Genomic DNA, 143,437 nt, shown 5'->3' on the forward strand with positions numbered 1-143,437 from the left:
AGGAGAGACGGTGTCCAGTCCACACGGGATGGTGCCTCTCTCATTTCTAGTAATTTGGCTAATTTTATTAGACCCAAAGTGACCTGACAATCCAGGGTCCAGACCAGGATGCAGAGTTGTAGTCTTACACACCTCTCTGCTGCTTCCATAGAACCCTCATCCACCAACAATAACATATTTAACACTATAGAGGTAGTCTCTGTTCCACGGTTAAAAGTTCACCAAGCACAGAGCAGGGGAGCGATCAATCACCATAATCTTATTAAAATTAATACTAAAGCACAAGTTGGAGAAACTAATATCACAATTAAGTGTGGACTGTTAAATATTAGATCTCTTTGTGTAAATCCCTGTTAGTACACGACCTGATAGCAGATCATCACATTGATTTATTTTGTCTTACTGAGACCTGGCTTCAGGAGGAGGAGTATGTTAGCTTAAATGAATCTACTCCTCCTACCCATCTTAATGATCATATTCCTCGTGTTACTGGTCGAGGAGGGGGAGTGGCAGCAATCTATCACTCCAAGTTATTAATTAATCCTAGACCAAAATATGGTTCCAGTTCATTTGAAAGCCTGACTCTTGGCATCACACATCTGAACTGGAAGGCAGAAAAGCCACTTCTGTTTGTAGTTGTATATCGGCCTCCTGCTGGGCCACATTCAGAGTTCCTGTCTGAGTTCTTTGATTTCTTATCTGACTTGGTCCTTAGAACGGACAAAGTCATTATTATTGGAGACTTTAAAATCCATGTTGACGTTATAAATGACAGCTTTAGAAATTACTTCATTTCATTACTTGAGTCAGTTGGTTTCCTCCAGCAGATAAACCAACCAACTCATAACTTCAACCACACCCTAGATCTAGTTCTGACTTATGGTGTTGAGGTAGAACATGTGTCAATGTTCCCTCAGAACCCACTCCTGTCAGACCATTATTTGATCACTTTCATATTTATGATTAAGGATTCTTCTATGCTCAGAACAAAGTCTTACTATAGCAGATGTCTTTCAGATAATGCTGTAGCTAAGTTTAAGGACGTGATCCCTGTGCTAATCCCAAGGCCACCGTGTGTTTCCCCAGGGATAAATCATTATAATCTTAGCCCTGCTGAGGTTGACTCTATTGCTGAAGGTGCAGCAACCTCACTGAGAATCACGCTTGATTCTGTTGCCCCCTGAAAAAAAAAAAGTAAATCAGAGGAGGTGTGCCCCCTGGTATAATTCACATATCAGGACCCTCAAGCAGAAAGTGCGAAGACTGGAAAGGAAGTGGCATTCTTGTAAAATAGACAGCTATCATGTAGCCTGGAAAGACTGTCTATTAGTTTACAAAAAGGCCCTTCGCAAGGCTAGAACAGCTTATTTTTCTTCTTTAATTGAGGGAAATAAGAGCAACCCTAGGTTTCTTCTCAGCACTGTGGCCAAATTAACTAAGAGTCACAGTGTTTTAGATCCACGTATCCCTTCTTCCCTTAGTGGTGAAGACTTCATGAGCTTCTTCACTGATAAAGTTCTAGCTATCAGAGAGAAAGCTAACCAGGCCATCCCAACAACTGGACCATCACCAGATGTGCTGACTGTGGGAACATACAGGGTCTCCAACGAGCCCTTAAACTCCTTCACCCCTATATATTTTTCTGAGGCGTCATCGCTAATTAAGAAATCCAAGACCACCACGTGTCTTTTAGATCCCCTCCCAACACACCTGTTGAAGGATGTTTTACCATTGATAGGCAGTTCTATCCTGGACCAGATCAATGGTTCTTTAGTGTCAGGTTATGTACCCCGGTCCTACAAGGTGGCAGTGATTAAGCCGTTGCTTAAAAAACCATCAGTGGATATTGACGTATTAGCAAATTATAGGCCAATATCCAACCTTCCTTTTATCTCTAAAGTTCTTGAGAAGGTGGTGGTGACTCAGTTACTGGAGCACCTGCAGAGGAACAGCCTGTTTGAGATGTTTCAGTCAGGCTTTAGAGCTTATCACAGCACAGAAACAGCACTTATTAAAGTTACTAATGATCTTCTCATAGCTTCAGATCATGGACTGGTCTCTATGCTGGTTCTGCTGGATCTCAGTGCTGCTTTTGATACAGTTGATCACAGCATCCTGTTACATAGACTGGAACATGTGATTGGATTAAAGGGACAGCACTAGACTGGTTTAGATCATATTTATCTGATAGATACCAGTTTGCTCATGTCCATGGTGTTCCCTCCTCATACAGTAGGGTTAGCCATGGAGTTCCTCAAGGTTCTGTACGTGGACCACTGTTCTTCACCTTGTACATGCTTCCCTTAGGGAACATTATTCGGCAGCATGGGATCAATTTTCAGTGTTATGCTGATGACACTCAGCTTTATTTATCCATGAAACCAGAGGAGACAGAGAAGTTAGTGAAGCTCCAGACCTGTCTTAAAGACATAAAGTCCTGGATGTCATCAAATTTCCTCCTCCTTAACCCAGGAAAAACTGAGGTCATGGTGTTTGGTCCTGAACCTCTCAGGGATAGATTAGATCATATGATCACTCTAGATTGTATCTCATTAACATCTAGTCTCCATGTGAGGAATCTAGGAGTAACTTTTGATCAAAATCTCTCCTTCAACTCGCACATTAAATTAGTCTCTAGAAGTGCCTTTTTTCACCTGAGGAACATCACAAAGATTAGGAAGCTAGTGACGCGGCATGATGCTGAAAAGTTAATTCATGCTTCTGTTACTTCCAGGCTGGACTATTGTAATTCTTTATTATCAGGGTGTCCAAACAACTCTTTAAGAAGCCTCCAGTTGATCCAAAATGCTGCAGCCAGAGTTCTGACAGGTATTGACAAAAGAGATCACATAACTCCTGTAATGGCGTCGCTTCATTGGCTGCCCATTAAATTTAGAATAATTTTTAAAACCCTTCTTTTGACCTACAAGATCCTCAGAGACCTAGCTCCATCCTACCTGGAGGAGCTAGTGATACCTTACCAGCCCAATAGACCACTCCGCTCTCAGAATGCTGGTCTACTTGTGGTTCCCAGAGTTTCTAGGAGTAGAATGGGGGGCCGAGCATTTAGCTACCAGGTCCCCCTGCTATGGAACCAGCTCCCTGTCCAGGTACGGGAGGCTGACTCCATCGCTATTATGATTGACACACTACTGCCGTCATCCCTAAGCATGAGTGGGATTCCAACACCTTGCTCCCTAACCCATGGACTCCTTCCATTGCAATCTCAGCAAACTCTCTCCCACCCATTTCTCCACTATGGTGTCAACTTTGTCCCCTACCAGTACATTCTCCTCTAGAGGTTTACCACTGGTACCATATGCTCTACCCTGAGATCATCCCTGGATAGTCTGTGTCCTCTATCCTCCCAGCTTATTCGATCTGATGACTCGAGCTACCAGCTTTTACTGTCTTTCTCTTCCAGCATCACTGCTGCAAAGCAACAGCCATCCTACTGCATTCTCTCAGCCTTTCGTCCCTCTCCTTCCCACATTCTACACTCTCAACCACCGTCCACTATATACCCAATGGACCCCATTCCACCATCACTCCATCACTCCACCCGAACGGGTCAAAGGTAGTCCATGAAGAAAAAATACAAACGATCATCCAGGAAACGGGCTCCAAACTAATCCACGAAGGAAAAAGTCACAAGGAATATCCTGAAGAGTGTCGTCGGGGTTTTGGGAGCAGACAAAACACGCCAACGCTGGCAAACCGTGAGTACAGTCCATAAACAGGTGGCTTGATTACCGATAGTCTACAGGTGCGCCAGTCCCCGACGCCAGCTGCGGCTGGGGCATGGCTCCACCACGCCCCCTGCAGGAAGAACCCCGCAATAGAGTTCCCCGAAGCTGGGAACTTGACACCATTTGCAGACACGTAAATGAAAAGGAGCACGACCAAGCGCAGATTCTAGTCTCAGAATGAGACTTAAGAATTTATGCCAATTTAAACACATTCCTGTGTTCAAATCTTCGATTATTTCATAGACTGTTGTATCTTGTTGCAGTAAAATGTGATGGCGCTTAGCAGAATTAGGTCTTAGCAAGTTATTTTTTTGGGGAGACTCTTTGCATTCCTGATTAATGAGGTTGATAATTTAAAATATTGATAAGTTAAAATATTGGGCTACTCTTAGAAACCACTTCCATAGCTCTCAGTGATCAGAATCTTGGAATCACTTTCTGTTCAACACATGCATGTTCTTTCCCCATTTGACTTCATTGCCTTTGAACCCATGCATATGTGTGTCATTCCTGCAGAGGAACATGGAGGAAGAGCCTTGCTCACATTAAATCACACATGCGAATCTATAAATAGCTGCTGTCCTAAAGCCACGTTCTCACACATCACATGGCTTCAAACCTGAATATCTCCAGGACCTGATGAAGTCTCTCTGCACACTTTATTTTATCCACCCGTTGAAGATGTTTGCAACGTTCTACTCATGTAGGAGGGCATTTAAAATACAAAGGAGCAGAAACAGGAGAGAACCTAATGTCTGAATTGCTAAATGACCAACATCTTCACAGTAGTTGGAAGTACTGCCCCCTTACAGGCTCCCCAGCATTGGAAAGATGAATCCATCTGCTACTTACAGCAGGTTTGCGGTCACAATGTGCAGCAGAAGCCAGGGTGACAGTTCTGCTTCTCCACCATCTTTTAATTCTGGAACATCAACAGTAGGCTGCTGGGTTGGGCTCCGGCGTAGATCATTTTCATTGGAGCTGGGCAAACGTTTAGGCACGCGGCACGGCAGGAGGTCACCGCCTCTGCACAGCAGGACGTTTCTCAATAAAATAGAACAACGATACTGCATTACCCACCAGGGACAACAAAGGAAGCCCCAGCCTCTGTGTCTGTGTGTGTGTGTGTGTGTGTGTGTGTAAGTGGGTGGGTATGTGTGTGTGTGTGTGTATGTGTAAGTGGGTGGGTGTGTGTGTGTGAGGGGGGTGTTTGTGTGAGTCTGGCTGTCTGTGTGTCAGTGCCATTATTCAGTGATATTAATAAAGGCAGGTAAACCAGTGCTGGCCTGTTTTGATGTGATACTTCACTGCAGCTGCTAAATCTGCCATAGCTTCACTGTCGTCCCTTATGAGCTCTTGCAGTAGACTGTGGAACCACGAGCTGCTGTCGGGCAGAAGTGAGCTAAAGTCAAACAGCTGATGGTAGGGGTTAGTGTTGCTATGGTGACATCTTTTGGTTTTAGCTGGTACTGCACAGTGTTGGTTTTACCCCTATTTAGTTGCTCTTTTGCAATTAACAGAACAGCTCTAAATAAACAGAAGTGTTGGTGGTGGTAGTGGAGTCAGCCTGTGTTATAAAGTCTGTATGAAAATGCCATTCTGGCCTATCTGCATGATGGTGTGTTAATTGTACACTGTATGTGTGTGGTGTCTCCATCCCTTGCTCTCATTCCTTCCCCCTCCCTCCCTCTCTATTTTCCTTCCCACTCTACCCTCTTTCTTCCTTCTCCCTCTCTCCCTCCCCTGCCTCTCTTGCTACCTCCCCCAACCCTAACCCTACCCCCCCCCCCCCCAGTACCACTAACTGGTATAATGGTCATCATCTCTGCAGACTTTCGGGGTCTTTATTTAGCATCTCATACATTTCAGATTTGCTTTCAGCCTGAAGCCCCAAACATACAATAGAGGCAGGAAAACTTCCCTTTACCAGGAATAAACTCAAACAAGGACCAGGCTCACACTGGGGACCACAATGCACCAGTTTGGATGGAAAGACTAAGATGGGATTTCTGCAGGGCCTGCAGCCAAGAGTAGCCCTTCATAGATGAGAAGGCTTAGAGGCAAAGCATGAGGGAGCAGAACAAACAGAAGAAGCTTGAAAATATCTGCAGGTGTGAGGCTGATCTGTGTCTCAATTGTTGAGTGAGGTTACCCAAAGCTGCATTTCTTACTGGTTCACAACAAGAAATAAGAACTTGTCTTCGCGGTTTGACTTCTCCACTTTATATGTACTAATTATAAATATTATTTATAAAGCAAACACATATAAAAAGAATGGAAATTAGGTATTATATTTGTAAAAATGCAAAACATTTTTCTGCAATATAGTAAAATGTTGCGTTTAAATCAAAAACTACTTTAATGGAGCTCTAAAATTAAAATATCTAATATAAAAACCCAAATATATGTCATCGCCGCACTTTCTTGTGGTTTAATGGCTTTTAACAGTGAGTTTCTTCAATGTTCTGGGCTCTTTAGTCGGCCCTCTGCGTGTAACACCACATGTTGCCACGGGGTGGTGGGCGAGAATAAGGATACAGCGGTGGCACAGATCGATCACATGTTAAGTGCAAGTGTCATTAAAAACTCCACAAAAGACTTAATGATTATCAGATGTAGCAGAAAACGGAACAACAGCAGTGAAACGATCCTTTTCAAGCCTTTTGCTGAACGCAAACATGATGTTTCACAGGACACGAGACACTCGTGCCAGTGTGCACTTCATTTGGCTGATTGCTTCCCTTTTCTGTTCTACTTCCCTCTGCCTTGTCCTGATTAAAGGGGAACCTCATAAATACGCTGCTGCCTATAAACCATTTCCTCCCAACATCAAAGTTGCACGGATGCTCATGTAATTCGAAACAAAGCGCACGTCTGACCCTCTGGCTGTGCAGAAACAGGCGTTAATGCAAAAGAATTTTAAAAGAATTCCACCAAGGTCAACATGGACTTAATGTTGTTGCAGTGCAGGGGGCACACCCAACAATTATAAAGATAAAGGGTGCCTTGAGTTCTCACACCACTCAACCAGTCATAAATATGCCATATTCATTTCTTATGTACATTTTTCAAAGGAAGACTGAACCAAGTGGTAAATAAAAGCTGCAGTATTAATGTTAAAGTCAGTTAAACTATGCTGCATCATTACAGGCTTGTCAAGACTTTCTTTGGTGGGAAACCGCACACTCGGGTTTAACACACACACACACACACACACACACACACACACACACACACACACACACACACACACACACACACACACACACCACACACACACACACAACACACACACACACACACACACACACACACACACACACACCACACACACACACACACCACACACACACCACACACACACACACACACACACACACACACACACACACACACAGAGCTGGTCTTGCAGGTCAATTAAGATGTTGTCAAAGGGAAGCAACGCAGACTTACACATCACTCTTTTATCCCTTTACATATGGTAATGAGCTGTTGCTGGTACTGAAAGAAACATTCTGGAAACCTGAGCTAAACCGAGTATGAATTGTAAAGTTCAGTGTGCTGTTTGAGACAGATATATGTTCTCACAACCATAAATACAAAAGTGCTCAGTAATACATTTCCAGTATAGCAGAGAAGAAATCAGATCTTCTCCTTTGGTATTGCTTGGTGTGATGAAGATGTCCCGAGCTGCTGGAGAGAGGCACCGATGGAGAGAAAGGCATTAATGTGAAGCGCTGCATCTAAAAGCTGTAATTAATATTCTTATCGGAGTTCCCGTGGGGACCTCACTCAGCAGAAGCATCATAAAAGTAAACATTAGAAAGAGCTGGTCTAGGACTTCCTCCTGTTTCTACATGTAAACAGTTCAAAAGGCCAAAAATACATCAAAGAAATGGATCTGATGCATTTTTAAAGTCAAGAAGACATCAACGAGGACTTGTCTACAATTTACGTCCGGGCCGGGTATCCTTGGAAACAGCAAAGTCAGTGATATTTCCATCTTTAGGATAAGTGGTACATGCCGTAGCCCAGTGGAGCAGTATACAGGCCCAGAGGTGAGATGGGCAGCACGGATCTGTGGTGCTGCTGGGGGTAAGTAGAATACATCTGCCCATACAGCGACATGGCGCCTAGCGACAGCGGTAATGTAAAAGCAGGGTGCAAGCCCCCGGTGGTGACGGCCACAGAAGCAGCCCTCTTGGCATCAGCAGCCATCTTCAGTTTTTCCAGCTCAGCCTCCTGGAGCCGCTTGGCTTTGGCCCGGCGGTTCTGGAACCAGATCTTGACCTGGGTCTCTGTCAGGGTGAGGGAGGTGGAGAATTCCGCCCGCTCAGCGATGGAGAGGTACTGCTTCTGCCGGAACTTCCTCTCCAGTGCCAGGAGCTGCGAGGTGGTAAAAGGTGTGCGAGGCTTTCGGTTGGTCTTGTGTTTCCTCAGAGGGCAGGTGGGGCTCAGGTGACCTGAGACAACACACAGAATGTGAATGACTAACGGTTCTTTTAAGACAGACCATTTCAGGACGTTCACATGGCAAATACAGTATAGCCTGATTGACTCACCCCAAAATAGGCTGAAACACTGGATAATTTATTAGTCTTCTTTAGTCTCTTTGTTCTTTATTCTTTATTTATGCAGAAAATCAAAGTCAAAATCAATAAAAAAGAATGAGGAGGCAATGGGTATAAACTGGATTTCCAGACAATTCTTCTCTTTTTATGTATTGGTGGTCGCATCTTTTGGAATTCTGCAAAAGCTCCCTTTTATGCAGATATTCTAGCAAAATAACCTCAGAATGAAGTTGCAGAAACTTACGAGGCTGCTTAGAAAAGGTGCTCTTTGTGACCCAGGCTGCGCAGTCTTCCGACTCTGACACCTCGGACTTCACCCGGGAGGAAGGTGCGATGTTCCTTCGGCTCCCAGCGGGAGGGTATTGCATCTCCCGACACAGAAACAGTGAGTTTACACCCAGAGTGGACACGGCCCCAGAGCCAGGTCTGCAGTCGCTGGAGTCTCGGCGAAGACCCTCCGTCTTCCATCCGGACATGAGCGCCTCCACGCTGAACGGATGCCGCCGACAAGCCACCGTGTCGCGCGTCTTCTGCTCCGCGGTCCTGTCCGTCGTGTCCGTACGGTTACTGTCCTCCTCGGAGGAACTGCACCCGGCGTCGTTGAATGTTTCCCGAGAATTCATGACTCCCTGGAACACTTGACGGTACAGTCGGAGGTGGAAGCCGCTCCGCCGAGCTCAGCTTCGGGTTGTGCAGGCGTTAGGTTGGACGCGGGAGTTTGAGGGCGGCTGAGAGTGACGTAGCTGCGTTTCGACCAATCACACACGCGGGTGCACAGGTTTCCATCAGCAAGAAAGTTCTTTAAATCTTTTATAGTTTCCGTAAATGCAAAAGTAGGTACTCCGTGACTTAAATTGGGTGGCCATTTCCATTTTTGTTGGTGTTTGAACTGAAATATTTCACTTTTTTTTTTTTTAATTAAACTTCTCCCTTTGCATTGAATACCTCAATTCTGCCTATTTGTAATCAGTTTAACTAAATCTTTCGCACTTGCAGCTGAATAAACTGGGCACAATTTTCATATTCTGGCATGATTAAAGGGATTCATGGTTGTATATAAAGATCCAGCTGTGCGTGAATTACAAATGAGTTTTATTGAATTCCATCACTGAAAAGCAACACATCTCTAAAAGAATGTGTCCCGTGTGGAGACGATTTAATTAGTGACTGCAGACTGTAAATGACCTTTTTCAAACCGGTGATGGATTAACCATAAAGTTCATCTCATGACAGTTCTTGTGTAAACAATAGGCCGGAACACTCATCCTTCTATCCTTCATTCTTCTATTATCTTAAGAGCTGATTTGTTTGCCATTCCCTTTATTGAGACTTTCCATTGACGACCACTGATGTTGTGCATGCTTAGGCAAGAGTGTCACACCGAAATTACAGAGGAAATTACTCCACTAAATTACAAATTTGGTTTTTAAAACTTCTTAATGAGCTCTGATCTGTGTTTTCCATCATACTTGAAATGAATGTTCAAAGAGTGGGCTTTGTTGCTTTGAGCTCGCCTATTACACGTCTGGCCTTTGTTCTTCTTCCTTTCACTTAAAGCACAATTGCTTCTGAATTCATGCCTTACTGGCCTGCTGAAGTTACTTATGTTCTAAATGCTATTTCCACCTTCCTGACAAGAGGACAAGAGAGGCTCCCAGCGTTCTCTGCAAAAACACCAAAGCCAGGACGTCCCTTAGCCTTCAGGGCTGGCACAGTTTTGCATCTCATTAACACAGCCCTCTTCCTCCTGGCCTGTTGGACCTGTTTGGGTATGTGGAGGTGAGAACACCCCTGGGCTTGAAGGGCCACAGCACTGGCCAACAAGGGGAAGGAGGGAGCAAGGAGAATTTTCTAGCTCCTGTTTGTGGACTGGTGTTCTTGAACACAGAAACGCTGCAGAGGAATCAGATCCTTAATGTCCTGTTCCAATACAGACATGTGCAGATAAGTTTCACTGTTAGCATCGAACTCCTCTTCAGTTCACCGAGCAACACAAACTGCACCCCTTTGATGTTGCTGCTTTCATATGTCTCTTCCTGTCTTCTAAATTAGTGCTGAAGAAATTTCTCTAATTTTCCTAGAAGGTGGTTCCAAACCACTGACTGTGCTTGAGGTGAGGGGTGGGGGATCTGGGGTGGAGCAGAGGCTGGTGGAGAGGATACGCTGTTCAATGGTGGCTTCACAACCCTGTAAAGCCTAGCAATTGGGCCAGTTTGACCCAGTCTGAAAATCATCTGTTTACTATAAAAGCTCTCACGGTCATCAGCTTCTCTTGTTGTTTGGATCAGTCAAACGTGGCATGTGGACCTGTGAACTACCGCTAAGTGTGTGTGTGTGTGTGTGTGTGTGTGTGTGTGTGTGTGTGTGTGTGAGTGAGAGAGAGAGAGAGAGAGAGAGAGAGAGAGAGAGAGAGAGAGAGAGAGAGTGAGAGAGAGAGAGAGAGAGGAGAGAGAGAGAGAGAGAGAGAGAGAGAGAGAGAGAGAGAGAGCGAGAGAGTACGTGTGTGAAAGAGTGTGTGTGTTATTAGCCTTATTAAATTGGGGTTGTTTGTGAGGTTTGTGAAGGCGCCAGTCAGCGGCCAGATGAAAGCTTGTTTGCCTCCTCGGGGGAGAAATTGTTGCCCGTATTTTAAGCAACAGTGTGTTGCCCCCCCCCCCCCCCCCCCCCCCACACACACACACACACACACCCCTGCAGGCTCCTTGTCAGTCATTATTCACTCAGCTCATTCTCAATTTTTATTTCCTGCACTCAGGTGTGGGTGTTTGGATGCCAGGATCTATGCAGGACAGCTGAAATGGGGAGGAAGAGAGGACGGAAGGAATTGGGGCTGAATGAGAGGATGAGGCAGAATTGCCCATACATTCCACTTCCTTTTCCCATAATATCATTCAAGTCTGATAAGAGTGAAAGCAATTTGTCCGTGAGTGGTGGTGGTGCTGTCACACCATTTGTGTGACAGCAGGAGAAGCCTCTGGTGGTGGAGGTGTAATTACAGCTTTGAAGTGGTGGAATTCTTTGGTTATGATAATCAACAGGTTGTGCTGCACTCACACGATATTTACGTTCTCCTGATAACAATCATTCACACCATGGTGGTTCTACATGAGTCGTGATGTGGCTACAAATTTAACCCTAACGAGCGTGAAGAAGTGTAAAAGATGGCACAGGAAAGAGAGCTGCTTCTATTTCCCTTCTTTATTTCTTTGTTGTACGAACAAAGGTTATGTTTTACATGGGAGTCCTGATCAACCTTATGCTTGATACATAATGAAGACGTGGCCGTGGAGGTTCAACAATTGGCATCATCACACCATAAAGATTTCATAGTCATAAAAACATTAGGACTGACTTCATGCTTCAACTTTGGTTGAATGTTTTAGTTACTATATCTTTAAAATGTTATTACTAATAATTTTTTCTAAATGACCCTTTCCAATTCTTATGAAAAATCTAATTTTTTGCTCCTTTTGATTCAGGTTTTTCATATTTGCATTTAATAATTATTTATTAATTTAATAATTTGATGTAATAATTACAATAAGCTGCTTTGAGAGTACTTGTCTGCCGGCATTTTACAACATGACGTGTTAGATATGAGTTGGGGGAGGTTGTTGGGATTCAGGAGGCAACTCTGATGCCTGTCTTGGCGATGGACCAGTCAGGTCACAGTCAGGCAGAAGCCAGAATAAGTAGCACCTTGGCTAACACACACTAAGCGTAATCACATTGTTTTCGCATGGATAACAAATTAGGTTAGAAGCGCCCCCACCCCTTCCTCCCAAAGCTTCCCAGGTCTTTAGAACCTCAGCCTGTAATGCACCTAAATGACTACCTTCAGTGCTTCAGCGGCGCCAGAGCCAATTAGGTGTTAACAGTGGAGACGGATCTATTCAGAAGCCACAGAATGAGGCCTTCAGGCGGGCCAGGGGCACGTTAGCTGATTACTGGGGGCCTGCAGGGGACCAACCCAACATCAGTCACCAGGGGGGTGAATCGGAGGCCAAGAGGACACACATGAAATACACAGAAAAAAGATGAAGAGATAACAATATGAGCACAGTATGGGTACAGTAAAAATGCCAAAATGTGCCCAAGTCTCCACTCTTATAATCTTGGTTATTTAATGTTTGAAATCTAAGGTAGGATTCCTTCATCCATCATGCCATCCTACACAGAACAAACATTTAGCCACTTTATGAAAACTGTCAGAATAAAAAAAACACTTTTCACTTGTACAAATGATCATTTAAATGAATTGAGTCACCAAAACTGACTACATTTACTACATGATCAATATCATTACACTATCCCACTGATGTAATAAACTGTTTATGTAGCTCATCCTTTCATTTAATTTGTACTTTAACACAAGAAATGTAAGAGTAATGTTGAACTGAAAAGTATTATTCAGATGTTTGATTTGGGCTACTGAGGCTTACACAGTAGTCTTATAGCCCACAGTTCCTCCCTGCTCATGCGCGAGGGAAAACATGTTGTCCTCTCGGTGTTTGTGCAGTGAAGATTGAGTCAATTCTGCAGAATTGTGTTGGCTCATGGAACCCGCAGGCAGAGTTCTGCTCACCCATCATGCTTACTGACACATCAGTTCAATGCTCTGCTATAGTGAATATGTAACGAGCCGGAACTTATATCTCATATCTGATTACTCAGAGCAATCTGTCAAAATCAGGTGGTCTTCACAGCCCAAACCATCCTTAATGGTAAAATATTTAGGCTCCATCTTGGAGGACTGACCTCAGACGTAAATCACAGCTGCTTTAATCTGAGCAAATTCAGGTGTTTTAATGTTCTTAAAAGGTTTTGTTCCTCTTTCTTTTAAGCTTTGCTATAAGTCAGCTTGGAATCTTCAACAAACACACTGAACTTTCACAACATTCTCATTTCATGATTAGTGTGACGGGTATGGTATGGACCCAAGTGCAGTACACAACAGGCAAAGAACTGATGATCAGTCAACTGGTTTATTAACTGCAATCTGGCAAACAAAGAACAGTTTGAGGGCGGGGCAGGGGACTTGGTCGAGGCAGGCAAAAGTTCAGTAACCGGGAGGCAGGCAGAATCAGGCAAACAATCCAGAGGGAGACTGGCTGAGCTCGTGGTCAAATCAGAAGACAGAGTTAATTTACCAGGGGTCAGGCAGAACAGGCAGGTAAACGCTGGACAGTCATGCATAGCAGAGACAATCTGACAATGAGTGAGTGTGAGGCTGGAGAATATATACTGGTAGGTGAACTGATTGATGAGTGAGGGCAGGTGTGTGATCAGTGACTGAGAGCAGGTGTGTGATCAGTGACAGAGCAGGTGTGTGATCAGAGGGTGTGGTGTGAGCAGGGGAGTGGAAAAGAACTGAGTCCATGGGCTGGAGCAGAGTGTGACAATTAGGTTGTTAATTGATTACCTGATAGGCCTGGATGAGGCTGTGTTTAGGCCTGCAGAAAAATGATTGGGAAGTTTTTATGAGGGTTGGATGAATACTGACAGTCTTTTTATTGGAAAATTACATTGAATTGTAGGAATCATTTGAGTACAAGTGTGTGTGTGCGTCTGTGCATGTCTGTGTCCATGTTGCATGTGATCTCATGAAGATAATATATATTTAATAGAATATATAATATTTTTCTGGGAAATTTTCCAGATTTGGGAAGTCCACCTTCCAACCTTCCAAAATAAACCTCCCTGCCACAAATAAATCTTCTGCCTCATTACAGCAAATAAGGTTTCATGCCAGAAAAAGTCACAACTTTCCCAGCACTTAGGACTGTATAACACGTGTCCTTGTGGGTTCCGCGCAAGTAAGCAAGTGGGTCAAATATCATTCATCTGTATAATAATCTTTTCTCTATGGTTTGAAACAGATTATTAAGCATCCAGGCTGATGCTCATGCTCAATTTTAGGGTTAAACACGTTTTAAATTGTAGCCTTCATCCCTTGGAACTGTAGCACAAAGCTTAGGTGTGGCGCAGTGAAGAAAACCTGGACATGAGGTTAGCTTCCCCTCTGACTAAAAGCAGCAGCAAATGTTGACATGCTCATGATGTCCTCTGTTAAGGTAATTGTGAATAAATCTGTTTTCACTTTAGCCTGGCTGACTTCAAAAGGTACTGAAGACATCTTCACTTCCCATCTGGGAGCCTTCAGAGCGCATATCCTGATATAGAGATTATATGGGATGAATGTGTCCTGATGAAGACGGTGTCTTCCTTTTGTTACTTCAGATACATCCCACAGGAAGTTCTCAAATGGACTCTTCTGTCCTTCAGCCTCTTCTCTTTTTATTTGCAATAATGTCAAACAGCAACTTTGAATGTAACTATTTTTGTCCCCTGGGAGCTTCTTTTATAGAGCCATAAAGAACAGCACTTAACTCAGTAAACCAAATTACTGCATTGCCAAAACAAAGAAGAAAGGGCACTTCAAAGCTCTTCAGAGTTAAAGGTCAACAGCTGGGAAGTAAACTAGAAGAGTTGTTGGTTATTGGCTGTAGGGACTCAAGACTCTGGCATGTTAGGAGTAGATGATAGCCACATGGAATTGTGGTTGCATGCGTACATACGTATCAGGAGGTATCTTTGCATGTGTACATTGTACATTGATTATACAGTAGGTGCATGTGTAAAGACCCCCTCAAACACATTCACATGCTCTGTTTTGTAGGTTGTACCTCCCACGTAGCTGATGGTCCAATGGACAGTGTCCTTTATTCAGTCAAACCAGTCAGGATGTGGGCAGAGTCTGCGTGTAGACGGATTCAGCAGGTACAGGGAATTAATGGGCTCGCAGCCGGTTCTCGACCCACCTTCCAGCAGAACATTTCATTGTGTGCTGTCCAAGAACTTGTGTATGACTTGACAGAAATGTTTAATTGGGCGTAGCCATTAGTGCAAACTTTCGACAGCGATGGTGGGTTTTGAGGTGGTTCCCTGCTCAAGGGTACCTCAGCAGTGCTCTGAAGGTGTCCTTGCAGCTCCCCCCCTGCTGCCAGAACACCTTTGTCTGCTGCTGACACCTGGATAGAAGGTGTGTCCCCCAAATTAAGCCCAACCGGCTTAATTAGTTTAAATATCTCAAAGATTATTAAAAAAAATTTGAAAGAATTTAGATGTCTCAAACCTGAAAATACATACCGTATTTTCGAGACCATAAGGCGCACCGTATTAAAAGGCCCATTCTCAGTTATGGGTGCTATTTCTGTATTTAACACATACATAAGGCACACTGGATTATATGGCGTTGGTATGATAAAACATACCAGTACGCTAACTTAAAACATGCATGCTAGCATGTATTTAGCAATGTACTCACGTTATTTTTTGATCAATCCTCATCCAAAAATCCATCAAAGTCCTCATCTTCTGTATCTGAAATGAACAAAATGAATCCGGAATGGTTTTTGCGAAGGCGCACCACATTATATGGCGCCCCGCCCATTTTGGAGAAAATGTAAGATTTTTAAGTGTGCCATATGGTCCCGAAAATACGGTATAAAATATGGATCTCAGTGTGAAGACCGTTTCTCAAACATGCAGGCATATTTTCACATGCACAGGTAAAAACATTTGCTCTTGCTGCTTCTATTTACATTAATTTATTAATGAAAGTCTTCCTTTTCCAGACTGTGTGGTGAATTGGCGACCATGATCCACCATTCTTTAATGAGCACTAGACACCAGTCACAGCAGGGAGATGTGACTGAGGCCCCTGAAGCAGACTCTGAACTCCAACCCTGAACAGCCACCAGTGTCCTATGTTGCTTTGCCTGCAGGATCATGGTCTGCGTGCAACCTTTGAAATGGAAGTAATTGGAATTAACTAACTAACTTAATTACAAAAGGGTAGAGCAAGAAGTTAGCCTGGTACCTTGCATGTTAAAAGATAATTATTTTGGGTGGTGCCTCAGTTTGGCACACAAAACAAAGTACAGTACTGCTTATGGAAAAAACTCTTCTGGTGAGTTTTTGGATACAAAGCTTTTCACAGCTAATCCAAGAGGGCTTCTGAGGAGCATACTTATCTTAAGCAGCAGATGAATGTGCAGTAAACTTAAACTATCAATTCACCATAAGGACCTCTACATTTTTAGATTGTACCTTTCTTACTTTTTCATGCTAGCATTAGGAAGGGATGTTTAAGTAAACCATATGTGCGTTTCAGGATGACATCTGCTTCATAACAGTAGCAACCACATCTAGAACATTTATATCCTTAATGTTGTGCAGCATAGATAACATTTCAAACCAGGAATTCGGTTTGCCAGTTCAAACACAAAAGATAGACATTTGACTAAGTTATCGGAATCAGGTATGCTAAGCTAACATTGTAAACATTCACACCATTGGAAGTGAGACCCTTCACCCAGATGCAACCTGCTATGCACAGGAAACCATCCTCTGCCAGCCAATCAGAGGACTGCAGTGCACCAAACTCTGCCCCCAAACTTTTGGTAACATGCATGTTTCTCAGGAGTTTGTGCACATTAGACGTATCTAAACTCACTGACAACAAATTAATAATTTCAAAATCACACTGGAGTGAAGAAGGCTAAAAGAAACATGACCCCTAACTAAGATTGACTAAGATTAGAATTTTCTAAATGTGATGTAACGTTCTAGTCATCTTCTATTGACCCCTGTGTCGTTGGCATATCTGAGAGCCCGCAGTCAGGCTGGCTGTGGCTCCATAAAACTAGCCAGGAAATGAGTTGATTAGCTCCAGATGACAAGACAACAGCACAAGCATGATGGAGAGTAGCCCTAAATATCCTGATCACTCCATTCCTGCGTGTGTTTCTGCAGCTCTTGTTTTCTCAGTTTCTTCAAGTCTTGAGCAACACTCACTCATGATTTAGGAGCATTTAATTTGCTTGTAATTCACCCCGTGGCTGTGTTTGCCTTCAATTCCTCCCGCTGCCAGCTTAAGTGAACCCTTTGGGAGAAGTGAGTGACATTGTTTGCCTTTGGAGTAATTGCTGCCATTATGGTGAATTACCACTTTGCCCCAAACACCCAAACATTCTCTTAAAGCAGCCTGCAGTGCTCCCCACTCTCTGTAGCCCTGGTGCTGGTGCCTTGTTACAATCAATTAAGCTGATTACAAGCACAATCTTCACCACTTCAAAGCAGCGCCATTACTGCGGGTCAGACTAACTGTCTCTTTACTGCTGCCCCTGTTTGTCCCAGGACAAGAAGAGTTATGGTCGTGGAAATGCTTTGAGGTGCTTAACTCTGTTAATAAGGACAGGAGCAGAGGCTGGACATTGTTGTTTTCACACACTAATTAAAGGATTAATGACATGTAATGAATGGGAGACAATTGGTGTCATCTGTCCACTTTCAAGTTCCAAGTCAACTCCTACTGGGGGTCAGATGACAGGTCAAATAATAAACAGAGAGAAACTGGGCGAGCGAGCGAGGGAGGGAGACGCAGAGTCTAGACGGCATATTTAGAGACCCCCAGTTGCTTTGTTCTCTGCCAGGTCTACAGGTTATTAAGTCAACAAATGACTGTGAGCCCTACAAAATCTGAGATGAGTCAGGGACGAAACAGAAGGGGGAGGAAACCACAGACGTGCGTCAGATTAGCACGAGTCTTCCAACACACGCATTACCGTTGGGATATGAAAGTTCCTTCACATTTGGGAAAAAATATACATATCTGACAGTGTGTTGTCAAGGTAATAATAATGTTATGTCCACATCATGTCTTGTTTCAGCTGTTGTTAGCTATTATCTACAAATAGCAACAAATATCTCCATTTGACAAAAGTAATTATAGATAATAGCTGATGTTTATTATGTTAATACGTTTTTCAGTATTTTTTTCTTCTTTTTGTTTACTGTTGAACTTAATTTGCTTTCTTATTTTCATGAAACCCTGCTAGCGTCTCTTAGCTGCAGTTTTGCTGCTGCCCACCACCTCCCAGGATGGGTCAAACACAGGGCAGGGCTAACATCCATAAACCTCCATAATTAATATAATTAAATATGAGCACCACACCTGGAAGGAGTAGACCTCTGTTGGAGTTTTATGAGCATTTGGGCATCTCTGATCATGTCTTCGCTCCATCTTTCCACACTTAAACCAAACCTGACCCCAAAGTGCCATTTGGAGGAATGACACCGTCAGTGAAAACATGTGAAGTCATTGGATGAACACAGGGGATACTTAACTGTTATCAGTTTTTGCTGTTCCGATTATAGAGGGCTTTCACCTAACCTAGCATTTGCTCTGGCAGCTAAGAATTCTTCTCGTTACAATTAGGTGTGTCGGCGCCACAAGGGTTCCAGATGCAGCAGAAGTCTTCACACGATACAGAAAATCAAAAAATGGCCGGATGAGATTTCTGCCTGGTTGTAAATCCAAAACAACTTTACACTAAAGGAATTGTTGCCCTTTAATTATGGGGAGCCCAGAGCTAGAATGGAATCAGAGCTTTGCTGGATTAAGACAGAATCCATTAGCAGCGTCTATGGTATGAGTGGAGCCCAATAAAAAGACCGGTCCAGGCTTCAGCCTGAAAATTGATGAGCTGCTTTTGTAAATATGCAAGCCATCAAAGGTTATTGATATTACCTTTCACGATGAAGAGATTTGTGCTCTAATCCTGTTCAGAAGTTGTTTGTGAAATCCAAAAGCAGACGTTGGTTTGACTGGAAAATATCAATTCTGTACCATGCTGTTAACTTATGAGGGTTGGATTTGGTGAACTGACCATCAGCTACACCATAGCACTCACACACACACACACACACACACACACACACACACACACACACACACAACACACACACACACACACACACACACAGCATTATTGCTGTCAGCTAACTTTTAGAAGATAACCCACAAACTTGCCAAAGCACATCCCAAATCTCCTCCATCCGCAGCTACTTCCCCCACCTTTGTGGTGTTTCCCTCCCTCCATCTCTCTTTCGCTCTCTCTCGCTCTTTCTTTGAACACTTGCGCAACAAGTGGCGCCGCTGCAGAACCCCCTAGGTATTAGGCGTCCTAGAGAGCCATAATTACAGTGCCACTCAGGTGATTTAAAGGTCCAAGAACACAATGACCCTGGACGCAAAAGTCCCAGATTACACTGACACCTGCTCTTGTTCTAGTTCCCAGCAGAAACCATCACGTTTTAATAGGAAATCTCTTCTAACTGGCAGAACCTGCACTCCACTGAAGCAGCTCAGTGATACAATTTGGTGTTCTTTGTTTTCCAGGCACTTTTAATAGAACAGTAATAACAGTCATGAAGTCTGAGCTGGCCGGTTGTTGTCACCATGGTAACAGAGCAAATACCTGAGTGAATGTTTTAGCTCAGTTGTTGTGCATCTGTCCATGAGCATACACGTTACACCGCTAGATGACATGGTATCATATCAGAGATTTTAATTGGTTTCCTTTGTACATATTAACAAATGAGACATGGACCTTTTCTTTGTTCCTGTTTAAGGGAAATCGGCCCTGCAGTTATGGCAGGAGGTCCGGCTCCATAACCTGAGTAGGATTAGTAATGACTTCATTTAAAGCTGTGACCTGCACGAAACACCTGAGGTCCAGTCAGCCAGCAGCAGCAGCAGGGGCCTGGACCAGCTCCTGGACTGGCTCCTGGATCGGCTCCTGGAATGGACCCTTGACCGGCTCCTGGGCCAACTACTGGAGCCTCCCCTTGACTGGCTCCTGGGACAGAGGAATTGTTCAGCTCAGCCATGCTAAGAGCCTCAATGTCGATGCTCCTTTGTTAGTGTTAACTAAGTTTCCAGGTAGCTGTGGTTATGCTATTGTTACTATTAAAATGGATATTGATCTAAAACTTCTCAAAGTGCAAAAACTCAGTAAAAATGACCCTGTTGTCCCACTGGACAGCACGGGAGACTGGGCCAGGGGTCAGCAACCCAAAATGTTGAAAGAGCCATATTGGACCTAAAAACAAAAAACAAATCTGTCTGGAAAAAATTAAAAGCCTTATATAAGCCTTATTATGAAGGCAACACATGCTGTAAGTGTCTATATTAGCTATATTAGCCTACCTTCAAAATGATAAGTAGGCTACAAATACATAATTAACATTAATGATTAAATGATTATTTTCCCTGCAGTGCATTCTGGAGAGAATGACGCACCATGTGACTACTCTGCTGTACGATGGTGCTTTAAGTTTAACTTATACAAGTTTAACCTCTTATAATGAGATGTTGAAATTAAATATTTATTATACACATTTTTACAGCATTGGAAAACATTTAAGAATGTTTGTCATGTTTTTCCTCCTACAGAAATTATATTAAAACAAAAAATATATTCACATCATCCAAGGTAGTTTTCTCTGTCAACTGGACTGGGTTTCTTCTCTTGAAGACGTTTCGCCTTCTATCCAGAAGGCTTCTTCAGTTCTGAAATCGCTGGGGAGAGAGCTTGAAAATATAGCCCCTGTGGACCATTTGCATGCTAATGATCCGGGTGGTCACCTGAGAGTCGTTAGCAGGGTCGTTGGTCGGGTCGTTCACCTAGTTTCTGTTGAGGTGTCTCCCCTTTGTCTGCTGGGTCACATGGTGATGAGTCACTGGGTCTCCTGGAATGGTGTGAATGTTTGTTTTGCTGTTGGAAGGAGTGGAGGACTGCATTGTATGTGGGTGATAGGAAGTGCCTCAGGCCACCACCTCTGTTCAAGGATGGTTTCTCCAATTTAACATGGATAGCTTCCTTAACCCCCCTTTCAAACCAGCGGTCTTCTCTGGCCAGTATCCTTACTTGGCTGTCCTCGAAGGAGTGCCCACTCTCCTTTAAGTGTAAGTGGACTGCTGAATCCTGACCCGAAGAGGTGGCACGTCTGTGTTGTGCCATTCTTCTGTGGAGAGGTTGTTTGGTTTCCCCAATGTACAGTTCCTTGCATTCCTCCTGGCACTGTACAGCATAGACAACATTACTTTGTTTGGGTCTTGGTGTCTTGTCCTTTGGGTGTACTAACCTCTGTCTGAGAGTGTTGCTGGGTTTGAAATGAACCGGTATGTCGTGTTTCTGGAGGATCCTCCTAAACTTCTCCGAGACTCCAGACAGGTAGGGGATGGAAACGCTGCGACGTTTGTTTCTCTCCTCCTCTCCTTTGCTGAGGTCTCGCTTTCTTGAGGTCCTGGTGAAGGCCCAGTCTGGGTAGCCACATGTTTTGAGAGCTGTCTTAATGTGGTCCTGTTCCTTCTTTCTGCCTTGGGATGTGGTGGGTATTTCTCTGGCCCGGTGTTGGTGGGGATGCACGTGCATCCCCACCGCCAGCGCCATAGACACCATCCACAAGCACCTTCTATTGGACAAGAACCTTACAGAAAGAACCACCTTAACACCGGCCCAAATCTGCACCATGCTGGACCTGTGTTTGAACACCACTTATTTCCAGTACAGAGAAGGCTTCTACAGGCAGAAACATGGCTGTGCCATGGGCTCACCAGTATCCCCTATAGTTGCCAACCTATACATGGAGAAGGTGGAATCCCAGGCCCTGACATCCTTCACAGGAACTGCGCCAAGCCACTGGTTCAGGTATGTTGATGACACCTGGGTCAAAATTCAAACACAAGAATTGGAAGCTTTCTCTGATCACCTCAACAAAACAGACGAACATGTAAAATTCACCCGGGAAGATGTAAAAGGAAACAGTCTGGCCTTTCTGGACTGCGCGGTCAAGATCACTGAGGACAGAAATCTCACCATCGAAGTCTACAGAAAACCTACACATACTGACCAGTACCTCCAGTTTGACTCTCACCATCCACTGGAACACAAGTTGGGAGTGATCAGAACCCTCCAACACCGGGCCAGAGAAATACCCACCACATCCCAAGGCAGAAAGAAGGAACAGGACCACATTAAGACAGCTCTCAAAACATGTGGCTACCCAGACTGGGCCTTCACCAGGACCTCAAGAAAGCGAGACCTCAGCAAAGGAGAGGAGGAGAGAAACAAACGTCGCAGCAGGAGTGGGCACTCCTTCGAGGACAGCCAAGTAAGGATACTGGCCAGAGAAGACCGCTGGTTTGAAAGGGGGGTTAAGGAAGCTATCCATGTTAAATTGGAGAAACCATCCTTGAACAGAGGTGGTGGCCTGAGGCACTTCCTATCACCCACATACAATGCAGTCCTCCACTCCTTCCAACAGCAAAACAAACATTCACACCATTCCAGGAGACCCAGTGACTCATCACCATGTGACCCAGCAGACAAAGGGGAGACACCTCAACAGAAACTAGGTGAACGACCCGACCAACGACCCTGCTAACGACTCTCAGGTGACCACCCGGATCATTAGCATGCAAATGGTCCACAGGGGCTATATTTTCAAGCTCTCTCCCCAGCGATTTCAGAACTGAAGAAGCCTTCTGGATAGAAGGCGAAACGTCTTCAAGAGAAGAAACCCAGTCCAGTTGACAGAGAAAACTACCTTGGATACAATGACCTGGATGACTGAGAATTTACCAGACATATTCACATCATCTTTTTCCATTTTCATATTTTTGAAAAATCTCCAGGGAGCCACAAGTGTAGCGTTAAAGAGCTGCATGCGGCTCTAGAGCCGCGGGTTGCCGACCGATGGACTGGACCAATATTGTTGTTCTCATCGAGGTGACTGCTGCCACATAATCTCAGGGCTTTTGATCATCCATAAAGGTTTCTGTCCTCAGTGAGGCATTCTGAAAGTGTCCATTAATCATTTGTAACACACACACTGTCATAGAAATACTAGCAGTGATGCAAAATGTTGCCTGAATGCAGATTAATTCTGTCCTTAGAAGCACTTGTGACAAAAAACAGTGCAGAGAGGACCATTTACTGGTCTATATCAGTTAAATTAGGTTAGACAAAATGTCTTCATAACTTTCATTCTGCGTGAATAATGTTCTGATGGAAGATGTCTGTGTAGATTCTCAGTCATCCTGTCACACTCTGCTCCAGCCCATGGACTCAGTTCTTTTCCACTCCCCTGCTCACGCCACACCCTCTGATCACACACCTGCTCTCAGTCACTGATCACACACCTGCTCTCAGTCACTGATCACACACCTGCCCTCACTCATCAATCAGTTCACCTACCAGTATATATTCTCCAGCCTCACACTCACTCAGTGCCAGATTGTCTCTGCTATGCATGACTGTCCAGCGTTTACCTGCCTGTCTTCCTGGAATCGACCCTGCCTGTTTACGATCTGCCTGTTCTGCCTGACCCCCGGTAAATTAACTCTGTCTTCTGTTTTGACCACGAGCTCAGCCAGTCTCCCTCTGGATTGTTTGCCTGATTCTGCCTGCCTCGACCAAGTCCACTGCCCTGCTCTCGAACTGTCCGTTGTTTGCCAGATTGCAGTTAATAAACCTGTTAACTGATCATTAGTTCTTTGCCTGTTGTGTACTGCACTTGGGTCCATACCATACCCGTCACAGTACAATCTGGCCAGTCATGGACCCAGCAGAACCCCCGTCACCACGGGATCGGTTTGAAAGAATCGAGGGAGTGCTCATGCTTCATGAGCAGCAGTTGGAGGAGGCAGCTGCCCATGCCCGACAAGCTGCAGAGGCCCAAGCCAGGGCCATCACAGCCCTCACAGCTCAACTGCAACAGCTGACCTCCACCCTTTCCTCTCCTGAGGCCACAGTCTCTGCACCAGCACCTCCACCTCCTGCTCCCGTTCCAGCGCTGCCGAGGATGATATCAGACCCCAGAGCGCTACAATGGGGATCCCAAGCTCTGTCATCCCTTCCTGACTTCCTGTTCTCTGCTCTTCAGTCTGCAGCCACACACATTTGCCACAGAGGGAGCCAAGGTGGCATACGTCATCAGCAACCTGACAGGAAGAGCTCTCCTCTGGGGAACTGCAGAGTGGGAGAGGCAGACTCCTGCCTGTGCTTCATTCTGGGCCTTCTCGGAGGAGCTGCGCAAGGTCTTCGGGCTGGGAGCTGCGGGTCCAGATGGCACTTCGGAGCTCCTCTCCATACGGCAGGGGAATCAGTCCGTGGCAGATTACTCCATCGACTTCCGGACCAAGGCTCGTCAGAGTGACTGGAACCTGGCTGCACTCCGGGATGCCTTTCTGCATGGTTTAGCAGAATATATCAAGGACGAACTGGTTTCTTACCCTCTACCTGCCTCACTGGATGAACTCATCGAGCTCAGCACTCGACTGGATCTCCGTGTCAGGGCCCGGAGAAGAGAAAGGAGACAGAACCCCGCACCGTCCATGGCAGCTCACTGCCTGAATTTCCCCTCTGCTTCGGCCCCTGTTCCTGCTGACCCAGAACCAATGCAACTGGGTCGCACCAGACTCACACCAGAGGAGCTTCAGCGTCGCCAGAGGGGGAACCTCTGTATGTACTGCGGGCAACATGGACATTTTATCTCTCTCTGTCCATTAAAAGGCAGAGCTCACCAGTAAATGGGGAAGTCCTGGTGAGTCATGTGGGAGTAAAATCTTCCCCTCAGTTTAAACGCCCCGTTTATCTAGCCAAGCTTCTTCTCGCCGATGACTCACACCCTGGCCACCTTCATTGACTCCGGTTCTGATGGCAATATTATGGACAAGGGGTTGGCCATGCAACTCGGGCTGGAGAGGATTCCCCTCAACCCACCGATTCCTGCCAGGGCCATGGATGGTCATCTTCTGGGAACGGTTGCCCACCACTCTGCCCCTGTTCACATGCTGATTTCTGGTAACCATCATGAGACCATCCAGTTTCTTCTCCTGCCCTCATCCAACATTCCTCTGATCCTGGGCTTTCCATGGCTCCGCAAACACAACCCGCATGTCGACTGGACCACAGCCACTATCCCCAGCTGGAGCGGCTTCTGCCACCAGGTCTGCCTTCGGGATGCATCAATGCCGCGCCAGACTACGTTCCCTAGCACCTGCCTGGACCTGGCCAGAGTCCCTGCTGAGTACCACGACCTCAGGGAGGTGTTCAGTAAAACTAAAGCTACCTCGCTGCCCCCCCCACCGCCCTTACGACTGCAGTATTGATCTGAAGCCTGGCACGTCACCTCCTAAGGGGCGCCTCTACTCTCTGTCTGGTCCAGAGCGGGAGGCCATGGAGAGCTATATTAATGACTCCCTGGCTGCAGGAATCATACACCCTTCATCTCCTGCAGGGGCAGGATTCTTCTTTGTGGACAAGAAGGACAAGACCCTGCGCCCTTGCATCGATTACCGGGGTCTCAACGACATCACAATCAAGAACCGGTACCCCCTACCACTCATTTCCTCTGCCTATGAGCTACTTCAAGGGGCCAAGATCTTCACCAAGCTTGACCTTCGTAATGCCTACCACCTCGTACGCATCAGGGAGGGGGACGAGTGGAAGACGGCCTTCAACACCCCCACTGGCCATTATGAATATTTGGTGATGTCATTCGGTCTCACCAATGCCCCCGCTGTCTTCCAAGCCTTGGTGAATGATGTCCTCCGGGACATGATCAACAAATATGTGTTTGTCTACTTGGACGACATTCTTATCATCTTCACCTGCCTTGAGGATCACATTCACCATGTCAGGACTGTGTTGCAGCGTCTCCTGGAGAATTTGCTGTTCGTCAAGGTTGAGAAGTGCGAGTGCCACACCCAGTCGGTGGCCTTTCTTGGCTACATTGTGGCCGAGGGATGCCTGGAGATGGATCCGGTTAAGGTGGTAAAGTCTTGGCCAGTTCCGGAGACCCGTAAGCAACTGCAGCGTTTCCTGGGTTTTGCAAACTTTTATCGACGCTTCATCCGGAACTACAGCTCCATTGCTGCTCCCCTCACCATGTTGACCTCCCCCAAGAGTCCCTTCTGCTGGTCCCATGCTGCAGACTCTGCCTTCCAGACCCTGAAGAACCAGTTCAGCTCAGCACCCATCCTCCAGGTCCCGGAGAGTGAACGACAGTTCGTTGTTGAGGTGGATGCTTCCGATGTTGGAGTGGGTGCAGTCCTGTCTCAGCGAGCAGCAGGGGACCAGAAACTCCATCCATGTGCCTTCTTCTCTCGGCATCTTTCACCGGCCGAGAGAAATTATGACATTGGCAATCGGGAGCTTCTGGCTGTCAAGCTGGCCCTGGAGGAGTGGCGACACTGGCTTGAAGGGACTAAGCAGCCCTTAGTTTGGACAGATCACAAGAACCTGGAATACATTCAGACGGCTAAGAGGCACGATGGGCCCTCTTCACCAGGTTTGATTTCTCCCTTTCCTACAGACCCGGCTCCCGCAATGTCAAACCAGACGCATTGTCGCGCCAGTTTCAGAGGGAGGGGGATGAAGCCACCTCTGCAGACACCATTCTACCGTCTCCTTGTGTTGTCGCATCCCTGACGTGGGAGATCGACGAGAGGGTGAGAACCTCTACAGAGGGGGAGGCTGGTCCCAGTGCTTGCCCTCCAGATCGCCTGCATGTGCCTGCAACCCTAAGGTCAGAAGTGCTCCAGTGGGCTCATGCCTCTAGGGTTTCCTGTCATCCAGAGAACCTGTGATGTCCTCCAGCAACGCTTCTGGTGGCCCTCGTTAGAGGACACCCGGGAATATGTCAATGCCTGCCCTACCTGCAACCGGAACAAGTCTTCTCGTCAGGCCCCGTCCGGTCTTCTACAGCCACTTCCTGTGCCGCATCGTCCCTGGTCACACATTTCTATAGACTTTGTCACTGGTCTGCCACCATCTGAGGGGAAAACGGCCATACTCACAATCATGGATCGCTTCTCCAAGATGGCTCACTTCGTCCCCTTACCCAAGCTTCAATCAGCTAAGGAGACTGCCCAACTACTCCTCGACCATGTCTTCCGTCTCCATGGAATTCCTGTGGATGTGGTCTCAGACAGGGGACCCCAGTTCTCTTCAGTGTTCTGGCAGGAGTTCTGCAGATTGCTGGGAGCCACACCAAGTCTGTCATCAGGGTTCCATCCTCAATCCAATGGCCAGACTGAAAGAGTGAACCAACAGATGGAAACAGCCCTTCGGTGTACTGTGTCCCAGAACCCATCTTCCTGGTCCCAGCAGCTGTTGTGGGTGGAATATGCTCACAACACTTTGACAAGCTCGGCCACAGGCCTGTCTCCTTTCCAGTGTGCCTATGGGTATCAGCCACCCCTCTTCCCAGCCCTGGAGAAGGAAGCCTCTTGCCTGTCACTTCAAGCCTTCTCCATCGCTGTCGTCGGACCTGGGCCCGAGCTAGAGCCTCCCTCCTGAAGACTGCTGGCCGCTACTCCTCTGCTGCCAACCGTCGTCGTTCCCAAGCACCAGAATATCAGGTGGGCCAGAAGGTCTGGCTCTCCACCCGGGACCATCCACTGCGGGTGGAGTCCAACAAGCTGGCTCCCAAGTTCATCGGACCGTTCTCCATCGAAAGAACAATCAATCCTGCGGCAGTCAGGCTCAAGCTTCCCCGGTCCATGAGGGTTCACCAAACCTTCCATGTGTCCAGGGTCAAACCTGTCCGAGAGAGCCCTCTGGTGCCTGCTGCTCCTCCACCGCCGCTTCGTCGATGGGGGACTCACCTATGCTGTGCGCCGCATCATCCTCTCCCGTGTTCGTGGCAGAGGCCTTCAGTATCTCGTCGACTGGGAGGGTTATGGCCCAGAAGAAAGATCTTGGGTTCCTGCTCGTCACATTTTGGACCAACAGCTCCTCCGTGACTTTCATCGGCAGCATCCAGATCAGCCCTCTCAAGACATGATCGGGGGCTTCCCTCATCGAGGGGTGCGTGCTGTCGGCCCTACTGCTGCTCCTGAGCCAGAGGAGAATTCCTGATCGCAGACAGATCTGCAGGTGACCTTGTCCTCCTCTCAGGAATTCTAACCCGCCTTCCAGTTTCCCCCTCCTCCCATCCTGGCTCATGGGATTTTTTGGGGACGTCGGGAGCCGTCCCTTGAGGGGGGGGTTCTGTCACACTCTGCTCCAGCCCATGGACTCAGTTCTTTTCCACTCCCCTGCTCACACCACACCTGATCACTCTGATCACACACCTGCTCTCAGTCACTGATCACACACCTGCCCTCACTCATCAATCAGTTCACCTACCAGTATATATTCTCCAGCCCCACACTCACTCAGTGCCAGATTGTCTCTGCTATGCATGACCTTCCAGCGTTTACCTGCCTGTCTTCCTGGAATCGACCCTGCCTGTTCTGCCTGACCCCTGGTAAGTTAACTCTGTCTTCTGTTTTGACCACGAGCTCAGCCAGTCTCCCTCTGGATTGTTTGCCTGATTCTGCCTGCCTCCCGGTTACTGACTTTTTGCCTGCCTTGACCAAGTCCACTGCCCCGCTCTCGAACTGTCTGTTGTTTGCCAGATTGCAGTTAATAAACCTGTTAACTGATCATCAGTTCTTTGCCTGTTGTGTACTGCACTTGGGTCCATACCATACCCGTCACACATCCGGGTCATCATTATCCAAGGTAGTTCGGATGTTCTGATGGCCAACCACACTTTAAGGTTATTATAGGAGCATGTGTTAGTCCTCGATCAGCTCTTTGCAGGCCATAAAATGTCAAAAATCTGATAGCCAAAACATCCGTTGACAAAGCAATGGGGATAATAATCAAATAACTTATACCAGTATGTCCAATCGTCACTGGAGCCTTTCTAGGTCAATTCCCAACATTTGTTGGGAGAGAAGTTAGCTCTTTCATGACAACATTACCAACAAAGGACACTGACGGAAGAGTGAAATATTTAGCTGATTCATGGTAGCAACTTTAGCTTCCTGTTTAGCTGCTTAGGTTCTTCACTTGCATTTGAATAATTAATTAAATTTGTAACTTTTTAGTGAAAGCACAAAGTGAAGATATACATGAAAATCATTTGGGGTTTATTGGAATTATACAGCAGCATTGAACATGAACAATTTCAACATTACAGCAGTCTCATATGTTGCCTGTCTTTGATCTCAGGCTTCTGTAGCTTCGATTTTGATATTTGTGACTGTGTGGCTCCCAGAACTTTGACGTGACTCTGACGTGTTTGTGCATCTGACTGATTCACAGAATAAAATGACTCATTTAATGGGGCCAAATTGTCCTTTAAAAAAAGTATATAATATGTAAATAATAGAATTTTTTTTATTTTTTTTAAATTCCTCTATAAAATGATGATGCAGCTTATCATAGTCACATCTTTCTCTACCAGCATCTGAGGTCAGATCAACCCTGTTTAAAACAGGATTTGTCACATTGATTATTTTGCTTTGATCTGGTCACCTGCTTCCAGAATACGCAGCTAACATAAGTGAAGGGGGCAGAAGAGGATTCAGAGCCTGACTCTGCCTGACCTTTTCTCACCCAGAGGTCGCCTCCAAGGGTCCTTCTGCCAGGCGGCATGTAATCAGCCTCAGCCACTTTATTAGCCTCCAAATGAAAAACAGCTTTGATGAATAGCCTCCATGTGCTCCAATTATCTGACCTCAGTTGTTTCAGCCCTCTCTGACACCCAAAACGAGTGAGCAAGAAGGAGGTGGATTAGAGCTCAGAGGTGGGGTGGAAGAGCTGCATCAGCCACATTGATGAGGGCAGAAAAGAACAGGATTAACTCTGTTTTGCTTTCCTGTTACATCATATTTTAGCTCTTTGATGATACACAAACCTCTGTCTGTCGCTTTACCCCGGTCCCAGACTGAAAGCACTGAGGGGGATTATCAGTCAGTGGGCAGAGATGAACTGGTGTGAAGGTTGCATTTCAATAACAACCGTTTGTCTAGTCCATTTTTTTCACCACTGCGTCTTTTAATTTTGAATAGTTTTAATGCTGTTTTATTATTTGTGATGTTCTTACCTTTCCTCCCTGAATGCTGAATTGATTATTTGTGAAACATTTTCCTCTTTTTAAGTGACAGATTTTTTTACAAGATAAACCTGAGACCAAATGGAAGTTATTGTTGCTCGTGTGTGTGCGCGGTCCCCTTAACCATACAATAAGCAGCTTGTCAAATACTGGCATCTTGTGGTCAGATGATGTTATCACAGTTAAATCAAACCGACAGTCGAGATCGAAAAAATTACAACATAGGGTTGGTTAGGGTTAGCTAACGTTGGGATTAGTTAGGATTAGTTAGGGTTAAGGTTAGTTAGGATTAAGATTAACTCTAACCATAACAAAGGTTCACGTCCCAAAATGAGTAGCTGTCTTGTATCTTAATAATTGAAAATATATTCACAAATGATGTGGAAAACAATACTGAGCGGACCGTTAATGCAGAAGAATCACTGGTGGGATTAATTAAACTAGAAAACTAACAAAGAACTAATTAGAAAAGTAATTACTAACAAAGGACTACAAAATGTATATTAAAAAAAGATAAATCTAGCCTGAAAAGAATCAACCAAAGATAGAAGTAATTAGACAGAGATTCTATGTTCCATCCATCCATCCTCTACCGCTTATCCAGGGTCGGGTTGTGGGGGCAGCAGCCTAAGAAGAGAAGCCCAGACTTCCCTCTCCCCAGCTAATTCTTCCAGCTCATCCGGGAGGATCCCCAGGCGTTCCCAGGCCAGTCGAGAGACATAGTCTCTCTAACATGTCCTGGGTCTTCCCTGGGGTCTCCTACTGGAGGGACATGCCCTGAACACCTCACCAGGGAGGCGCCCAGGGGGCATCCTGACTAGGTGCCCAAACCACCTCATCTGGCTCCTCTCAACGTGGAGGAGCAGCGGCTCAACTCCGAGCTCCTCCCGGATGGCAGAGCTTCTCACCCTATTTCTAAGGGAGAGCCCTCAGGGAGAAGCTCATTCCGGCCGCTTGTACCCATGATCTTGTTCTTTCGGTCATTACCCAAAGCTCATGACCATAGGTGAGGGTAGGAGCAAAGATCGACTGGTAAATTGAGAGCTTCGCCTTTCGGCTCAGCTCTCTCTTCACCACTACGGACCGGTGCAGAGTCCGCATTACTGCGGATGCCGCACCGATCTGCCTGTCGATCTCCTGCGCCATTCTTCCCTCACTTGTGAACAAGACCCCGAGGTACTTGAACTCCTCCACTTGGGGCAGGACCACCTCCTTGACCCGGAGAAGGCACTCCAACTTTTTCCGGTTGAGAACCATGGCCTCGGATTTGGAGGTGCTGATTTTCATCCCAGCCGCTTCACATGCGGTGGCAAACCGATCCAGTGATCGTTGGAGGTCACAGGCTGATGACGCCAACAGGACCACATCATCTGCAAAAAGCAGAGACCCGATCCTGAGGTCACCAAACTAGACACCCTCAAGACCATGACTGCACCTAGAAATTCTGTCCATAAAAATTATGAACAGAATCGGTGACAAAGGGCAGCCCTGGCGGAGACCAACCCTCACTGGAAACAAGTTCGACTTACTGCCAGCAATGCGGACCAAACTCTGACGCCGATCATACAGGGAGCGGACGCCCGTATCAGTGGGCCCGACACATACTCTTGGAGAACCCCCCACAGGACCCCCCGAGGGATACGGTCGAAAACACAAAACACATGTGGACTGGTTGGGCAAACTCCCATGCACCCTCGAAGACCCTGCTGAGGGTGTAGAGCTGGTCCACTGTTCCACGCCCAGGACGAAAACCACACTCCTTCTGAATCCGTGGTTTGACTATCCGACGGACCCTCCTCTCCAGTACCCCTGAATAGACCTTACCAGGGAGGCTGAGGAGTGTGATCCCCCTATAGTTGGAACACACCCCCCGGTCCCCCTTCTTAAAAAGAGGGACTACCACCCCAGTCTGCCAACCCAGGGGCCCCCGATGTCCACGCAATGTTGCAGAGTCGAGTCAGCCACGACAGCCCTACAACATCCAGAGCCTTAAGGAACTCTGGGCGAATCTCATCCACGCCTTGCCACCGAGGAGGTTTTTGACTACCTTGGCAACTTCAGCCCCGGAGATATGAGAGCCTGTCCCCAGGCCCTGCTTCCTCATTGGAAGGCATGCTTGTGGGATTGGAGATTCTATGTTATATAATCAATATTGTATGGATGAATAGAGACTTAACACATTATTGAAATAGAGACTTAACACATTATTGAGTATCAATATTAAAACAGTGCGAAGTGTTTTAAATAGTGTTCTGACAAGATTCTGAACTAATTTTATTGATGCACAATAACGAGCTGATGCTGATGAGTCAGTAGCGGTAATCAGACAGAAGGTGGCGGTGCGTTTCCAAACAAAATCTAAGGAAATTGTATATAATGTTTGAAAGAAGTATAAGGGTTAGATGAACGGCAGAAATGTTTGAATGACCAATTTAATCAAATAATGATAATGCAGACACTCTGAAAGTGAATTCTTCCATTTTGAAGCAGATTCAGTTGTCTTCACACACCTTTGTCACACACAGGTATATACTGTATGTGGGTATGTGTGGAGGAGTGGTGTGAACAGGTCTATGTGTGTGTGTGGGTGGGGGGGCTTGTGTGTTCATTGTCCTGCTTCCATTCTTCTCTTCATCATCTGTGCCAGAGTCAGTCAACCACTGCAGAGGCCTGATTTATACCCTGGCCACGTCCCTCAGAGAGTCTCTGCTCTGACACCGAACACAAGATACCTTCATGACCCCACAGTTGCTGGAACACTTCTAGGTTTGTGGTGACCCTGTAGACGCAGAACTCCAGCCTCAGTCTGGCTCTAATGTTCTGTTTCCATATTGCCATCACGTCACCTGTGTCCCCGTCCCGTATCTTGTCCCTGCATGTCGCTAGTTTGGCTACCCTGACTAAGAAATTGAGGACCTGACACCTGGTGCACTCTGTTTTTCTATAAACAATTCTTTCAAAAAAAGCTGGAGCAGAGAAAATGACGTTAAAATGATTAAAAATCTCTGATAAACACTAAAAACCCCTGTGAGTCTGCTGTACTCTGTAAAAACATGAAAAAGTCTCAGACAGACCACAGAATGGACACACGTTGGAGACACTGTGGTTTATCAATCAATCAATCTTTATTTATATAGCGTCTTTTACAATCAAAGTTGCTTCTAGGCGCTTTACAGAATCCCAGGGCCTGACCCCCAACAAGCAACAGTGGCAAGAAAAAAACTCCCCTTTAACAAGAAGAAACCTTGAGCAGGCTCATATAGGGGGACCCTCCTGATGATGGCTGGCTGGGTACAGAAAGAGGAGAAGGGGGAGAAAGACAGGTAGAGGAGAGAATAGGTAGAGAACATACCTTAGAGTCAAGTTGAGTGGTTCTAAAACAGAGATAAAAGCATTGGTGGTGATGGTACTATGTAGAATCAATGAAGCTCTCCAATCTTTTTTCTGATGGGAGTCCTTCAATGTGGACTCTGTCCCCCCAGTCTGTCCATCCACACAGAGGCAGCTCTGTTGAGCAGCCCCAGTCTATTAATTGTGTTTACAAAGTTTAAATAAAAAGTATTTTTGTCTGCTCCACAAAGGCCCAGTTGGCTCTTGTAGCAGATGTTCAGGAGAGGGCCACTGAACTCCTGAGACTCAGGTCTCAGCTGGAGGTCAGGGATGTCATAGTCTGCCTTCAGGGAATCATTCCACTCACCTGTTCTGGATCTGCAATCAACCCGGCATTTAAACTCCTGCTTCTCATTCCCTCTCTACCAGATTGTCCTCTGCGGTCATGCAAGTCATTCCAGCATTCTTCTACGGACTGATCACTCGGTACCGACCCTGTCTGTTTTTGACCTTCCTGCCTTGCCTCTGTCCTGGTAAAAGACTTCCGCCTACTGTCTCTGATCCCGAGTTCGTGGAGCTCTCCTCCGGGTTCTGTTTGCTCGCGGCCGGCCAGTCTTCTGCTGCTCGGTTCGCTCCGCTGGCGCACACAGATCTTCTTCCCGAGCGTGCAGCCTTTGGGTCTGACTGCTCTGCCCGTTTCAAGGGAAGGCGTCCATGGGGTCCAGCTCGGTTGCTACTCTGCCATACCACAGGAGGAGGCTCCTCTGTCTCTCACAGAGAGCCTCCTCTTCCAGAACTCCAGGCTTCTCTCCACCAGCCTCAGCGAGCGTATTTCGAGCATGGAACTCAGGGTCCGGTTGTCAGCCAGCGCCGGCCCTGCTGCCTCCACCAGTTGCCTTAAACCAATCCAAAAAAATTCTAAGAGCGTCATTGAAACTCACATCAGAGGCTAAAACTGAATTAAAATGCCACTAGGCGCTTTTTGGTAAAATGCCAGTAATAAAAACAGCACATTAAAGCAAACCCACAGGCACAATATTACATGATTTAAACACATTAAAATTGTGTTTAAAACAGTTAAAGAAATCTAAAGGAGCTAAAGACACTCTGTCGTCCCTGATGTGGGACTGTGTACTTTCTGCAGTTTGTGTGCGTCCTCCACACATCCACCCTAACCCTAACCATAACCCATGGGAGTAGACCAGATGCCTCAGGACCTGCTGCGAGGACAGATGCAGCTTCGCATGGTTCCGATCTAAAACCTCATCCTCAGTTAATTGAAGTCCCCCCCAAGAAAAGTCAACTCGCCCAAAACCCTGTAATTTGTTGCTGAGTGTCTCTAAAAAGTGTTTCCTCTCTGCACAGCTGTCTGCACCCCCTCCCTGGGTCAGCTTTTGGGAGAATAAACATTAATAAAAGCAGCACTGCAGTGATCAAACTGGGCCATGATTAAAAGACACCTACCCTGAACAACATGATCTATAGTAAAAGCTGTTGGCTTAAATCTCTTGGAGAAGAGGATCCTCACCCCAGCACTGAGGGCTGTGCCGTGGCTTCAAAACATCATCCCCTCCCATCTCCTGCACTAATCAGCTTAATTACGGTAAAATCATCATTATGAGTCTCCTTTAAAAACATGTTGTTAATCTTCTTTAACTTCATTGTTTCAAATACTAAAGCTCTTTTGTTCTCCTCTCTGCCTTCATTTAAACAAATTTAAAATTGCTCATTAAAAGTGAGAGATAAAGTCGAGTGGGGGGACTAAAAGGCTAAAAAGGTGCATTTCCCACCAAAATAAAAGTATTTCTCTCCTAACCTTTAGAATCTTTTTTTTTTTATCTGAAAACCTCCTGATCAGTAGAACCTGCCTCAGCCTTGTATTTAACATGGTGTCTGGCAGAAAGATAGAATTGCTGTTTGTCAGAAAAAAATATTGTTCAATATTTACCCCTTTCATGTTTTTAGTTTCCTGTAAGACGTTTTTTAACATTTTAGGGCAGTAAAACTTCTCCTCCTGACTACCCATGTTCTTCTGGTGAAGGTCACTATCATCAGCCACGCAGCCCTCACTTCACCTGTCTCACCCTCCTGTACACATACATCACCTTTCTCGCCCACCTGTTCACCCTCACCTGTGTTCCTGTCACTAATCACCGGGGCCATCGCTGCGTCGACCCCCGGGCCCTCGGCCCCGGTGAAAAATTGCCCAGCAGCGGTTCCTGAGCTCGACAGAGTTGATTATACTGCGTGCGGACACTTTTTACCTAAATGCCCCGCTTCACCACAGCCGAAACACTTCATTTGCGCCGACGAGGCGAACAGGACATAATCAAAGTCGTCCACCAGCACCTTAAAGCACACATTGAGATCCTCATCGCAGTTGTTGAGGCTAATGTAGAGCTGCCAGAGATGAGATGATCCAAAAAGTGATCCAGGTGATCCAAAATGCTACCTGGTACAGAGGGCCCGAGACCCCGGGGTTGGAAACCCACTAAGCTTTGTATAGCCACAGTCACCGGTGAGCGCGGCAGAATGCGGGGCGAAGGATCTCTCCAGGTATGTGTTGCTAATCGCACCATTGAGCACGAGTTCTGGCTGGCTGACATACAAGACCCCTGCATCATCGGGCTGGATCTGCTAGCCAAGTGGGAGGCTGTGGTCGACCTTCCCAGGACTACACTTTATCTGGGTTCTGAGGCCGTTACGCTTCATCGCGTACTACAGTCGCTCCCTCAACCGACCAGAGAGGAATTATTGTGTCACTCGTCGGGAACTGCTGGCTGTCGTCCTCGGGCTCCATCACTTCAGGCCATACCTTTACAGGAGAAGATTTCTCCTGCGCACCGATCATGCCTCTCTCACGTGGCTATTAAACTTTAAGGAGCCAGAGAGACAGCTTGCACGATGGTTAGAGACGCTACAGGATTACAACTTTGAAATCTGCCACCGGCCTGGCCGTCATCATGCCAATGCAGATGCTTTGTCCCAATGCCCTTGTGAAATGGAACAATGTCGGTACTGCCAGCATGTGGAGGACCAGGGTACCGCGAACCCAACGGTATCCGCCCTACAACCCCTCCCCTTGGATGACGAGAGTGGGCCCCAGGTCTCAGCCCAAACAACAGCTGACAACGATGGTTTGGAAACCGTTGATCTCCAACAGCTCCAGCGGGGTGCCGTCAGGATGTAGAGCTCTATGTTCATCGGTGCGACTCTTGCACTGCTAAGAAGGGACCGACTCAGCGTTTGCATGCTCCCCTGCAGCAGTACCAGGTGGGGGCCCCAATGGAGCGTGTGGGTGTAGACATCCTGAGCCCCTTTACCACCACTGACCAAGGGAACCGCTACGTCCTTGTGGCCATGGACTATTTTACCAATTGGCCTGAGGTGTATGCCGTCCCCGATCAGAGTGCATCCACCACCGCTGAGCGCCTGGTCAATGAGATGTTCTGCCGCTTTGGTGCGCCAGAGAAACTGCACAGTTTGCAACTTTGAAGCAAAAGTGTTCAGTGAGGTCTGCCGGAGGCTCAGCATCAAGAAGACCCGGACCACACCATTACATCCCCAGAGTGATGGACTGGTCGAACGCTACAACCGCACCCTGGCCACCCAGCTTGCAATCCTGACCAGCCGCCGGCAGCGAGACTGGGATCAGCACTTACCCTTGGTTCTGTGGGCGTACCGGAAGGCGGTTCAGGAGTCCACGAAATGCACCCCAGCAGTACTCATGTTTGGGCATGAGCTCCGCACTCCTGTGGACTTGGTGTTCGGGCCTCCCCCTGAGCCAGAGCTGGAAGGTGCACCCGGCCTGGACTACCTCCACAGTCTGCGGTAACGGCTTCAGCTGGTGCATGAGATGACCAGGAAGGCCCTCTCTGATGCTGGCTGCGGCAAAAACGAGCTTATGATTCCCGTTGTAAAGGACAGGACTTTGCCCCTGGGGAGCAGGTATGGGTCTACAGCCCTGAGAGGAAGAAGGGCCTTTCCCCTAAATTCATGGGCTAGTGGGTGGGACCTTGTACTGTGATTCTGCATCTGAGTTCTTCCGTAACCAAGAACCTTAGCTCGCCACAATATGATTCTCAGGGCGGAGGAATTTAAATTTCGTTTCATCGCAACCTCCTCCGCCCTAAAGTGTTTCAATTGCAACGAGGAGGGACATCTCTCCAGGGCTTGTCCGAGCCGCGTGGTCCCGGATGCGCCCCGCGGCCCGTTCCGGCGGCGAGGCGTCGGTGGTTCAGCGGAGGGAGGCCCTGCTGTCCCGGACGGAGTGGTAACAGAGTTGGAGGAGAGACGGGGCGAGTGCGTGAGTGACACTGAGGTGAGTGGAGGGAGTGAGAGTGTAGAGATGGTGGTGGAAATGAATGGCGAAGCAGGGGGGAAGGTGGATTTAACCGGGGTGGTGTGTGATTTGAGTGGTGGGATGAGTGATGCGGTGTGTGATTCAAATGAACAGGGGAAAAATGGTGAGGTAATGGGCAAAAAGTCGAACTGGGTGAGGCAGGAGAGACTGGGGACATGATCTAAACAGGTGAGGTGGGTAGAGTGAGTCAGGTGATAGGTGAACTTGGGGTGCCAGGGATAGTGGCTGGCAAGCTGGGTGAGGGAGGGGTGAGCACAGGGGAGCGAGGTGAGGGGGGCAGTGAGCACAGGGGGAGCGGGAGGTGGGGGCAGTGAGCACAGGGGAGCGAGGTGAGGGAGCAGTGGGCACAGGGGGCTGAGGTGAGGGAGCAGTGGGCACAGGTGAGGGAGCAGTGAGCGCAGATGAGGGCACTAGTGGGGCGTCCGAGTGGGGGTTGTTTCCGCGAAGCGGCGGAACAAGCGGAAAAAGTGCTATGAAGGACAAGGGGGGTAAAACCGGAAGGCTGGAGGATCCAGCCGCAGGCACAGACACCAGCGACTGCGAGTCCATGTTGGACTGCAGCGAACTGTCCGGCACAGTGCCAGACGGGCAGGTTTTTGATATGTACCCTCCAAGCCTATTTAAAAAGTTCCTTACGCAGACTAAGGGCATGAAAGGCCTTGACCTGGGAACATATTTCCCTGACAGGCTCCGTGTCATCCAGTCAGCGAGCTTTCTAATTAGGAACAAGGCAACATCGGATCTCACCGACCCAGAAATATATAGGCTGAAGAAGCACATGGGCAAAGCGAGAAAACAGCTGAATTGGAAAAAAAAAAAAAAAAAAACGTTTACCATGTTTTCCCTCGCTATGAATACATTCAAAATTGGAACATTGAATGTCAACAGAGCCAGGGATGCAAAAAATGGGCACTTGTGTTCGACACAGCAAGAAGAAAACGCGTTGATGTCATGTTCCTCCAGGAGACCCACAGCGACGGCGGCATCGAAGCGGACTGGGAGAAGGAGTGGGAAGGACAGGTTCTGCCGAGCCACAAACACACCCTCAGTGGTGGAGTGGGCCTCCTTTTTTCAAGGGGCTTCACTCCATCATTCCTGGAGGTGGAGCATGTGCTGAGGGGACGGTGTTTGCTGCTGAAGGCGCACCTCCAGAACCACTCCTTGGTTTTTATTAATATTTATGCTCCCACCATTGGTACAGAGAGGAGAGCTTTTTTAGAAAAAGTCAGCACTGCTTTAAATGGTTGTGAGGATGAAGAGTTTTTATTCCTGGGTGGGGATTTTAATTGCACAGAGTCTGTTTTAGACCACGACCATGCAGAGCCTCATCCAGCCTCGCAACATTGTCTGAGACAGCTGGCCTATTCTCATGGCCTGGTGGATGTGTAGAGGAGGATGCACGCAGACTGCAGGCAATACACTTGGTCCCATCTAGGTGATGGTAGGATCTCCTCGGCCAGACTTGACCGTTTTTATTGTTTTAGGCATCACTTCAGTGTTTTTAGGCAGTGTAACATCATGCCAGTTGGTTTTACCAATCACTCGCTGGTTTTAGGGGAAGTCACTATAAAGAACATTATGCCCAGGAGTGCATACTGGCATTTTATCTCCAGCCTAGCCCAGGACAATAGTTTTAGAGAGGTTTATGTCATTTCTGGTCAGGTTTTAGAAAGAAAAAATTTGATTTTACATGCTTAGGACAGTGGTAAATTAGAGATACAGCTCCTGTGCCAGCAGTATACTCTCAATGCCACGCAGGAAACACGCTGCTCGATAAAAGATCTAGTGACGGAGATAGTGGAGCTAGAGGCAATTGGCAGCTCCACAGCAGATCGAGGTTGTATTCAAATCCTCCAATCCAAAAAAATGGCCTTTGCCAGCCTGCTGGACATTTAGGTACAGGGTGCACTGGTCAGGTCCCAGATTCAGGACCTCACTGAGATGGATGCTCCCTCTGGCTTCTTTTTTGGGCTGGAGAAAAAGCACAGACAGAACCTAATAATCCATTCACTGTTTTTGAGCAAAGGGCAGGAACTCGTGGAGCCGGGCCAGATAAGGAAGCAGGCAGTGGAGTTCTTTTCCTCCTTATACAAGAGAGTACTGCAGGGATGACGGCCTGTTCAATGAGTTCTGCGAGGACCTTCCTCGGGTCAAGACAAACTCGTGGCTGGACAGGCCATTGCAACTCGACAAGCTCCACGCCGCCCTCCATCAGAATGAAGGGAAAGCTCCAGGTGTCAATGGGCTCACGGTAGAGTTCTTCAAAGCCTTCTGGGATATTGTGGCCCATGACATACTGGAGGTATTCAACGAGAGCCTGACCTTGGGTTCCCTGCCGTTGTCCTGTAGGAGAGCGGTTGTCATCCTCCTGCCAAAAAAGGGCAACCTGCAGGTGATTAAGAACTGGTGCCCTGTGTCTCTGCTGTGTATGGATTATAGGATTCTGTCCAAGACTTTGGCCTCCACGCTCAGGGAAGCTATGGAGCAGGTCATCCAACGGGACCAGACTTACTGTGTGCCCGGCAGGTCCATAGTAGATAATGTCCATCTAATTCGGGATGTTTTGGAAGTCTCTAGGTCATTGGACGTTGATAATGGTCTCATTTTGTTTGACCGGGTTGAACACGAGTTCCTTTGGAAGGTGATGGAGAGGTTTGGGTTCAGCCCTGACTTCATAGCGATGATCCGCGTCCTGTACTGTGACATTGCGAGTATGCTGAAGTTAAATGGCAGTCTGTATGCTCCCTTCAGGGTGCGTAGAGGCGTCCGGCAGGGCTGCGCCCTCTCTGGAATGCTCTACGCTCTCTCCCTCGAACCCTTTCTCTCTAGGATCCGTGCAAGCGTGGATGGCCTGTTTTTACTGTCCTTTCACAGAAAAATAGTTTTATCTGCCTACGCAGATGATATAATAATAATGGTGTGCAGCCAGAGGGACGTAGATGTTTTATCTAATTTAACGGTTTTATTCAACCGCCTGTCCGCGGCCAGGGTCAACTGGCACAAGAGTGAAGCCCTGGCTGTTGGCAGGTGGGAAAACGGTCTGCCGGTCCTTCCCCAGGATCTTGCCTGGCGGAGGGATGGCCGAAAATACCTAGGTGTTTTATTGGAGACGAAGAAACTGAAAAGAAGAATTGGGTGGACACATTGGAAAAGATAGAAGAAAAAAATAAAAAATGGAAATGGCTCCTCCCCTGTGTGTCATACAAAGGCAGAACCCTTGTCCTCAATAACCTGGTGGCCTCTGTGCTTTGGCACTGGCTCAGTTGCATGGAGCCACCCTCAGAGTTACTAGCACAACTTCAGACAAGGGTTCTGGCTTTCTTCTGGGACGGCATGCATTGGGTCCAGCAGGGGGTGTTGTACTTGCCTAGAGAGGAGGGAGGACAGGGCCTCATCCACCTGGCCAGCAGGAACGCCGCTTTTAGAATACAGTTTGTGCAGAGGTTTTTAACAGGGCCGGCAAATCTAATGTGGAGAGATGTGGCCAGATGTGTCTTCAGACAGGTGAGTAACTTGGGGCTGGATGATGCTCTGTTTTTAACTGACTTTAAATTTGCAAAATTAAATGGGCTACCTCCATTCTATCAAAGTGTTGTTAAGGCGTGGGCCCTTTTTAAAGTTGAAAAAAGAACCAGCTCTGACTCTATGTATTGGCTGCTGAGGGAACCCATGGTGCACGGAGCCAGGCTGGACGTCTCGGCCGAAGCCATGCCGAGACTGACGGCTGAGCTGTGGCGGACCCGGCCCCTGCTCCTCCAGCACGTAGTGGCCTTAGCAGGGCCGGACCTAACGGGTGCAGAGGTAGTGGGTTCCCTGTTGGGCATCCGCTCTACCCAGGCAGCCGAGGGGGTGCTTCGGCTGTGGAGGAACAGACTCAGCATGAGAGAGAGGCATCTCCTTGAAGACTACGGCCAGGGGACCGAACCCGACAGCGAGGAGCCCTTCCTGGAGATCAGGCTGGCCGCCTATCTCGGGAATCTAGACGGTCCTCTCCTCAGACCAGCAAAGACCTTCTCCCTAGTCGCGGCCGATAAGAAGACCACATACAACAACTGCGTGAGGGTATTGAACAGAAGAGGATTGTCGAACAGGAGCATGAGTGGGCTGATCGACTGGGAGGGAATGGAGCTCGCCCCTGCTGGAAGTTCCTTTACAAGCCGTCCCTGAAAAAGAGGACCAGGGACCTCCAGTGGAGGATCTTACATGGGGCTGTTGCCCTGAACGCTCTCCTCTCCAGAATGAACACTGCTGTGTTGGACCAGTGCCCGTTTTGCTCCGGGTGAGAGACTGTGTTCCATGCGTACAGTGAGTGTGAGAGGCTCACTGTACTTTTTAATGTCATGAAGGGTGTTTTTAATGGTTTTAATGAAACCTTTTTGATTAGAACTTTTATTTTTGGTGCAGGATACAACAAAGATGCTCGCAGCAAGTGGCAACTCCTGAATTTTATCTGTGGTGAGGCAAAAATGGCAATTTACATCTCCAGGAAAAACAAAATTTCAAAAACTGGAGATAGTGAGGCCGCCTCTGTATGGCGCTGCAATGTCCAGTGTAGGCTGACGTTGGAGTTTGTTTTTTATATAATGATAAATGACCTTGGCAAATTCCACGATATATGGTGTCACAAAAATGTTTTATGCACTGTTACAGAGGATCATTTGCACTTTGCACACCCCCTGGTGGGATAAATTGTATTGTATTGTTGTTTTTCTTAATATTTATTTATTTATTATTGTGGTTGTTGGTATTATTATTATAACTATTATTATTGGTATTATTGTTATTACTATTATTATTGTTATTTTTATTATTCATCGGCATCGCAGTCTCGGAAGACCATAGATTTCTTGTGCCTGGGAGTTAGGTTTTAACACAGCGTCTTCTGTGGCTGAGAAGGCCAATGCGTGAGAGGCAGACACGGCCGCAGATGTCGCAAGTGTGGGCCACACCCGAGGATGGAAACGGTGAGGAGGAGACCTGTTGTTGCTTTCTCTTTATCCTCTTTGTTTCATGGTGTTTTGCCAGAGTGTTTTCATAGTTGAGCAGCCCGGTGCGGAGCGCCTTCTGCCACTTGAGGTGGTCCTGGGCAGTAACTTCCCAGATGTCAAGGCTGATGTTGAAGCTCTTGAGGTCTTGCTTGCAGATGTCCTAATAGCGTAACTGGGGGCGTCCTTTCTGTCTCTTACCAGACGACAGTTCGGCAAACAGGATGTCCTGTTGTAGTTCTGTGTTTTTTCTAAACAGGGTGTTTTGTGGCCCTGTGTAAATTTGTGATTAAAGTATTTTTGTAAAATTAAAAAAAATCTCTCCACTCCACTCCTTTCCTCAACTCTCCTCCTCGCCAAGTATTCATCTACAGGTATCGCCACCTTCATAGTTGTATGCTGACTTACTGACCTCCGACCCCGCTGACCCACTCAACTCTACTGACAAGTTATTATAATTAATATAATGTATTTCTATGATCTCTGCCTATTCTCTCCTCTTCCCGTCCCCTCCCCTTCTCCTCTCTCTCATATAGGGGTTCCCCTATATGAGCCTGGTCCTGCTCAAGGTTTCCATGGATGCGGTTGTTTAACAGCAGCTAACTCAAAGCAAAGTCCCTCTTAATTTCTACCACTGCAAACGTTGCTCCTACAAGCCTGGCCTGATCGTCTTGGTTTCAGTTTGTCCCATAGACACAACTGTACAAGAAGGAGCTTATTGAAATAATCTAAAATCTGTTCCACTAATCGGCATTCTTCAGCTCACAGCCCCGCCCCACCCCTCGAGGATTCTGGGGAGCCGACCCCACAACTCGGTCCTAGGTCAGAGGAAAGTCTTTTCTCTGGGTAATTTAAGTGGAAATGCACCAAATTGCTGATGATATTTCTGTAGTGGAAAAGTAAATGTGGAGAGTTTTAGTCCCTGATTACCAGCAGCCTGTATTATTAATGTATTTCTATGTTCTCTACCTATTCTCTCCTCTACCTGTCATCCTCCCCCTTTTCCTCTCTCTCTACCCAGCTGGCCATCAGCAGGAGGGTCCCCCTACATGAGCCTGGTGCTGCTCAAGGTTTCTTCCTGTTGAAGGATGTTTTACCATTGATAGGCAGTTCTGTCCTGGACCAGATCAATTGTTCTTTAGTGACAGGTTATGTACCCCAGTCCTACAAGGTGGCAGTGATTAGGCTGGTGCTTAAAAAACCATCACTGGATCCTGATGTCTTAGCAAACTACAGGCCGATAGCCAACCTTCCTTTTATCTCTAAAATTCTAGAGAAGGTTGTGGTGACTCAGTTACTGGAGCACCTGCAGAGAAACAGCCTGTTTGCCAGTCAGGCTTTAGAGCTCATCACAGCACATAAACAGCACTTATTTAAGTTACTAATGATCTTCTTATAGCTTCAGATCATGGACTGGTCTCTATGCTGGTTCTGCTGGACCTCAGTGCTGCTTTTGATACAGTTGACCACAGCATCCTGTTACAGAGACTGGAACATGTGATTGGCATTAAAGGAACATCACTAGACTGGTTTAGATCATATTTATCTAATAGATACCAGTTTGCTCATGTCCATGGCGTTCCCTCTTCATACAGTAGGGTTAGCCATGGAGTTCCTCAGGGTTCTGTACGTGGACCACTCTTCTTCACCTTGTACATGCTTCCCTTAGGGAACATTATTCGGCAGCATGGGATAAATTTTCAATTCTTATGCTGATGACACTCAGATTTATCCATCCATGAAACCAGAGGAGACAGAGAAGTTAGTGAAGCTTCAGACCTGTCTTAAAGACATAAAGTCCTGGATGTCTTCAAATTTACTCCTCCTTAACTCAGGAAAAACTGAGGTCATGGTGTTTGGTCCTGAACCTCTCAGGGATAGATTACATCATATGATCATTCTAGATGGTATCTCATTAACATCTAGTCTCTCTGTGAGGAATCTTGGAATAACTTTTGATCAAAATCTCTCCTTCAACTCACACATTAAATTAGTCTCTAGAAGTGCCTTTGTTCACCTGAGGAACATCACAAGGATTAGAAAACTACTGACCCACCATGATGCTGAAAAGTTAGTCCATGCATTTGTTACTTCCAGGCTGGACTATTGTAATTTTTTATTATCAGGGTGTCCAAACTCCTCGTTAAGAAGCCTCCAGCTGATCCAAAATGCTGCAGCCAGAGTTCTGACAGGTATTGACAAAAGAGATCACATAACTCCTGTAATGGCGTCTCTTCATTGGCTGCCCGTTAAATTTAGAATAATTTTTAAAACCCTTCTTTTGACCTACAAGGTCCTCAGAGCCTAGCTCCATCCTACCTGGAGGAGCTAATGACACCTTGCCAGCCCAATAGACCGCTCCGCTCTCAGAATGCTGATCTACTTGTGGTCCCCAGAGTTTCTAGGGGTAGAATGGGGGTCCGAGCATTTAGCTACCAGGCCCCTCTGCTGTGGAACCAGCTCCCTGTCCAGGTACGGAGGCTGACTCCATCGCTACTTTTAAGATTAGGCTTAAAACCTACCTCTTTGAAAAAGCTTATTGTTACTAATTCTGTAGTTCCAGTTACTATTATAGACAGACAAATTATCATACTTTCGGTCGTCTAATCATTAGGTTAACATCTTAGCTATGCTGCTATAGACCAAGGCTGCCGGGGTCCAGAAACATGATCAATATAATGTATTTTTGTATGTATTTCTATGCCTCTCCTCTCTTTTCCCCTCCTCTCCTCTACTCTCCTACCCTTTCTATCCTCTACCTGTCCTCCCCCTTCTCCTCTCTCTCTACCCAGCCGGCCATCAGCAGGAGGGTCCCCCTACATCAGCCTGGTCCTGCTCAAGGTTTCTTCCTGTTAAAGGGGAGTTTTTCCTTGCCACTGTTGCTTGTCTGAGGTTAGGCCCTGGGATTCTGGAAAGCGCCTTGAAACAATTTTGATTGTATAAGACGCTATATAAATAAAGATTGATTTGATTTTGATTTGAATGGGTTACAGTTAATGAAGGGCTGGGGTTAGGGTTAATGAAGGGTTTATTATGATCCTGTGTGGGGTTTATTGATGCTCTGTTTGTCCTCTAGGGGGGTGGTTGACCCAATTTTTGTGCTGCTGCCTCCACACCTGCAGCTAATCAAGTTGATTAGAAGACCTTTTTAGCAGCCAGCACCAGCTGTCTGGTATCAGATCCTTTCATCAGTACCAGTGGTAATCTGAGTGGTCCAGACATCGAGTCCTTGGGCTTTTTGCATTTTTCTAACTGTGTTGATCTCTTTGCCTTTAGATTACCACGTCTTCCCGGTTCAACGAGCACTTCACTGGGTATTGGCTTGACACTTTGTTCAACGTCGTTTCCACGTATAGCATGCTCACTCTTCTTCAGTGTTGTAAATATTTTTGTAAATAAACTGCTAGTTCACCAAAGTTGCCTTTGTGTCTGTCTTCTTCGGTCCCACCTTGAGTTTTCGTCAAGAATCCTAACAGAACGATCTGGCCAAAATGGACCCAGCAGACAATGAGCCGCTTCATCAGGCGTTAACCTTCCAGGGTACTTTACTCAGCCAACACGATGGGGTACTCAGGTTTTGAACTCACTTCAGGAGCTCTCTGCTAATGTTGCAGTTCTCCGTGGTCAATCCAGGTCATCCCCAGCTGCCCAACCAACTGCCGCTCAGGCCTCCTCGGTGGTCCACTCTTCTCTCCGGCTCCTCCTTCATTCTCTGCACCGCGTGAACCGTATGTCCCCATTCCCAACTGCTACTCCGGCGAGGTAGGTCGATGCGGTAGTTTCCTGTTACAGTGTTCATTAGTGTTTGACCTTTAGCCATCAACGTATTGCTCTGAAAAGGTGAAGATTGTCTGGTCGTGCTGCACAGTGCTCCCCCGTCTGTTAATTATGTGGCATTCGTGGCAGCACTGTGACGGATGAACTCGCTGTAAGGGATGAGGCTCCAGACCTTGTGGCCCTGATTTCCCACTCGATCCGCCTCACAATTCATCTGAGCGAAAGACGAAGGGAGAGGCAGAGAATACATTGTGAGCATGTTTCTTCCCCCAATCACCAAGACAGTCAGATGATCCAGAGGCTGTACCCTCAACACCATTGGCTGAGCCCACACAAGTAGGACAAGCACGTCCAGAGAGTTAGAGGAGGTTGGTTTTTGGGGTATGTCTATACTGTGGCCAGACTGGTCACTTCATTGCCTCTTGTCCTGTCATTTCCACGTATAGCACACTCACTCCTCTTCACTGTTGTAAATATTTTTGTAAAACCGTTAGTTCACCGAAGTTGCTGTCTTGTTTGTCTTCTTGGGTCCCACCTTGAGTTTTTGCGAGTCCTAACAGGGTTAGTTTTAATGGGTTAGAGTTAGGGTGAACGAAGGGTTGGGGTTAATGAAGGGATAGTGTTAATGAAAATGGACTGAAACAGATCTGATACCAGATATTTGAGTGACGTTAATCATGTTACCTCACTGCTGCCTCCATCGCCGGTGGTTTCTTTTGATTTCCAGGACTGTTTTAAGTCAAGATCAAAGTAAAATGCCATATTTAGAACTATATAATCTATTTAATATCGGATGATAAGAGATAAATGGAGGAAATCCTGCTGCCTTCTCCAATAATGGCAGAACAGAAAGTGCTTGTTTGCAGACTTACAGATCAGTAAATGTGTTGAACACTCCGTGAACACTCTCAATCCTTGTGTTCCAGACATGGATCTGGAAATCTGGCCAGACTCCTTCAGCCAGGAACAAAGCACAAGTCACACAGGGTAAATGGTCAATAGCGTTGAAAGAAAAGACCCTTTTGAGCCCTTCCTGTCCACATGTCTTTCCCATGTGTCCTGGTACTCTGGAGACTTTTTTGTCCTTAAAAACTGGCTAAAGTACATCTGAGATTTTTAGGGTCAGCAGAATTCAGCTATTTTTACTTCTCTCCAATAAAGGCCTCTCTCCATGCAGCAGCCTTTTGGAGTTCTAGGACTGAATTTGTCACACTGCGTCCTTCAAAAAGTCAAATAAGCTTGATTTATTTAAAAAAAAACAAAAAACTTTTGGGCATAAATTCTTTGCTACACATTCTGGATGAACAGATAAACCCATCTGGACACAAACATAAGAAAACTTGTCTAAAAAGCTAAATAAAAGATGAAATGAGAACTCTGTTTTTGGCTGCTAGCAAATCTTTGACTATAATACGCCTGGAATTTTTGTTTTTACCCATCATTCCTTTAAACTGTCCTCCATCTTAAAAGTCTATCTTCTGGGATTAAATCCAGGCTATCAGCTCCTCTCCTCTTCTCCAAAGCAGCCAGTTGCAGACGGAAGCAGTGCTGGGGATTATCCGTCTATTTCTATTAGTCACACACTCGTGAGCCGTGTATCAGTCCGAAGCTTTGTGTCAGCAGCTCCACTCAGAGCCCAGAGACTTCTCATTATTGTTGGATTGGGAGGTTTTAGACAGTTCAATATCGCACAGCTGCGTTTGAACCAAAGCAAATATATTCTGCGGATTACAAAACTGCAACTGCACTGACTCCTTCATTAGTGAATTAGCCAAAGTTACAGCAGTGTAAAGTGGGTAATTGCACACATGAGTAGTGAGATGTTGATGGCAATTTTCATGGGTTCAAAGCTGCACATCAAGTAGATTTCTTCAGGACAAGATTAGCAGATTACAGCAGGAGTCATCATCTCCGCTGACCTCTACTGGTCGCTAAAGTCAGGACTCGATATCCTTCTGAACAATGTGGCTTCCTTTAAGAGCACTTTTAGTTCCTGGATGGCATCAACCACTTCAAACATGCATTTTGTTGCAGTGTAGCTTTGTTGTATATGTGAGGCAGTGACAGTGGCTGATGTTAGCTGCTCTAAAGCCGATGGGTTGGCATCATTCTGCTGATCTCAGTGTAGCCTGTGATGTGGAATCAAAGCCTCTTTCATGGTTGTGTTGATGTCGTTCTGGCCTTCAGGTGATAGATTTTACCCCCCAGAGAGATAAGAAGAACATCTTTACATAATTCCAGGTCTAGTGCTTTTAAAAATACTGAAAGAGGGTTCTCTCACAGTACTCACTACTCAAGTCCAGATACAGTGTGAGAATGTTCAGTTTTAGAGCTCAGCTGCCATTCGTCCATCAGGACATTTTCCACGTGAAGTGTCCTGATTGTTGTTTCATCTGAATCAAAGATGAGGGAGAACGAGGTAGAGGAGAGAATAGGTAGAGAACATAGAAATGCATTAATAATACAAGCTGCTGGTAATCAGGGACTAAAACTCGCCACAGTTACTTTTCCACTACAGAAATATCATCAGCAATTTGGTGCATTTCCACTGAAATTACCCAGAGAAAAGACTTTCCTCTGACCTAGGATCGAGTGGTGGGGTAGGCTCCCCAGAATCCTCGAGGGGTGGGGCAGGGCGGAGCTGAAGAACGCCGATTGGTGGAACAGATTTTACGTTACGGTATTTCAATAAGCTCCTTCTTGTACAGTTGTGTCTATGGGACAAATTGAAACAAAGACGATCAGGCCGGGCTTGTAGGAGCAACGTTTGCAGTGGTAGAAATTAAGAGGGACTTTGAGTTAGCTGCTGTTAGCAGCATAAAACAACTGCATCCATGGAAGAATGGTCCACACACAGCCAGGACTGTTCTAAGAGGGACACTTGCAGTGGGTGCAGCTCTGTACGTCATTGGCCTGGCTTTAATACATTTTGACTTGTTGTGGAACCAAACTGCATAAATTACCAGGATTTTTTAAGCCACCTAAATGAAAATTCCTGAAAATGTTGGTGGAGAAGAAGCTTAAATATCAACAGTACTGTTGATGTCTTTGTTTCCAGGATCTCTTCATAATCCCATTTTTTTTCCAGGACTTCCTGTTTGATTGAGTGTCTGCTTTAGCCTCTGACACGGTGCTCTGTGGAGATCTGCTGCTCATCACACCAGCCTTTCATATGTTAATTCCACCTCCATTCTGCAGGATTATTGTTGAGGTGTTTTGATGTATAAGAGCAGCTATGCCAGAGAGTGAAGAATGAATGAAAGAGTCTATATTTACTTTGGTTATTCACAACTGAAATTATGCCTCATGCAGCATTGTGGAGTCTATTAATGTGTCTGCAGGGCTCCTCAGTGTTAAAGTCTCCATCGCTGCATAATAGTACAAAAACTGTCTTGTGGAAGCCTGAAATTCTTTATTATCAGTTGTCCAAACAACACTTTAAGAAGCCTCCAGGTGATCTAAAATGCTGCAGCCAGAGTTCTGACAGGTATTGACAAAAGAGATCACATAAATCCTGTACCTGCGTCTCTTCATTGGCTGCCCATGAAATTTAGAATAACTTTTAAAACCCTTCTTTTGACCTACAAGGTCCTCAGAGGCCGAGCTCCATCCTACCTGGAGGAGCTAGTGATACCTTACCAGCCCAATAGTCTGCTCGCTCTCAGAATGCTGGTCTACTTGTGGTCCCCGGAGTTTCTAGGGGTAGAATGGTGGGCCGAGCATTAAGCTACCAGGCCCCCCTGCTATGGAACCAGCTCCCTGTCCAGGTACGCGAGGCTGACTCCATCTCTACTTTTAAGATCAGACTTAAAACCTACCTCTTTGAAAAAGCTTATTGTTACTAATTCTGCAGTTCCAGTTACTATCATAGACAGACAAATTATCATATTTAGGGGGTCGTCTAATCATTAGGTTAACATCTTAGCTTATGCTCTTATAGGCCAAGACTGCCGGGGTCCAGAAACATGATCACCTGACAGGCCTCTGTCACCCCACTGGGTCAGGGTTTCCTCTCTCCTCCTCATCAAGTAGACTAGTTATGCTGATTCTTGTGTAGTTTTTCTGCCCCCACCCCCACTTCCCCCTTCTGTATTCATTTACAGGTATCGCCGCCTTCGGGGCTGCATGATAACCTCCAGCCCCTGTTTCTGTGCTCTGTATGTGTTTCTCTCCTCTCCATTCTATCCTCTACCTGTCCTCCCCCCTCTCCTCTCTATCTACCCAGCCAGCCATCAGCAGGAGGGTCCCCCTGAGAGAGCTGCATATTGACCTTCGACCCCACTGACCCACTCAACCTAATCCTACCGGCAACCTACTTTACTAAATATAACACATTTCTGTATATACTATGTGTGCCTATCCTCTCCTCTCCTCCTCTCTCTACCCAGCCGGCCATCAGCAGGAGGGTCCCCCTACATCAGCCTGGTCCTGCTGAAGGTTTCTTCCTGTTAAAGGGGAGTTTTTCCTTGCCACTGTTGCTTGTTTGGAGTTAGGCCCTGGGATTCTGGAAAGCGCCTAGAAACAATTTGGGTTGTAAAAAACGCTATATAAATAAAAATTGATTGATTGTGTGTTTCAGATCTGCTGCTGCGTTCGTGGCCCCTCTGTGACAGTAAAGAGTTGCTTAGATGTTGTAGCATCAGGTCTGGATATTGACAACGGAGAGGTGTAATTGTGTCGTGACCGTCTGAACAAAGACAACACAAGTTGGAGCTCCATCAGTGATTTGCCAGGTTAACGGTGCGAGGAAATTAGTTTGGTTTAAGTGAAAACTTTCTTTGGTAGCAATTGTTCCTGCAAATTCACTCATCTGATTGGGAAACTAATTGGTATAAAATGAATTTAGAAGTCTTTTCAACCTCAACCTAATTTAGTTTAGATTTATAATGTAACATGTTTCCATTAGCTTTGTGTTGCATTGGTGTTCTATTAATCAATCAGCGAGAAAGTAACCGTTCTCTGTGAGTTGGGGACCAGGTGGAACAAGAGAGAGAGCCTGAGCAACACACACACACACACACACACAAACTTTATTTTATGGAGAACATCTCTGATCTATTCAAACATTTTTGAAGAGGAGATAAGACATCATGATATCAAATATTAACTCTCCCAAGTGCTGGGACCCCTGGGAGGACATCACAGCATTCTCGATAAGAACCCACAAGGTGGTGACCTGGTGACCTTCAGAAGAATGAGTGTGAGTACACCAGAGGTCCAACGCAAAGAGGAAACAGCTGATTCTTGTGTTTTGGTTCTGTGGCTGATCAAAACCTCATCCAAGTCCTTCTGCCGAGGACTGTCTGACTTCCTCCTGAGAGGTTCAGGTACAGGCAAAGTGCTTGAGAGGGTGATCTATTCTTGTCAGGGAGCCCTCTGAGTCCTCTCGTGGTGGATCTACTGAACAACCATGAACACAAACTCTGCATCCATCAAAACCAAAAAACAATTGAAATTTACTATCATGCTTCCCTTGGCCAGCATCAGGTGGATGGATGAACATCCTCTGGACTCCTCTGGTTGACAGTAGAACTCCTCCTTTGGGTCAGGGTTCATAACTGGATGTGGACCAACAGACCAGATGCACCTTTTATGCTTGCACTTTTACTGTTTGCAGACTGGTTACTCAAGTTTACAAAGAAGAAAATCAAAAACTTTACTGATTTACTGACTTACTTACTGACTTACTTAGCTCAGCTTTGAACAGTTACCAGTGCAAAGGCATCACAACTACAAGTGAAGCATCTCTCTTTCACAGAAGGAAGAGGGAACCTGCCGACATCTTATAAATTTGGGATTAATCCCAATATGCTAATCCCATTCTCTCTTGCTCCAATGTAGCAAAGAGTGCATTCCTAAATATGCCTGTCATCTGACTGGAGATTATCCCATTGCCCCAGTTTCACTGGGAGAAACATACCTGTGTGTGTGTGTGTGTGTGTGTGTGTGTGAGAGAGAGAGAGAGAGAGTGTGTGTGAGTGAGTGAGTGAGAGATTGTGTGTGTGTGTGTGCACGTGTGTGTGTGATTACATGTTTTTCTCTCTAGTGCCAATGTATTGAATTTAAATCAAAGAAAACAAAAAAAATCCTTGCCATTTTTAAATGCAAAGTCAGGAATATGATTTATGCTGTATTTTTCTTTGAGAGTAAATGAGGTAAATATCTGCAGTTTGCTCTTATTTGATTTTAAAATTAGCATTAAACAATCAATCATCTTGCATGGTTATTCATATTTCTAGTTTTATGATAAATTACACAAAGTATATCTTTATAATAACTAAAATGAGTGTTGCAAGTCTGCTCAAGTGTGTCAACCACATGTTCTTTGCAAATGACACAAAATGTGATTTAATAGTGCAGATGTCGTAAATCAGTGCAGGTCACTGGCTTCCATATTTATTGCTCAATACTATATTAATAATGATAATGATTCTCTCTTTTTTCTGTGTTTTATTGTTTGTTCTGTCCCAATCTAATTTAGCAGAAAATGTAGCTCCTAACAGTAGCAATCAAACTCGTTAGCGCCGTTATTAACATTTCCATAGCTTTTAATGGCGGAACTATAGCCTTTTGTGGAACAGGGTCTGGTACAACAAATGACGCTGTTAAAAAGGCTTTCTAATGGACTCTCCAGTCTCTTCATTACCTCAAAGGTCAACGCTGCCCACAGCAACTTTCGTATCAGACTTTAATTAAGCTGAATTCAAATGTCAACAATCTGAGCAAAGACCTTTGGCTCACGTGCATCACTTTATCACCTGACTGATCGCAGAGGAAAGACAGGAAACTATCCACTTCAGTAATTCAGTTGCTCTTGATATGCAGCATGATGCTAAACAGTTAGTCCATGCATTTGTTACTTCCAGGCTGGACTATTGTAATTCTTTATTATAAGGGTGTTCAAACAACTCTTTAAGAAGCATCCAGCTGATCCAAAATGCTGCAGCCAGAGTTCTGACAGGTATTGACACTCCAGTACTGGTGTCTCTTCATTGGCGTCTCTTCGAGCATTTAGCTACCAGGCCCCCCTGCTATGGATTTAGCTCCCTGTCCAGGTATGGGAGGCTGACTCCATCTCTACTCTACTAAGATCAGACTTAAAACCTACCTCTTTGAAAAAGCTTATTGTTATTAATTCTGCAGTTCCAGTTACTATCATAGACAGACAAATTATCATATTTAGGGGGTCATCTAATCATTAGGTTAACATCTTAGCTTATGCTCTTATAGGCCAAGGCTGCCAGGGTCCAGAAACATGATCACCTGACAGGCCTCTGTCACCCCACTGGGTCAGGGTTTCCTCTCTCCTCTCCTCTCCTCTACTCTCCTCTCCATTCTATCCTCTCCCTCTCCTCCCCCCTCTCCTGTCTCTCTACCCAGCCGGCCATCAGCAGGAGGGTCCCCCTACATGAGCCTGGTCCTGCTCAAGGCTTCTTCCTGTTAAAGGGGAATTTTTCCTTGCCACTGTTGCTTGTCTGGGGTTAGGCCCTGGGATTCTGGAAAGCGCCTTGAAACAATTTTGATTGTAAAAGACGCTATATAAATAAAGATTGATATGATAAAGATTGATTTGATTTGCTACAGCAGGGTACACCGTCACAGAACTGCCTCTACAACAGGAGAATGGTGTTTCCAGGTCTGAATGCGACTCCAGTAAAAGTTCATCTCTTCTCTTTCTTTTACCTGATTAGCTGTGAGTCCATCTTCCATTTTCCCTCCCTCTGTTGTTCTCTTTCACACCTCCGAGGATTGTGTGCTGAGAAGCAGCCTTTAGCTGGCAGTAGGGAACGAGAGGCGTGAAGTTAAACTCATACAGAAGGCAGGAGGTTACACTGTTCCTTCTCTATTGCATGTTTCAAGTTGACTTTTGATTGTGGTTTCCACCACAGCCTTGGCTACGTAGAAACCTTGAGGTCCCACCATTGAGAACTGATTAATCATTGCCAAAAGACAAAGTCCTGCCTCATCTTGTTGTACCTCCACACCAGCTGATGAGAGTTGATGAATCTGCTTTCATGTAGCCTGTGTCATAGCTTCAGGGTCCAGTGTGTGAGAAACACACAGTGGTGGGAATATAGTTTGCAAGAACTGTCCTCAACCTACAGTGGCCCCCAGGGAACAGAACGACTTCATCCATGAGCTTTTTCAGCACAGGGGTGTTAGCAGTAACATTATTTTAAAATTAAAGAGTTTTTAATGTATCATCTATGTAATGTATGTACAGAAAACAATGACAAGATTTTGTATTCTGGCCTACTATGGAAACATGGGAGGTTCATTTCTGAACAGCATTAATTTCCCAGTAGGCCAGTCAGAACAAAGCTTTTAGATGTTCTTCTACATCTTCCCTTCATTCCTCCACCATCTGCAAACTTGGAAGAAACTCCTGTAAGTTGTCTGGAGCAAAAAAAAACACGTCACTGTGGAAATTTATCAGGAATTATCCCACTGGAGGCTATTTTTTACTTTAATTATGACGCCTAATAAAGGAGTTCATTTGTCTTTTCACCAATCTCATTTTTAAAAAGCTGAACTTTGCCATCGAGACTTAAGTCTTTAAGCCCAAATTGCCCCGTGTTCCTTTCGGACAAGTGTTTGGGTTTTTCTGTAACAGGGCAACCAGCTGTTGCACAGATAAAACATCAGCTGGTTCTCTGTTTAAGGCTTTTATTTATAAAACTGTGAGTAAAGAGCCTTAGCATGAGCGGCCATCTGCCCCTGTGGAGGAATCCATTCAGTTTGAAATGAGGGCGCAAAAGGAGCAATCATTAGGAAACCATTTCATTTCAGACTGGGAATGGAGCATCCGAGAAAGGTCAGGTTTTATTAGAGGTGAAAACCTGTGTGCTATATGACTAGTAGCAATCTATTCATGCAGATGTTAATCATACTGGCAGACAACAACTAACTGGAGTGATTGAGAATCTGAGTGAATACTATACCTTTCACAATAAAGTGCACAGTAAACAGCACGGACGCACACAGGTCACAGCTTCTTTTAATTCCTTATTTTAAATTCAGAGAAGAGCACTTACATCAAATCATCGCTACATGTCCACTATTAATATCACGAGATCTTGTAAAAGCACTCCTGACAACAGATGTAACGGGATGGAAAACTGAGGAGAGGGGGATGAAACCTGGCTGAGGAGCCGTAGCTCATCTATGAACAGAACACAGCAGAATATAAACATTCCTTCAGCACAATTACAAGACCGATGGCTGCAGGAACAGGCAGCCAGTAAAAAACAGAGGAGCTAATTGGAGAAAAGCTACTACATCACACACACACACACACACACATAAGCACAAAAACTAGCCTGTTATGTACAGCTTAGGTCACAATAGAAGCTTTATCATCTATAGCAAAGCATATGGAAATGTCACCAAAGGTGAGAAAATTCAATCAACTGGTGATTTCAGACAGGATCTGTGACTATACTGACAGGTTTTTCAGATTATGTTAAGCCATTTTCATGTTCATGTAAGTTTACATGGCTAAAGAAACCCCAGAAAGGCAGGAAAGTCCAAAGAAACCAAAAAGTTCACCGTTGTGCACTGCAAAAAACAAAGCCGTTAGTTTAAAATGCTCTAGCTGCTTTGGCATTACCATTTAACTTAAAAGGAAAACGTGGATGAAATCTGACTAATATTTAAGGTTTTAGTCAATCTGCACTAGTTTAATTGCTTAGAAGTTAAAATAACCACTTTCATTTTTACAGTGTGTAGACCTTACAGAGATTCTCTCAAAGAGGAAGCTGAGCAGACAGGTGTGTCTGTACAGTTGTTTGATAACATCACTACAAATCCATATGTAGCTAAATAAATAAATAATTTAACCAGGTCAATAAATGAACAGAAAAATAAAAGTGTGTCTGGATCAGCAGATGATGATGAGCTGAATGTCCCTCGAGAGGAGATTATTCACATAAATAGGCAACAAGTAAAATCTAAATATCACTCATCTTTTGCTTGTGTTTACAGCTGCATGCATGTTTTCACCTTTTAGCATAAAGATGGAGCTGTTTGTGTCTTTTTTGCCTCTAATTTCTATATTTGACTACGGTCTGCGCCTGTTACAATATCCCTCAATCAGTTTAGTGGCTCTCGCCGCTCGGAGGCTTGGCATCGTGCTGCTGTCCCCCTGCCCCACCCGGCAGCCAGGGGGAAATGGAGTGAGAGGTGGTCTGCTTGGCCATGCTGTAGTGGCTGATCACAGTGTAGAAGCGGCCCCTGGAGTTGGCGTCCTGAGCCGCATAGTACGCCTCCAGAGAGGCCGGGATACACCGCTTGTGCTGCGAGGAAGAGAAGGAAGAACAAGAATGACAAACACCAGGAAGGCACATGCTTCCAAGCATGGATTCAAACCCTTAACCTAAGTAACAAAAGATGAGTGGATCTGGCTGCTGGGTCACCTACAGGCACCAGTTAGACCACTGTTTTACTAAAGATTCTGTATGAAAGAGGAGATCTAACATATTTAGTTTCTTTTTATTTATAGTATTTCATTTCTTTCTAATATTTATTTTAGGTTTACAAGTTTAGATTTATATCAAAAGATACAATTAGTGAAGATTGAAAATTGCGAAACTTCAGTGGACATTTAACAAGAGCAAGGATTTAATCGCTGTAATGTCTTTTATTGCATCACAGAAAACCCAGTGGTGCTCAAACGCTGTAAGAGTCTGCATGTATTTGGACATGAGAGTGCAGCTGTGCTGGTAATAACACCTCTGTCAGGTCCCTGCAGAGCATGTGGGATGGAAGCAGATTTTGCCCCACATATTATGACCCGATTTGTCCAGACTTCACACCGACTTCAAAGGTGACCTTTGACAAATTGAGAGGTTCGCAGTGGAATTACGAACACGCCAGGAAGGAGCGCCGCCTGAACCACAAGCCACTTTATTCTCTGACATCAGATGCAGAATAGGGATCAGGAGCAATTATTGTCAAATTGACAGGAAGTCTAATTAATCTAAAATCAACAGAGTTTAACAGTTATGAGGATGAAATTACACTTGATTACATTCCTACCAACAAAATCACTGGTAGCGGTGGTTTATAATCGCTTGACTTTTCACCCTCTTTCTGTTACAGAAATTATAAACTGCAGAACTTTTTTTACTTTAATGATGGAACACCCGCCACATCAAAGATGGCACTTCCTACAGATCAAAGCAAGGATACAGAGGACAAAGGGGTTACTTGGACACAGCTAATGCTCTGTGATCACACAGAATGTTGGGATGCTCCAAAGACACTTTAAAAGTCGGACTGACATCAGAGTGTTGGGTTCTGGGAGGTTGGTTACGGTTTTCTTGGAGCTTCTCCCCTGCAGCAGCTGGAGCCGCAGTAATCAGTAATCTAGTAATCTAGTACCCTATTTAAAGTCTGCACTCCTGTTTGCCAGTGTTGGAATGTTTTGTCCCTTACTCGAAACCCCGACTCTTTGTGCTTTTGCCTATTGTGATTTGGATTATCGTGGTGAGTTTCCCCCATGGACTGTTTGCTGGATTCTTCCGAGGTCTCGATGCCTCTTGTGGATCGTTCCTTTGCCTGTTGCCTCCAATAAAAGTTTTTCGGACACCACCCTCCACTATGTGCTGCCTGCTTTCGGGTCCTGGTACACAGAGCTTCTTTTACACCATGTGCATCTGATTTAACTAATTTTGTGTACGTATAGAATTTATCACCAACCAACAGGGATCAAGGGTATTTCATTATATTTTACCTTTAATGAATGTGAACCTCAAAGTGATACCATTTCCAGTTGTTCTGCCAAAAAGGCGAACCCTAACCCTAACCCTAAACGAATCCTAACAAGGTCAGTCTCACCTTGTAAATGAATCCGTTTGGGCAGGCATGGTCATAGGTGAAGGCTTTGTAAACCACCAGGAACACGATGCAGGCGAGGAAGGCCAGGGCCAGGATGATCAGAATGGTGACCTGGGGGACAACACAGATGGTCAGCCTGGGAGTGTCCGTAATAGACACTATGGTCGCATGCTGCTCGAAGGCAATCCTTAAAATGCCACAAGGTTTCTCTGCTGTTTAGGATGGATTTTTCCACTTGGATAACATGTTTTTCAAACAAAAATGTAGCACAATTCTATGAATCTTTGATGTTTATTAGTAGAAAAAGGATTCAACAATGCTTAAAATACACCTGAATTCATAAAGATCTTTAGCCACTTCAAAGGTACTTTGTAACGCTGCAAATCCGTGGAGGCTTGTGTTACGCCACCATGTTTAAATGACTTAAACATCCATCATGTGTCTGCAACATGAATATATTTATCAACCTTCGTGACAGGATCGTCAGTGTTGATTATTCTGATGAAACTTAATGACATATAACGTTTCTACTTGTTATACTTTCAGGGTCAGTTGAGAAATCAAGTTTCTCAACCTCCCGAATATTCAGCTTGAATCAGGAAGCATCCAGCAGAGAGAAGATCTTTATGTTACCAATATAAATACAAAGGTGACATGTTAAAGAAGGAGCTCAGTGGTGTTCTTGTGCAAATTAATGCTGTCAGAAATTCCAAAGAAACCTTCAAGACATGACGGACTTAATAAGCAAATGTATCTTCAGTGTGTAAAAGTGATTAAAAGCAGCCAATGGCAGAGTGGATCTAAACTGGTGGAGGTTCATAAGGTTCAGAATAGAATGAACCTGATCCTGAACTTGATCCTAACCCTGACCCTAACCATAAACTTAACCCTAAACCTAGCCCTGACCATGAACCTGATCGTTATCCTAACCCTGACCCTGAACCTGATCCTACCCCTGACCCTAAAACTGATCCTAACCCTGAACCTGAGTCTAACGTTGACCCTGACCCCGAACCTGATCCCAACCCTGATTCTAACCCTTACCCTGAACCTAACCCTTGTCATCAGAATCACAGAGCATTCTGGACCCTAACCCAAACCCAATAAAGTGAAACTTATAACCAAGTCTTGACCCTCAAGCATCCTAGAGGTCTCCTGTTTTATGTTTCAGTCTGAATAAACACGAACAACCACTTGTTGCCATGTTGTGAAGGGCTTTATCCTTAGGCCTCTTTTTAAGTCCTATCATGTCTGCCACCCTTCCATCTGAGGTCTTTTGCTCCATGTGGGGGGCACCATCACTTTCAATTCATCCTTTCCATGCACCACATGTAACTCTTGAGCACAGCGGGAATGAGGCCAGGAGTCCTGCCACAGAGTAAACAGTCATTTGGCTCACATGTCCCCGTCCAGCTCTGCGCCGCTGACAGAGACTAGGGATCAAGCCGACATTTGTGTGACACATGGAGCAGTAAATGAAGCGGAGCTCTAAAGAGAAAAGCTTCACCCACCCACAGTTTTTTTGAAAAAGTTCAGACAGCTCAGTCGGAACTTTCTGAAAAGTTCACAATCTGCAGCAAAAGATGAAGGGGTCATCACACAGACAAAGGTGCAGCAACTGATTCTCCAACACACATACACACACGCGCACACACACACACACGTGCGCACACACACACACACACACACACGGCATCATCCTGATCCAGATGAGCAGGCAGAAGCTCATCAGCTATGTGTCCCTAACAGCTATCGGTTGTACCATCAAGCAGAGCAACAATTACGGTACATAAACTTCAGTCAGGTCAGGTCAGTCAGGAAACATGTCATTTCTGTTGATGGAGGGTTAAAAAAAAAGTGTGTAGAAAACAAGCACCCTCCTCTTAGCGCACATTAAAGTTGAACTGACAAGCACAAGTTTCGGAGCATAAGAGACACATGAGGTCTATTTTAACCTGGTTCATGTGTTTGAATTGAAATATGAGAGAGTAAATCCAGCCAACAACTGAGTTGACTCCTAAAGAAATTGTTCTGCTCAAGGGTTCTGCCTGTTCAACCTCAGTGAGTGGTTGGCCGTGATAGAGAAAGACAATCAAATCAGACTGTAAAAGCTGCAATTGGCTGCAGTTGTCCAGTCATGGCTCCATCCTTCTGCCTCCACCTGCCTAAAGCAGGCGTTGTTTCATTTCATTTTCCGTCCCATCTCAGGACCTACAGCATAGGTGTCAGACTCTGGTCCGTGGGCCAAATTTGGCCTGCAGTGTAATTATATTTGGCCTGTGAAGCCATACCAAATGACTATTAGAGCTGGCCTCCAGGTATAATTGCATAATGTGCTGCTAATACTTAAAATCCCAGAATGCTCTACTGGTGTTTTTGTGCAAAAATCCACACTCCATATTAGTTGGTGGCAGAAATGCACCAAATTGTTTTGCTAAACACCAAGAAAACCCACAAAGAAATAATAACAGTGACCTCATAGGCTAATGCTAATACCAGCACTGCACTCCCCTGGAAAAGTGGGAGGTAGAATATCTGTTTACATATGTAAAAGACAGACCTGTCTGTCTTGTATGTGGAGCCAATGTGGAGAACAAGGAGTACAGTACATCAGATGACATTATGACACGCAACAACAAAACAAGCACAAGGACCTGGACATGACTCAAAGGCGCCAGAAAGAGATGAAAAAACATTGCAGTTATTATTAGCCTGTGGAAAAAGATTACTGTTGAAATTTAATTCAGAAGGCTGCAAATAAAGAGTCATCCAATGTTTATCTAAGAAACTAATGCCAGTGATGTGTTTTTAATTTGAATTTCAATTTTGCACGTGTGCAATGTTAAGTTATATATTGTATAGTGTTAAGCTTTGCTTGTTTGAAGTTCATTTGTTAAGTGAAACCAGTTTGGGTCCATATCAAAAGGTTGATCGTTATATCTGAGGCAAGATTTTTTCCAATAAATATCAATGTTGGCCCAACTTTGTCCCAGTTTTGAATTTTGGCCCAGTGAGTATTTAGGTTTGACACCTCTGAGCCTTTCCTGTGGTTCGCTCTGAAACACATGCTGGCTTCTGCTCAGGTGATGGCTCGTGTCCCGCCAAGCTCAACCACTCACCACATGACTGAGCAATCCAGTTTGGGACCAAACAGCTCAAATGTAAATTAAATATCCTCTTAAAGCACGTCTGTAATTCCCACATTACTGAGGTGGGTGTTAGCAGGGCTTTGGAAGCCCAGCTGATAACTAAAAGGTCACAGGTTTGATTCTGTTGTGTCCTTGAGCCAATTGCAGGAGCCTCAACCTGCACAGCTGAATATGAATGTGCAGGTTGGGGAGATTTTACAAAGTGGAACAAATGGAAACTACAGAGTTCCTCAGCACCGAACAGGGGGACACATGCAAACACTGAAAACAAGCTGCTTCGGCCAAGCTCAGCGAGCTTTTAAACCTGTGTTTGTAGAAATCTGTGCAGTTATTGAAGCACTAAAGCCTTGATAATAACCCAAGTGCAGGGGGGAGAAATGCAGCACGGCACCCTGTTATCCACTCTAATTATGACAGTGTGTGAGTGAAGCCCTGTCTCCATGGAGACCAATCAAAGGTTTGCTGACACATAATTTAGAGGTGCTTCCCAGAGAGAATGTTTTCTGTCCACTGTACAAAGCAACAGTAGACAAAAAGCTGCTTTCCTGCCGAGAACAACACACACACACAAAAAAGTTGTCTTGTTATTTAAAATGGTTAAAATGATTCATTTAATGCAAATTTTGTGCACTTTGGCAATGACATCATGTCTGGCACACTCTATGTGTACCTTTTTTAAATGCCTGAATTTAATTTCTTTTTTGGATTTTATCCTTTGTGTGTATTTAGAAACTTAACAAATGCTAAGTGAATAAATTGGGAGTGAACAAGGATCTGAACAGCATGCAGTGTGGTCATGACGACGTTCTTGCCCCTCTGACCTGTTTGCAGCAGATAACAGACGTTTATTGAAATTTTTGCAGCGACAACAGAATAAATTAAATGAAAGATGAAGAAAGAGGAAAAAAATATTCTTTTTTTCTACCTGAATGAGTTGATTTTAACCGCTGTTGGAACAGGATATGACTCAGTGGGGAGAGGCGAGCGTGACTGTTTTCCTTGTGTTTTAAAGGGAAACCAGATTATTGGGAAAGGCTGCACTTCCTACTGCCCTGCGGGACGCTAACTTTGCTGGTTTTATTCCATTAAAAAAACGTTTGGATTTGTTAATGTCAAATCACAAAAACATTGTCAGAGGAAGCGATTTACCAGCATCTGGACTCAATGATGAAGCTAAAGAAAACACTGGATGGTGAAAAGCAGAGGGTCATATTCACAGAGAGCATCATGGGAGTTGACTTTATTAGGCTTAAGATGAAAAGATCAAAGCCAGGTTGTTTTTGATGGAGCATTTCCATGGTGAGAGGAGGAAATACATTACCATGCAATGAAAGTCTGTCCTTTCAATCTCTCATCTCTTCCAATTGATCAGATCTGCCCCAAACAATATTAAAATACTGAAATTTAATGCAAATGCTGTGGTAGCGACTGAAGTTTTGAGATCACTAAAACAGGCTAAAACCAGCTACTTGACACTTTCAGGCACCATTTCTGTGGTGATGTATAGCAGATGTGGTATAATTGTAAATAATTTCATCATCTGCTATGTTAGCCCCTTTAGCATCAGTCAAATCAAATCAAATCAATCTTAATTTTTATAGCATCTTATACAATCAAAATTGTTTCAAGGCGCTTTCCAGAATCCCAGGGCCTAACTCCAGACAAGCAACAGTGGCAAGGAAAAACTCCCCTTTAACAGGAAGAAACCTTGAGAAGGACCAGGTTCATGCTAATGGCCAGCTGGGTAAAGAGGGGAGGGGAGGGGAGAGGAGAGGAGAGGAGAGAGAGGAGAGGAGAGGAGAGAGGAGAGGAGAGGGAGAAGGAGAAGGAGAAGGAGAAGAAGGAGGGGGGTGGGGGGGTGGGGGGGGAGGAGAATTACAATAGTCCAGCCTGGAAGTAACAAAAGCATGAATTAACTTTTCAGCATCATGCCGCATCAGTAGCTTCCTAATCTTTGTGATGTTCCTCAGGTGAAAAAAGGCACTTCTAGAGACTAATTTAATGTGTGAGTTGAAGGAGAGATTTTGATCAAAAGTTACTCCTAGATTCCTCACAGAGAGACTAGATGTTAATGAGATACCATCTAGAGTGATCATGTGATCTAATCTATCCCTGAGAGGTTCAGGACCAAACACCATGACCTCAGTTTTTCCTGGGTTAAGGAGGAGGAAATTTGAAGACATCCAGGACTTTATGTCTTTAAGACAGGTCTGAAGCTAAACCAGTCTATTGCTGTCCCTTTAATCCCAATCACATGTTCCAGTCTATGTAACAGGATGCTGTGATCAAGTGTATCAGAAGCAGCACTGAGATCCAGCAGAACCAGCATAGAGACCAGTCCATGATCTGAAGCTATGAGAAGATCATTCGTAACTTTAAGAAGTGCTGTTTCTGTGCTGTGATGAGCTCTAAAGCCTGACTGAAACATCTCAAACAGGCTGTTCCTCTGCAGGTGCTCCACTAACTGAGTCACCACCACCTTCTCAAGAACTTTAGAGATAAAAGGAAGGTTGGATATTGGCCTATAATTTGCTAAGACATCAGGATCCAGTGATGGTTTTTTAAGCAACGGCTTAATCACTGCCACCTTGTAGGACCGGGGTACGTAACCTGACACTAAAGAACCATTGATCAGGTCCAGGATAGAACTGCCTATCAATGATAAAACATCCTTCAACAGGTGTGTTGGGATGGGATCTAAAAGACACGTGGTGGTCTTGGATTTCTGAATTAGCGATGACGCCTCAGAAAAATATATAGGGCTGAAGGAGTTTAAGGGCTCGTTGGAGAACCTGTATGTTCCCAGTCAGCACATTTGGTGATGGTCCAGATGTTGGGATGGCCTGGTTAGCTTTTTCTCTGATAGCTAGAACTTTATCAGTGAAGAAGCTCAAGTCTTCACCACTAAGGGAAGAAGGGATACGTGGATCTAAAACACTGTGACTCTTGGTTAATTTGGCCACAGTGCTGAAAAGAAACCTGCGGTTGTTCTTATTTTCCTCAATTAAAGAAGAAAAGTAAGCTGTTCTAGCCTTGTGAAGGGCCTTTTTGCAAACTAATAGACAGTCTTTCCAGGCTACATGATAGCTGTCTATTTTACAAGAATGCCACTTCCTTTCCAGTCTTCGCACTTTCTGCTTGAGGGTCCTAATATGTGAATTATACCAGGGGGCACACCTCCTCTGATTTACTATTTTCTTTTTCAGGGGGGCAACAGAATCAAGCGTGATTCTCAGTGAGGTTGCTGCACCTTCAGCAATAGAGTCAACCTCAGCAGGGCTAAGATTATAATGATTTATCCCTGGGGAAACACACGGTGGTCCTGGGATTAGCACAGGGATCACTTCCTTGAACTTAGCTACAGCATTATCTGAAAGACATCTGCTATAGTAAGACTTTGTTCTGAGCATAGAAGAATCCTTAATCATAAATGTGAAAGTGATCAAAGAATGGTCTGACAGAAGTAGGTTCTGAGGGAACACTGACACATGTTCTACCTCAACACCATAAGTCAGAACTAGATCTAGGGTGTGGTTGAAGTTATGAGTTGGTTGGTTTATCTGCTGGAGGAAACCAACTGACTCAAGTAATGAAATTAAGCCATTTCTAAAACTGTCATTTACAACGTCTACATGGACATTAAAGTCTCCAATGATAATGACTTTGTCCGTTCTAAGGACCAAGTCAGATAAGAAATCAGAGAACTCAGACAGGAACTCTGAATATGGCCCAGCACGGGGCCGATATACAACTACAAACAGAAGTGGCTTTTCTGCCTTCCAGTTCAGATGGGTGATGCCAAGAGTCAGGCTTTCAAATGAACTGGAGCCATATTTTGGTCTATGATTAATTAATAACTTGGAGTGATAGATTGCTGCCACTCCCCCTCCTCGACCAGTAACAGTGGAATATGATAATTAAGATGGGTAGGAGGAGTAGATTCATTTAAGCTAACATACTCCTCCTTCTGAAGCCAGGTCTCAGTAAGACAAAATAAATCAATGTGATGATCCGCTATCAGGTCATGTACTAACAAGGATTTACACAAAAGAGATCTAATATTTAACAGTCCACACTTAATTGTGATATTAGTTTCTCAAACTTGTGCTTTGGTATTAATTTTAATAAGATTATGGTGATTGACCGCTCCCCTGCTCTGTGCTTGGTGAACTTTTAACCGTGGAACAGAGACTACCACTACAGTGTTAAATATATTATTGTTGGTGGATGAGGGTTCTATGGAAGCAGCAGAGAGGTGTGTAAGACTACAACTCTGCATCCTGGTCTGGACGGTGAGGCCATGCTAACGCTAATAATCGGTGAAGCCCTGTATTTGTTTAATATGGGTTGTTTCTCACTGTTGTTATCGGGTGACTGGAATGTCCCAAGTGTTCAAATTTTAAGTCAAGTGAATACAACACACCAAGTGTTCAATATTAAGTGAATACAACACCCCGTGCACAATGCAACCAACGAATAATTGAGAAGACAGGAAGTAATCAGTGGCTGTTTTAATAGAAGCTCACAATGCGGCAACCTCGATGTCACCGAAAAGCACCGTTCTCCAGGAGAACATTACGAAGCCATCCACGGCAAGCTGCCTCCAACCCTAACAAATTATCTACACACACACACTATATAACACACTACCCAGCAACCACACAATCTTATCTGAACTGGATGCATCTTTTAGAAATCTTGGCTCTATCAGCACCAGATGCTAACTTCCTGGGGCCGGACTTCCTTTAGCTAAATTCTGATGGATTTAAGTAGTGTTGACATGAAAATAAAATTTCCCCATATAATCACAACTTTTACATTCTTTACTGTGTCCTCTTTTGTGGTTGTGTGAAATTCCTTTTTCCTTCTTGGAGCAGAGAACAAATGATGAATGTGGTGTTTTCATAGTGTGATTGAAGTTTGCTGGAAAATGTCACATTTCTGCATTGCTATCAGAGGCCTGAAGTTCTCCAGTCAGCCCAGCAAGCCTGTAGGACGGTGGCGAGCATGGGAACATCCGCCCTGTCACCACTGGCAGTTGGGAGTTGGGCTGAACAAAGCAGGACAGCGTTTTTGGGCGACATGCTGGTGCACATCTCCAGGGGGCCAATAGTGAAGAATAGGACATCTTGGCCTACAGCAGCTACCACTCTGAGACTTTTTACTTAATAAAGACAATGCTTAATTTAAAGCCGCAGAGACAGTGAGCATATATTGAGAATCAGGGCGGCTTGATGACGTGGTGGGTGAGGTTGGTGGGCTGAATCTTTAAAGAGACTAAGAGGGCCTCACCTGCGTTGCAGTTCAGTCTGCCCTTGGCTAAAACCACAGCTGTCAGGTGTAGATAATACAGCCACAGCACAAATGTACTGCTGCTGGCATTTCAAAGAACTACAAACTTTAGAAATGTAGTTTTTAAAACTCATCACTGTCTGCAGTTACCTCCCTCTTGTGACACTCGTGGTGCAAATTTTAAATTATGAAGGTGGTTAAGATTCAGTACCAGCCTCCGGCTATGATCAGTGGTGGAAACAAGCATGAATTCATCTTCAATTAGAAGCTGTAGGTTTGTTCAAAGACATGCTAGTACTTGCCGGTTACAATTCTGCACATAAATATCAGTTCGTTACCAATATCTTATTGGGATGAAAAGTAGCATCTATAAAGTAGTTGGATGCTAACAGAAACAGTCCTCCTCCTCCTCCTCCTCCTCCTCCTCCTCCTCCTCCTCCTCCTCCTCCTCCTCCTCCTCCTCCTCCTCCTCCTCCTCCTCCTCCTCCTCCTCCTCCTCCTCCTCCTCCTCCTCCTCCTCCTCCTCCTCTCCTCCTCCTCCTCTCCTCCTCCTCCTCCTCCTCCTCCTCCTCCTCCTCCTCCTCCTCCTCCTCCTCCTCCTCCTCCTCCTCCTCCTCCTCCTCCTCCTCCTCTCCTCCTCCTCCTCCTCCTCCTCCTCCTCCTCCTCCTCTCCTCCTCCTCCTCCTCCTCCTCCTCCTCCTCCTCCTCCTCCTCCTGATGTTGCCTTAGTCTGGACAGCACAGAGGTTTCTGAGTGGTGCTCAAGGTAAATCAATTGTTCCCACACTGCTCTGGAACATCTGTGAGTGAGCATCCATGTGGGAGTTTTACCAAGCATGAGCACCCACCATGAACTCTTTCCAAAGATCGTGCGCTATTAGTGAGGCAGGCATTTTTTAAAAAGAACAGTAATTAAAGCCAGCCTGAGAAAGAGAGAGGCTCCACTGTGGAGGTGGAGGCTGCAGCAGAGCTCTGATCATGGGGCCACGCGGCAGTAATGACGGTATAATTTTCCTGGACCATGTCATCCCCTCCCATTGATAACAGCTCTGGCAGCGAGTGGGTGCAGCCTGGCAGTCAGCGAGTCGTCAAGAACACCCCTTGCAATAATGCGTGCACGTCAGGCTTCATGCTGGTGAGTGTTGGAGTCTAGGGCCAACGTGGAGCGCATCCGTGCAGAGCCGGCCAACTACACCATGTTTCCTGGATGGCGAATGTGCCAGAAATTATGTGGACAATGCGAAAGAAATCTCTCGTTCATCATCCTCCACCCAAGCTCCGCCCAATCCCTGCCCGATCAATTCCTCTCCTCCAAATACTTCTCTTCTATGCTGACATCTTCAAAGAAATGTTTCCTTCTAAATTTCTGTAAAAAGCTTGAATATTAATGTGGACGTCAGAAGAGAGGAGAAATTGTGGTTAGCTGGGTGAACTGAGCTTCTGAAGGACACAACAGTTAATATCTGACAAAATTATACCGGTCAAAGTTCAGTGTATGGTAAGAACACAGCATTGTTTTATCATAGCAGGTAAATCAGTGGGAAAGGTGCCCTCCCCAGATCATTCATGGTGGAAGAAACCGATGGATGTGTCGCATCTGCTGAGATCAATCAGATCAGAGAGAAAATAGAACCAAGTGAAATTAAAGGCCTCCATCTTATAATTATCTTACTTTAATTATAATTTAATCTATTTTTTGGGTGATGACACCTGAAATTCCTAATGTAGGTCATGCAGCACAGCAACAGTCCACCAGTCAGAGTAATGTGCATGTTTTTTATGCTATGGGAGGAGTCTGGAAACATCAGAAGAGCAGCTGAAACACGAGCTTCCACAGTGACGCAAGCCACTGCAGCCACGAATACTGCTCTGCTCTACACTTGCAAAACCTGCTATATTTGGCTGCACACATGAATCACAAACAGTCGTTTTGTAAGCTTCCTTGGAAGAGAGCAGGAGCACTTAGCTCTTAGAGAACATTTTACACCACCAGTTCTTCATCCATTAACACAATCTGTGTAGTTTTGAGGAAGAAGAGAGGATAAGGAACATGGCCACATCTGTAGAATCAGATCTTCCGCTCTAGCACAGCGAGCGCACCGAAGCGAGGGGCTGCACAAAACCACGGCACTTCAGCCTAACAGAAGCTGACGTGGCAAGCCAGACATGACATGAGAGTCTGACGCAACATTCAAGGAAAACTGAAAAGCAGCAAGTTATTCAGCCATTACTGCTGGAAAACAACATCTTTGTGATTTAATCTAAAAGATGATGCGTATCGAGGATGGCGGGAAAGAGGCAAATTACAGTAAACTCAAAACTGAAGGAAACCACAGCGTGGGTGGTTGCTGTTGGTTTTAACACATTGGCTTTTTTTATTTAATAAAAAGCAAATTCACTGTGAATGTGACATTGAATCATCAGAGCTTGGAGGAGGAAATCTGAGCCCCAGAGAGGCCATCGGCTCGTAAAGGGGATATATTATGCAAAAGTTCTTTTTCAGTGCTTCAGTCCGGGTATTTGCATATCTTTTGAGCATTTTGAGTGTCTCCCTTCCCCATAAGGGTCAGTTTCAAAAAATAAATTATGTGTTTAATGAGCTGTCGGAGTCACAAAACTCGCTCAAAATACTCTGTTTGAATTTCATGATATGTGAATCACAGTCCGGTGGCATCGTGCTGCCTCTCTCTTCCTGTATAACCACAGCTACCAGAGCAAGGATCCTCCATTTTCTGGCTCTTGCCTCACCAGTACTTGACTGCCTTCACATGAAGCCATCATCTTCCCACTCTGCTGCACGACAGAGGTGGGTGGTAGAGCAGCTAACCTGGTGTGTTTGAGTCCAACTCTGACTTTGACTAATCCTTCAGTTTTTAGCGACAGCAGGGCAGCCATGACTGGTTCACCAAAACTACATCATGTCCAGTTGGTTTTGACCAAAGTAGTCTTAGATTAAAGGAAACAAAGAAGTTGGCCATATAGCTTCACATATCTGAGCTACACCACATATGGAATTTATGGTTTATTTTTGCTACAGCTCACTCCTCATGTGTTCTTGTGCAGGTTACGTGTTGTTGTGGGAGCTTCTTACTGTCCAAACTCTTTTTTATTAAACTTAAAGTGACTGTCTGTAAATATAATTAATGAATGTTGCCCCAGAGAACAGAGAGCCAGACAACAGTCCACTGAAGCATCAATGGCAGACCTATCTTCTTAGAAAACACACTGCCGACAGGCTGCGCGCAAGGCAAGCCAACAAGGCCTTTACACCATGTGAACGGAAGTAACCTTCCAGACTAATGCCTCTGGTTTAAATTCTCCCCCGTTTCAGCCTGGCTCTCTGTCACCGTTACCTTGGAGATGTGGATGTTTACAGTGTTGTTACAGTGATGTTGAAATCGCGAATTGGAGGTGGGAGAGGCTTAGCAGCAGCTGAACCCCAAATTCAGCATGAGTGTTATTTAAATCATCAAAACATCTCTGGTTCAAAGGTCATGAGAGAAAAATGGAAGAGTGGAACAGATTTAGCAAGGTCTCCTCTTTCTCACCTTAAGTCTCTCGGATACCCCATCAGTGAAGCTAATGGTGAATTCCTCCACCTTGGGGACTTTCAGCCTCTTCTTCTCGGTCTGGTACTCTGTGCGGGTTTTCACCACCACCTACACAACAAGGGGTATATATTAGACAGTGTCGTGACAAAGATTTTGGTATTAAAATGTTATTAAAAATGTGTGAGGACGTGAAAGTTAGGGTGTCACCAATGTGTTCCAGCAGCCTGAGATTTGATTACTTTGCATTTAAATTCAAGTGAACTGTCTGTTGTGTTTGAGGAGCTAGTTTGAGATGATCCCCAACTAACAACTGTCTGCAGTGAGATGGGACAAAAGGAGCCGGGGCAGTTCCGCTACGACCAAGTACTGTCATGGCAACACACCTCAATCAAACAGCCTCGGACGGCTGAGCGGGGCACAAGGGGCAATGCAGCCAAACAAACCCTCACATATTTTGAGCTTCCTCAGGAGGTAAAACCACAAGGATGGAAAAGAAAGAGGTGCAGTCAAAGTTCAGAAGAGCCTCAACGCCATCCTCTCTGTAGCCACAGTGCTGATGAGCAACACCGAGAAGAAATGTGAAGCTCGGGTGCACAGACAAGCGAGGCTGCAAATAAATGCTAAATTAGCAGGTAATTCAGGACGTGCGTGGTCATGGGTCAAAACTTAAATGGCATTGCGTGGATGCCAGGACGCTTGATTCTGTTGCCCCCCTGAAAAATAACATAGTAAATCAGAGGAGGTGTGCCCCCAGGTATAATTCCCACATTAGTTAGTGAAGCCTGTCTTAAAGACATAAAGTCCTGGATGTCTTCAAATTTCCTTCTCCTTAACTCAGGAAAAACTGAGGTCATGGTGTTTGGTCCTGAACCTCTCAGGGATAGATTAGATCACATGATCACTCTAGATGGTATCTCCTTAGCATCTAGTCTCTCTGTGAGGAATCTTGGAGTAACTTTTGACCAAATTCTTCAACTCACACATTAAAACAGTCTCTAGAAGTGCCTTTTTTCACCTGGGGAACATGGCAAAGATAAGTAAACTACTGACACGGCAAGATGCTGAAACGTTAGTCCAGCATTTGTTACTTCCAGGCTGGACTATTGGAATTCTTTATTATCAGGGTGTCCAAACAACTCTTTAAGAAGCCTCCGGGTGATCTAAAATGCTGCAGCTAGAGTTCTGACAGGTATTGACAAAAGAGATCACATTACTCCTGTACTGGCGTCTCTTCATTGGCTGCCCGTTAAATTTAGAATAATTTTTAAAATTCTTCTTCAGACCTATAAGGTCCTCAGACGCCTAGCTCCATCCTACCTGGTGACACCTTATCATCCCAATAGAGCGCTCCGTTCCCAGAATGCTGGTTTACTTGTCGTCCCCGGAGTGTCTAAAGGTAGAATGGGGGACCGAGCATTTAGCTACCTGGCCGCCCTGCTGTGGAACCAGCTCCCTGTCCAGGTACAGGAGGCTGACTCCATCTCTACTTTTAAGATCAGACTTAAAACCTACCTCTTTGAAAAAGCTTATTGTTACTAATACTGTAGTTCCAGTTACTATCATAGACAGACAAAATATCATACTTAGGGGGTCGTCTAATTATTAGGTTAACATCTTAGTCATGCTGCTATAAGCCGAGGGGCTGCTGGGGTCCAGAAACATGATCACCTGACAGGCCTCTGTCACCCCCCACTGGGTCATGGCTGCCTCGCCTCGCCTCGCCTCGCCTCGCCTCTCCTCTCCAATCCGAGTAGATCAGTGATGATGATCTTGTGTAGTATCTGCCCCCCCCCCGTATTCATCTACAGGTATCGCTGCCTTCATAGTTGTATGCTGACCTATCGACCTCCGACCCTGCTGACCCACTCAACTCTACCGGCAGTTTATTATAATTAATATAATTAATGTATTAGGGTTATTAGGGTGTGTGTTCTCTACCTATTCTCTCCTCTACCTGTTCTCCCCCTTCTCCTTTCTCATCAGAAGGAGGGTCTCCCTACATGAGCCTGGTCCTGCTCAAGGTTTCTTCCTGTTAAAGGGGAGTTTTTCCTTGGCACTGTTGCTTGTTGGGGGTCAGGCCCTGGGATTCTGTAAAGCACATGGAAACAATTTCGATTGTAACAGACGCTATATAAATAAAGATTGATTGATTATTGATTGGAGTACAACCACAATCAGAAATCCGGAATGCCCCAAAAATCAGTCCCCTCCATTTTCTTCCAGAAGCACTCAGCTCATTACTGCACTGGCTAGAAGGGGTGTGGGGACAGAAATATCATTGGAGAGAAAGGGGACAATGTCTCTGTGTCCTTGTGGCTAATTGTGTTTCTTCTGAGCTGCTCTGAGACGAAGCTAGAAACTGCTGCGCACACAAACGCTATCTGAATAACAATATTGTCACCGGGCCGCAGGAAGCTGTTATCTCACAGCTGAGGGCCACAGTAGGTGTACTGACGCCAGAGCATTCGATTGGACCACTGAGGCCCAGGAGACAACGCTGGCCTTGTCATGATCCCCACCAATGCCTTGGTCTTGCCTCGACGGTCTTATTCCTTTGTCTCATTTCACAACAACAGTGCTGCTTCATTAGTCCCGCCTCCCTTCACTTTCAGATTATCGATCAACGTCACCTTGTGCCGCTTCCCCCGTGCTGGTCATTCAGCTGTCATCCATTTCTTTTGGTCACCTTTGAGATGTTCTACATCTTCAGCAGGGTCCAGTTGGTTTGAATTAAATGGATTGGGCCAGATTCTGAAGGCATAATCCCATGTAAATAAGGCCTCACAGCTCGTAGAGCACCTCAGCTGCTCTGCTGCTCTGCAACAAATGTCTGCTCTGGAACCCTGGCGGTAGGTCCACACATGTGAGGCTGTTATTTGCATTCATTTATGTGTAATCCAACAGATGAAATGAAAATACCATTAACCATCATCTCATTAATCAACAATATTGAAACTATAATCAATAGAAATGATGATTGTGAGGATTTTGATTCCATAACTGCACAAACAGCTTGTTCTTCTGCTCATAAATACGTAATTTGTGCTTCTCACTTCCAGAAACCTTTTCAAAGTCAAAGCTTGTTGGAGAAATTAGGAAATAGATTATGCATAATTTGCCATCTTCTGTGTAATTAAAAATTGATAATGATGGTTCAACTTCACATTGATCCATTACTGATGTGAGGGTCTCTGAGCTCCAGCCTGAAATTCCTCCCTAATTTATGAGAACAAGAATATCCAGAGATGAAGATTGAGTGAGGCTCGGGAGAAAATGAAGGAAGAGCATGAAGGGGCAGCCCGAGGACACGCGACAGACAGAGAATTTGGCTTTAATCCCAGCAAGAAAGGGCTACGATTATCTCTTCTGTCGCACCCGCCTCCTCTACTCTTGGTGTTGTTGTTGTGGTTGTTGTTGACTCTTTTTTCTTCTTCATTCAATTCAATCAAGTTGCTTTTGATCCTGCAGTGATGGGGACGTGTAGCTCCCCAGACAGGATCAAATCCAATGCCTGTCCAATGGATGCTCTGGTTCTGTGTGGATTTGAATCTATGCGTGCATGTGTGTGTGTGTGCGCGCGTGTGTGTGTGTGAGTGTGTGCATGTGTGAGAGAGAGAAAGAGAGAGAGAGAGCGAGAGGACTAAACTTGATGCCTACAAACAACCTTGCAGCGGAAAGGTCACGCAATCATCAGGCAGGATCAGGCTGGGAACATCTGGGGGTCTGTTAAGCTGAGCGGGACTGAGCTGCTGATCTGGGGAACTAATCAGGTCACGTGACCCGAATTGACTCGGCTTTAGCTTAATGCTGTGCTCAGGTCAGATAGAATAATAACAGCAGCTAAAATCATTGCGATTACACATTTTTTTTCACATATTTATCAAGACAAAAAGGTAATTTGGGAAATGCTTAAATAAACGTTTACGGTGATGCAAGAATGTGCAGGATAAAGATAGGAGGAACAGCACAGTCAAAGGGTTCAATCCACTCATGATGTTGAGTCATTGTAGGGTTTTTCATTAAAAACGCCACCTGGCGGCCAGTTCTGATGTCACATGACCTCTCATTGTGAGGAGGATTGATGAGGTAAACACAACAATGAATCCAAATCCTAATAATAAATCAGGATTGGGAAAGGGGCAGGAATACACTCTGGAAGAACACACATCTGAAAACCTGGAGGAACTCCAAAACCAGAAGCATCATATGAAAGAGCTAAAAAATTGAAACTTACACCGATGACGGCGTGTTGCTTCACAGCAGAGTGCACTGGAGCATTAGATGCTAAAAGAAGTTTTGTCATTCGAGTAGCCAAATATGATCTCAAAGTAGCACAACGGTAATCAAATAGTCCCGAGTGGGAAATGAAAGTCTATCTCAACATTTCTGAACTCTTGTCGTCCACATTGATGTCTGATGAAAAACATTAATATTGTCACTAGTCTTCATGCTTCACTTGGCAGGAAAACAAATTCTCAGCCTGACAGCTGATGAAGCATTCACAGAAGCTGCTAAAGTGACGCCTGGTGTGAAATCACAAACGTTTGTGTGAATTCTAAATCAGAAATGGCATTTTTGGCTCCCGAGCCTCCATGCTGGCACAGCGCAAACCATGACCCGTTCCTAGCGTTGGGTGGCTCCCCGTGGAAATGACCTGTCACTTACACACGGTCCCGTCTCCACAAGCGAGCTGCCGCAGCACCAGACCAACATGATGACGAAGAGGTGTCTGCTGTTAACAGGTGACCCGAACAGGAAAAGATGATCCCTCCTCCCATTTTAGAAAATGAAGCCTCTGAACAGGCAGCAGCAGCATTTCAGTCCTCCTTTAAGAGACTTTGTGTTGTGAAATTTTCTGCATGGCAAGTCTCTAAAAGAGGCATTAATCCTGCAGGATGGGAGCAGTGATGGGATTATATTGGGTTTTATACCCAACCATTAATCATTTCTCTTGGAAACAACTTGTTTTGTTCTTTGTTGTTGGACACAAACAAAATTCCCCAAAGTTCCCAATTGTGCTATAGATGAAAGCTCTCTCAGGAGCTCTCCTAGCATAAAAACTGGAGCGATGGAGATTGATCGCCCCCCTAGTGGCTGATTGCAGTAAACAATGGCTTTATGTTCCAGCTATTTTCTTTTCTGATTAACTAATGTTTGAGATTCTACATGCTACTGGACCTCAAGTTACACCATCGTTTATTTGCTTTAGAAAAGTTGTGGATTTAGCCTCTTTTTCCATCGCTCTGCAAGTTTAACTGAGTTCATCTCGATTAACTATCTATTTAGCATTTTAAGAGACTTGTGACATCAGCGTTAGCCTGGCCATGACACATATTTCATTCTAACAAATGCTTGTGATGCTGCGGCTGCGTCAGGTCCCGGTAAATCCCCCAGGGACACAGTAGCTGTGATGCAGCAGAATAAGCATCACCTGAGCTCCACCCTGATGAGTAGCTCACATTTAAACGCAGCAGCCACATTAGCTTAGCGCCATGTCTGTGGTCCATTCCATTCATTGTCTGTGCAGTCAGTCTAGCTGACTGTCTAAACCCCATGGAAACACAATCAGCTCTCCACGTTGCACTGCCACCATGGTAACTGGATTACAGAGCAGCGGTGCAGTTACTATGGGATGTCGAGATGATAAATGACAGCCTGTCTGGTACCAAATCTGTCTCCTAATCTCATCTGAAAAACAAAGGACGTGGCTGGGAAACAGCTGAAGACATGAATGAGGGAAGGGTTTACCTTAGCCTGTGTGTGCGTGCGTGCGTGCGTGCGCGCAAGCACCTAGAGGGTCATTAACATAAAGATAAAGATTAGCAGATTTAGACACCCCCACCTTGTCAGGTGTATGGCTCTGGAGGCTGCTAACATCCAGTGGAGTGATGAGGGGCACATTCTGGAAGCCGTCCTCCACACTTCCAGCTTTGCCCCCCTTGTCTTGGAGGTTACTCCCTAGTTTCACCATCTTTCGTCTCTCTTGTATATCTCTGTTCTTTCCACCGAAGGCTGCTCCTTGGAGATTAAGATGGTGTTGGTTTTATTCCTGACAGCGTTTCAGGATGAAGAGAGAACCTGACAGGCAGATGGAGAAGATTCCATTGGGCTGAGATATTGGCATTATTACAGAAATGGAACCACAACTGGTCCTGGTACAAAACAGCTGTTAGGTTAACAAAACATTCCAGCATCATATTATTTATAATACTGCTACTATTGCTGCTGCTACTAGTGCTACTAATGCTACTAGTGATACTACTTCTACTGCTGCTATTACTTCTAGAGCTACTACTACTTTTACTGCTGCTGCTACAACAACAACAACAACAACAACAATAATCGATCACGTCTGTACTGCCCGTCACAGCATGTACTTACCGCGGTTCGTCCCTGCCGTTCCGATCCTTCGGTGCTGCGGCACGGTTTGTGTCCCTCGGGCGGAAGGATGGACACCAGGTGAGGCTGAAGGCTGCGCAGCGGTGGCGCTGCTGCGGATGCTGCGATACCGGAGACAAAAAGTAGATGTCTGGCGGTGGGTTTTCCTCAGCAGCAGGCAGTCCAAGCCCTTAATCCAAACACAGCCTCTTCTCTCCTGCTACACCGAGCCCCAGGACCCGCCACTTGGGGGGGGGGGGGGGGGGGGGGGTGATCCTTTCGGGGAGTCGCGTTTGTTGTACTAAGAGTGGAAGCTGAATTAATGATGCCTTTTCTGATTGCTCGGAAATCTGACATTCGATCTGAAGGCTGGTTCGCGCCATTAAATCGCTGTTGTAGGTACATTCTACATACATCTTATTTTCTGTGTTTTAAAACAGTTGAGATAAAAGTGGTCAGAAAAGTATGTCACACGTGTAAAGAAGAGAAAAATCAAAGACAACCTTCCTTGTTAAGAATTATTTGACAGGAATGAGACAAAATATTAAAATTTAAAAGTAGGATATCGCCGATTAAGGATTAACGCCTATTAATGACTAAAATGAAAGCCACATATCCTTTTTTTTAAAAAAAAAAAAGAAAAGAAAAAAAAGAAAAGAAAAGAACAGATACACGCTGTACTTGAAGGCACCACAAGTTCCGACGGAAGCAACATTTTTATTCCGGACACGTCACCTAACGGTGGAAAGGGGAATTACACCCAATTTCATTTTAACGTCAGCCATAAATGTATGAACATAATACAACTTTATGAAACCATTCAAACACCAAAAAGTTCACGTTTGTAAACACTGAAAAAAGGGAGGAATTTGTAATCAATCCTTATGATAGGGAGAAATATCTAATAAACATGTATCCATGGTAACAAACCATGGACAGATCTTTGATGCCATTAGTTATGCTCTCTTCTTCTTCATCTTCTTCTTCATGAGAGAGGAGTGCAAGCGGAAGGGAGAGAGAGAGAGTGAAAAAAATGGTGTGAAAGCGCTTTTTTTTCCTATTCTTTTCTTGTATGTGTGTGAATGCTGGATATATAGTTTGATTTATTGTGGTGAGTTTCGAGTTTATATTGTTTTAAGGAGTGTGTGTGAGAGTTTGTGTGGCGGCCGACCACGTGCGGCCGTCATGGGGGCCAACGCCGGGTTGACCGGCTTGAGCAGGAAGCACGGAGTCAAGGTGGGTGCGGGCTCCATGCTTAGTGTGGAGGAGGTGGCTCTGGCTGTGGGCCAGAAAATTGGCCACAATTCAATTAAATCTGCCGCCCGTATGAATAGGGCGGTAGTGCTGTTCCTAGGTAAGGTGGAACAGGTTAATACGTTAGTGGAGACGGGGATCACGGTGGGCGGACAGTTCGTACAGGTTACTCCGCTAACACAGCCGGCGGCACGGATCACCCTATCCAACGTGCCGCCGTTTATTAGTGATGAGTTCCTGGTACGGGAGCTGTCTCGGCATGGGAAGGTGGTCTCTCCCATCCGCAAAATGTTATCAGGGTGTAAGTCACCGCTGCTGAGACACGTAGTGTCTCACCGCAGGCAGGTACATATGATCCTCAATAATAAGGCAGAGGAGTTCAACTATCGGTTCATCGTCAGGGTAGATGACTTCGATTACACCCTTTTTGCCTCCGCCCTTTTTGCCTCCGCCCTCAAATGTTTCAATTGTAGAGAGGAGGGACATCTGGCAAGGGCTTGTCCGAGCCGTGTGGCCCCGGACGCGCCGGCGGCGGAGCCCGCCACCCCCGCCGCCCGGGGCCGGTGGTACCGCGGCCCATTCCGGCGGCGAGGCGTCGGTGGCTCAGTGCGGAGGAAAGCTCCGCTGCCCCAGACGGAGCGGTAGCGGAGTTGCGGGGGGGAGAAGCGGGACAACTGTGCGCGAGAGAGTGAGGTGAGTGGAGGGAGCGAGATTGTTGAAATGGTGGTGGAAATGAATGGTGAGAGTGGTGAGTCAAGGGGGAAGGTGGACTTAACTGTGGTGGTGAGTGATTTGAGTGGCGTGATGATTGATGGTGTGTGTGATTTGAATGAACTGGAAAAAAATGGTGAGGTGATGGGTGAAACAGAAAAAATGGGTGAAGCAGGAGAGACTGGGACACGATCCAAACAGGTAAGCTAGGTGGAGTGAGTCAAGTGATGGGTGAATTTGGGGTGCCAGGGATAGCGGCTGGTGAGTTGGGAGAGGAAGCAGTGAGCACAGGTGAGTTGGGAGAGGAAGCAGTGAGCACAGGGGAGCGAGGTGAGGGAGCAGTGAGCACAGGTAAGGGAGCACTGAGCACAGGTGAGGGAGCAGTCAGCGCAGGTGAGGGAGTAGTGAGCGCAGGTGAGAGCGCTAGTGGTGTGTCTGAGTGGTGGCTTGTTCCTGCGAAGCGGCGCAACAAGCGTAAATGTGCGATGAAAGATAAGGGAGATAGTAAAACCGGGCGGCTGGAGGATGCAACTGCTGGCACGGACACCAGCGACTGCGAGTCCATGTCGGACTGCAGTTTGCTATCTGACACAATGCCAGATGGGCATGAAAGCAATTTGTACCCTCCCAGCATGCTAAGTAACTTCCTGAGACAGACCAAGGGCATGAAGGGCCTTAATCTGGAAAAACATTTTCCCGACATGCTCCTCTTCGTCCATTCGGCGAGTCATTTGATCAAACATAGGGGTACATCAGACCTCACCAACCCTGAAATCTTCAGGCTTAAGAAACATATGGGCAAAGCGAGGAAACAGCTCAACATATAAAAAAGGCTTGCGATGTTTCCTGTTTTTTTCCTTGATTTTTAACTTCACCTTACTATGCACACTTTCAGAGTGGGAACGTTGAATGTAAACGGCGCCAGGGACGCAAAGAAACGGGCACTAGTGTTCGACACAGCAAAAAGAAAACAAGTTGATGTCATGTTCCTCCAGGAGACCCACAGCGACCGGAACAATGAAGCAGACTGGGAGAAGGAGTGGGAAGGGCAGGCGTTGCTGAGCCACAACACCTCCCTCAGTGGTGGAGTGGGCCTCCTTTTCTCGTGGGGCTTCACTCCATCGTCCCTGGAGGTGGAGCATGTGGTGAGGGGACGGTGTTTGCTGGTGAAAGCACGCCTCCAAAACCACTCCTTGGTTTTTATTAATATTTATGCTCCCACCAACGGTACAGAGAGGAAGAGCTTTTTAGAAAAAGTCGGCACTGTTTTAAATGGTTGTGGGGACGATTTATTATTTTTTGGTGGGGATTTTAATTGCACCGAGTCATTTTTAGACCAGGACCATGCAGAGCCCCATCCAGCCTCACAACATTATCTGAGACAGCTGACCTATTCTCATGGCCTGGTGGATGTGTGGAGGAGGATGCACACGGACAGCAGGCAATACACTTGGTCCCGCTCGAGTGAGGGTAGGATCTCCTCGGCCAGACTTGACCGATTTTATTGTTTTAGACATCATTTTAGTATTTATAGGGGCTGTAGCATCACGCCAGTCGGTTTTACAGATCACTCGTTGGTTTTAGGCGAAGTCGCCATGAAGAACACTTTACCCAAGAGTGCATACTGGCATTTTAATTCCAGTTTAGCCCAAGATAACAGTTTTAGAGATGTTTTACGGCATTTCTGGTCGAGGTTTCGAGAGAGAAAATCCGATTTTACGTGCCTAAGACAGTGGTGGGACCGTGGAAAAGTAGAGATACAGCTCCTGTGCCAGCAGTATACTCTCAATGCCACGCAGGACACACGCAGGTCGATCAAAGATCTGGAGATGGAAATAGTGGAGCTAGAGGCGATTGGCAGCTCCACAGGAGATCGAGGGTGTATTGAAACCCTCCAATCTAAAAAAATGGCCTTGGCCAGCCTGCTGGACAATCAGGTACAGGGTGCACTGGTCAGGTCCCAGATTCAGGACATCACAGAGATGGATGCTCCCTCTAGCTTCTTTTTTGGGCTGGAGAGTAGGCGCGGGCAGAACCAAATGATCCATTCACTGTTTTCGAGCACAGGGCAGGAACTCGTGGAGCCGGGCCAGATAAGACGGCGAGCAGTGGAGTTCTTTTCCTCCCTCTACGAGACCGAGTACTGCAGCGATGATGGCCTGTTCGACGAGTTCTGCGGGGGCCTCCCTCGGATCTCTGAGGAGACAAACTCGCAGCTGGACAGGCCGCTGCAGCTCGACGAGCTCCACGCCGCACTGCTCGGGATGAAAGGAAAGAAAGCTCCAGGTGTCGATGGGCTCACGGTAGAGTTCTTTAGAGCCTTCTGGGACATTGTGGCCCACGAGATGCTGGAGGTCTTTAACGAAAGCCTGGCTGCGGGTTCCCTGCCGTTGTCCTGCAGGAGAGCGGTGGTCACCCTCCTGCCAATAAAGGGCAACCTGCAGGAGATTAAGAACTGGCGCCCTGTGTCTCTGCTGTGTCTGGATTATAGGATTCTGTCCAAAACCTTGGCCTCCAGGCTCAGGGAAGCTATGGAGCAGGTCATCCACTGGGACCAGACTTACTGTGTGCCCGGCAGGTTCATAGTAGACAACGTCCACCTAATTCGAGATGTTTTGGAAGTCTCTAGATCATTGGACGTCGATACTGGTCTCATTTCGCTGGACCAGGAGAAGGCTTTTGACCGGGTTGAACACGCATTCCTCTGGAAGGTGATGGAGAGGTTCGGGTTCAGCCCTGGCTTCATAGCGATGATCCGCGTCCTGTACCGTGACACCGTATACTGAAGTTTAATGGCAGTCTGTGTGCTCCCTTCAGGGTGCGTAGAGGCGTCCAGCAGGGCTGCGCCCTCTCCGGAATGCTCTACGCTCTCTCCCTCGAACCCCTTCTCTCTAGGATCCGTGCAAGCGTGGATGGCCTGTTTTTACCGTCCCTTCATAGAAAAATAGTTTTATCTGCCTACGCAGACGATGTAATAATAATGGTGCATAGCCAGAGGGACGTGGATGTTTTAACTAATTTAACAGTTTTATTCAACCGCCTGTCCGCGGCCAGGGTGAACTGGCACAAGAGTGAGGCCCTGGCGGTTGGCAGGTGGACAAATGGTCTGCCGGTCCTTCCCCAGGGTCTTGCCTGGCAAAGGGATGGCCTAAAATACCTAGGTGTTTTTATTGGAGATGGAGAATTTGAAAGAAGGAATTGGCTAGATGTGCTGGAGAGGGTAGAAGGGAAAATTAAAAAATGGAAATGGCTCCTCCCCCGCATGTCCTACAGAGGCAGGACCCTGAATAACCTGGTGGCCTCTGTGCTTTGGCACCGGCTAAATTGCGCAGAGCCCCCCTCGGGGTTGCTAGAACAGCTTCAGGCAAGAGTCCTGTCTTTCTTCTGGGACGGCATGCATTGGGTCCAGCAGGGGGTGTTGTACCTGCCTAGAGAGGAGGGAGGACAGGGCCTCATCCACCTGGCCAGCAGGACCGCCACTTTTAGAATTCAATTTATACAAAGGTTTTTAACAGGGCAATGTGGAGAGATGTGGCCAGATGTGTCTTCAGACGGGTGAGTAACTTGGGGCTGGATGACACTCTGTTTTTAACTGACTTAAAATTTGTTCAATTAAATGGGCTGCCAGACTTTTATAAGAGTGTTATTAAGGCATGGGCCCTTTTTAAAGTTGAAAAAAGAACTGGCTCTGACTCTCTGTACTGGCTGCTAAGGGAACCCATAGTAAACGGAGCCAGGCTGGACGTCTCGGCCAAAGCCGCGCCGAGGCTGAAGGCAGCACTACACCGGACCCGGACCTTGTTGCTGCAGCACGTGGTAGCTGCGGCAGGGCCGGACCTAACGGGCGTGGAGGCAGTGGGTTCCCTGTTGGGCATCCGCTCTGCCCAGGCAGCCGAGGGGGCACTTCAGCTGTGGAGGAACAGGCGAGAGAGAGAGACAGCTCCTGGTAGACTACGGCCAGGGGACGGAACCGGACTGCGAGGACCCCTTTCCAGAGATCAGGCTCGCCGCCCATCTCGGGAATCTCGACGGTCCTCTCCTAAGACCATCGAAGACCTTCTCCTTGCAGGCAGTCGAGAAGAAGACCCTGTACCACGAGTGTGTGAGAGTATTAAACAAGAGAGGACTATCAAACAGGAACACCTGCGTGTGGGCTGATCGACTGGGAGGGGATGGTGCCCGCCCCTGCTGGAGGGTGCTCTCAAACCCCCCCTGAAGAAGAGGGACCGGGGACCTCCAGTGGAGGATCCTGCACGGAGCCGTCGCCCTGAACGCTCTCCTCTCAAAGATGAACAATGCTGTGTCGGACCGGTGCCCATTTTGTCCCGGGCGGGAAACTGTCTTCCACACGTACAGTGAGTGTGAGAGACTCACTGTGCTTTTTAATGTGATGAAAGGTGTTTTTAGGGGTTTTAATGAAACTTTTTCATCTAGATCATGCTCGGAACAAGTGGCAGCTCTTAAATTTTATTTGTGGTGAGGCCAAGATGGCTATTTACATATCACGAAAGAATAAAATGGCCAAATCTGGAGACTGGGTGCCTGTGTGGCGCTGTAATGTACGTCCACGGCGGACTGGGTGGGAGTTTGACTTCTACAAAATGATAAATGACCTCAACAAATTTCAGGAGATATGGTGCCACGAGAATGTTTTATGCACCGTCATTGACAACCGTTTGTTTTTTGCACAACCCCTTGTGGGATAAATTATACTTGCTGCTCCTTTAATTTTTATCTATTTATGTATTTTGTTGTGACTCCTACTCTGGCCCCAACTCCTCCTGTGCAATCAGCTCAACCACCACCACCCGTGCCCTCTCCTCCAGCTGCACCCAATCCGCCCAAACGACTCGGCATCCATAAAAGGCCCCTCTGCACTCAGGCCAGGGCTTGATCTAACTGATGTTTTGGCAACACGTTCTGTCGACCCAGCATCTCTCCAGGCTCCCCAGCGCCTCCTCTCTGTCCCTGCGTCTCCCAGCGACTCCAGCGACCCCCAGCGCCTCTCTGTGTCTCCCTGCGTCTTCCAGCGACTCCCAGCGACCCCCAGCGCCTCTCTGTGTCTCCCTGCGTCTTCCAGCGACTCCCAGCGACCCCCAGCACCTCTCTGTGTCTCCCTGCGTCTTCCAGCGACTCCCAGCGACCCCCAGCGCCTCTCTGTGTCTCCCTGCGTCTTCCAGCGACTCCCAGCGACCCCCCCCCCCCCCCCCCCCCCCACCCCCCCCCCCCCCACACCTCTCTGTGTCTCCCTGCGTCTTCCAGCGACTCCCAGCGACCCCCAGCGCCTCTCTGTGTCTCCCTGCGTCTTCCAGCGACTCCCTGCGACCCCCAGCGACTCCCAGCATTCTCCAGCGTCTCCCCCTGCTCCACTGCAACCTTCCTAGCCCCGCTTCCTCTGACCTCTTCCTCTTCCCCTTCCTCGGACGGATTTCCCCTGGCCTCTGGACACTTGGACTTCCCCACGGACTCTCGCCCCCGGATCTCGGACTTGGTTCGTCTGCCGCATTCAAGACATTTCCCCACGCCCCCTATAGTTTGTCTCGGCCTCCCTCCTCATTTAGTTTCTTCCCTCCTGTCCTTTTTTTGGGTTCATTAAAATCGTCTGAGTTACTTTTAACTCCTGTGTCTGTCAGCCTTCTTTGGGGTTCCGCCACACTTGACCGCCAGTCCTCCCAAGCTTAACAGATAGATCAAGCCAAAATGAGTCAAGGTGGAACCCCAGGGCAGACGGGCGGCCCTAGAGCCCCCACATTACCTTCCCCCCTCGAAAGAAAAGTGGAGGCCCACGCTGTCCAGCTCTCCTCCCTTCAGTCTGAGCTAACCAAGGCTTTCCCCACAATCCAAGGGCAGATTTCTGAGCTCCACAGCTCCTCCCAGACCACCTCCAGTACCCTGTCCGCCCTCTTCAACCAGATGACCGCCATGGCAACCGTTTTGGCTTCCATTCAGCAGAAGCTAGGCAGCGACCCCGGCGGGGCTGCGGCACCAGCCCAACCCGAAGCACCGCCCCCTAATCCACCAGACCCATCTCTCCCGCCTCCTCCCCGAGCCGAGCCCAACCTTGCCAGCCCCCGTGTTTTCGGCGGGGATTTCGATCAGGGCAAGGGGTTCCTCCACCAATGTGAGCTGCTCTTCCGCCATCAGCCCTCCAGATTTGTTTCCGACGAGGCCAAGGTTGGATTTTTAACCTCCCTCCTGGCCGACAAGGCACTGAGCTGGGCCATAGCAGCCGTCGACCTGGACCCCCACCTCTCCTCAGACTACAGCGCCTTTCGACGGGAGTTCAAGGCAGTGTTCGAGCACCCCACCTACGGTGAAGACGCCGCGAGTCGTCTGCTCGCCCTCCAGCAGGGGTCACGGTCAGTTGCGGAGTACACCCTTGAGTTCCGCATCCTGGCTGCAGAGAGCCGCTGGGGCGAGACCGCGCTCCGTAGCGCCTATCGACGGGGCCTTAGTGAGGCAATCAAGGACCTGATTGTGAGGGACCGCCCCTCGTCACTCAACGAGCTGATCACCCTCTCGCTCCAGATGGATGAACGACTACGGGAGCGCCGCCAGGAGCGCGCCCAACGTGCTGGCGGTTCTGACCGCCAACTCTCCCACCGCACTCCCTCTGCCCCTGACTTCTCCCCTACCGGCACTGCTGCCCCGCCTCCTCACATCCCCTTGCTACCCCCAGCTCACTCCTTCCCCAGAGCCGAAGAGGAACCCATGCAGATCGGCCGGTCCCGTCTCTCACGGCAGGAGCGGGAGCAAAGACTCCGAGACCAGCTGTGCCTGTACTGCGGAAACAATGGCCACTTCATCAAAGCCTGCCCCGTCCGACCAAAAGGGTCCTGCTCACCAGTAGGGGGAGTACTGGTGAGCCGAGCTGTGATTCCCCAACCCACCGAGCAACACAACCGCCTCTTCCCCGCAACACTCTCCTGGGATAAGGAGTCTATTCCGGTGAGTGTTCTCATTGACTCTGGGGCTGATGAGTCCCTGATGGACTTTTCTCTCGCGCGTCAGGCTGGCGTTCCCCTGGTTCCTCTCGATCGCTCCCTGTCCCCCCAGGCGATCGATGGCCGCTCTCTGGGTAACATCACTCATCGCACCATCCCACTCACCCTAACACTCTCGGGTAATCACATAGAGAGTACACGTTTCCTGGTTTTGCACGCCCCCACCGCTCCACTCGTGTTAGGAAGACCATGGTTGGAAAGGCACGACCCCCACATCTCATGGGCTTCTGGTCGGATCCTGGGTTGGAGCGTGGCCTGTCACGCCAACTGCCTTCGCTCCGCCCCCTCTCCATCCAGTAATCCCAGGCCCGCGCTCACTCCCCCGGCCTGGGTCATAGGGGTCATCTCCTGGCCGATCAAGACGGCCGTCGAGCAGGCCCAGAGAGACGAGCCCGATCCTGGGAACGGGCCTCGGGACCGGATGTTCGTGCCCTCCTCCGTCCGGCCGCAGGTGCTAGAGTGGGGCCACTCCAGTTGTTTCGCCTGCCATCCTGGCGTGCGTCGGACGGCGGAGTTCGTGCAGCGGCGCTTCTGGTGGCCCAACCTCCAAGAGGATGTTCGGAAGTTTGTGGGCGCCTGCACGGTCTGTGCCCGCAAAGCCATCTTGCGGGCCACAGAGCAGTCCCGGTGTTCGGCCAACCGGCGAAGGAGGCCGGCCCCTGCTTACCGGCCTGGCCAGAAGGTCTGGCTGTTGGCCCGGGACCTGCCCCTCCAGACCTCGCAGACTTCCTCCAGAAAGCTGAACCCCCGCTACATCGGTCCCTACACCATCTGCAGCATCATTAACCCCTCTGCAGTCCGTTTGGATCTCCCCGCCGCCCTCAAGGTACACCCGGTCTTCCACGTCTCGCTCATTAAACCCTTCTCCACCAGCCCCCTGTCCCCTCCTGCTCCGACTCCACCTCCCCCACAGGTCCTGTCGGACGGAGAGCCGGTGTGGAGAGTTAACAAGCTGCTGGCGGTCCGCCGACGGGGAAGGGGCTTCCAGTACCTGGTGGATTGGGTGGGTTACGGCCCCGAAGACCGGAGCTGGGTGCCCCCATCCTATCTTGCTGACCCCTCCCTCCTCGAAGACTTCTACCGAGACCACCCGGATGCTCCTGGGCGGTCGTCCGGTGCCTCCCGTAAGGGGGGGGGGGTACTGTTGTGACTCCTACTCTGGCCCCACCTCCTCCTGTGCAATCAGCTCAACCACCACCACCCGTGCCCTCTCCTCCAGCTGCACCCAATCCACCCAAACGACTCGGCATCCATAAAAGGCCCCTCTGCACTCAGGCCAGGGCTTGATCTAACTGATGTTTTGGCAACACGTTCCGTCGACCCAGGCTCCCCGGCGACTCCCAGCGACCCCCAGCGCCTCTCTGTGTCTCCCTGCGTCTTCCAGCGACCCCCAGCGACCCCCAGCGCCTCTCTGTGTCTCCCTGCGTCTTCCAGCGACCCCCAGCGCCTCTCTGTGTCTCCCTGCGTCTTCCAGCGACCCCCCCAGCACCTCTCTGTGTCTCCCTGCGTCTTCCAGCGACTCCCTGCGTCTTCCAGCGACCCCCCCAGCACCTCTCTGTGTCTCCCTGCGTCTTCCAGCGTCTCCCCCTGCTCCTCTGCAACCTTCCTAGCCCCGCTTCCTCTGACCTCTTCCTCTTCCCCTTCCTCAGACGGATTTCCTCTGGACACTTGGACTTCCCCACGGACTCTCGCCCCCGGATCTCAGACTTGGTTCGTCTGCCGCATTCAAGACATTTCCCCATGCCCCCTATAGTTTGTCTCGGCCTCCCTCCTCATTTAGTTTCTTCCCTCCTGTCCTTTTTTTGGGTTCATTAAAATCGTCTGAGTTACTTTTAATTCCCGTGTCTGTCAGCCTTCTTTGGGGTTCCGCCACACTTGACCGCCAGTCCTCCCGAGCTTAACATATTTATTGTTATTCTGTGTGTCTCTAGACAGGGCTTTCTGCGTCCCTGTGTGATTTGTAAATAAAATGTTTTTGCAAAAATCTTCTTCTTGTGAGACGTGTGTGAGTGGAGCAAGAGATCACACAAAAGCACTTTTCCACTTGTTCTATACTTTTTTTGTGTGTGAATTTTGTTGAATGTAGTTGTTTCATAGATTTAGTGGGGGGGTTCATATTAGAGTGTGTGAGTGAGTATTTGGCAGCCAAGCGCATGCGGCTGTCATGGCGTCAGCTTAGCTGGTTGAGCAGGAAACGTGGTGAAAGTGGGATCAGGCTCAGTGCTCCGTGTGGAGGAGTAGGTGATTAGGGCACAGCTCCATAAAGTCCGCCACTCGTATGTATAAGTCCCGCACAGTCCAGTCCCGCAGCCTGTTACAGCTGTGAGGCGTCAGTGGCGTCAGATGTTGGTGGAGATGGCAGGTGAGATGGGTGAGGTGTTGGGTGAGATAGCTGAGATTGGTAAGACTGGTTAGGTGGGCGAGACAGGAAAGGTGGGCAAGGTGATGGGTGTAACAGGTGAGATAAGTCAGGTGTTGGGTGAAGCAGGTGAACTAGGCAGGACTGGTGAGGAGTTGGGTGAAGTGATGTGTGAAGCGGGGGAGGTGATAGGTTGGGCAGATGAACTAGGTGCGGCAACAGGTGAACTGAGTGACGCAGGTGTAAGGACAGGGGAGCTGAGTGAGGGTGGCCTGCTCCTATAAAGCAGCGGCGCAAGCACAAAAACATTATGACGGATGTTAGGGAGAGAAAAGCTAGGTGGCTGGAGATCACAGCTGCTGCTCTGGACACCAGATACTGTGAATCCTACTAATGTCTGACTGTAGTAAGGTGTCACACACAGATGTTTGACAGTCAGGAAAGTAAACTGTACCCTGGAAAAATGTACACATTGTTTCTCCAGCAGACCAAAGGCATGAAGGGCCTTGATCTGGAGAAACATTTCCCTAACAAACTCCTTTTTTATCAGATGGCGAGACATGTTGGATCTCACCAAACAGGAGATTTTTAGATTAAAGAAACAAGTGAGAAACCAGCTCAATATCTACTGATAAGCTCAGTCATTTTGTTTCCTTTCTTTTGTTTTACTGTCTCTGGTTTTAACTTTTCCCTCACAATGAATGTTTTTAGATTAGGGATGTTAAATGTAAACAGAGTCAGAGAACCAAGGAAAAGGACACTAGTGTTTGACACAGCATGGAGTAAACGTATTGATGTTCTGTTTTTGCTCTCGTTGCTCACATTGGCAACGACAGTACGACCTGGAGAAGTGTTATTGGGAAGAACAGCCCCCCTGATCTGAACCCGAATGGTGTTTTGTTATTGGACTTCTGTGCTCGTCTTAGATTGTCCATAACAAACACCTTGTTCAGGCATAAAGGCGCCCACATGTGCACTTGGCATCAGGACGCCTTAGGCCGCAGATCAATGATCGACTTTATGGTCATGTCATCGGATTTGCGGCCGCATGTTCTGGACACTCGGGTGAAGACAGGGGCGGAGCTGTCAACTGATCACCACCTGGTGGTGAGTTGGCTCCGATGGTGGAGGGGGTGCTGGACAGACCCAGCAGACCCAAACATATTGTGAGGGTCTGCTGGGAACGCCTGGCAGAGTCTCCTGTTAGAAGGAGCTTCAACTCACACCTCCGGGAGAGCTTTGACCATATCCCGGGGAGGCGGGGGACATTGAGTCTCAAATCAAATCAAATCAATCTTTATTTATATAGCGTCTATACAATCAAAATTGTTTCAAGGCGCTTTCCAGAATCCCAGGGCCTAACCCCAGACAAGCAACAGTGGCAAGGAAAAACTCCCCTTTAACAGGAAGAAACCTTGAGCAGGACCAGGCTGATGTAGGGGGACCCTCCTGCTGATGGCCGGCTGGGTAAAGAGAGAGGAGAGGAGAGGAGAGGAGAGGAGAGGAGAGGAGAGGGAGAGGGAGAGGAGTGGAGAGAGTCTGAGTGGACCATGTTCCGTGCCTCCATTGTTGACGCGGCTGACCGGTGCTGTGGCCGCAAGGTGGTTGGTGCCTGTCGTGGCAGCAATGCCCGAACCCGCTGGTGGACAGCAGTGGTGAGGGATGCCGTCAGGCTGAAGACGGAGTCCTATCGGGCCTTACTGGCCTGTGGGACTCCTGACGCAACAGATAGGTACCGGCAGACCAAGCGCAGTGCAGCTACGGCGGTTGCCGAGGCAAAGACCCGGGCATGGGAAGAGTTCGGTGAGGCCATGGAGAATGACTTTCGGATGGCCTCGAAAAGGATCTGGACCACCATCCGGCGTCTGAGGAAAGGGACGCAGTGCACTGTCAACGCTGTGTATAGTGGTGATGGTGTGCTGCTGACCTCAACTCGGGATGTTGTGGATCGGTGGAAGGAATACTTCGAGGACCTCCTCAATCCCACCAACGTGCCTTCCAATGAGGAAGCAGGGCCTGGGGACCTGGGGATAGGCTCTCATATCTTCAGGGCCGAAGTTGCCAAGGTAGTCAAAAAACTCCTCGGTGGCAAGGCCCCAGGGGTGGATGAGATCCGCCCAGAGTTCCTTAAGGCTCTGGATGTTGTAGGGCTGTCGTGGCTGACTCGATTCTGCAACATTGCGTGGACATCGGGGGCGGTAGTCCCTCTTTTTAAGAAGGGGGACCGGAGGGTGTGTTCCAACTATAGGGGGATCACACTCCTCAGCCTCCCTGGTAAGGTCTATTCAGGGGTACTGGAGAGGAGGGTCCGTCGGATAGTCGAACCACGGATTCAGAAGGAGCAATGTGGTTTTCGTCCTGGGCATCGAACAGTGGACCAGCTCTACACCCTCAGCAGGGTCTTCGAGGGTGCATGGGAGTTTGCCCAACCAGTCCACATGTGTTTTGTGTTTTCGACCATGTCCCTCGGGGGGTCCTGTGGGGGGTTCTCCGAGAGTATGTGTCGGGCCCGCTGATACGGGCCGTCCGCTCCCTGTATGATCGGTGTCAGAGTTTGGTCCGCATTGCTGGCAGTAAGTCGAACTCGTTTCCAGTGAGGGTTGGTCTCCACCAGGGCTGCCCTTTGTCACCGATTCTGTTCATAATTTTTATGGACAGAATTTCTAGGTGCAGTCATGGTGTTGAGGGGGTCCAGTTTGGTGACCTCAGGATCGGGTCTCTGCTTTTTGCAGATGATGTGGTCCTGTTGGCGTCATCAGCCTGTGACCTCCAACGATCACTGGATCGGTTCTCCGCCGCATGTGAAGCGGCTGGGTTGAAAATCAGCATCTCCAAATGCCATGGTTCTCAACCGGAAAAAGGTGGAGTGCCTTCTCCGGCTCAAGGAGGAGATCCTGCCCCGAGTGGAGGAGTTCAAGTACCTCGGGGTCTTGTTCACGAGTGAGGGAAGAATGGAGCAGGATATCGACAGGCGGATCGGTGCGGCATCCGCAGTAATGCGGACTCTGCACCGGTCCGTAGTGGTGAAGAGAGAGCTTAGCTGAAAGGCAAAGCTCTCGATTTACCAGTCAATCTTCGTTCCTACCCTCACCTATGGTCATGAGCTTTAAGCAATGACTGAAAGAACAAGATCACGGGTACAAGTGGCCGAAATGAGCTTCCTCCGTAGGGTGGCTGGGCTCTCCCTTAGAGATAGGGTGAGAAGCTCTGCCATCCGGGAGGAGTTCGGAGTAGAGCCACTGCTCCTCCGCGTTGAGAGGAGCCAGATGAGGTGGCTTGGGCACCTAGTCAGGATGCCCCCTGGGCCTGGGAATGCCTGGGGATCCCCACGGATGAGCTGGAAGAAGTAGCTGGGGAGAGGGAAGTCTGGGCTTCTCTTCTTAGGCTGCTGCCCCCACGACCCGATCCCGGATAAGCGGTAGAGGATGGATGGATGGATGGATGGATGTTCTGTTTTTACAAGGGGTCCACAGTGATGGAGACAACAATGCGGACTGGGAGAAACGGTGGGAAGGGCAGGTGACTTTGAGCCACAACACCACGCACAGTGGTAGAATGGACTTCCTCTTCACCAGGGGCTTCACTCCATCCTCCCTGGTGGTGGAGCATGTTTTATTATATTATTTTATTTATATTTATGCTCCCACCAGCGCCACAAAGAGGAAGAGGTTTTATTGCTTTAAACGCCACTTCACTGTTGGGGTTGTAGAAAATATGCAAGTTGGTTTTAAAGATTATGCTGTGGTTTTAGGTGATATTGGTATTAGGAACATTTTACCCAAGAGTGCATACTGGCATTTTACATGTCTTGGACAGTTGCAAAACAGAAATATAGCTCCTTTGTCAGCAGTATACTCTCAGCGCCACACGACACACATATAGGTCCATTTAAGACTTGGAGTCTTAAATAGTGGAACTTGAGGTGGTTAACACTTCCACGGGAGAACGAGGATGCATTGAAGACCATAAGTCCAAAAAAATGGAACAACCAGTGTGGCGCTGCAATGCCCGCTGCAGACTGAGGTTAGTTTTATTTTTATAGACTTATGAACAACCTCAGCCAATTCTCTAACACGTGGTTTCAAAAGAATATACTTTGCTCTGTCAATTGACCAATTGCACTTTGCATATTTAAAAATGTGGTTTTTTGTGTCCCTGTGAAATTGTAAATAAAGTGTTTTTGTAAAAATCTAAATCTTAGTAGTAGTAGTAGTAGTAGTAGTAGTAGTAGTAGTAGTAGTAGTAGTAGTTGTTGTTGTTGTTGTTGTTGTTGTTGTTGTTGTTGTTGTTGTAGCAGCAGACGTTGTAGTAATATTAGCAATAGATTTAGTAGTAGTAGTAGTAGTAGTAGTAGTAGTAGTAGTAGTAGTAGCAGCAGCAGTAGTAGTAGTAGTTGTCGCAGCAGTTCAGAGCGTCATCGATCATGTCTGCTCAGACTCGACCAGCAGGCGGCCCCAGTGAGCCGTCTTTTGATCCTGTTGAGGGTTTTCCAGCAGTAACTCGAACCGTCGCTGTAAAACCTGCAGACAGTCTCAGAAAATGTTATTTTCGTGAATGTGTCACATGTTGAGGCTTTTTCGGTCCAAACGACACAAAGGAGAAGAGCACCAACAGTCAAACCGCTGTGAACTTCTTCTAGAGGCCCTTAAAATCTCCAGAATGTCAGCATTTAGTCATGGATAACACAAATAATAATACTATACTCATAAATGTGTATTTTATAATGTCTAATAACATAATTGTTTTCATTTAGCGCTGTGGGTCCCCCTCCATGGATGAAGGAATATCGCAGGAATATTCAGGAATAGTTTAACAGCCATATTTTTTTCCAATATTAATATACAAAACTCAAGTTTCTGAGAGGAAACTCTCCCATATTCAATAATGGAAGAACCCTGCTTGTTCACCGGCAGCTGATGAAAGATTTGACGTCATTCTTAATGACTTGTCTCAATTCTGGTGACAGAATAAGACTGTTTATCTTATTTAGACTTTTGAAAACGTGTTAAGGAAAAATTCAAAGAACTCAAATGGGAAAAATTTTAATTGTTATGGCTATATAAACATCTTAAAGCCTAATTAGATTAGTCCTTTATGAATAAATATAGATTAATTGCTATAACTGGAGACTATTGTACAACGGAAGCGCGTTATGATGTGAGTAACGTGTGGAGCAGCGGCAGAAATCATGGATTTAAAGACCAGCAGTGCATTTTCATCACAGTTAAGATTTATTTCATTCAACATTTCACATTACAAATATTTAAAAATTATGCATACTGTTATAAATAGTTGGCTGCAAACAATTAAATAACATTAGAATTTTCTTTTCGGTTTCACTAGCACTTCTACAGACCAACTCCTAGAAATATGGAACATATCCGTATTATATAACTTAATTAGAAAAGAAAATACAAAAATAGGAACTTATAAAGTGAAATGACAATAAAAATTAAGGTGATATCTTAAGTAAAAAAAGAAACTGCTATTAATAAATACAACAACCTTCCCATACACAGTTAAAAACTATTGAAATCTTGCCATTAAGTAACATCATTAACAGACAAATATTTAAATATTTATTTTCCTTCAGAAAATGTGAACCATATATTGTGGAGCACAATATAGCAATTAGTAAAAACTAGACACTTTAACATATTAAAAGCTTCACCTCAAAAATATAACAAAAATCTGATCAAAATTATAAAAATCAATTATACATTCCAATTTAAAATATACCAATAAACAGCTAAATACATTGTTGACCTAATAATTACAATGCAATCAATCACAGTAGCTTAAAATAAAAATAAGCAAATGAGCACAAAACCTTTTAATGTTTGAAAAATAACTTCAATTATTTATATTAGTACAAATAGTTTGATTTCTCTTCTTTTTTACAAACACCAGCATGAAAAGGATTACAATAACAGTAGAAAATGACTGTGAAAAACATATTAACATCTTCATTAAATGTCTGCAATTAAAAATGGCATTAAAGAATTACATTGCAAAGAGTCTTTTTCTTTTTTAATCTGGAAAAGGGTTCAAAAGAAGTATTGCACATAACAACTTGAAGTTAACTTGCAACATTTACCACATTCAAGTCTTTAAGCTCCCCTTCCTCTGGGTAGTAAAGATGGCCTGGGTGGGGTGGGGGTGGTGGGCTTTTTTGGGGGGGCTCAAGTCTTTGTTCTACCCTAACAGTGTTCTACGAGGATGCTCGAAACTTCTGCACTGCCTGATTGCAAAGTTCGTTTCTCGCCTGTCTTATCTGTTTGGCGAACATCCTGCAGAGGTCTGCGAGTGGAGGGGGGAGGTCAACAGGCGCAGTAGGGGGCGATGAGGTCAGGTCAGAGCGGTGTGTGCGCGCGTGTGTGTGTGTGTGTGTGAGTGAGTGTGAATGTATGTCTGGGGAGGGGGGGTCCTTAACAACATTTGGTGCACACCACAACAATTAATTCAAATGTGTTTTTCCTCATGCATGCTAAAGATTACCACAGCTGCTAGTTCAAGAATATATAGATATACGCATATAGACTCAGTTTTTCAAATACTAAAATATTTCAACAACAAACATCCACTCTTGTGATGCGAGAGTCAGTCAACGGGAGTTAAGTCCACCGAGGAAGAGGAAGCCAGACAGAAGTTTCCCTTTTTCTGACTAGTTGATCCTGGTTGAGGTTTTTATTCTGGCCGTGCTGATGGTGCCTAACTATCTAGAAAAGCCGAGACCACACATCCACACAGGTGCACACTAAGCTGTCAAGTTTCCTCAGCACTGAAATGTATAAAAAGCATAATTGAAAATAAAATCTATTGAAATCAGTCAAGGTTTCTTCTTTAAATGAACATTTCCATATATGCAGATCTCTCAGTAACAAAAGTACAAAAGCTACTTTTCACAATGTGAAAAATTGAGGTATTGCAAAAAGGAGTTTCCCCTCTGAAAAATGTGCCTAATATGACTGTTGGAAAAAGAAAATCTTTAGAAAAGTAGTGCATAATAATCCATGTTCTCATGTGCATGACAAAATAACTTTGCTAGAAAACACTGTAGCAAAAATCAGCAGGCGTGTAGAAAAGAATTCTTCACAAAGACTTTGAACTTCTAAAGGTCTGAGGGCAGTGTCCATGAGGGCAGAGCTGAGGGCATGCACATGAAGCTGCCCCAGACAGCACAACACACTCCCTCCTGCCTACAGCCCGTGAAGGGGTGTGTCTGTGTGAGTGTCTAAAGGTGTGTTTGTGTTTGTGTGTGTGTGTGTGTGTGTGTGTGTGTGTGTGTGTGTGTGGCTGATCTTTGGGTGTTGGCATCAGTAAATCTGCTGGATTCAGGTGGTTTTGTAAAAGCTTTAAATGTGAAGAGATGAGAAAGGAAGTTAAACTAGTCGGTGGGAGTGGCAACACACAGCTGACGCCATCTTCAGTTACGCTTTAACAACACAGATGCCGAGGCAGCAGCAGGGGTAGTGTGCGTGTGTGTGTGTGTGGGGGGGGATGGGGTTGGGGGGGGGGGGGGTAAGCTCTGTGGGAAGGCAGAACACCTTCGCTACCATCACCTTTCCTGAAACATCTGGATCGGGCTCTAAGCAGTGACTCTGGCCTCCTGTTAGCGGCAAACTTTAGCCACAGGGGCCACGGTGATGGTGTTGGGGGGGATGATTTGACGCTCTGCTCAGTCCTTTAGCACGACCCCAGGTCTAATTACAAAAAGTGAGGTGATGACGTAAGCGAGGAGAAAAGTGCCATTGCCAGGCTGCATGTCGCACCGCTTCCCTCTGAGGAAGAGAACGACCACAGCTGGCCGCATCTTCGGCCTCCTTCCTGTTGTTTGAATGGTTTCGGCACGTTAGCAGCTAAGTTTGAGGTATTAGTTTTCCGCGTTATGATGGCGATCAAACCCAAATCGATGTTGCCAAGAATTTCGCTGTGGTTTTCAAGTAACGCCGACGTGTTTGTGACCTTGTCAATGTCGTCAAAGTTGAGCTTTAAACATGTGGACGCTGGAGGGGAAAAGAACGCTTGTGCAGGGGCCCTCGGTTCTGGTGGGTTAATTCAGCTTTGGTTAATAACTGGGGGCCTCATCCTGGATCTGCACTCAGAACGTGGAAATAAGTGCACTCTTCTTAAGCCACAGCCTTCTATTGCTTCACCTTTGCTCTGGAGCCTCTTGGAGGAACACAGACTCTCAGAAACCTCAGAAACAAAGAAAGCTGCTGACACACTGTTGCTCTGAAACAAAACTACAGATAAAGAAGGAAAAGAGACAGCTCTGCTACCAAACAAGTCAAATGAAGAGTGTTCATTTCGGGGTGTCTGCCATCAAATTGAAAATTGAATACATCACTGAGAAAAATATACCAATTGAACAGCAGTTTATAATATCACACCTCAAACTCTGCAAAATATGAACCCCACAACTTGTAAAAATAATTAAAACATAATCAGACATATAAATAAAATCAGGTCAGCCAACCTTGCTGGACATATTTGGATATAACTCCAGTTTTTCTTTTCTAGCCTCAAAATATAGATTTTTTTCTTTAAATTAACTTAAAAAAGAAGAAACAGATTTTAGTCAAATTAGAGCAAAAACAGAACCAGCAACAGAAAAGTGCATTTATTTGTACAAGAATGCGACTCCTGCACTACCTGCCGCCGCCCTCAGTTCCAGCGGAAGGAGATGTGACGAGGCCGGTCGCCGCCCTCCTTCACCAGCGGTTTGTGAAACTCTCGGCCTGCCCGTGAGTGGATGGCGGCCCAGCAGTACTCGCAGTAGTACTGCAGACAGGTGACATTGGCGCAGAAGAAGGGAGCGAACTTTCCACCGCAGCGGGTTCCCTGGCACTCGTCGCACAGCTGGTCGTCCAGCACGTATGGCTTCACTTCCACCTGCAACGCAACATGTGACGTCAAAGCAAAATGGCGGCCGCCTGGCTGGGCTCTTCCCTCTCCTCTCACATGGCCCTAAACCTTTGACTGCCTTCGCTGGCGCTCAGCAAACGAGCCACCGACATGTCACAGACACTGTCAGCGAGGAGCTCAGCTGACACAATTACCGGTATGCAAATGAAGAACCAGCCTCCCCACTGCTGCTTACACGGCAGCGCTGCCTTTAGTCCTGTTGAACCTCATCCAGGTGTCCATCACAGCTGTGAGAGTGGAATTCCAAAGCTGTGAGCTTACAGCTGTAGCTGAGGACAGAATAAACCACTACAGGGTTAGGACAAGACTGTCTAAATCCAGGCCTGCTGGGATCCCACTCTCACTGCTGAAAGCACTTCCTGCCTGGTAGGACAGAAAACCCGGCCGGACTGGATGTGGACAGTCCCATCCTAAAGCCTGCTCACTGTCAGAAAACAAGCAGATCTGATCCCGATGAGAAGGACAAGGGGAGGCTGAAACGTTCCGCCTCTTCTCTTCTCACTCACCCGTTTATCGATTTCTCCGTGCTGCAGCTGCACAAAGCGAGCGCTGATAGCAGCTATGTAGCTCTGCTGATTAGAGAAGGCGACCCGCCCTGCTCCCTTGGGGTACTTCAGCTCAGGATCGGTGTCGATGCCGGCGTAGCAAACACCACCATAGAGGCGGTCCATGATCATGGCAAGCTCCACTGGGAAGGATAAAAACGCTCACTTTTGGATAAAAACCACAGACCCCCGCACGCACAGATGCACACACACACACACAGCTCCACCCTGCAGCACAGCTCAGGTTTATAGGAAGCAAGGTGGGATTTTCTGTGCACAGACTCAGAAAAGAATCTATTTATTTCCCCTTTCGGACGTTTCAACATCAAAAATTTTTTGTAAAATGGTGAATACCAGCACGAAGTGGACGAGGGACACCTCCCACAAAGATGGTCTTCCTGGGGTCCAAAGGCTGAGATCCGTCCATCACAAAATCACTGTCGTTCAGGTTCCAGGGGCGGATCTGGACCTGTCACACACGCACACCAAAACACACAGGTTTCAGCCGCTCAGACAATCTACAGTTGACTGCTGATAAAAGTCACTCTCAAAGTCACATCAGCAAGTTGCTGTGAGTTCATTAAGACACTGTGTGTACACTGTGTGTATGTGTGTACCTGTGTCCGTGTGTGTGCGTGCCTGTGTGTCTGTGTGTGTGCTCCCACTGACCGGCTTGTCTTTGATGGTGGGGCTGGACACGCAAAGGTAGAGCTTGCCGTCCTCCTCGATGCAGGCATCGATCAAAGCCTGCACGGAGCTCTCGTCCTGGAACAGCAGGAAGGCGTATCCTGTACAAACACAGTGTCGTTATTGATGCTGCTGTGTGCGCAAGTAACAGCGAGGAGGGGTCACATTGGAATTCAGTGCAAAAAATACTTAAACTGCAGCTCTGATAGGAAGGAGGGGTATTTCTTTAAAATCAGACTGCGAGACAAGACAGAAAAATGAAAGTGTAATAACTTTGAAACAAACCTTTGGGGGGGAAATAGGATTTGCTCTCTGCTTTATGAGGCCAGTCTACAAACAGGTGCCCAAAACGCCGAAAACTGGCTGTTATCTCATCTGAAATACAGCATATGGAAATGAGCTTAGACAGGTTTGATGCTGTTTGGGTGTTCTTCTTTGTTTTGAACTGATCCCATCAACATGGTCAATTTGTGCCAGAGGGAAAGAAATGTCCCACTTTAAGACAACTAATACTGATACCTTCATCGATGTCCGGGGGAAGTCCTCCCACAAAAACCTTGCGTGAGTAGCGTTCGATGCGCTCCCCGTTTTGATGTGCAAAGTGTGGAGAGCCCAAGCCGATGAGACCCTGATCGCCACGCTCATCGTCTGGGAAACCATCTTCCATGGGGAAGAGAGATGAGTGGCCTGAGAGAGAGCAGCAAAAAAGGCTTTAATTCCAGGGAGAGATGAGGGAATGAAATGATGACATGATGACAAAAAGACCACAATAACCACTGCATGGCAGCCACACCGTTTTGACTCTTTACCCATTTCATCTTATTAGTTGGCACATTATTAACATGATTCCATTTCATCAGTGAAGACATAATTTTAGACCTAATTTTAGGTATGAACACTATGGTGAAGCACAAGATCAGCGTATAAAAGGTAGACAGAACCAAAAAGCAGTAGTTTACCAAAACAATTTAAAAGCAGAAGAAACAGAAACAGTAAATGAACTGAGGTATTTATCATATTCATGTGTATGTGTGTTAATTTTGGCTTGTGGACACATGCAGAGTTGTCTGTGAAAGACTAAACATGCACATATGTTCCTTAAAGTTTGGGTTGGCTTCAATTTTCACCTGTCTGGGCATGTTAAGAGCTGCAAATAGTTTGAATTTATGAGCATTAGCCCTGGGACAGAGTCTTATCTACATGGTTCAGCCTAGTTTGCTGATGTATAAACACTGTAATGTGTTCTTTGTTCAGCTTGCAGCACTTTTTAATTTTCTGCATTGTTTTTAATATTTAAAGTCTATTAACAACCAGTTGTTAACTGCAGCAATATTATCTCAATTGTGAAATATTTGTAGATGCATTGTCTTGCAAAATGTGGGTGTAGGATCATTCTTATGCTAGCCCAACCCTGATGGGTAAATCTAAATAGCTTCTGAGTGGAATGTGCATGTAGCTTCATGTGCATGTGAGTGTGATATAGAGGTCAAGGCCTGCATGGCTCCTATACAACATGCCCTGAGCTGCTTTATACAGATTTGTGCAACAGAGTTAGCCTGAGCTCAGAGACGGGCTGCAAATCCATGTGCCTGTGCTGTGTGTCAGTTAAAAACCGATGAAGCTGCTGAGCATAGAGATGCATCACAGAATTTTAAAGAGAAGCAGAATAAAACACAAAGATGCCAAAAAAAAAATTACATCACAAGGTTACAACAAAGCTTAACACAATCATGCAGACAAAACATGATAGTCGTTCCCAATCAACAGCAGTCACCAACGAGCTCACACAGCAGCACCCAGCAGCCGCAGCAGAATTTAAGATGGGAAAATGACGTCATATCTGAGAGTAGGTTTTACCTCGTCTTCTGCTATAATTCCTGGCTGCATGTGGAGTAGGGACAAACCAAAAGAAAAGGATAAAAGAACAATAAAAGCCTTATAGAAGACGATATCAACGAGGGCACCAGGTAGTTCATAACAAGGAATGAATGTTCTGTTGTCTTCTGACCAGCAGAACCACAACCATCCTGATTTCATCTAAACAACATATTTTTTATCTAAATGAAACCTGGTAGAACTGGATTAAAGTCTGAGAAAGCAGCTCGTCTGACTAGCAGAAAACAGTCTCCTCTAGACTGGCAGAAATAAAAAACAAACGTGGAAAATTCAGGACTCGGAGGTCCACCGTGGATATTGTGAGATAATGAAAAGATTAAAGGGTTCACTCCTGCATTAAAGGGTTCATTACGATTATGAGCAGAAAACACTAACAAAGCCAATTATCTGATCTGATTTCCAGCGTTTGTGGTTCTCTTGTTAGTTTGCTCCTGTTGGCAACACCAGGAAAGAAAAGCAGCAACAGCAATTAGTCAAAAGTGAGTAAGACGTCCAACCAGAGCCAATACCAGGAAAAGTTTGTGGAAGTGGCAAGGATTTCACAATAAGTGATGTGTTCTTTGCTGCTCAGTCCGGGTGACCCAACAATTTTGACAGAGCATTTGCAACACACTGATCAACTGCAACTGTTTAGCCTGATTTCTATTATTTGGTCATTTTATGTCCCTCTTCAGTGGTTATCCCCAGCATCCAAACTGGAGCACAGCAGTAGCTCATCAAATATACATAAACCGAACATAAGGAGGATCATCAAAAAACAGCACTCCTTACTTTGGTTCTGTTTCACATAATCTAACACCTCTATAACCCATCCAACAGGTCCATCAACCCACGCTGTGGTTGTCATGTGTACACACACATTCCCATTTTAATGCACTTTCTGGGAAATAAAGTCTCTTCACAGGGAGCTGAAAGGAAATATATATAAATGATATGCACACATACATATTTCAGATGGGTTGAGGCCCCGAGTTTTTCCACATTTATATATATATATTTCCTTTCAGCTCCCTGGAGGGAGGGAGGGAGGGGGGGAGAGAGAGAGAGAGAGAGACAGAGCAGATCAGAGCAGAGCAGAGGAAGAGGACAAACCCATCAGCAATAATCCTCAATCGCTTCAGTGACAGCGAGAGAGGGGCAGGGGGGAGAAGAGTATAACACAGCAAAGCAGATTGACAGAGAGCAGAGTGCTATAAAAAGATGTATGTGTGAGAGAGAGAGAGGGAAAAATAGATTGGAAGAGATGGAGAAACAAGTTGATAAAGAGCTGTGTGGGGGTTGAGAAAATGAGACTGAGTGAGGAAAGATCAAGACAATGAAGAATCCAATATGTGTATGCTAGTGGGGAGCAAGAGCGGGAGAGAGGGAGAGAGAGATGGGGAGAGAGAGAGGGAGATGGGCAGGGAGAGAGGGGAGAGAGAGAGAGGGAGGGAGAGCAATGGTGTGCCACCTCTGAATCCTCCCTACTTTCTGCCACCATCTGTCTCAGGGCTTGATGATGGCGCCTGATCATGTGATATCACCACATGACCCATCTCATCTGCTGAAGAGCGAACCAGAATGGCTAAACATGCTGGCCTCAAAGGCTAAAACACGGGGTCGAATGTGGGTGTGCAGGAAACACACATGAATATTCAGGTCCACATGGACAGAACAGGTGTTCTGTACAGCGAAAACAACTGCATTTGAGGCAGTAAAACACATCCACTGATGATGAAGTTAACATCCATTGATGATAAAGTCTCCAGAGAGGATGATGTTGAAGCTTGCTCATAGCATAAATCACACATGCTGACTCACGTCACCAAACAAACCTCTGCAAATAGAGCAAAACAAACTGCAACGCAGTCTGAGCCATGTTGTTTTAGGTCAAGGGGAGCGCCTCTAATTAATGTGAGTTTAACACACACACTGCCTTGGACTCCTTTGGATTTATGGTGTCATCTTTGCTGCAGAGTCTAGTTTAGCCTGCTGACAGCTACAGGAATGGTGAGGAGAAGATCTGTTATTCATTCAGACATAAACGTGCTCCACTGTAATTTGGCCCCAGACGACAGTGATTCCATCAATCATTTATCATGACTGTCAGAAGAAAATGTCCTCTTAGGCATTTCAAATGTAAACCTTTTATCCAGTTATTTACATCCACAGGCCACACAGACCCTTAATAGTGAGAAAGTTACTATACCACTATAGCACCAGTACTATAATACAGGTACTATAAAACCAAAATTATAATACAGATACTATAGCAGCGGTACTATAATACAGGTATTATAGTACAGGTATTATAATACAGGTATTATAGTACCAGTACTATAGCACCAGTACCATAATACAGGTACTATAGCACTGGTACTATAATACAGGTACTATAGTACCAGTACCATAGCACCAGTAATATAATGCAGATACTATAGCACCATTACCATAATATAGGTACTATAGCACTGGTACTATAATACAGGTACTATAGCACCGGAACTATAATGCAGGTACTATAGCATGGGTGCTATAAAACAGGTACTATGGCACCAATACAGGTACTATAGTAATGGTACTATAATACGGGTAACATAGCACCAGCACTATAATGCAGGTACTATAGGACAGTTGCTATAATAAAGGTACTATGGCACCGCTGCTATAATACAGGTACTATGGCACCAATACAGGTACTATAGTACTGGTAATATAGTACCAGCTGGTTGGTACTGATGGGAGGTGTTATTTCTAATTATTCTGCCATCTGTTTGCATTAGTATTCATTGCATTACATGATTAATAAGCACTTTATATTTAGCGATAGTCTTTGTATTTATTTATTGTACTTATATATTTAGGCAATTCATGTTTTCATGCTAATGGTTACTGATAGCTGCAAACTCTACGTACCATTGAGGGGCAGAGGGTTGTCCCCCGCTGGATGAGGGAAACCGAGGCGACCTGCAGAGACAGAGAGAAGAGACACACTTGATGAAAGAACACAACCAGGTCCAACATGTAAAATGAAAGAGGCCTGTAGCCTCATAGGTGCTGACGGCCTCCTGGTTTTCGACTGACATCCATTTCCTCATTTGTGTCTAATGTCACACGTTTTCAAGACACATGCCAGACCCGATGAGCACAGCCGCACAAATACACCATATGATGCCAAACAAGCCACCAAGTTATGCAAGGCTGCAGCAGGATCATCAGGCAACAGGGCTGAAATAGTGCAGCCATTGTTTGCGTGCTCGTGTGTGTGCGTGCGTGCGTGCGTGCGTGGCGCCCCGTGAGTGGTGTGGTCATCGGGAAATCTGCAGGCCCCTCCCTGACACCTTGCAGATTGTAATCACTGAAGATGCCATACAAACAAAGCGGAACTGGGACTAGCAGATCCCAGCAACCAGGACGGGTCACGTGTTGGCCCAGGAGCTTCACTTGTGTTGACCCGTCTACTGATCCCCCCACCCACACAACTTTGCACATGCTGACACAAGATGCAAGAACTATTTCACAATTCATCAGTTATTTGCAAGAACATTCAAACGTCAAAGCCGACCACAACTTAAGGGCGCCACCCTAAAAGCCTTTAACGGTGTAGGTAGATGGACCATCCGCTCTGTCCTCCTATTATTTACAGCTTCTGGCTGCCTACGTGTACAGCACAGCAACAGTCAAAGCGTATGCATACACAAGTGCATGTGTGTCTGCGTGTGTGCGCGCGTGTGTGTGTGTGTGTGTGTGTTGTGTGTGTGTGTGTGTGTGTGTGTGTGTGTGTAGGATGGGGGGGGCATAACAGAGGGGTCCTTTCTGTCAGTACAATGCTGGGCACCATTCAAAGCCACTTCTACTGGAGACATTCTCCTGGCCGGTTCCCTTTGCTTTCTTGCTCTCGTTCTGTTCAATATGTTCCAGCTGGAACGGCAAATTTGTGCCACATTTGCGTGCACAGTAGCATGCTCGTGCATGGGTGCAGTCGGTGTTCATGAGATGTGTTTAATAATCTAGAAAAATACAACTGGAGCAGAGTGACTGCTCAAAGCAAATCTTTGATTTGATTACGAGGGAATAAAACCATTCTTATATTTGACTGAAGACCTGATGTGAACAAAACCACTAACTTACAAACTATCAAGTGATTCTGAAGGGTTCTTTGTAGGAGTTGGACTAAAGTGATTTTCATTTAGAGAGGATTGACTGCAGTTATGAGAATCGTCTTATTCAAGGTGATTTATTACACAAATGTAAATCAGACTGATAATGACCATCAATGATGAGTTACACATCCAGGTTAATAAGGTCAGCAGCTGGACCAGCCCCATGTGTTCTTAGCTGAGCCACAGCATCCATCCATCCATACATCTATCCATGCATCAAGCAACCAGCCACTTATCTATGCATCAAGCATCCATCCACTTATCCATGCATCCATCCATCCACTTATCCATGTATCCATCCATCTACTTATCCATGCATCAAGCATCCAGCCACTTATCCATGCATCAAGCATCCAGCCACTTATCAATGCATCCATCCATCCACTTATCAATGCATCCATCCATCCACTTATCCATGCATCTACTTATCCACGCATCCATCCATCCATCTAATTCCCATCCATCCATCCATCTAATTCCCATCCATCCATCCATCTAATTTCCATCCATCCATCCATCTAATTTCCATCCATCCATCTAATTTCCATCCATCCATCCATCTAATTTCCATCCATCCATCTAATTTCCATCCATCCATCTAATTTCCATCCATCCATCTAATTTCCATCATCCATCCATCCATCTAATTTCCATACATCCATCCATCCATCTAATTTCCATACATCCATCCATCCATCTAATTTCCATCCATCCATCTAATTTCCATCCATCCATCCATCCATCCATCCCCACACAAGCTGCATCAAAGCACCAGAGACCTTCCTACAATGTTGTAGCATCAGACCTGATTCTCAGCTGAAGGATACAGATACCACTGCATGTTTTTAGTAATCTCTTTGGTTACTCGTCTCTTTGGGTTGCATTTTCTCTCAAAATGGTGCTTAAAAGTTTGGTCAAAAAGGTTTTCATAACTAATGAAGGCTAAAATAGCATAATTCTAAGAGCTAGCTGTGTGTGCCACCTCCCACCACATCCCATCTAACAATGGGTCACTCTGTTCGTGGGCTGAGGAACTCTTTTTTAGACAAACGGCAATGTGTTACCCAACTCCTCAACACTTAAATGGCAATCATCAGGAGGAACACAATTAGTCACCATAGCAATCTATAACGCAATCACCTAGAACTGAATGGAGAGTTTAAACAGCTGGCATAAACTACAGCAAACCAAGATCAAATAGGTTTAGGTTCAGGTAGAAGCTCTATCAGAGAGCACCCAACACAGAGGAGGAATCATCCCAAGTCACAGCTGCAGAGCGAAGCAGACACCATTCATACGTCACCGGTGTGATAGATGAGATGTGTGAGATGTTGGGCTGCTTTGCATGAGGAAACAAGAGTGTTTTTAAAGTAGCATGTAGGTAAAGGTGTCAAAGTTGTAAAAAAGTCAAGGTTCTCAATGGTGGGAGGGCACAAGGCTGTCGCTCTTTGAAACATGTTAACATCTCCATTGGCTCCACTGGGTTTTCTTCCAGCTCCTGCAAATCCTTTCCTTGAATTGAGCAAGAGCTTTTGCTCTCATCAAACCCAAAATCTCTGCAGGCTGCAATCTCAAAACCAAAAATTGCATTTGTTTTCATCTGAAGTTTAAAAAAAGTTGATAGGGAAGGATATAGCGATGCAGGATTAAGACACAGCTTGGTAATAAAATGTGTACCGGTAAGTAGCATATCTAGGTAACTTCACACATATTGTGGAGAGTATGTTATGTCTGAGGATGTGATGGCTGAGCATAACTACTACCTGTGAATCACACGTGTGCTAAAAATACTCAGTAATAACAGGGTGTAAAATGGAAAATTGCAGCATTGCTTATCTGTGTGCAGAGTTCGGTGTTCTTCACCTTTCAGAGTGTCTTGTTCAGCTCTCATAATGTCGATCAGAGAACTCTCCAGCGGGTTCAAGTTGAAGCTGTCAAAAGACCTGGTTCGTTCCTAAAGGTTGGAGAAAGTGGAGACATGTCATTGTGGAGACAACAAGGATCCAGATCACAATTAATAAAAGCAGGAGCATGAACATACCCATTTTTAATAAAGTCTGACAAATACACCCCTTTAACAGAGAGGTTTCTTTTTTTTTTCCTATGTGTGGAACCACAATTCCCATCTTGTGTGTTGTGTTGGCAAACTGACTAACCAACTCAACAGAAGACCCTTCTTGAACAACAGCTTTGTCACCTACAACTGGGGCAGCCATGGCATACCAGCCATACTAGAAATATTTGTATGCACACACAAACACATGCTGACACCCACTAGCTTGCACACACACACACCAAGCAAAGGCTCATAATCACACAAACAAACACACACACAGTATTACGCTGATAAGGCTTCTGTCTCCACTCCACCTCTATCAAACTAAACAAGCAGCCACTGATGACGGCATATCGACAACAGGGATCACTTTTCTGGTTATCTTCTGTCCAAGAATTATCACAAAACAGGAAGAATGCCTGGTCCTGTTTAGGGTTAGTGCGTGAGAGTCTTGTGAGCCATCAAATATGACCCGACCGTCTCGTTCCCTTCCTCATTTCTATTTCATGCCATTTCCAGTCACGACCAATCTCATACAACTCAGAAAACAGAAACTCTTTCAATATGTCAAAGTTAGTTAGAGTTATGTTAGCGGAAAATCAAATTTTCTAATGTGCAGGTTTATGTCCAATTCACCCTTGTAGGAGTGGCCTAAAAAGGTCATGACTCAAAGAGCGATAAGCTCTTTCCTCAAATAGACCAATGATGTAGACGTCTTGCAGAACAAGAATTACCCAACAGGTTTCTCAACCTCTACAATAACCAACGGGTTTAGTCTATCACACTTTGCACCACTTTGTCTTCCACACAAATGCAGGTGTGCTTAAAAGCTCCGCTGTGTATCCATTCTTATGTTAATCAGAATAACCTGAATGGAAAAGGACTAAAAGCAAACCAGCCTATCTGAGGAAAAGTTCAGGTCATACAAGGCTACACCATCATGTCCCTAGGGTCAAATGCTAAAGGGTTCAGAAAAACAGCCTGCCTCTGCACACCATGTGACCAGGGGTCGATCTGGGCAAATGTATGCTGTCTGCAGGGTCTCCCAAAATTCAGCAGCTACCATTGCTGATAGGACATGTAGTCGTGAAACGTTGCTGTGTTCAGATTCAGGACTGGACTCAAACTGATGCGCGTTTCCCAGTGAGCTGGCAGAGGAAGAATCCAACCCGTGCAAACTCTTTCTCTCAAAACAAACATGACAGCGGTGACTGTTCTATCACGTCCGCCTCGGGATCTTTAGGGAACTGCAGTAAATAACTGGGGAACAAATAAAGCAAACCTTCAGAGACAGCACTGGTTACTCCAGATAAACACTACAGAATCATGAGAGGCAAAAAGTTAGCTCGTTTTGCAACCTAACATTATCTGCCTATGATTAGAGTCTTAGATGATAGATTGGCGGCAACAGGATTGGCCAAGGGCATAGTACATATACCTCAAGTCTCAAAAAAATGTTGTAGCCCAAGTAATAGTACAGGGCAATCATGTGGAGATGACCTTACAGGATGATCATAGGTCTGTCATCTGTAGTTGCTAAGCATTAGCCAGCCAGGTGGCAGACAGTGATTAATACAGAGATTTGTGCGCCGTACTCTCTCAGCGACCCTCAGCTGATCGGCAGAGTACAGTGACAGATTGCAGGGTGTGAACAGATATGCAGGCATGATATACGGTTGCTCGTCACAATACAGTGACAGGCCCAGCGTTTGGGTGGTGGCGAGACGCTCGGGCGTTACAATGCAGGAGAGCCCAGCCATGTTCACCCAAGGCTGCACCTATAAACACAAACTGGGCCAATCGATTCCCTGGACTGGTCGCAGGGTTCACATGCCACTCGCTCACACAAGAGTCTTTAATCAACATAAATGTGCATATACTTGACTGTGGGAGGAAACCAGAGTCACCAGGAGAATCCCACGCAGGCACGGGGAGAAACCTTCACAGATTCAAGCCCAGAATGTTCCTGCCACAATGCAACCGTACAGTGTGAACTGCACAAGCTGCTAGCTATTGCTAATATGGATTAGCTGTCAGAAGAAAATAAGATGTCAAAGTAAAGTGAGTCATGTAATGTAAAAAGTACAACACAGTCATTCATATTCAAATCATGAAACCTTTAAAAGCTGCATTTTAATTGGAAACATGAAAAAATGAAAGCTAATTGAATGGAACAGATTGTTTGCAATAGCCTCTAAACAGGGACAAGCTAACCTCCTTCCTTTCATGACATGTAGGGCGTTACAGAATGATTAAATACAGCGTGCAGCGGGTGATTAATTCAAACATTAATCTTCCATGTCGCCAGCTCAATGATGAAGAATGGAAGGTGAGAGAGACTGAAAGAGGTGAGAAAGTCACAGCATAACAACGCAAGTCTTATATACGAATCTATGGCCTTTTATAAAGCGGGGAGTATCACAATACCCTGCAGAAAGTCACCGCTGGGAAGGTTGCTGTTTTCGTGTGCCTCTAATCACATCAGTAAGACAATGGAGAGAAGAGAAAGAAGGGAAGGGGGGAAAATGCCAGATGAAAGAAATGAAATGATGGAAACTAGGAAACACGCATAGCAAGGTAAAGCAAAATGAAAAGGAGGGCAGGAAAGGGAAGCAGGTTGAGCTTTTGATGCTTGCGATTATGTTTCTTCCTGGTTAAAGCATTTCAAAGGGCCTGCCATGATATTATACACCCCCGACTGTCAAACACCACCCTAACCAAGTGCTTGAATGGCTGGCTGTAGGGTGGCCTGTGTTTGAGGTGGAGCCAAGAGTTCCAGCAATATTTACACTGATGGATTAAAGTGAACTTGCTCCTTTATTGTATGCAAAGAGCTGGGCTAAGTGCAATATAGACTCCAGTTTGTATTCTTCCTTTGTTGGGACAAATGTGTAGGAGACATAAGCCAGGCACTAATTAGGACTCAAGCATACATCAGTTTGTGCACATTCGAACACAGAGGCGCTCTTTCGTCCTGTTGCAGAGCGTCTGTCAAGGGTGCGAGGAGGGTACAATGAGGCTGTATGAGCGGCGCAGTTCTGTGCTTGCCAGCTCAGCTCAGGCCGCTCATTAGGCTTAAAAAGGAAAAAAACAACTCCAGTTTGACAGTGTCACAGGGACGAGGTAATGACCCAAAATCTCAGGCCACAGCGGCTCATTGGCTAGAGTTGGTTTGTAGTGTGCTCACATACTCAACATAAATGCACGATGAAAAGCTTCCATCAAAGCAAGAGATTCATGCTTTTGGACATGTATCTTCATTAGGGAGGACACAGCTAATCAATACAAAACTGATTTCTATACAATAAAGAGGCACAGAGAAGTTTCTTCTGATCTTCTGGGCCGTGAAATAAGTTAGCTGCCCCGTGACTGGCTCCTGTGCAATCGTCAAAGCTGCAGCAGACATTTTCTGTGTGTGTAGCTTCTAATATGAAGTTTAGAGAAAGTAATGAGCTAATGCTGGGCAGCCTTGCTGTAAACGTGCATCTTCTGGGTTTGCGTATGTGGCCCAAGGCAATCCCAACATCAGAATGTTTGAAAACATGGGTATAGAAGCGCTGTAGTCAGGTATGTCGCAATAGAGGCAATGCTACAAGAGCGAAACGTTGATGATGTCTACTGCAGACCATCGGGAATTCCACACCAAAAGCCGTTGATTCTTTCATTTTGACGTCTGTGTAAATTCTCAGTCATCCAGGTCATTGTATCCAAGGTTCATTTTGACCAGTACAAAAAGTCCAATTGGGGGAGCTAATCGTGACACCAATAAAACAGCCTTGAAGTTATTGCGTTTGTTGGGCTAACAGCTTTTTAACAATTATACGTTTTGGTGTCGTTTGCCTACATGCTGCTCTGGCTGTTGTCTGTAAAGGATTTTACACACCCGCCCACTCACCAGCCTACCTAAAGTTGGTTTGTATAAAATGCACTGAAACACACATGCACGTCAGAGATTGGAAATAGAAATGAACCAGTACCGTATGGCCGTCAATTTCTGTCACCTTTGCTTTGAACTGATTATGAATAATATGAAATCACGATCACCGGCCAATCCTCCAGCTGTCAGGGCAGAAGCACAGAGATGCCTTGACCGAGCAGAATGGACCAAATGAGCCAGTTTTAAGCTGCAAAAGCAGTCTCAGCCTTCTGGGCCCCTCTGCCTCACATTTGAGTCCGACTGCGCTTCATTAGTAAATTAGTGGCTCCAAGGTGAGCTGTGTTCGGACACATGAAGACACGTCGGAACAACATCCTGCCGTTTGCCTTCTGGTGCACGATGACATTAGTGTCAGTGCGACAGTCAGTGCAAGAAGCACTTTAAGAATTTAGACTGGTCTCCTGCTTGAAGGAGATTAGCTTTTGTGGAGAAAATGTACAATAAAAGCAAAGAGGCTCTTCAATAGTGGTCTGTGAGACCAGGTAATAATGCTGTCAACCTACTGACCCACTCCTGAGACAACAAAGGTGGACAATTATTCACACAATTTAATGCCATCTACTCCATGAGGTGAGTAGCTGATGCCTGCAGCAACTTTCCCTTTGTCACCCCTCCTTTTAACATCTGACACTATAAATCAGGGCTGGATCAATAAAGTGGATTTATCTCTGTGCTCCCTTTACCCTTTTCCCTCAGTCCTATTAGTTCTACCCTTCCCTTTTGTGAGAATCAGAGGTTTGTGCATGTGTGAAGTGAGCCATCATAACAGCAGCGACCATGATTGTGTTTGAGCCACCTGCTCAAACATCTTCATCATTCCATCGATGGGGTCTCTTCCTCTCCACTCCTCCAGCCCTCTATGTGTGTGTGTGTGTGTGTGTGTGTGTGTGTGTGTGCGTGTGCGTATGTGTGTGTGTTCTGCTGGAAAACAGAAACCATGTCTATGCATTTCTATTTTGAGTGTAACAGCAGAATGAACAGCAAACCTAAATCTGATTGTTTCAGTGGTGAACTACTGAAACTACTTATGAATAATATAATTTTATCACAAAGGAATCATTAATCCCTAATTCCAATCTACACTATCACAAACTGACCTGAAAGGGAAAAATATTATCGCTTCGTCCGACTCCTTCATCTATCCAAGACTTGGGGTTGAAGCCTGCGGGGCTGTTTCGGGGGTACTTCTGGGAAGCCACATGGCTGTTGGGGAAGGTCTTCTTCAGTGGAGAGATGGAGTTGATGGGGGTCATCCCACCGTTCAGCCCTCTACGATAATCTCTGCCCTGAGACCCTCCCCAGCCACCACCACCACTCCCATAGCCACCGCTGGGACTCCAGGAGGTGGACGAGCCGGGGGAGGGAGAAGGGCTCTGGTAGCTGGCTGGGCCCCAGGGGGACGGTGGCTTGTTCAGGCTGTTGGACAAATGTGGCAACTGGCTGAAAGCAGGATTCCTATGTGGAAAGGGAGGCGGCGGATGTGGAGAAGCTGGGGAACGCCGTTGTTGCTGGTTGTGGGGATGTTGGAAGTGGGGGTGTGGTGGGGGAGCTGGGTGATGCTGGGACAATGCAGCAGCTGGGCCAATCTGGGGAGAGAAGTTCCCACCAAACCCTGGACTGACATGATGTGAGAAATTCTGGAACAGCAAGGGCCCATTGTTGGCAGATGCCGGGTTGAAGAAGCTGACGTCCTCATTGATGATGGTTGATGGTGCTGTTGGGATCGCAGCTGACCAGTTGTTGAAGCCAGTGAGTGATGAGGAGGTTGTACTTGACTGGACCGGACCAGTGCCCCCTAGACCAGACGTCTCCTGGTAATCAAAACCTGTCAGAACAGGAGATTCAAGGCGGAGTTGCTTCTCCTTTCCATTACTTCCTTCAGACACTCCGTTGTCCGTCTTGACTTCGTCTGACCGGGTTTTTTCCAGTTCTGAGATGATCCCACCGCTACTTCCACCCTCCTGGTGACCCCCAGGGGACAACTGCTGCTGCTTTTCTTGACTTTCTTGCATTTCCTGTTGCTGTGTTTTGGGTTTCTCTGCCCCCCCCAGGATTTCATCTTGCACGCTGTTGTGTGTGGTTGAGGCAGAGAAAAGCCAGGGGGAGCCTCCCGTGGTGCCATTCCCTGTGGCTGTGGTGCTGTTTATGAAGGCAGCAGGGCTCTGCGACACATTTTGGTGGTGGTGTGGGGGCTGCAGATGCGGGTGGATTCGGACTGGGAATGCAGACTTGTTGCCAGTGTTGTTTTGAACTAAGACTCCAAACCCGTAATCCCCCATTTGTTTGCTCCCCCCACACACAAATACTATCCCGTGATCTTCTGGTCCTATTGGGGGAGAAGACACATGAGTGTGTAAGTTAGTGGACTTCCGCCATCATTCCATTTTAGATTAAAGGATTCACACACTGCAATAGACAAAATGGAAAGATACGTTTCACTGTCTGCTTCCCCGTGGATCCTGTTCCAAGATCATTGAAAGGACCCGTCATTAAAAGACACTGTCACCAATAACCTCGTCTCTCTGGACTCCTGAAAACAGGGAGCTAATGTTACATCTTTAGCTAATTATAAAGCCGTGACGTTGCCAGGTTGTAAGTCTACAGCTGAGCTGCCACAAATAGCTGCAAACCCAGCTGTGTCCAACTGGCTCCTTTCTCGGGGTCGGGACGGTTTCGCTCCGTTCAGTTAATGAGCAAATGAAATCTAAAATCATCATCAAATACGTTAGGAACCAGACGCGACCTTGTTTGACAGCTGTCCCGAGTAGATGAGTCCACCCTCAAATATTTAGTATTTCTCATCAAAATAGGATGTATGAACAGTCGGAAATAACAATTTTCACTACGGCCTCTGCTTATTTGACAATTACATATTTAAACATGTCACCTGAAACTATAGGTATTAGCTTAACATTTCCAATAGTTGCTAATTCTAGCTAGCAAGCTAGCCAATGACTGCTAGCGCGAATGCTAGCTAGCCGCACAGCTTGAACACAGTCGATTAACATTTCTTTTCACCTTATGATCACCACCTTCGACCTCGACGATGTCTCTATCAAGATCCTTCCCTCGGGTTGAAAGTAAGGTGTTGTCCGTCTGGCCAGGCTTTACACAAGCGCTTTGATAGCTGGCTGTAGTGAAGTCGCTCAGCTTTTTTTCTCTCTTCTCCTGACGTGTCCTGCCTGCTCAATGACACAGCTGCCTCTGATCTGGACTGTTTTTTAAAGAGCTTTGTTAACGTGGCAACTTGTTCAAAATATTCTTCCGCGGGTCTTTCACAAGCCCCACTCGACCGGTTTCATAGGTCGCTGCGTTTTCGGGTTCTTTTCTCGTTTCTCGACAGAGCCAGCCGATTCCTGCGAGCTTCTTGGCTGCCCCTCTCTCTAAAGAACCGACCGTGGCGAATGACAGCGAGAGATCAGCCGAGACACACTTCCGCTTCTGGCTCCGCCCCTAGTCTCTATCAACGCCCACCTGGAGCCACACCTCAATATTTTATTGGTCCACTGACCTACAGCCTCGCCTAGTTTCCGTTTCGGTCATCGGTCATTCCCCAATGATCAAACAAGGCCATTTTAGGTACCGCCTACAGAGGTGGCGAAGAAACAAGAAAAGACACCCCCCCCGCGCGGTCCTGTCCTTTGACAACGCAGCCGGTTTCAGGTCGTGAGAAAAATGAGATAACCACCTTCTTCTCTCGCTCTCTCTCTCTCAAGCTGCAAATAATGTGTAGAATTCGTTTAAAGAGCATCCTGTGCAGCTCAACCGAACGGTTCAAGCTTTTCCTCCCACATGATCCGTTTTTACAAATGTATAAATGAAATAGCATGATATGCCACCATTTTAGGGGCAGATTTGCTCCTGTGTTACTTTAGTGATGGTAACTATGTCTTCCTTTTAGATGAACAAAGTATTTGGCTACAATAAATGGCACTTCTGTCTCTCAAAATGAATTCTTGCCTCAAACCTCTAGTGATGGGTGGTGGTAAGGTAATAAGTCCAGCCTCTGTTATTTTGGCATCTTATGGTGTCAACCATTGTGAGTGAATGCTGAACCTGGTCTCTACCGCACATGTTCTGGATGCACAGACCGGAGCTACCTGCTAATATTAGCTGTGCGGCTAGCCTGGCAGCTTTTTATAACACATCACATGTCTGCATTAGCGTCACCTCTAGTCTACACTCAAGTCATTATAGATGATGTTATCATCTTATCTGATTGCCTGCAATGGTTTTCCCAGAATTTCCCATCCTTTTAAATAATCCTTTCCTTTTATTTCCCAGCTATAAACATCACAGCTTCTGACATGCACGGCCTTTTGTTACAATCATCTCCAAGCCTGAACCATTTTTAGCTCGAACACCCTCCCATTCCCAAATTATTTCTCCCCTTCACTTTACAAGATAGTCCAGAGCTGCCGTCCCTTCACCTGCCTACACATTCACAGTGTCCCTTTATCTCTCTCTTCCTCTGTGTCCTTTTCTCTGCTATGTTCATTATCACCTCGAGGTCATCAAACATCTTTGACTCTGTCAGTCTCACCGACTCAAAAGCAGCAGCGTTACATCTCATAAATCTGTCACTTCCAGTCCAGCTGGGGAAGAGAGATAAATTAGGGAAACCGCGGAGCTCGTCATTATTACCGGTAAGTGCATGCAGAATGCACAGTTGAGCAGGTGATGAGGAGGAGGATGTCAGGTATGGACAGGGCTTAATGCAGGTTAATCCGAGAAAAATAAATCACAGATGTCTGATAGTAACCATTTGTGTTTAGCTTGCAATTTGTTGCATGGAGAACAAACATCATTAGAGGAAGGATGTTAAGGCTAGACAGTTGAAGGAACCTAAGACAAAGCATAGGAAAACAAGCTAAACTATCTTTGTGGACCAAAATATGCTTTGACTCTACATGAAATGAACACAATTTGGATTAGCTTTAGTTATATTTGAATATATCATCGTTATTCTGAGGATAACAGGGATGGTTTCCTTTGTAATTTTAGACTATTAAACTCTGAAAAAAGAATTGATTGGTGGATTGTGAATGGTAGGCCACTCTGGACATTAAGTGGATTTGTGGGACTGAAAACTGGTCCTACTGACCAACAACCTCTTCTACTCTGCTCCCTTCCTCTGTCAGCTACACACACTGACACAAAATTTCCCTTCCCACCATTTGCTAAATCATTCATGGATTCTATATGTGTGCAGAGTGACTGTGAGTCATTTGTCACATGTATGAAAAAGCTAATTGTCATTTTTTCCATGTGGTGGCATCTTGGCACCAGTTCTGTGTGTGCTTTGCCATGTCCAAGCCCAAATAGGTGCCATGAATAAAACATTGAATCCATTAAAAAATTAATTGCTTTTTTACCTTGGGCATAATTACGGTAAAATTTCTATCACTCGTTGAATTCTGGTGTTGCCACATCGCTGCAATCATCAAAAAACATTCTTTCCAAGTTCCCATTAGGAAATGGAGGCATTGTGGGCCAACAGCAGCTGTACTTAAATTATGCAAATATTTGAATGTGTTGTATCTGCAGATAGATGGATGTGTGTGAACGTCTCTGTGAGTGTGTTGCTGATAACACTGTCTCCATGCAACTCAGAAGACATCAAATGCAAACAAGAGAGGGAGAGTTTTGGCAAATATCAATCAGGCATGCACGCTGATACCTATCCAGATGGACCACTGAATCACTGCAGTAGTCAACAATGCAGCCATGATTCATAATAAGCAAATTTGACTGGATGCACAAATTATTGGTGTAGTGCTTAGCTGCTCTGGTAATATCTGTTTCCTTCTACAAAGCTCTCTTTTACTTCCTGTTGCAGAATAAAGGCAAGCCAAAGTGTAGAAATATGTAGGAAGTATGCAGACAGATTGATCATGTCAAGTTTATAACAAAATATCATCCAGATGAGGAATGAAGTGGGAAATACAGCAGAATAAAGGCTCATTTATCATCAGCATTGTTTACAGGAAATAGAATCAGCACAGTGAAGGCAGCCGATGTAAAATGTTCATGCTTAACAGAAACAACTTCAACGTGGTTCCACCTTATACTGGAATTAGATAAAAACATCTGCTCCAAGAAAAAGAACTCTTTATGTCTGAATACAGAGAATAAAGCAGGGAAAAAAGGAAAAGGAAATGTTGCCACAAGTTTCTTTCTTGGGAAGTAAAAACATGTTTGTTGAAAACTTTGCATTATCTTCAGAATGAGTCTGCGTTTGGCTGCCACTGAACCAAAGTAAAGACGAAAAAATCTATTTTGCAAAGTGATCCTGTTTTGATGTTTTTTCTTTCATCTTCTTGAAATTGTTACATTTCCTGAATTGTTGCGCCGTTCCTCGTATAAGCTAAGCTTTATCTACCGTACTCGTCACAAAATGAGTTGGAACATCAATGAAGCTGCATTTCTGTCCCTTCGATGCTTTTTTAACTGTTTTAATCTTTTCAGTCTGAGACCTTTCACATCCTTTATCTGACCAGTCTCGCTGGTCTCTGTACTAATTAAGCCAAAGAGGTCTCTGCCGGGTGTGTGTGTGTGTGTGTGTGTGTGTGTGTGTGTGTGTGTGTGTGTGTGTGTGTGCGTGCGTGTGTTCAGAAGGGATAATAAATTACAACAGTGGAGCAGCTGGGGGCCTGTGAAGTGAGCTCCGATTTAACTCATATCAGGAGGATTTAATCCTCCATATTTATGGAAAATATGATGCCATGATATTGTGTAGCTGTGCTTAATGATTTCATTTAGCACCTGGAGGAGGAATCTTTTAGTATTTAAAGTACTGAAATCATGATTCCTCTCTGTAGATAAATTGAATCATCTGTTGAGAATCTAATTTTGTTAATGCAAACATCTGAACATCTTTGACTGATTCCCCCTATAAAAGGAAATCGGTAATGTTTGAAATTGTTGTTGCCATGGCAATTTCATATCTGGGCTATTTGTTTGTTCCACCACTGTTGGTGACTTTAAGGATGCAGATCCCGTGAGTTTTGTATCAAAATCAAAATCAAATCAATCTTTATTTATATAGTGTCTTATACAATCAAAATTGTTTCAAGGCGCTTTCGAGAATCCCAGGGCCTAACCCCAGACAAGCAACAGTGGCAAGGAAAAACTCCCCTTTAACAGGAAGAAACCTTGAGCAGGACGAGGCTCATGTAGGGGAACCCTCCTGCTGATGGCCGGCTGGGTAAAGAGAGAGGAGAGGAGAGGAGAGGAGAGGAGAGGAGAGGAGAGGAGAGGAGAGGAGAGGAGAGGAGATGAGAGGAGAGGAGAGGAGAGGAGAGGAGAGGAGAGGAGAGGAGAGGCACAGAGCACAGAAACACACACAAAAATACACTATACAACGGGTCAGCGGGGCCGGAGGTCATCATGCAGCTACGAAGGCGGCGATACCTGTAAATGAATACAGAGGGGCGGGGGGGGGGGGCAGAAAAACTACACAGGAATCAGCATAACTAGTCTGCTTGAGGAGAAGGAGGAGGGGAGAGGAGAGGAGAGGAGAGGAGGAGAGGAGAGGAGAGGAGAGGAGAGGAGAGGAGAGGAGAGGAGAGGAGGGAGAGGAGAGGAGAGGAGAGGAGAGGAGAGGAGAGGAGAGGAGAGGAGGAGAGGAGAGGAAACCATGACCCAGTGGGGTGACAGAGGCAGAGGTGTCAGGTGATCATGTTTCCGGACCCCGGCAGCCTTGGCCTATAACAGCATAACTAAGATGTGACCTAACGATTAGACGACCCCCTAAGTATGATAATCTGTCTGTCTATGATAGTAACTGGAACTACAGAATTAGTAACAATAAGCTTTTTCAAAGAGGTAGGTTTTAAGTTTGATCTTAAAAGTAGCGATGGAGTCAGCCTCCCGTACCTGGACAGGGAGCTGGTTCCATAGCAGTGGGGCCTGGTAGCTAAATGCCCGGCCCCCCATTCTACTCCTAGAAACTCTGGGAACCACAAGTAGACCAGCATTCTGAGAGCGGAGCGGTCTATTGGGCTGATAAGGTATCACAAGCTCCTCCAGGTAGGATGGAGCTAGGCCTCTGAGGGCCTTGTAGGTCAAAAGAAGGGTTTTAAAAATTATTCTAAATTTAACGGGCAGCCACTGAAGCGAAGCCATTACAGGAGTTATGTGATCTCTTTTGTCAATACCTGTCAGAACTCTGGCTGCAGTATTTTCGATCAACTGGAGGCTTCTTAAAGAGTTGTTTGGACACCCTGATAATAAAGAATTACAATAGTCCAGCCTGGAAGTAACAAAAGCATGAATTAACTTTTCAGCATCATGCTGCGTCAGTAGCTTCCTCATCTTTGTGATGTTCCTCAGGTGAAAAAAGGCACTTCTAGAGACTAATTTAATGTGTGTGTTGAAGGACAGATTTTGATCAAAAGTTACTCCTAGATTCCTCACAGAGAGACTAGATGTTAATGAGATACCATCTAGAGCAGGGGTGGGGAACCTTTTTCATATCGAGGGCCATTTCAATTTTTATAAAGTCCTCCGAGGGCCATACTATTATGAACACATGCCTAGGGATGCAAAAAAAAAGACAAAAAAAAGTCTATAACCACTGTGTTACTAAGTCTCATGATTGCTGCATTTGAATTTGAATTATTTATTTAACACACATGCATATAAAATCACCAAAAAAAATACAATAAAATGACAAACAAGTAAAATATGTTTTCATGATCATACAAAACAATAAAAAAGAGGTGCAGAGTTGAGGCAAGAGACCCGTAAGGGCCTGTTCGAGGCCTCTACTCACAAAAACTGCAATACAACAAGATAATCAAGAAAATAAATGAAAAGAAAGAAAGATAAAGACAATAATAATAACAACTAGAAAGCACTCGGAGAGCGCAGACCTCCGCCAAGCGCAACAATTCCTGGCATATTGTGATTTCCACCATAAATATTAGTCCCACATACTTTGACTACATATGTAGATTCCTTGACCATAAAAACATACCGTTAGCCACTGGAATCATAACAATATATGTCTTAGTTCAATAGAAAAAAAATTCACGCTTTGAAACAATTTTACTTTGTACGGCGCGAGCGCCTCAGCCGCGGCTACGAGGCACGTTCACGAACTCTCCTTCGGCGTGAAGTTTCAGCTTCGTGGCTATTAATTCACTCACCACAAAACTTGCACGCGTAATATTCTCTCTGTCGGTACATGGTCGTGTGAAAGCTGCTTGTTGAGCCTCCAAACTCCGACGAAGAGCGTTCATTTTATCGAAACTCATCTGTCCTTTCAACTCGTCGAGTTTAGCGTGTTTCGCTATGCATTTTTCGTCCGTGTCAATCAGTCCAGCCCACTACGTACATCACATGCTGTGTTCACTGACCCTGACATTGACTCGGACGTAACATAACCGTCCATTTTATCTCAGAAAACGGGAAAATATTTCCTCTTGTTACGAAAGAAATTTCAGGATATGAAAGGCTAAAATACACTACCGCTGCTACTCGCAGCTCGCGGAGTTTAGCGAACGGTCCCACTGTATAAGTGCACATATAAAATATAAAAATCTTATTGCGTTGCGGGCCGGTAGAAACGGTCTCGTAGGCCGTATACGGCCCGGAGGCCTGGTTAGCTTTCTCTCTGATAGCTAGAACTTTATCAGTGAAGAAGCTCATGAAGTCTTCACCACTAAGGGAAGAAGGGATACGTGGATCTTAAACACTGTGACTCTTAGTTAATTTGCCCACAGTGCTGAAAAGAAACCTGGGGTTGCTCTTTCCTCAATTAAAGAAGAAAAATAAGCTGTTCTAGCCTTGCGAAGGGCCTTTTTGCAAACTAATAGACAGTCTTTCCAGGCTACATGATAGCTGTCTATTTTACAAGAATGCCACTTCCTTTCCAGTCTTCGCACTTTCTGCTTGAGGGTCCTGATATGTGAATTATACCAGGGGGCACACCTCCTCTGATTTACTATTTTCTTTTTCAGGGGGGCAACAGAATCAAGCGTGATTCTCAGTGAGGTTGCTGCACCTTCAGCAATAGAGTCAACCTCAGCAGGACTAAGATTATAATGATTGATCCCTGGGGAAACACACGGTGGTCCTGGGATCAGCACAGGGATCGCTTCCTTAAACTTAGCTACAGCATTATCTGAAAGACATCTGCTATAGTAAGACTTTGTTCTGAGGATAGAAGAATCCTTAATCATAAATGTGAAAGTGATCAAAGAATGGTCTGACAGGACTGGGTTCTGAGGGAACACTGACACATGTTCTACCTCAACACCATAAGTCAGAACTAGATCTAGGGTGTGGTTGAAGTTATGAGTTGGTTGGTTGCTGGAGGAAACCAACTGACTCAAGTAATGAAATGAAGCCATTTCTAAAGCTGTCATTTACAACGTCTACATGGATATTAAAGTCTCCAATGATAATGACTTTGTCTGTTCTAAGGACCAAGTCAGATAAGAAATCAGAGAACTCAGACAGGAACTCTGAATGTGGCCCAGCAGGGGGCCGATATACAACTACAAACAGAAGTGGCTTTTCTGCCTTCCAGTTCAGATGGGTGATGCCAAGAGTCAGGCTTTCAAATGAACTGGAGCCATATTTTGGTCTAGGATTAATTAATAACTTGGAGTGATAGATTGCTGCCACTCCCCCTCCTCGACCAGTAACACGTAGAATATGATAATTAAGATGGGTAGGAGGAGTAGATTCATTTAAGCTAACATACTCCTCTTCCTGAAGCCAGGTCTCAGTAAGACAAAATAAATCAATGTGATGATCCGCTATCAGGTCGTGTACTAACAAGGATTTACACAAAAGAGATTTAATATTTAACAGTCCACACTTAATTGTGATATTAGTTTCTCAAACTTGTGCTTTAGTATTAATTTTAATAAGATTATGGTGATTGACCGCTCCCCTGCTCTGTGCTTGGTGAACTTTTAACCGTGGAACAGAGACTACCACTATAGTGTTAAATATATTATTGTTGGTGGATGAGGGTTCTATGGAAGCAGCAGAGAGGTGTGTAAGACTACAACTCTGCATCCTGGTCTGGACCCTGGATTGTCAGGTCACTTTGGGTCTAATAAAATTAGCCAAATTACTAGAAATGAGAGAAGCACCATCCCGTGTGGGATGGACACCGTCTCTCCTAATCAGACCAGGTTTTCCCCAAAAAGTGCACCAATTGTCTCTAAAGGCCACCTGGTTTTCGGGGCACCACCGTGACAACCAGCGACGAAGCGACGACATGCGGCTAAACATCTCATCGCTGGCCAGATAGGGGAGGGGACCAGAGAATGCTATGGAGTCCGACATCGTTTTTGCGTAGTTGCACACCGACTCCAAGTTAATTTTGGTGACCTCCGACTGACGAAGCCGGGTGTCGTTGGCTCCGACGTGAATAATAACTTTACCAAATTTACGTTTACGTCTCGCTAGCAGTCGTAAATTTGCTTCTATGTCGCCCGCTCTGAATGCACTTGACTATGGTCGCTGGAGTCGGCTTCACGTAGCGCAAAACAGAGTCAGCAATTACCAGGGTCGGTTTCTCAGCGGGTGTGTCGCCGAGTGGGGAAAAACGGTTAGCCACGGGACGTTTTGTTTTGGGCTACCCTTCCTGAGAACCATCTGTACGTACATTAGAAAGATATTTGGGAACAATATCAGTGAATGTGGTGGGTGTGCAGAATTCACAGGTGTGTGTGTGTGTGTGTGTGTGTGTGGTCGGTTTGTGTGCTTGTGACACAGGAAACCTCCCAGAAAGGCCTCCAATCATTTTCTTTCCAAAAAAACCCAATGACTTATCCTTCATAAATTAGCTGCACGGCTGCAGGTTCATGTGACACTTAAGGACAAGGCAAAGACTGCTTGCTTGCATGTGCTCAAAACATAGCCCAACATAGAATTGCCTGTACAAGCATACATGCTGCACATTGTGCACATTTCTGTGCGCAAGGTTTTTGTGTCTGAGCCTGCTTACCTGGTCATGGGAGGGTTCTGTGGAAAACAAACAATGCCCCATTGTTGAGAGCAGAGGACGCAGTCTGCTGTGGAACACAGAATTTGAAACACTCTGAGAGGAGACGTCCTGTGTTGTTCTTCAAACCGTACCGGCGAGGGGGGGAATGGGGGTGGAACTGTACAGACAGCGCAAAGTCAGGCAGCAGAGGACAGCTATGTAGAAAGAAGTCTGTTATCTCATCTTATCTGATCTTATCTCATCTTGTCTCATCTTATCCAAAAACAATGCTCCCTATAAACTGTGATTAATGCTGCTTCTTCCAGCCACTTGCGGGTCTGACGGTTTGAAACTCTGCCTCTGCCTTGTGCAGTACTGTGACATGTTTACATAGGCTGTAAAGAAACAATGAAGTGGTGTCTGTCTGTCCGTGTGTCTGAATTAGCTAACCTTCACAGGGGCTTCTTCTAACATGGCACCGCATCCCTTCACTTGCAGCTGATTGCACCCCACACCCCCTGCTGCCTAATGTGAGGATGGTACCTGCTGCAACCCCTTGGTTGAAGTCACCCCTTCCTCCCACCATGCCTTCTGCACCTCCCGCACTACTCTGTCCTCCATGCCCATTGATGATTTTACTGGTCTCTGGGGTTTAATAGTGCGCTTTATTAGTTACAGAGCATCTCCTGCCTGGGTGCTGATGCATGGAAAACACACAAAAAAAGAATCTGTGCATGCAGAAATACACCCTTTAAACACCCACATACACCCACAAGCGTGGGCAAATAGGATGCTCCGAAACGCCCGAAGTGGAGTGAAAGCAGGGGTCTCTGTGTTCCTCTCACAAGCCGATTATTATTGTGGTCCGGTCAACCACTGACAAGCCCAGAAATCTATAGTCATGTCACCCTGAGTCCAGTTAAAGTTACATTGTATTTTACAATCACCTTCAAACAAATTCACACCAATGTTAGCAGCTTGAAACATGTGTGTCTGCAAAGATTGCTACATGCTTCACAACTGCTACAATTCAAATTTAACACAGATGAGTTGGTTTTAGACCTGTTGAATTCTTTATGGACACAGTAGAAATGAATTTAGTTTAATTAATGGAATAAAACTGATGAGATTGAGACCACTTCTAAAGAACAAAGTAGATGGAGGATTGAAGGAAGAACCCTCCGCTCCTCAGCCCAGTCCCCAACAGCTACCTATTCTTCAATTCAAATTTCTTGTGGCTTCAGACTCCAACTATGAGCATTAAACTTTACCGGGCAGGACAGGTTCCCTCCGAACAATTGGTCAAATTTGGACCAGATTATTGTTAATGATATGCCAAACCTTTCCCACATCAACTCATGGTCTCGTCCCAGAGCAGCAATGGCTTCGTCTACTTTCATAAACTTCTGCTCAAAAGATGTCAGATGGAGTCCCTAGAAGTGCCTTTTTTCATCTGAGGAACATCACAAAGATCCGGAAACTATAGATGCGGCATGATGCTGAAAAGTTAGTTCATGCATTTGTTACTTCCAGGCTGGACTATTGTAATTTTTTATTATCAGGGTGTCCAAACAACTCTTTAAGAAGCCTCCAGTTGATCCAAAATGCTGCAGCCAGAGTTCTGACAGGTATTGACAAAAGAGATCACATACCTCCTGCACTGGTGTCTCTTCATTGGCTGCCCGTTAAATTTAGAATAATTTTTAAAACCCTTCTTTTGACCTACAAGGTCCTCAGAGGCCTAGCTCCATCCTACCTGGAGGAGCTAGTGACACCTTACCAGCCCAATAGACCGCTCCGCTCTCAGAATGCTGGTCTACTTGTGGTTCCCAGAGTTTCTAGGAGTAGAATGGGGGGCCGAGCATTTAGCTACCAGGCCCCCCTGCTATGGAACCAGCTCCCTGTCCAGGTACTGGAGGCTGACTCCATCTCTACTTTTAAGATCAGACTTAAAACCTACCTCTTTGAAAAAGCTTATTGTTACTAATTCTGCAATTCCAGTTACTATCATAGACAGACAAACTATCATACTTAGGGGGTCATCTAATCATTAGGTTAACATCTTAGCTATACTGTTATAGGCCAAGGCAGCCAGGGTCCAGAAACATGATCACCTGTGATCAACATGATCACCCCACTGGGTCATGGTTTCCTCTCCTCTACCCCTCTCCTCTCCTCTACCCCTCTCCTCTCCTCTACCCCTCTCCTCTCCTCGCCTCTCCTCTCCTCTCCGCTTCTCTCCTTCCTGTTCTATCCTCTACCTGTCCCCCCCTCTCCTCTCTCTCTACCCAGCTGGCCATCAGCAGGAGGGTCCCCCTACATGAGCCTGGTCCAGCTCAAGGTTTGTTCCTGTTAAAGGGGAGTTTTTCCTTGCCACTGTTGCTTGTCCGGGGTTAGGCCCTGGGATTTTGGAAAGCGCCTTGAAACAATTTTGATTGTAAAAGACACTATATAAATATTGATTGATTGATTGATTGATTGATTGATTGATTGATTGATTGATTGATTGATCGATTGATCGATCGATCGATCGATCGATCGATCGATCGATCGATCAATTGAGTTCCAGAACAGCCATTGTAGCAGTGGACTCCTGAAAGAAAGGGAAAATGATGTGTCTGTTGCTCAAGAGGTGAGTACCGGCACGCCTACAGCGGAACGAAATATGCAAGCGCAATTGTTGGACTGAAGCTCAGCTTTCTAAATGCACTTTTTGTGAGAACTTTTTTTCCCCTACAAACTTGTGCTTGCTCCACTGGCAAGAATGGTAGAATAGTTAGATTTTGAACTCAAACTTAAATGTAACCTTTACAGTGTTTCACCTAAATTAAATACATTCAAATCTGCCCTCAAAGGAAGGTGACCGGCAACAGTTAAAGGTGGACCTAGAGCAGACCAAACACAAGGCCTGCGTGCGTTCGGTGGGAACCGTGAGGTTTATCGTGAGCTTTTTAAGCTCAGAATGATCTCGGAGGCCATAATACACACCTGCATGGTTAAACTCATCAAGGATGAGTCCAAGGATTCTCTGGAGTGTCTGCGCAAGCTACTGTCCATAGTGGGGAAAGACCTGGACACTGAGGTTGAGAAGGTAACCTCAGTGCAACACACACTCTCTCTCTCTCTCTCTCTCTCTCTCTCTCTCTCACACACACACACACACACACACGCACACACACACAAACACACACTCATACACTGTCCACACATAAAATGAATGAGTGGAACTCTTATTTTTTTCCTTTTAGCCAAAACTTAATAGTTACTATGGCTACATATGCCACCTACTGAAGGAGCGGAAGATGTCCACAAGAATAAAATTCATGTTGCAGGATGTTTTGGCCCTAAGAAAAGTGAGACTCTTTGATGGCTAAATCATGATTATAGTCTGCAAGTCACGGTTGAATTCTCATCACATCTCATGTGTGGCCTTTAGAACAATTGGGTGCCCTGCAGGAAAGATGAAGGACCAAAAACCCTTAAGCAGCTTCACCAAGAGGTGAAGCAGGCTGTAGAGAGGGAGCAGCCCCAGTCCAAGAAAGGGCAAACCACCATGCAACAAAGAGGACAGGTCGGCAGATAATGGGCAATCCTTTAATGTGAAAGCGATTCCTGGGAAGTTCAATCAGGACACTATTTGTTCTTCTAGTGATACTAAAACATTACACTCAAACTTGATGTAATGGGATGGAAGTGGGGGGGATTCAATTTCTTCACTTGATCATATATAATATTAGAAATGTAAACTCAAAACATGTACAAATAGTTTTTGTGTATTGTAATCCATACAATTACAAGTGTGTGTGTGTGTGTGTGTGTGTGTGTGTGTGTGTGTGTGTGTGTGTTGGAGACAGAGAGAAAGACATAGGGACAGAAGGAGGGAGAGAGAGGGGGGAGACATAGAGACAGGGAGGGAGGGAGAAAGAATGAGTGAAAGAAATGAGTGGAGGCACTGTACCTCTGGAGCAGGAGTGGTTTCATTTACCTTCTGGGCTGCTGCTGCTGATGAGTCTGGCTCTTTTAAAGGCTGCTGGCTGATTCAAGTGAAATCCCAGAGTTTTTCCCATTTTTCTGTTTTTGGCACATTCACGTTTCATTACGTCGCTCCTGTAATGGAGTAAATTTCACATATGTACATGAATCCAGCAGAACGCGATATCAGGGCACTGAAAAGAGAGAACGGTCCCATTATGCTTCACTTTGCTACCTAGTGACATTTGCAGCGGTGCTGATTTTTCACTGGCATTTTATGGATGTTTATGTGCTGACCCATTTGCTATTGGTGCTTTATTTCATAAACAACTGTGGCACTCAAGCATCTCTCTTGGTTGCAGTAGAATCATCTGCACTAACCATTGAAACCTAAAGATGCCCACCGGTGTTGTAAGTACCCTTCACTCTAAATGGTTTGTCCTTGATGTGTCCATTAGGTTAGTTTGGGCTGGGATTTAGCTGGACTCCACAAGAATTTGGATGGACCAGACAGACCACAACACCTAGTTGAGGAACCTGGACCTTCTGCTACTTATTTCTAACCACAACCACATCTGGCTGCAAAAAGCTCAATTTTTTTTTTCTTCTTCTTCTTCTTTACACACACACACACACACACACACACACACACACACACACACACACACACACACACACACCACACACACACACTTCCCTAAGTGTGCTGACAGTAAGAGGGATGGTGGACAGAGGAATGCTGAGTCAACAGAAGGCTTCACTAGCAGAGCATCACTAATATAACGTCCTCCTTAAAGACTTGAATGTTTTCTGTGAGTGAACCTAAAGAAAAGTGTGTGTTAAGCCTGTTAGTTTCCTAAAGCATTAAGATTAAGATGTACTTTAGGGAGCTGCTACTACTGGCTGCCGCCTGGGACGGCGCCATTTTGATCTCCCTTGATCTCCCTCCCTTTGATTAGCATTTGTTGCTGCGGCCTGTGGGGCACTCCTGGGTTTATGCCAGGGGTGGGGAACCTCCGGCCTCCGGGCCGTATACGGCCTACGAGACCGTTTCTACCGGCCCGCAACGCAATAAGATTTTTATATTTTATATGTGCACTTATACAGTGGGACCGTTCGCTAAACTCCGCGAGCTGCGACTAGCAGCGGTAGCGTATTTTAGCCTTTCGTATCCTGAAATTTCTTTCGTAACAAGAGGAAATATTTTCCCGTTTTCTGAGATAAAATGGACGGTTATGTTACGTCCGAGTCAATGTCAGGGTCAGTGAACACAGCATGTGATGTACGTAGTGGGCTGGACTGATTGACACGGACGAAAAATGCATAGCGAAACACGCTAAACTCGATGAGTTGAAAGGACAGATGAGTTTCGATAAAATGAACGCTCTTCGTCGGAGTTTGGAGGCTCAACAAGCAGCTTTCACACGACCATGTACAGACAGAGAGAATATTACGCGTGCAAGTTTTGTGGTGAGTGAATTAATAGCCACGAAGCTGAAACTTCACGCCGAAGGAGAGTTCGTGAACGTGCCTCGTAGCCGCGGCTGAGGCGCTCGCGCCGGACAAAGTAAAATTGTTTCAAAGCGTGAATTTTTTTTCTATTGAACTAAGACATATATTGTTATGATTCCAGTGGCTAACGGTATGTTTTTATGGTCAAGGAATCTACATATGTAGTCAAAGTATGTGGGACTAATATTTATGGTGGAAATCACAATATGCCAGGAATTGTTGCGCTTGGCGGAGGTCTGCGCTCTCCGAGTGCTTTCTAGTTGTTATTATTATTGTCTTTATCTTTCTTTCTTTTCATTTATTTTCTTGATTATCTTGTTGTATTGCAGTTTTTGTGAGTAGAGGCCTCGAACAGGCCCTTACGGGTCTCTTGCCTCAACTCTGCACCTCTTTTTTATTGTTTTGTATGATCATGAAAACATATTTTACTTGTTTGTCATTTTATTGTATTTTTTTTGGTGATTTTATATGCATGTGTGTTAAATAAATAATTCAAATTCAAATGCAGCAATCATGAGACTTAGTAACACAGTGGTTATAGACTTTTTTTTGTCTTTTTTTTTGCATCCCTAGGTATGTGTTCATAATAGTATGGCCCTCGGAGGACTTTATAAAAATTGAAATGGCCCTCGATATGAAAAAGGTTCCCCACCCCTGGTTTATGCTATATCTGTATCAGTTGGCTGTGAGGTGGAGCCTTATCAGGTCACACAGCACTCCTGCACTCCTGACAACACTGTAACGTGCACATCAGCTGACGGGTGCAAGGAAAGTAGGCCTGAATGATGTGCGCACTGTCACTCCCCACTGGGGCAGACTTGTGACTCCCCCACAGCAACTGTCAGCTAAAAATCTCAACCAAGGCAGCGGAGAATTTAGCCATCGACCACTAATTCAAGCATTTGTTTTTATACATTAAAAAACTTACCACATTAATCTTATACTCAATAGTATTTAAACAGCATTCATTCATTAGTCCATAGACAAGGTTTGAGTTCAGATGTTTTTTTGCACATTTCCAATTTTCTGGTGATTCTGGTGATTATGTGTATATGGACTGTATTGTGTGTATATATGTACTGTAATATTTGTATGAATGTACTGTATTGTGTGTGTATCTACTCTATGTACTTTATTGTGCATATATGTACTTTATTGTGTATACAGTATATACTGTATTGTGTACATATACTGTATTGTACAATACAGTGCATATACACAGTATACACACAAACACTGAACTATTCAGTATATATACACACATATACTGTATATATACATATACTATATATATAGACTGTACACACACACACACACACACACACACACAAAAAAAAAAATCTCTTCCTGCCTCCTTCCTTCAGACTCGGGTCCTCTACCAGAGGCCTGGGAGTCTGAGGATTCTGCGCAGGATCTTGGCTGTTCCTTGGACTGCGTTCTTCTGGACAGATCTCTGATGTGATTCCTGGTATCTGTTGGAGCCAACTACTCAGCTTGGGTGTTACTGCCCCTTGTGTCCCAATCACTACTGGGACCACTGTTGCCTTCATGCCCCACATTCTCTCCATCTTGTTTGGTATGGTAGACCCTGGCCTCTATTGCTCAGGGCCTGTTCTTGTGCAGCCATGAGTTGTGCCTCTGTGTCGTCTTTCAGTCTGGCCTTTGTCAGCCACTAGTATGTCTTCCTCGATATCAGCCACTTCCTTAATTTGTCGGTGGTACATTCCATGCAGGGGCTTGTCCTTCCTTGATAGCCCCTCAGGTTCCTCCTCCTTGGTGGGCTTTTGTTGCCTGAGGTATTCACTCAGCAGTTGGTCAGTGGGGGCCATCTTCTTGATGTACTCTCGGAGGCTTGTTTCCTCCTGGAGAGTAGTTCAGACACTTACTAGTCCTCGGCCCCCTTCCTCTCGCTTTGTGTACAGCCTCAGGACACAGGACTTAGGGTGAAACCCTCCATGCATGGTGAGGAGCTCCCTTGTCTTGATGTCAGTGGCTTGTATCTCTTCCAGTGGTCAGGGTATTGTGCCAGCAGGGTATCTGATACTAAATTTCAAGGTTACAAATGCAGCAGAGGTAACAGGATTCCATTAATCCCATTTTGTGATGGGGGCAGTTTGGACCCAAAAGCAGCACTCTGGAAAGCTGGGACCGTTGGTAATGACCTTTATTAGTACACAGGCAAACAGGAACTCTGGCAGACAAGGAAGCACAGGAAACAGTCTGTTCTTCAGGCTCAGGGCCCACACAAAGTCTGTGGGTTTCAGGCTCGGGGATTGGGTTGAGCAGAGCCGGAATGCGGAACCGAGGAGGAGGACGTGAACCCTCAGAACCATACAGTCCCGTTTACAGCAGGCAGGAGTGACAGAATGATGCTGATTGGGAATAAGCTGCAGCTGTGCTTGCAGGTGAGTGGAGTTGAGCTGACGAGGTGGGAGTGGCTGGCAGGTAGAGTGGAGCAGAGGCAGGGAGAGTGGAAAATTACTGGGGCAGAGGGACAGGAGGGAACTGGGGAAATGGGGCACATTTCACATTTGATATAAAGGTTTCATGTAAAAGCTGCGTTAGCAAAACCATTGAGCAAAGACTTTCTGACCTTTCCAGTGGGCAACGGCAGCCGTTAGTCAGAAAGTTGATCCCATCCTCAGCCCAGACCCTCCAGGATCTGCTGCTCCTATTGACCTCAGTATGCAGGGGTCATAATCTGCTGCATTGGTAGTTGGAGTTATTGATCCAATTACAACACAGGTGATCATTCTGGTGGAATCACTCTAAATGTCCCAGCCTTTAGTGGGGATGGGGGGTGCGGCACATGATGTAAATTCATGTGTGCCTTTTATTATACATTCATGAAACCCATGCGCTGTGTAAACATTAATCACCACCTGTCCAAGCACACACAGCACATGCACGCACTCCCACACACTCCCATACACCCCCACACAAACACACACACCCCCACACACAAACACACACACACCTTTAAAGACCTTTAAAGGCAGATCCTTCGCTTTAGTGTTCACAATAGACAAGACTCAGGGGGGATTCCGAGGTTTTGTGTAGAAAATATCAGATATTACTTGTTGTCACTAATGTACTAACGTGCTAATCAAGCCTGTGGTCTATTCTAGCCTAGCCCCTCTGCACTCTCCTCTCAGTTAACAGTACAGGAGTCAGATGGTTGATCAAACCCCATTAAACATTTACAACCTCTCAGACATGACCTCAGCAAACACACTGCCTGACATCAGAGCAGTCCATCAGTGCTGCCGCTGCACGCTCGTGCATGAGTGCACCAATTCATGAGCTCCAACGGTGCAGCAGATCTACCTGCCTCGAGTTGTCAGCTTAAAGCAATTTGGTTCTCGAAGAGACAAAAGCTATATTTCTCAAAGGCTGAAGAGAAATAAAAACTACTACACAAAGCAAACAGGAAGTATTAACACAGAGGCCACACCCACAATTGCAGATGTCAGGTTTGCCTTCTTTGATGGCATTAAAATACTCATTTACAACTTGTACATATCTCAGAGGCTAAGTAAGACCAGGGACAGAACCACAAAGAGGTTCCGTCTGTACTGCAGCATGTCAGTAAAAGAGAACTGATATTCTATTACAGGAATGATCAAATTCATCAGACTTATGTTGCTGCAGCCTTGAGTCTCCAACATCCCCAGTTCAAACAAAAGGAGAAAAGCAAACAAGGATGATGAGTGAAGGGAGAGGAGAGGAGGATGAGGAGGACATGGAAGAGGATGATGAGGAGAAGGAAGAGGAGGAGCACAGGCAAAGGAACTGAAGCTCCAGCTGCTGAGCTCCAGCCCCCTACAGGCTGAATCCACAGAATCATCATCATTATAATATGTAGAAAAAAGAAAAACTCATTCCTTAAAGTTTATTTCCTACAAACCTGATTTATGTCTTCATTCCCTCCTTCATGGTGTAGGGTGGTGAAGCTTAACCTGTGGGTAGGTTTAACCCTGTGCTTACAGTTCTAACCACAGGGTAAGGGTTAACCCTGTGGGTACAGTTAACCCTGTGGGTAGGGTTAAAGCTGTGGGTAGGGTTAACCCTGTGGGTAGGGTTCACCCTGTGAGTAGAGTTAACCCTGTGGGTAGAGTTAACCCTGTGGGAAGTGTTTGTTGGTTATTTGTTGCTTTTCTGCCACATTTGTTTAGGTTTTAGTTGTTTCACACATTCAAATCACAGTTTTACACACTTGGTCACTGGTTTTCAGATATTAAAAATAGGTAATTGAGTTAAAAGATAAAATTCAGAGGGCACAGGGGCTTGAGGATCACTTGGACACATGGGGGAGACTGTAAGCCTGACCAACACAGGCATACACACACTCTCTCAAGGCTGAGCAGAGCTTGACTCATCCTGCAGTCTGCCTGCTTTCATTGAGATGCAGAGAAGGGTCTAAAGGGATTTCTGCCAAGTGGAGGCAACCCTTTAACCAACACACACACAAACACACACACACATACAGAGTCACAGAGTGAGAGCAGCATGCATATTAATGATTTTAAACACATCTTTATTACATAACTCAAATACAGCAAACACTATCGTTGAACAATAAACTATGTGTGTAACTGATTAAATACAGTATTTTGGAAGTGCTAATGCCAAACAAATTAGAAATGATTTATAATGAAAAGGATGGATAATAGTAATTATGCCATTCTGATGTGTTCTGTTCAAATTTTGCTCTTTCAGGTTTCTGAATATTAAACTGTTAAATCAGATAAAGTCTGTTAATGAATATCTGAATTTAAGATTATTGCTGTCAGTTCTGATGTTGATGAAAGAAGCTGCTGCATCTTTTTTCCCTCATTGTTATTCACCATTATTAACTTTTCCTGTAAAGTTTCACTATTCATTTTAAATGATTCACTAGAGTCCTCCTGATATGGCTATTATAATTAGGATAAAGGAGGACTTATCATTTATGATGAAATTCCCCCTTTAACACCTTTCCTCCCTAATTTATTTTCCATTTTTATCAATGGGGAAAACAGTGGCCTTGTTATTGCACTTCTGTGTGTTCACCAGCATAAACACCATTTTCTGTTGGTAGAAAAAGCCTTATTGAGCATCATCTGTGTATTTTCAGCATTTGCTGCCAGCAGCTGGGTGACACTTGTTTGCTCGTGTCCCTGTACTTGTTGTTGGGAATGTTACGGTAAATTTGAAAACTGTGATTGAACCTTTCTCCTTAAAGAAACTGTAAAATAAATTAGGTTGCCCCACTGCCTGCTTGGGAGCTGCACCTGAAGCAGATAGGCAGGATCTGTGCTGGCTTTGGTGGCCAGCAGTTGCATTTTAATCAGCCAAGTCGGCCTCAGTTAGGCTCCAGAAGTGTTTCACTCATACAAATGGCTTCATCACTTCATCAGAGGTGGAGCAGCAAAGACACTGATTTTGTCTTTCTGATTGTGGTGGATCTCTCCTCAATACTTTGGATATTTTCAGGGTCACATCCTGACAGGAGCCATGACCCTCCAGACTCCCTTGCTCTCCTCGTCCAATCCTCATGTTAAGATGATGAGATTACCATGACAACACAAGGGAGTGACGTGGGGTTTATTTCTGAGTCTGCAGAGACAAACTTGATGACATTGATGAATCACCAGGAGACAAGAGGAACACAGTCTTCCTCAATCTTCCTCTTTAATGAGCAAAACCAGATGCTGCATTGCAGTGGTGTGTAATTTAAACTGTGAGAGTTTCACAATCAGACTTTTCCTGTGTCACCTCATTCATATTGGTGCTGACACATTGTTACAAGCCCAAAGCTTTGCTCAAGGGCACCTTGTCAGCGAGGATCCAGGCAGCAGAGATGAATAATTGGATTTTCTCTCATGGATTTTCATCAGAGGTGGCTTCTACTCTGTAACCTTCACAGCTGCTGACTTGTTTCACACACTTTCCTCTTTTTCACACCTACTCAGGTTGTTCCTTTCACCTCCTCCCTCCCTCCCTTCTTCCTATTTGTTTTCTTCACCAACTGTAAGAACAAACTCGTCCTTACTCTTTTTTTGCATGAACTAGGTCATCCTCTCCGTCATCCTCCCTGTCCATCATCTCTCGCACCCTTAGCCTTGCTATGGCAACCAAAGGTCTTCTCCAGTGGTTACAGAACTGCACTGCCTTGAGGAGGGAAGCAGAGCTTTTGTATATGAAAAGACAAGTAGGTCAGTCATAATCTGGGCTTGAGTTTAGCATGTAAATAAATCACGAAGACAACTTAACAGAGGGAACATGGATGGGAAAAGTCTCTAAAATCTAAAATCAACTGTGTTCTGACACATACTGTATATACAGCACAGTGACCTTTACACACGTGTATTTTACTGCATGTGTTTGTGCACGTGTGTGTTGTAGTTTTAATATTAGTCATATTAATAGTAGCAGTAGAAGAGGTAGTAGCAGTAGTAGTAGCAGCAGCAGCAGTAGTAGCAGTAGCAGTAATAGTAGCAGTAGTAGCAGCAGTAGTAGTAGTAAGAGCAGCAGCAGTAGTAGCAGTAAGAGCAGTAGCAGTAATAGTAGCAGCAGTAGTAGCAGTAGTACCTTCCTCTTTGAAAATGCTTATTGTAACTAATTCTGTAGTTAATTTCCTAGACAGACAAATTATCATACTTAGGTTGTCGTCTGATCATTAGGTTAATTATCTTTAGGTTAGTTATCTTAGTTATGCTGCTATAGGCCAAGGCTGCCGGGGTCCAGAAACATGATCACCTGACAGGCCTCTGTCACCCCACTGGGAAATGGTCTCCTCTCCTCTCCTCTCCTCTCCTCTCCTCTCCTCTCCTTTCCTCCTCACCAAGTAGACCAGCAATGTTATTTCTTGTGTAGTTTTTCAGCCCCCCCCCCCTTTTGTATTCATCTACAGGTATCGCCGCCTTCATAAGCCGACTCTACCGGCAGCTTATTTTAATTAATATAATGTATTTCTATCCATCCATCCTCTACCGCTTCTCTGGGGTAGCAGTAGCAGTAGTATCACTAGGAGTAGTACCGGTAGTAGCAGTAGTAGTTGTAGCAGCATTAGTAGTAAAGTAGTAGTAACAGCAGCAGCAGCAGCAGTAGTAGTAGTAGTAGTGGTAGTACTAGCAGCAGTAGTAGCAGTTGTCATAGCAGTAATAGCAGCAATAGTCGTAGTAGTAGTAGCAGCAGTAGTAGCAGGAGCAGTAGTAGGAGGAGGAGGAGGAGTTGCAGCAGCAGTAGCAACAGTACTGGCATTAGCAGTAGTAGCAGCAATAACCGCAGCAGAAGCAGTAATACTAGGAGCAGTAGCAGCAGTAGTAGCAGCACTAGAAGTAGTAGGATCAGTAGCCGCAGCAGTAGCAGCAGTGCTAGCAGTAGTAGTCGCAATAGTACCAGTACCAGTTGTATTAGTAGTAGTATTAACACCAATGCTGTAAACACATTCAGTGTTTATGTGGGAATTTTTAACAGGACAAAGAAATGGCTCAAGTGCTCTGAGAGCGTTACATTTTGCTGTTTCCTCCATCGCTGTGAGGACACCTGCAGGAGGGAACAAGTGGCCTGGTTTGTTCCTAAGTTCTAAAACAAACCCACCACGAGCATGTCTCATTATTTCTTCATCTGCAGACCCAGAAATGTGAAGTTCCTTTCATCCACAAAAATTCCACAAACCTGTTGTAGGGCTTCTTTAAGTAATAATGTACTCCTTCTGTCCTGCTGCTGGGAAAACCAGTGAAATCACTCCTCAGAAGGGAGGACGGGGGTCCTTCTATCCATCTTTCGCCCCTGCATGGTGCCAATAATTGATTCTGCTTTGGGCTTTTGGTCAGTTTCTAATCAAATGTTGATTAGACGCCAACATCCTCACAGGCTGCAGCCAGCTGCAGAGCTTCAGGTGGCAGGTGAGGCAAAGGATCTTATATGTACTATATGTTGTCAAAGCTTCTGTCAGCCACATTTTTTGAGCAATGACAGCATTTCATGGTAGCTTGCTGGTTTCTAACCTGGTTCCAGGACAAATATAATGGAAAGAAGGAGCCAGGACTTGACCCTGGCTGATATCTGGGTCGCTGCTGTGCTGCCTGGCACACTTCTCTGTCACCATCAGAGTCTGACGGCTGCATCTATTTTTCTTCAGCCCTAATGGGGTCTTACGGATCCACCTTTCATTTCCTGCTGAGCTGAAAGAGACAAAGTGAATTAAGGCGGCGCTGCCTCCAGCCCATAAACGCCTCCCCTCGTGACACGGTCTCTGTTTCCTCCCATGTTGCAGCGGCTCTTTTGTAACCTCAGTCACACACCTCCATCTCAGGGGACTCAGACCTCAGCAGGTGAACACAGGCGGTGTAAGTGAATATGTGGGGCGTCTCATCTGTAAACAACACTCATCAGGTGTGACGTAACTATTATTTAGCACTACAGTGCAGCTGCTATTCAATGTTGCAATGTTGCAAAGAGAAGAAAGGTTTAAAGAAGGATCCAGCATGTAATTGTGAAAAATCACCATTGAATATATTGAATATATTTGATCTTACTGATAAATTACAATTTTACAACATTTGGAAATGTTGGAAAAAATGACCAAATCAAATCAAATCAAATCAATCTTTATTTATATAGCGTCTTTTACAATCAAAATAGTTTCAAGGCGCTTTCCAGAATCCCAGGGCCAAACCCCAGACAATCAACAGTGGCAAGGAAAAACTCCCCTTTAACAGGAAGAAACCTTGAGCAGGACCAGGCTCATGTAGGGGGACCCTCCTGCTGATGGCCGGCTGGGGAGAGATAGAGGAGAGGGGGAGGACAGGTAGAGGATAGAATAGGAAGGAGAGGAGAGGAGAGGAGAGGAGAGGAGAGGAGAGGAGAGGAGAGGAGAGGAGAGAGGAGAGGAGAGGAGAGGAGAGGAGAGGAGAGGATGACCCAGTGGGGTGACAGAGGCCTGTCGGGTGATCATGTTTCTGTACCCGGGAGCCATGGCCTATAACAGCATAGCTAAGATGTTAACCTAATGATTAGACAACCCCCTAACTATGATAATTTGTCTGTCTATGATAGTAACTGGAACTACAGAATTAGTAACAATAAGCTTTTTCAAAGAGGTAGGTTTTTAACCTTTTAACTAAAATGACACAATAGTCAGCCCTTTGAACTTTTCTCTAAATTAATTTTATTTTTAGACTTTGATCCAACATTAAACCCTTTGAGAGGCTAGAACTGCAGTTAAACACCATCTGAATGTGGAAAGAATCTCTTCTTTTCCCAATCCTCTTTTTAATGTTTCCGCCCTTCTGTTGTGGCTCCATTTGGACATTCACTCTCCAGCTACGCACGTTACAGCCAGTCTCCCTACAAATATGCTTCAGATATTAGACAGGACCAACTCTGAGCACAGTTTTTGCCTCCATTGCCAGAGTTTTGGTAATCGTGTGGGTAATTAGTCCATTTTATCATCTGGCCTAATTTTTCACATGAGCTCACTGGAGAACAACAAAGGCACCAAGTGGCTTTGCTGACCACAGAGGGAGAAGTTCTGTTGTGTTCCACGTGCTATTTTTTTTAAAGCTGTGCAGATTAATTTATTGAAATTATTGGTCGCACATTGGGTTCCACACAGAAGCTACAATCACCCAGGATAATTCCCTGAATTACTGCATGTATTATTCACCACTTTGTTGCTTTTAGCATCAGTTTTAAAGGGAAGATAAATAAACATAGATGGCACCTCCCTAACCCAGACCCAACTAAAACAACCATCATTATGAGAAAAAATCATTAAGAATCCAGCTTTCACAGTAGTAACCCTCTGATATCTGGGTACAATACATGTTGAACAGTCTCCTGCAGCTTTGATCAGCTGATGATTCCATCCCTGCTGCTCTGTGGGACCTCTGAGTGGGCATCATAAGATGGGCTCAGGCTGCTGTATGTTCTGATGGGGCACAGCGCTGTTTATGATCTCCTGTTGTTATTCTGTAGACCAAGCTGACTGATTCTAAACCTGGAAGAAGAGCAGCACATGGCAGCGATCTGGTGAAGCAGAGTCCCATTTTAAGCTCTAATTAAAACCAGATAAAGGCCCCTAACATGAGGTTTACTGAGACGTGGTGAAGGTTGATAACACACATAATTTGATATTAGTAATGATACAAAAATTTACTTTGTATTTGTGCATATTTGCATTAGCGTTACAGCTAATCTTGCTAGCATTATCTAGTAATAATGAAAGTAGTATCAGCTAACAATATCCACCATCTTGGATTTATGTAACCACGGCAACCAACTAAACAATGCACAGATATTTAATAGACCAAAGTTACACAATAGTAGCTGACAGTGCTCCAGGAAAAATGTATATTTTAGCAAATATAATTCTAATCTTGCTATCAAAACTGAACAATTTAACATTTTTGAAGGAATAAGATTATTTTTAAAAATCAACCAAATTCCCCCAGGCATAGATGTAAATGCTGCTGAAAGCCCCATGTGGATGCTAAAGATGCTGAAATGTCATTTCTGATTTCATCCTTTTTCATTATTTCCAGGAACAAAGTGTAGCTCCTTTAACAAACCCAGACGTTTGTGAGAACATCATTAGCTGTCTGTGAGTGTGCGCTTGTTACGCTCACACCTGCAGCCTTTCTACACACCTGTGACCTTTGTCCTCTCAGATGCCTCCTCTTCCTCCCTGCTTCTTCAGTACCAACGGTAGCGTTTCTGTTTGTCACCTAAAGGATACACACATCCAAAAATCAGATCCATAGTTTTTAAAACAAGTACCTGGAATGTGGCAACAGGTCACATGACTACATATTGTTTCTTAATAATATGAACCAAACTAAAAGCCACCATCCCTTTAAAGGGCTGACAGTTCTTTAACACAGACCCATTTTTGCAGCCTCTTTGTGTTTTAGAAGTATGCTTCAGGAAATCAACCATGAGATGCTCATGGCAGCAATTCTTCACACTCAGAGGAAAGCATAGTGGATGAGGCCTGGATGAGTAGGACGCTGTCTGAGTAGAATGATTCCTCACCAAGCCAATAGACCGCCCCGCTCTCAGAATGGTGGTTTACTTGTGGTTCCCAGAGTCTCTAGGAGTAGAATGGGGGGCCGAGCATTTAGCTACCAGGCCCCCCTGCTATGGAACCAGCTCCCTTTCCAGGTATGGGAGGCTGACTCCATCGCTACTTTTAAGATTAGGCTTAGAACCTACCTCTTTGAAAAAGCTTATTATTACTAATTCTGTAGTTCCAGTTATTATCATAGACAGACAGACAAATTATCATAGTTAGGGGGTCGTCTAATCATTAGGTTAACATCTTAGCTATGCTGCTATAGGCCAAGGCTGCCGGGGTCCAGAAACATGATCACCTAACAGGCTTCTGTCACCCCACTGGGTCATGGTTTCTTCTCCTCTCCTCTCCTCTCCTCTCCTCTCTCTCCTCTCCTCTCCTCTCTCTCCTCCTCATCAAGTAGACTAGTAATGCTATTTCCTGTGTAGTTTTTCTGCTCCCCCCCCCCTTCTGTATCCATTTACAGGTAGTAAATGCCTTCAGAGCTGTAAACTGACCTCCGACCCCGCTGACCCACTCAACCAGCAGCTTATTCAATTCAATTTAATTCAATATAATGTATTTTTGTATGTATTTCTATGCTCTATGCCTCTCCTTCCTCTCCTCTCCCCTTCCCTCTACCTTCTCTCCTCTACCCCTCTCCTCGCCTCGCCTCGCCTCGCCTCGCCTCGCCTCTCCTCTCCTCTCCTCTCCTCTCCTCTCCTCTCCTCTCCTACCTATTCTATCCTCTACCTGTCCTCCCCCCTCTCCTCTCTCTCTACCCAGCCGGTCATCAGCAGGAGGGTCCCCCTACATGAGACTGGTCCTGCTCAAGGTTTCTTCCTGTTAAAGGGGAGTTTTTCCTTGCCACTGTTGCTTGTCTGGGGTTAGGCCCTGGGTTAGGCCCTGGGATTCTGGAATTCTTGAATTCTTGAAACAATTCTGATCGTAAAAGACACTATATAAATAAAGACTGATTGATTGATTGGTTGATTGGTTGATTGGTTGGTTGGTTGATTGATTGATTGATTGATTGATTGATTGATTGATTGCTGATTTTTGATTGATTGATTGATTGATTGATTGAGCTCCATTCCGCCAGTTCCCTCGTGTCCCTCTGCCTCAGTAATTTTCCACTCTCTCTGCCTCTGCTCCACTCTACCTGCCAGCCACTCCCACCCCATCAGCTCAATTCCACTCACCTGCAAGCACAGCTGCAGCTTATTCCCAATCAGCTCTGTTTATAAGCCTCCGCAGCACTCTCACTCTTTGCCAGATTGTTCTTCAGCGCTTCCCTGCAAGACTCTCCAGCACTTCTTACCTGCCTGACCTCCTGTTGCCAAACCTGTTTGCCCCTGACCTGCCTGCACCGCCTGTCTACATGTAAACTCGCCAGCCTTCCGTCCCTGACCACAACTTCTGCCTCAGCGTTTCTGGTTCCTATCTGCTCACCTGATCCTGACTTCTCTGCCTGGTCCCGACTTCGCTGCATCATCGGCCTCATCTCCTGTAAGCCCCTCTCTGTCACTCCTGCCTGCTGTAAAAGGAACTGTATGGTTCTGAGGGTTCATGTCCTCTCCCTCGGTTCCGCATTCTGGCTCAGCTCAATCCAATCCCCGAGCCTCAAACCCATAGACTTTGTGTGGGCCCCGAGCCTGAAGAACAGACTGTTTCCTTGTCTGCCTGAGTTCCTGTTTGCCCGTGTACTAATAAAGGTCATTTCCAACGGTCCCAGCTTTCCAGAGTGCTGTTTTTGGGTCCCAATTACACCCGTCACAAGAACACACACAGAACGAGCAGTGTGTGAAAACAGTTCACCAGGCTGGGAGCAGCAGCACATAGTGAGCCCATGTGACCATATCTGTGCCCCTTGTGCCCTGTCTCTGGGGCACATCTGTATCTGTACAGCCCCAGACTGAGGCTACCAAACAGCTGACACGAGCACACACACATATACACACTACGGGCCAAGGAAGCAATGCAAAATACATCAGCTGACTGATGAGTGGAGCTACACATCTGCCCTGTGCTGCCACTGACTCAGGTGGTTACATGACCACCAAGACTGCCAATAAACAAGATTGTTGTCTTCGGAAACCAACCATATGGGGAATGTAAACACTCGGGGAACTAAGTGTTTTCCTCCTGATGGTGCCAAATATCATAAGCCTTTATCCCGTTAGCTAGACATGATCAGGAATTCCATAGTTGTGTTTAAAGGGCAGCATATTGGAAAAGATACCATGACCTTGTTTGAGGTTTATAAAGCTTTGTTAAAGAGTAGCTATGTTGTCAATACAAGCATCAATCTCAACCCTGCTGAGAGGTCGAACAAGAGATCTTTTAGTCAGCAGGTTGTAGCTTTTAATAATTGAATGGAAATGAGACTCTTTAAATGAGTTTTAAGACCTTTAGTATGATGCTACAGCTCGCTTGTTGCTTGGCAACATTATTCTAAAACTGGTATTTTTATGTACCGGTACTTTTCATATTGTGTGGCCATCAAACATACACATGCTGCAGTTTTACGTCCAGGCTGACACCAGCAGCCCCACCAGCCTCTCTACGCTACTTTGTCTGTTCTATTAATTCCCATCTTGGGCAAATATAGCTTAAAACCTAGACGTTCGCTGAAGTCGATCTGCGATGGTGCCGATCATGACAGGTTCGCCACAGGATTGCTCTTATCCATGTCTTCATGCCTTCATCTTCCTCCAAGCTGCTCTGGAGATGAGCAATAAAAGAAGACGATTTTCTTCTAATCTCTCTTCCTCCAAGCACTTCTGGAGAAATACGCCACGGTGACACGGATGTTCTCTGTAGGAGCCGCGGGTTTACAGCTAATGAAACAGGAAGTTGGAGGGAGCTGCAAATGCGTTATCATGAGACAGAGAGGACAGCAGTGCTGACATACAGATGAAATACGAACAATGAGATTAAAGTTGGCTTTAACTGATGATAAACTCTATTCCTATCAGACATTTATTCCATCAAGAAAAGTGTCAGAGGAGACTTGATGAAGGACGACAAAAAAGCAGAATACATGTGCTGGAAGTGTAGCTGAGTCCACGTGTCAGGGTGTCCGAGACCTAACAGGCCAAGACAGCTGACGTCCACTGATTCAGCTGATGAGGCTGTTCACTCAGCACTGCTGGCTGGACACAAACTAAGTCCATCCTGCAGGACAGTAGAGGAGTGAGAAAGAGGAACAGAGACGGAATGGCAGCCACGGGGGTGTTGTGTTAACACGCTGACCCCTACTACCCGTGCTTCAATGGCACCATGGCAACCCAGTCAAAAGCGCTGATCGTGCTTTTGCCATTTGAGGGTTGTGAAGCCACATGCACGGTTGACTGGAGCTGTGAGGACGATGGGATGTGCTGGACACTGGCCAGTCTTGGTGCCAGTGCAGAGGGTTGCTGTCTGACCCACTTTGGGTTTTCTTCACCACATTACTTTGTTTTTCTTAATTAGAGGTATTAAATTTCCTTTTCTTTGCTACTTGACTAATAAAATCAGCTATAAATGCTCCTGTTAATGCCATCTCCTGTTAATTACATCAACTCATAGTTAACAATCATTAATCAATCATTCAACAAGCGGCACGAATCATCTCCTTCCATATCATCCTAATCTGACCGGAACTTCAAAGCCAGCGTCTGGACAGATTATGGCCTCTTGCTTCCACCGAGGGCTGCCTCACACTCCTCACCCCTCCCTCCCCACAGTCAGGGCTCTCTCAACCTCACCCTGAGCAATGCTGTTGCACGTGCACACATACTATAAATAGCATCAGAGAAGCTGCAGAGGAAGAGCTGCAGATGAGAGTCATGTAAGCCTGGACAGGACGGGACAGGAGGGGCAGGACAGGACAGAATAGGATAGGATAGGATAGGATAGGATAGGATAGGATAGGATAGGATAGGATAGGATGGGAGAGCAAAATAGTATTAAATCAAATTTCAATCAAAATTGTTTCAAGGCGCTTTCCAGAGTCCCAGGGCCTAACCCCAGACAAGCAACAGTGGCAAGGAAAAACTCCACTTTAACAGGAAGAAACCGGCTGGGTAGAGAGAGAGGAGTGGGGGAGGACAGGTAGAGGATAGAATAGGTAGGAGAGGAGAGGAGAGGAGAGGAGAGGAGAGGAGAGGAGAGGAGAGGAGAGGAGAGGAGAGGAGAGGGGTAGAGGAGAGGAGAGAGGAGAGGAGGAGAGGAGAGGAGAGGAGAGGAGAGGAGAGGGGTAGAGGAGAGGAGAGGAGAGGAGAAGTAGAGTGAAGGGGAGGTAGAGGAGAGGAGAGGAGAAGGAGAAGGAGGAGGAGGGGAAAGAGGAGAGGAAGGGAGAGGAGAGGGGGAGGAAAAGGAGAAGGAGAGGAGAGGAGAGGAGAGAGAGGAGAGGAGAGGAGGAGAGGAGAGGAGAGGAGAGGAGAGGAGAGGAGAAGTAGAGTGAAGGGGAGGTAGAGGAGAGGCGAGGAGAGGAGAAGGAGAAGGAGAAGGAGGAGGAGGGGAAAGAGGAGAGGAAGGGAGAGGAGAGGGGGAAGAAAAGGAGAAGGAGAAGGAGAGGAGAGGAGAGGAGAGGAGAGGAGAGGAGAGGAGAGGAGAGGAGAGGCACAGAGCACAGAAACACACACAAAAAGACAATATACAATCACTTCAGCGG

At 45.9% G+C, this 143,437-nt stretch overlaps 4 protein-coding genes and 3 long non-coding RNA genes across 8 annotated transcripts in view; 2 read left to right on the plus strand and 5 right to left on the minus strand.

Moving 5' to 3' along the window:
* Positions 1 to 7,198: 7,198 nt before the first annotated feature.
* On the minus strand, positions 7,199 to 9,032 carry msx2b (muscle segment homeobox 2b). Its single transcript, XM_057054975.1, has 2 exons — positions 8,565 to 9,032; positions 7,199 to 8,212 (listed from the first exon to the last, which is right to left on the minus strand). The coding sequence occupies exons 1-2, from the start codon at positions 8,941 to 8,943 to the stop codon at positions 7,755 to 7,757; spliced, it is 837 nt and encodes a 278-aa protein (XP_056910955.1). The 5' UTR covers positions 8,944 to 9,032; the 3' UTR covers positions 7,199 to 7,754.
* Positions 9,033 to 45,478: 36,446 nt separating this feature from the next.
* On the plus strand, positions 45,479 to 46,558 carry LOC130537850 (uncharacterized). Its single transcript, XR_008953709.1, has 3 exons — positions 45,479 to 46,116; positions 46,257 to 46,342; positions 46,417 to 46,558. It is a non-coding gene; the product is annotated as an uncharacterized LOC130537850 (long non-coding RNA).
* Positions 46,559 to 55,559: 9,001 nt separating this feature from the next.
* nsg2 (neuronal vesicle trafficking associated 2) lies at positions 55,560 to 77,066 on the minus strand. Its single transcript, XM_057054850.1, has 5 exons — positions 76,790 to 77,066; positions 76,251 to 76,486; positions 70,406 to 70,516; positions 58,418 to 58,528; positions 55,560 to 56,874 (listed from the first exon to the last, which is right to left on the minus strand). Exons 2-5 carry the CDS (start codon positions 76,377 to 76,379, stop codon positions 56,677 to 56,679), a joined length of 549 nt encoding a protein of 182 aa, XP_056910830.1. The 5' UTR covers positions 76,380 to 76,486; positions 76,790 to 77,066; the 3' UTR covers positions 55,560 to 56,676.
* A 7,927-nt stretch (positions 77,067 to 84,993) lies between these two features.
* Positions 84,994 to 87,080, plus strand: LOC130538040 (uncharacterized). Its single transcript, XM_057055257.1, has 2 exons — positions 84,994 to 86,581; positions 86,669 to 87,080. Exons 1-2 carry the CDS (start codon positions 85,280 to 85,282, stop codon positions 86,903 to 86,905), a joined length of 1,539 nt encoding a protein of 512 aa, XP_056911237.1. The 5' UTR covers positions 84,994 to 85,279; the 3' UTR covers positions 86,906 to 87,080.
* Positions 87,081 to 93,322: 6,242 nt separating this feature from the next.
* On the minus strand, positions 93,323 to 113,719 carry cpeb4b (cytoplasmic polyadenylation element binding protein 4b). 2 transcript variants are annotated; one of them, XM_057053949.1, is made up of 11 exons: positions 113,324 to 113,719; positions 111,403 to 112,631; positions 106,176 to 106,266; positions 103,066 to 103,116; positions 100,132 to 100,155; positions 98,794 to 98,961; positions 98,560 to 98,649; positions 98,257 to 98,375; positions 97,942 to 98,056; positions 97,549 to 97,730; positions 93,323 to 97,009 (listed from the first exon to the last, which is right to left on the minus strand). In XM_057053949.1, the coding sequence occupies exons 2-11, from the start codon at positions 112,582 to 112,584 to the stop codon at positions 96,782 to 96,784; spliced, it is 2,250 nt and encodes a 749-aa protein (XP_056909929.1). In that variant the 5' UTR covers positions 112,585 to 112,631; positions 113,324 to 113,719; the 3' UTR covers positions 93,323 to 96,781. The 2 variants fall into 2 exon arrangements, with proteins under 2 accessions (XP_056909929.1, XP_056909927.1); XM_057053947.1 differs by lacking the exons at positions 100,132 to 100,155; positions 113,324 to 113,719.
* A 16,169-nt stretch (positions 113,720 to 129,888) lies between these two features.
* Positions 129,889 to 131,115, minus strand: LOC130537673 (uncharacterized). The gene is made up of 2 exons (XR_008953677.1): positions 130,333 to 131,115; positions 129,889 to 130,244 (listed from the first exon to the last, which is right to left on the minus strand). It is a non-coding gene; the product is annotated as an uncharacterized LOC130537673 (long non-coding RNA).
* A 5,205-nt stretch (positions 131,116 to 136,320) lies between these two features.
* Positions 136,321 to 143,437, minus strand: part of LOC130537672 (uncharacterized) — a 17,906-nt gene continuing 10,789 nt past the window's right edge. Inside the window, exons 5-6 of the long non-coding RNA XR_008953675.1 lie at positions 138,377 to 138,454; positions 136,321 to 137,727 (exon numbers count right to left, since the gene is read on the minus strand). This is a non-coding gene — a long non-coding RNA (uncharacterized LOC130537672). The remainder of the gene's footprint in view (positions 137,728 to 138,376; positions 138,455 to 143,437) is intronic.

Source organism: Takifugu flavidus, chromosome 14 (assembly GCF_003711565.1).
Source record: "Takifugu flavidus isolate HTHZ2018 chromosome 14, ASM371156v2, whole genome shotgun sequence".
NCBI lineage: Eukaryota > Metazoa > Chordata > Actinopteri > Tetraodontiformes > Tetraodontidae > Takifugu > Takifugu flavidus.

What these genes read in the sequence shown, in the direction of transcription:
- msx2b (XM_057054975.1), bottom strand. Translation starts at nt 8,943, where the DNA reads ATGAATTCTCGGGAAACATTCAACGACGCCGGGTGCAGTTCCTCCGAG. An exon ending in CACCTTTTCTAAGCAGCCTC is followed by an intron (nt 8,213 to 8,564) that starts GTAAGTTTCTGC and finishes GTGTTGTCTCAG; the next exon opens with GTCACCTGAGCCCCACCTGC.
- nsg2 (XM_057054850.1), bottom strand. Translation starts at nt 76,379, where the DNA reads ATGGTGAAACTAGGGAGTAACCTCCAAGACAAGGGGGGCAAAGCTGGA. An exon ending in GGGTATCCGAGAGACTTAAG is followed by an intron (nt 58,529 to 70,405) that starts GTGAGAAAGAGG and finishes GTTGTCCCCCAG; the next exon opens with GTCACCATTCTGATCATCCT. An exon ending in CAAACGGATTCATTTACAAG is followed by an intron (nt 56,875 to 58,417) that starts GTGAGACTGACC and finishes TCTTCCTCGCAG; the next exon opens with CACAAGCGGTGTATCCCGGC.
- LOC130538040 (XM_057055257.1), top strand. Translation starts at nt 85,280, where the DNA reads ATGGATGAACGACTACGGGAGCGCCGCCAGGAGCGCGCCCAACGTGCT. An exon ending in ATCTCCCCGCCGCCCTCAAG is followed by an intron (nt 86,582 to 86,668) that starts GTACACCCGGTC and finishes CCTCCCCCACAG; the next exon opens with GTCCTGTCGGACGGAGAGCC.
- cpeb4b (XM_057053949.1), bottom strand. Translation starts at nt 112,584, where the DNA reads ATGGGGGATTACGGGTTTGGAGTCTTAGTTCAAAACAACACTGGCAAC. An exon ending in CAACCCTCTGCCCCTCAATG is followed by an intron (nt 100,156 to 103,065) that starts GTACGTAGAGTT and finishes CTCCACATGCAG; the next exon opens with CCAGGAATTATAGCAGAAGA. An exon ending in CCACCATCAAAGACAAGCCG is followed by an intron (nt 98,057 to 98,256) that starts GTCAGTGGGAGC and finishes CGTGTGTGACAG; the next exon opens with GTCCAGATCCGCCCCTGGAA.